Here is a 144,179-nt window from a genome sequence, read left to right as displayed (position 1 = left end):
TTTAAACTGTGATTTGTTTACAATGTAATTGACAGACTCACACCAATGAAATAACCTAGAATCAAAGTGACAAACAGAGAGAGATAGAAATGTGAGAGACAGTGAGAGTGCAATATGGAGAGAGAAAGAGAGGGTGTGCAAGAAAGAGAAAGAAACAATGAGAGTGCAAGAAGAGAGAGCGATAGATACACAAAGAAAGAGAGAGAATGATACATAGATTTTTACTGTGACAACTTTTTTTAAATAGGGATAAATATAGAAACATGCACGGTATACAGTATGCTCTTAGCACTTTTACTATTACTACCACTTCTTTTAATGCTAAAGTTATTTTTACCCAAAACAATAAAGCAAAATCTGTAAGAAAAGCTTTTTCTTTTGTTTTTCTTCTTAGTCTTTCCTTTACATTTTACGTCATTACCTCTATACTTCTGTTCCGATATAATCATGACTATGCTTTGGCATCACTGCACTCAATGCAGCCAAACCAATACAGCTGCCGTGTACTGAACTGAATCAAGAGAGAGGGTGCAAGAGAGAGAAAGAGCGCAAGATAGAGAGAGCGCGAGAGAGAAAACCGAGAGAGGCCACAGTCAGACAGTGGAGACTGTCTAAAGTCCAAACCCTGGCAAGACCCTGACTTTTGATGGCCAGGGCAGGAGCGCGAGGCTCTTTGCAGCAGTGGGTTGGCGCGGGCTGAGGAGAGATGAGGAGTAGAATGTTTATAGAGTACTTTTATCTCCTCTCTCCTGCTATAATCTCTCCCAGGGTATCAAAGCGGAGCATCATCTCCAGCAGCAACACAGCACCCAAATCCTGCCAGACAGCCCAGGCTTTGTAGGTGGCTTTCTCCTTCATCCACAGCCTTTGTCACACACACACACACATACACCCGCCCTTCCACTGAGCCCTCTCTTCGGGGGCCAAGCTCCAAGCTCCTTGCTCCTGGCTCCTCGCTCACTGCCTCAGAGCTTCAGCTACTTGATCCAGGCTTCATCTTCTTCATAGGCCTCGACATTTGCCGGGCCTATTAGCCCAGCGGGGGCCTTATCATATTCCCCCCATCACAGGCCGCAGGAGATGGGCAGGAGATGGAAGTGCTCTGGAGTCCCCTGTGCTTCTTCACCACTGTGGCCCCAGCCTAACCCCCGCTGAGGCACTCGCACAGACCCTCCATCCATCTCTAATCTCCATTCCATTCCAATACCTTTCTTTAGGAAAGGACGTAAAGTATAGTGAAATCTCAAATTTCGCCACAATTTAATTACGGTTCTTAAAAAGAAATGATTCAATGAATCACGAAACCCTGAATTACAGTTCTTTAAGAACCAGTTGAACTCATGATATACTCATGAAGACTCGATTCAGAGGTGGGTCGGCACTAAAGACAAAACCTTTAGATAAACAATACTAGAGTGTATAGTTTTTATCCTGATGGATGGTCACTGGTGTTCACTCAGGGGATGAGTTGGGATCGGCCACACCTGTTTAAGTTGTAAGGTGTTATCTTGTAAATGACAAGGCGATGTGAATTTGTTCTGATAGTGAGTGCCTGAAGTATGGGAAATTCTCAATTCATAATGTTTATCAGGAATATGAACAATAGGCAGTGGGTGGTAATGATTGTGACTTGCAACATCTGGCTAGAACTGTTCAATCTCTGAGGACCAAGAACAAGCAAAACCTTGGCAAAAACTTAGCAAAAACAGAACTACTACAACTGACATTTAACAAATATCCCACAGTGTTTTAGTACAGCAGTTAAAAAAAATATCCCACACTGTTTTCACTAATTAAGAAAGCTGAAATAGACATTTTGACTGGTTTTCCCACTGAGCTCAACCTTTCTTCATGTCATATTTTACCACGATTAACTTTGATTCATATTCATATTGATACTGACCTTAAGAAATTGCAGTTATCATCTGCGATAACAAAGGCATGTCATATTTTATATACATTTTATATGAATAACTCATCCTTCAGAGCTCACAGAAAAATCCTAAGAAACTCTGTTCTAAGTACAGACTCTAAACTTCAGTCAATACACACTTGCTCACAGCCACCTCTCATCACGTCAATGATGTACATCTGATGAATAGAAAACATTTCTGCCGACGTTTTTCATTTCATATTGAAAAGCAAGGTAAATCTTTACATTTAATGATAGAGCCATGTCCTGCTAAAGCCTATGCATGTGTTATTGATTTTCCCATCTATCCACAGTAGATGCCTTCTATCTCCACAATGTTCATTATCTCACGTTAGACATTACTGGAGGAGATAAGACCCCCCTCCTCACTCTCTCTCTCTCTCTCTCTTACTGTAGCTGTTTCTTTTTTTCTTCATAAGTCTATTTCTAGCTCTCCCTTTCTTTCCTCTCCCTCTCCCTCTCTATCTCTGCCTCATTCTTTCTTTTACTTTCTTGCTTTTTCTCTTCTCCCTTTCTTTAACACTGTGCCACAATAGTGTACTATACACTAGCCCTATTTATAGTCTGTATATAAGCAATATACTGTTTATAGACTATCTAATAATCTTAGAAAAGCAGGTTTGGCAATATAATATCCAAAGAAAGCAATGTGCTAACTTGTTTTGTATTGAGAGGATGTGATTCTTCAAAAAAGTTCACTGCAAGTTTTCTAACTGCAATCACTGCTTCTGTCATTATCTTGTTCCTTTCTGTTTTTTTTTTTTTTTTTTTTTGATGCACTTTGGGATAATGGAGACCCACAAATACAAAAAACTGAATAATAATCTAAAATATTTTAGTATATCAAACTTCGACAATTTGTATAGCATCTCCCTACTCCAAAAGTAGTTTTACTAATTAACTAAATGTGTGCAATTTAGTAATTGAATCCCCCATCACACCTAACTGGTACAATCTCACTCTTATATTGCACTATTGTCTTCTGTCTCTTGTCTTGTGTATGTCTATATCTGTGACCTTGTTATTCTTTCTTTTATTATTTATGATTTTATTCTGCTGTGCTTGCTGTAACTTTGGGAAGGAGAATAACGTAATTTCAATCCTCTGTATGACCTGTGCATATGCAGTACTGACAATAAAACTACTTGACTTCACTTAACTTGACTTGACAATTGGGATGTTCCACTCTAAGGTCATTTCTCAATACGCGTTCTCGTGTGTTTTTGCATCCTCGTGTTCTTGCCTAACATCATCTTCAACTGCACTTTAGGTTGCATTCCAAGAACAGATAAAGTTCCTTGGTGTTCTTCCTCCCAGAAATTCAAGGATGCATCGCTTATTGACTTCTCAAAGAGATCTCTCTTTCCATTCTGTCATTCTGTCACTTTCTCTTCCTTTTCTCTCTGTTTCTCTCTCATCATTTTTTTCTATTCCTTCACTCTCTTTTATTATCTCCATTTATTTTTCCTTCCTTTTCTAAAAGTCTGTTGTTCCCCACCCCTCCTTTCTCTTTCCACATCTTTTTTTATAATAATCTTACTTTCTTTCACTTGCTCACTCACACCCTCCCTTTTCTATCTGGTTCTGTTTTTCTCTATATATGTACCTTTCTCTTGTTTTCTCTCTTTTTTCTGTCTCTCTCTCTCTTTCTTTCTTTCTGTCTCTTTAGACAGCAATGTGTACAGCTTTAACCTACACCTGTCTCATGTATATGTGACAAAGGCCATCTGAGCTCCGACCTTCATTTCACACCCATTCAAACACACACACTCACATAGACACACACACACACACATTAGCTGTCAATTAGTGCCAGATGTTTGGACACTAATAGCACCAGGTGTAATTATACTAAAACACACACTTGCACACACCAAGCACACACATAGGCTATACATCCTGTCAATTGAGGTGTGTGTGTGTGTATGTGTTTGTGTCTGTCTGTATGCAATGAGGGCAGTGTGCACTGAAGCGAGCAGAAATGCATGTCTGCGCTCAGACACACAGCGTCCAGCTCAGGAATCAGCGCCGCATTCTGCCCGCTGCAATAAAGGCCTCATATTCCTATTTATTGCCTATCTAATGCACCCAGCCGACTCCAGCCTTATTGGGGGCAGTCTCATGAATACAGGAGAGAATGGGGAGCGCTGAGTGAAGATTGTGGGGGAGGGGAGAAACAGAGAAATTGTAGAAGCATCATCATAATACTGCACTGTGGGTGTGAATGGGCTTGAGTTCAAAGAGCAGACATAGACTGCGTTCTAATTGTGTACTACACATGAATCCTATAGGGTATATACTAATATAGTATATACCTTATAATATAATATAAAGCATAACTACATATAACTATATACTAATCTTAATAGTGTGGGCTTGGTACACATTATAGTAACATACTAACCTGTACTACAGAAAGGCATTGTGATTCCAACACAATGTACATCTTTATAAGTTCTACAGTCATGGTTGCTGCTGCCAAAAATATTTTTTTTAAATACTGTAACAGAGTTCCTCCTCCCTATCTAAAAATCATTGCACTGTAAAAACATATTGTTCATCATATCCACAATCCAAAACTGACCAGTTCTGAGTATGTAACTGGAAGATTTGAGGATATACAACTTCTTAAAATGAAAAAATAAAAAATAAATAATATTAGTATTTAGCAAACTATTGCAACAAGCCCATAATAACCCACAAACAGTTAACATCTGTGACAAAACAATGATCTCCACTCAAGGTGGTATCACAAGTCTATGTTCTCCCTCAGCCTCCACCAACTACATTTTCCATAATCCCCCTATCATGAGGTCACAGCCACAAGACAACAACTCACCAATCAAGAACTGTTTTCCCATTCTTCCTCACCTGAGTGCTAATTACATTCATCTGTTTTCAGTCAGATTTTCTGGTTTTACAGTTTTACTACTCACCTGTTATTATTTATACTAAGCATTCACAATCTAGTGTATGTAATTATCTATACTAAGCATTTACCTTCTAGTGTATGATATCTGCTTTGTCTATTGGTTTATCTTGTTTGGGTCACACTGTTGTTTGCATATTAACTGTTTGATTCTTGTCACCATGTTTTATTAACTCTCACACAATCCTTTATATAAAATAATAATATTTTACATCCACAAGCATCTGGTTGTTACAACAGCCTTTATAGATCTTTAATGAGGTAAAAATGCAGAACTATATCAACTCAGCTGGAACAAAATAAATGAATACTACAGTATTGTAGAAAACAAAAACTTAGAATGTTGTCATTTGTTTTAAAGAGGGATATTTTGGACAATTTTGTTAGTTAAAAAATATAAATATGGTTTAAAAATGAAAAGTTAATTTGCAAAAAAACAGTTTTAATTTTTTTATGGTTTGTTTTAAGAGTTCAAATATTGAAATGTTGCCCAAATCTAATTAATGCATCAATAAATTGTCAATATGCATGTCTGATCTGTAGCTCCTCGCAATTAAATACAGCTTTTAATAGTGATATGTTCAGCACCCTCAGAAGACTACTGTGGATAGTGCTTACAGAAGACCTATAGAGAGATCAACCAGCAGCCAACTAACAAAAGCAGCAGCAAAGTGGACCTCCAGTTCACCTTGAGAGTCTATATTATAAGAACAATATAAGAAAGAGTGGCTATATTAGTGGAGGAGCAGAACTCTATTGAATGTATGTATGTGTATATATGATAGACAGTATATAATACACACAAACATTGTTTAGAATATGACTAACTGACACTTTTGCTGTCAGTGAATGTGGAGGATACTTAAAACTTAATCTGTTTAAATTACATTAAATTTATGTCCAGGATTAAGTGAATTCTGCGACCAAAATAATGTATTTCTAAAAGTAAAAAAAAAAAAAAAAAAAGAAATACTTATGCATTGTGCACAATGTTTCTACGTAGGCTCTGGACCCACCATGGTTTGCACTGGCAGTATAAAGTAGTAGAAAATGAGAAGATGAGAGATGAGAAGATGATGATGGATGAACATTTCGGTTCATTTATTTGTCCATTTTACTATAAATGCACTGAATAAAATTCAATGTTATTTAATGAAAAACAGACAACTTTCTTTAGGGGGAAAAATTGAGCAAATTCGCTGTGATTAAGAATTTTAAAGTAAAGTATAAAACAGTGGTATAAAATAACTATAATACTGTATATTTTTTAATAAAGTATAGCATTTTACAGTTTTTACAGGCCCTCTGAAATGGCTCTATATTTGTTCCAAATCAGTCCCTTTTTATTGAAGATGACCAAAATGAAATTAGTATTTAAGAAACACTGATGTTACTCGTTATGCTACACTCTGAAAAGTGTTCTGTAGCATAATTTAGAACGATAACCATAAAATATCTTCAAATCACCCACCTCTAATCTCTGTGGAGCATTAGAGACTGCTGCATTTAATTTTAATCGCATAGCCTAAAGTCATTAGTGACGAGATCCTCATCCGAGCAGCCAATATGAAAAGAATAAGAGTTATAAAATGTAGCTTATTTCAGCGGAGGTGCACATAAGTGTAATTATAGATATTTAATTCATGAGTGTGGCTGAGGCTGGGGATTAGGCTGGGATGAGACGAGGCTGGAGATGGGTAGTCATCTCTGGGAGGATGACAGGTCAGTGACTGATACCACCATTACAGGGTGATGGGGAAGAGAGGGAGAGCGAGGAGCCGTTTCAGAGGACAGCGCACACGAGTGCAGCCAGACTGGACCCTATAGACACCTTAAAAATGGAGGGGAAAGCCTTGAGTCCAGACCTATTTCATTGATATGTTTGTTCAACACTTGGAAATGGGAAGAGAATTAGCATAGACATTTTGGAGAGACTTCATCTGAGTGGGAATAGAGAGGATGGGTGTAGTTTCTCAACTTTCCACTTGTTAGACTTCTTATCTCTCCATTTCCAGACTGGCTTTGTCTCCAATTAGGGTACAAGATGAGAACAGAATGTGTGCACCTCTGAAAAAATGACACGAAGGAACGACGAGAGACTAAGAAGTCAGGTTTCAATCCAGCTGTCAAATTAAATTTGAGGAAATAACTGAAATGGCGCGAAAAATTTTGAGAGTTTCCATCAAGTTTTGAACATTTTACTCTAATAAAAGTGGAGTTTACATATCAAATCTTCCCTTTGCTGACTTATTTTTGTCTCTTAACACTTGGTTGTTTTATTCTTTAAGATACAGATATTTTTACTACTGAGTTATAAATGGTTTGTACCTACAATCAAACATTTTAATTGTGTGGTTACATTAAAATATTTTTTACAGTTTTTATTCAGTATTCAAATATGTATTTAACAAAATGAATTTCTATTATAATTTATCACACTTCTTTTTATCTGAAACGTACGTGAAATGTAAAATGCTATGCATTTTTGATGATTTTATATTAAATTGAGTTGCATTTTATTAAACTGAATTTAAACCTTAACACCCAGCTAGAAATAGTTGTTATAGTTCACTTTCATACATGTAAGTGATCTGTATTTGTTTGTAATGTGAACAAATCTTCCCCTGGAACATTATGCATAAATACACTGATAGAGTAATGCATATTACCTCTGTTGTTTTACCACACTGACAGTGCTGTGCTGAATTCAGACACCCCTGCCAGAATTGGACTCACCTCAAATGATGTTCTGTAGTTTGTTGTGAAGGGAAACTTGATTTATTTACAAACATAATCAGAAGAAATTGAATGAGCCAGAATGTGGCACACATTCTACTAGTAACACATAATAAAGGGACTAAAATCTGATTAAAAAGCCCTGAAATATCAGATCTGTGTCATTGTAAGGCAAAAAAAATCTGATTTGAACCTAGTAATGTAAACATTCTCAAAGAGAGGGAGAGAGACAGAAAGGGAAAGAGAAAAAGAAAAAGAGAGATAGACAGAGAAACTGATATAGACAGTGAGAGAGTCTGATACACACACAAACAAAGATACAAAGACAGTGAAACAGACAGGTTCAATGATGAGACCTTCATTGTTACTATTTTAAAGATTATTTTTCAAATGTACATTAAGAATGTTTATATTTATAATGTTTTTTTCTAATATTTTGGCAGCAGTGTACTATATAAATAAAGAGAGAGAAAAGGAGAAAGAGAGAAAAGCAGAGAGAAAGAGAGGTAGAGAGAAGCAGAGGGAGTCAAAGAGAGAGAAAGACAGACATGTAGATAGATGAAGTGAGAAAAAAGGTAGGGAGCGAGAGAGAGGAAAGCAAATAATCAGAGACAGACAGAGAGAGATAGATAGAGACAGAGAAAGAGTGAAACTGCTAGAGACAGACAGATAGACAGAGTGAGAGAGAGAGTCAAGGAAAGATACAGACAGACAGACAGACACACTGAGAGATACTGACAGAGAGATGGAGAGAGACTAGAATTTAACATGTTTGTTGTCTTTACACAAAAATGTAAAATAAATAAATAAAGAAAGAAAGAATCCTGCAGCGGCCCCCCTGGTTAACGGTCTCTGTGGTGGTGGTGGTGGGCTGCCGTGTGCACTGGAGGGAGATTGATGTGCTCAATCGCCAGATTTATCCAGCAATGTTTACAAAGAGATCCCAGTGCCAGGGCCCTCTTGGCCGCATCACATTCAGAAAAAAGGGCAGTCTGGCATGCCTGGGTAATTTGTTGTGATGTAGTAAATAACTGGGCATAATGAAAATACCCCTGATGTATTCAGAAGGCCTGATTGATGCCGGGCCGGGGAAGAGAAATCTGCGGCCATTTAACATGCACAAACCAAAGGAGGCTCGCTGGAGCCGCAGCACAAGCGCAGCCCCACTGACAGCTGCTGGGGCTGCACACAATCTTAAAGCAGTTATGAATTACTGCTGACCCCCACCCTGCCCCCACACACGGCTAGAGCGCGAGACACAAGCATATTGAAAGTCATCAGTCTGTGGCAGTCATTCTTTTTAGCATGATGTGCTAGAAGGGGTGACGGTGGCGGCGGCTGTGGTGGTGGTGGTGGTGGGGGGGATTGGTTTCAATCACTGGGGGGAAAAGGAAGGGGGTTGGTGGGCTTGTTGGTGGTGGTGGTGGTGTGTGTGGGGAGGGGGGGTGTTGAACAACAACAAAATCCACCGAGTGCACCAGCATGATATTCATAGTGCACACTGAAGCAAGTCCCATAAACGAGAAAAAGCCTCGGCTACAGCTCACAGATAATGCCCAGGTTTTTTTTTTCTCCCATGCTGCATATATTCCCCCATTGGGATCCAAATAATATACTAGCCATTTCCGCTAGATTTTGCGTCACTGTGTTGCCACCATTCTTCCCTGGTCATCAATTAACGTGCCGAACGCAGAGCAGCGTGACATTCTAATGTCGGCCATACATTCTCCATTATGGTCAAAACAGTCACTCAGATCGGCAGAGTGCTTTTTTGTTTCCATTCCACGCTAATCCACATTCCTTGCCATTACGTATAATTGCATGCCTCTGCTCCTCTGGATGAAATTATACACTGAATATCGAGAGCCCACATCTTTGCACAAAGTGCTCCGCTCACCCATGAGCAATAAGCTCTCCATTTATAGCCCCCTTTCCTGCACGGTGGCTAGGCTAATTTTCAAGCGAAAAAGGTATTATGCTAACGATTTTTCAATCAACAGCGTAGCCGGACACCATACAAAAAGGTATGCAAAGTTCAGTGACATTAGACCATCTAATCAAGCCTAATCATCAAAGCTCTGGCTTTAGGTTACCTCGGCCAGGTCCTTTATTAGCCACACTGACTGGCCGACGCGAGGGGAGAAAAAAGGACAACGGAAAGGTTAGAAGGATGAAAGCCACAATGCTATTCACTCATGTCGCCCTTCCACATCCATCTCTTCAATAATTAACCAAGGGGCTTTGCTTTGGCCTTTCTGGACCTTTGAAATGCATATCTAACATAATCTTCCATGCCCATCTCCATCAATATCATTCTTTCAGTGTTTCTACTGTATGTGTGCTGTCTGTAGCTACTAGCTACTAATGTTGGTGGGGAATAAAACAGGGCAAATCGTGTCTAGTGGATGGAGGTTCAAAGCAGGTACAAACCTTCCATGTTCAGGTAATGGAGGATAAATATGGATTGGAGACAAAAAGCCGGAGCCAAGCATGCAGTTACAAATTCTTTCCTACTTAAAAATTTTCACCTTTGCAGATGAAGGATGTCAATCAATAAGTCTGTGTCAATCATAAAATGATTAAAATAATGATGGGGTAGATCTGTTAAGAGAGGGTTTGTTTTATTAATATAGACTAAAACATTTTAATTACACCTTACGGGTTGGAGACAAAACTCCAACAATGAAAATAACACTATATAACAAAATGGCATCATCAGAATTTTCTATTAACTATTTCTATTAATAAACTATTATTACATTGTTTGAATGACAAGCTAAAGTCAACCAATCATTGAAGATTTTTTATCATCTTACTAGAGTAGTTAATTCAAAAAATGTTAATAATGAGGTGTAAATTTAGAGAGGAAGTCCTGCAGACTGTCCTCCGTAAATGCAGCACTGGTGTAACCAGTAGAAGACAAAGTCTTTTTTTTTAGGAAATTACACAGAAATGATCCCTGCACCCAGTGATTCCAAAACCATCTGCGACTGGGAGTACAGCCTGAACTCGGTTCAGAGGAAACAAGACATCTAGCAATGAAGAAAAGATTACAGAACATCCCTCACAGAGTTAACTCAGACCTGAGAATCAACTAATAACTAAGAATCAACAAACCTAATCTTACAGAGCCTAATTCTAAACCTACATTTAACTATAGTGAAATGAGGAATGTATACTGCTTCTCAATTAGTTATTTTTTATACACTACCAATATTCTTATTTCCCAGTGTTGATGATTTTTTTTTTTTGAGGTTGTGTGTTTGGGTTTATCTTATTTCGCTCACCAGAGCTACCAGTGGATACATTGGTAAAATAGGTTATATTTATAAACTAAAGCACTGGCATTTGTATATATGTGAGATAATGTTAGGAAGTTTCTAGGAGCAGTCTCTCTCACAATACATTGCCATATACTACTGCTAAACCAAAATAAAAATATTATTATTATTCCAGATCCTATAGGCAATGGGACCTAACAAAAACTATATTTTAAGAGGGCCTTCTGTGATATTACTATTCCAAAAAGCCATTCACCAATAGATATTAAGAGACAACATACTATGTCAAGATTTCCAATATTAGTAAACTTTATCCCATGAACTTTATAGCATTCCCATGTTGGTCACTTCTAGCAAGTCTTATTTCTAGCAACGCAACCCTACATAGCTTCCACTACCCACGCCATATGTGAGAGTCAGTTGTAGCCAGTCTGCGTTGCTGTTCGTTCTTATTTTACTGGAGAGGATAGCAGATAGACAGAGCACAGCAGCAGATTGCAGCCTCCGTGATGGAAAATGGAGAATGACAACGCAGGAGGAAGTCAGCATCTGCAGTCTGGCATGATTGTCGGGGTCCAGTCGGAGACAATCACGTAATGTATCATTCATATTGCTGCAGTGCTGCTGTTGCAGCCTTCATTCTCTCCGCCCGCACTCGTCCGTGAATGAGAAGCCGGCAAACACTCCCCATCGTCACATTCCGAAGCCATCACTCTCCCAACACCGCTGTCCCCCAATTTGTCACCCGGTGGAAGTGCTTTCTGACTGACTAACTGACATACGTGGACGCACACATTTAGGCATTTTGTTGAACCGCAGTGGTGAAGGCAACTTCACAAACAACACTTTAGGTGGCTTTTTGCAGAGCATGTAGCAGAGTAGCGTGGTCGTTTAGTGGGGAAGCCATTAAAAAAAACAGCGAGAGGAAATAATCAGGTATTTTATCTCTAACTTTGCCCTAATCAACATTTCCTTAGAGTGAAGTCATTTCTGGAGCAACCAAGTTGAACTATTAATTCCTATGCAATTTGCTAGACGACAAAGCTCGGAGTAAAAAGGGGACTATACCTCTGAATTATTTGACCTCTATTTTGGCTAATGAATGCAGGGAACAATCACAAGGTTTTCTTTTTTGCCCCGTCTAAATGGACGAAAATGATCCTTCATTTTAAAACCTAATCACTGGCGACCATTAAAGCTAGGTGCTGGATGTTGTCTGAGCTTGGGCTGATTATCATTCTGAATGAAAGAACTGTTTGGCGACGTCCCAAGGGGCAGGGAGTCATTCTTCAAGGTGAAGCATCTCACCAGAGGAATACATTTGCAATTTGCAATTGAAAGGAGTCAAATATACACGGATTTCCTCCACGAGTCAAGACCAAGAGGCCCCCATGTATATTCACCACTGCCCAGACTGACTATTGCCTTTATCTTGGAAGGCCAAACATGGATATGGTTGGCCGGTTTTCTGTTTGCAGCTTTCATATGACAGGAATATTATCAACGGCAGGAGCACACAAAGGGAGCAGGAGACAAATTAACTCAAAAGGAATGAATTGCAGCTATTTCCGAAAGCGGGCTGCAGGTCTGCCGAGGTAAAAGGCCATAGTCACGTGTGAAATTAACGAGTCAGCTGAAATCTCATTTCGGAGTAGAAAATGTGATAGACATGCCAAACTTCGGCTGGGTTCGGGGTTAGAGGAGAGAACTTTGCACGATGAGTTGAATGAGGAAATCCTATTTCAGTCTACACTGAGGCTCTGGCTGGGAGAAATTGGCAAACCATACAGTAATCACCTTATCCATCATGGTAATCCCGCAGATACACAAGGGGCTTTGGGCCGCAAGATCCTTCTCCTCGTTTTCATGAGGAACGTGAAGTCATTCTCTCTCTCAGCAGCCCAGGTATTCACCACTGGCTTTTCCTTTCTTTTTTTTCCTGGAGTGGAACATCTAAAGACTGCGGAAAGCTTCTTTTAAGAATCTGAGGTAACATGATTAGCTGCAAGCTAAATATACGGTCTCTCTGCCTTTCAGAAAGTGTAAATACCTGTACAAGAGTCAGGAAGATCCCCAAAAGACAGCAGAGCGATAGTTGCGATGTTCATTAACACTACAAACCTTTCAGAAGGTTGTCTCCTCAATTTACCACTTAATCTCAGACAATAAAGCCAGTAGAGGCAACTGCAGTGAGGAACCTGAGTGGAGGAAGGTGATCCCATCCATCCCAAATGCTGTTACTCTTATCACCATGACCAAATGAGCTTTGCTTGAGAAGCTCTCCTGGCCAGACACATCAGCAGAATCCAGAATCGAGTAGCTGGGCCTAACCACGTCCAGTCTAACGCCCAGGTGGGTCACCTTGCAGAGCCTGCTTGGGCTCCCCGCATGGATAATCATGCTCCTTTAAGCCAAACCGGACTTAGCCACGGGTCCTTATCCCCCAACCAGATCCGGCCAGAGAAACACAGTTCAGGTAATAAGTGAGGGGCCAGCTGACTTTGCAGCTTGCTGCATTAATGTGTCATAAATTATGGCAGGGGGTGGAATCGCAATCAAGTCAAGCATCTTTCACATCCCCCCCAGAATCAGAGCACAGAATCAGATTATTTTACAAATGAAACCTCTAAATCCATCGCCTCCAATCGTAAGCATCAGATATGTTTGCGCGATGTTTGTGCTAGATGCAGTATAGGATGCTACTCTCAGAACGATGCTAGAAAACACTGGCTAATGTCTCAAGATTAAAACAAAGCACAAGCTCTTTTCAATTTCCAATTGCTTGAATGAAAAAATGACCTGAAGAGAAAATGCTTCAGATATTAATGTGTTATTCTGTAGAGGTCTGGTTATCTGCAAGTAAACATATTTAGTTGCTTTTTCACACGAAATGATCTGGCACGAAGCAGCACACATGAAAAATCAATAGGTAAAATGGGGTAATGCTTTTCTGGGTCACGTTTGAATATATTTTTTGGAGGTATTGATTTGTTTCTCGTGTGACCCAGCTCTGACCATTCTTTGTAATTAACACATGGGGAAAATTAAATTCGGAGGGGGATCTATTACACATGTGGCCAGTTTTATTGGCTGGATAAATGAGGTAGTGAGGGGGAGGAGTCTTTCATAAGTAAGATTTATAATCTGACTGGAGGAATCAAGTAAATTAATTTTGCAATATTAAACTCAACCTTTAACCCACTCTGCCTCTGATTACTATTCCGCTCCTGGCTGCCTCACCAGAGCAGACAAAGGGGGCTATGATGGGCGGTGGTGTGGGGAGGGAATAAAAAAAGAGATTGAGAAACTGATGATATTTCTCCCGTGCGCCGCTCCACATATCTGCACCCCCATACACGATTTTTCAATTATTTCAGTTCATGCAGGTGTGCGGGGTAGAGCCGAGACTCCTGGATGAGCAAAGTGTTATCACACGTACATCTCCCCTTTAAATATTCCAAAGTGGGTTTCATCAAGTCTGTCGTCATCACGCTTTCTCTTAAGTTTTTATGCCGCCGTCTACCTTTCATATTCTTCCCAGCTGGACAAAGAATAAAAAAAAAAGAATAAAAAAGGAAAAAGTGGCCCTTCTACTAGCGGGGCCAGGGCGACAGCATATAAATACAACAGCACATGTTTAATATTCACCATAAAGCATGGAAGCCAGGCCACTTGGTTTTACACATTCCCCCACCTTTCTAGTGCAGAGTGCTGGACCAGGGCTTCACATACACACACACACACGTGCGCACACGCATACACACATACACACACCCCGCACACACCGGCAGAATAAAGTGTTAGGTTACTCAGACATGAGAGCTTGCTCCAGTAAGGGCCTCTGAAGTTGACAAAGATGGAAACGGTGCTTGAAATTCAGAGGATTTCCGAAACCTTCAAGCTTTCAATAATTCATTTTATATCTGTAAGAGGAAAAAGAAAGAAAAGGGGGCACGGTGGGGTGGGGGGCGGACCTAAAAACTGGTCTGAAGCACAGAGCCATGAGGTGTTTGAGCCTCCACTCCATTAAGCAGAAACACAGCCGGCAATAAATAGCTCATTATTTGGTCCAGCAGATTATGCTAGCGTTCGAGTTCAGGTTTATCGGCAGCCGGGCAGGAAGACTGTCTGAGGATTTAATTACAGAGAGGCATTCATGGAGGAGCAATGCTTACTACAGTAAATAACACCATCCACAGACGTGCGATGTAGAGCTTCATTTATAATGACTGATGCAATCACCGTGTCTAGACAAGTCATGCTTGCTCCACAGTTCAGGCCTTTCCAGGGCTGGTGCTTTTCAAGAACTCCTCGTGCAGACCTGCACTTTTAAAACGCCTCCTAAAAGGTTCTTGGCTCGGAATAAGGTTGGTAAGGTTTTACAAAATCCTTTAATTGGTGCAGAACCTTTATATTATGTGAAAGTTCTTTAAGCCAGTGGTTCTTAAATTGGTCCTCAGAGACCCCCCAGATGGTCCAGATCTTTGCTCAGTCCCTATGTATTACAGGTTAGTTGAGAAGAGACATCTAGAGTTCTTAAACGTTTTTAAAAAGTTTCTTTACTTTAATCCTATTTACAGAAATGGAGAATTATGAAATAACTATTATTAATGGAAACAACAGTGATTTTTATGGCATATATTTTTTTAAATGGCACATTTTGGAATTCAAATATCCTGAAGAGTTTGTGTATGGATATATAAATAAAAACTTGTTAGCAAGAAGCATAGATAATTGTAACAGAAATGCCAAAAGAATAAGGAAGGTTTAGTTGATGAACTACCAATTGCACTGGTTTTAGAGATTAAACATTTTTCCACATTTCAGCAGAAAAAAAAAAATGTGTTTCTATCCACTAGAGTTATGTGAAGAAACTTTAGATGATGTAGGCCTGCCATCTCTGTTTCCCTCAAAGATGTCCACCACACATCTGGGAGTGCAAACGCACCAGACAGTTGTGGGAGAGTAGTGCAGAGCTGTTTTTCAGAGACTACAGAGAAACAAGAATTTGGCATTTCATGATTAAATGATTGTGCTCATTATTAGAGCTGTGTTTTGGTAAGAACCTGGTAATACAATATTTAAATATTCCAATGTGGCTGCCTTAAAGGCGTAACCGAGTCCTTGAGTCTTGGCCTACAACCTTAGTATAGTATCAGTTAAAATTCTGAACATGGCTTACTTGTTTTTATTCTCACTGTTTTCCACATTGAAGAATAATGATAACATCAGAAGACATCAGACCTGTGACACAACACATGTGGAACTGTGTCCATGATCAACAACCTCTTCTTTTATTTACGATTCTTCAGAGAAGTCCCTGTTTGCCTTGATGTGGCTCTGTATGCTCGTGGCTTCACAACTTCACAAGAAGCCACCTCAGATGCTTTTCCAACAGACCTGAAGACATTCTTTTCTTCTCAAATACTGAGATCTTGATTGCTATTACAGCTAATAAAAAAAGGATTTTTTTTTTCAAAAAGTTATAATAAAAAACAAGATTTACACAAGAATCCGCAATACATAAGTTGTTTCACAAATCGAAAAAAATCTAAATGTTAAACTTAACTCTAGTATTACTGTGTTTTCTGATAATGTCTTGGTTGAGTTACTACAGTATAAAGAGTAAGTGGTCAAATATTTACTATATTACATTAGTATGTAGTGGATTGTAAGGTGTGTTTGGTTCATTATTCTGCTATATACAGCGGATAATAGTTTCCTTCCATAATTTGTTGTAATTTAATATATTCCTTTCTCACCTTTACCAGGAAAATATTCACCATGCCACTGTCTGCAAAACAAGCCCAACACATGATCGATCCACACCTGAGCTTAACAATTGGAGAGGTGTTCTTCTCATTCAAGTGGTATTTTATCTGTAAAAGGCATGGTGTTGCCCTCAGGCATCAACCCACTTTTTTGTGTTTCTACACCACCCTGAGTTACTCTGAAGATACTGTATCAGTGAAAAGGCCTAGTGACCACTGCTTCCTCTCAGTCCACACAGCAGTGATCTTTCTACAGCAGGAATAGACTCAACAAAACGCGCTTTGAAACAAGTCAAAATATCGACAGCATGCCCACAGCCAATACGGATCACACCAGGCCCCTCGCTGTGGCCCCTGTTTGAAGTAGCTATTAGTGTGAACAGCAAATCAAAGCCTTCAGTCACTTCTTATCTCATCCATCTGCCCTTCTAGAATATTCATAAATGATTTTTTTTTTTCTTTCAAAACTGGTTTGCAATTCCACATCAGGGAAAAAAAAGGGAACAAACTCATCCTGGCCTTTAAAAGAAATAATTCTGTCTCTGTGTGGTTTTTTTTTCTCGTGACGTGCTCAGTCGATAGCATTCATAATTGATAGCTCTCTGGAACGCTTCAGGCCACATTAAGTTTTATTCCACGCTGTTCGTCAATATCCCTGACCAGGTAGATTTCATTATTGACAAGCGCTGCCCACATTGTGTTGTATAATTAAGTCCAACTTCAAAACTTCAAACTGGTTTCTTTTTTTCTCCCTCTCCTGCCCCCCCTCGAACGGTTCAACAGGAAGTGTTTGAAATGACCGCTTGGTGCTCTTAATTTAAACTGCCGTTTCATTTCTCTCTGTAGGTGTCTATTTTATTGGTAAAGGTCACCCTCATTTGTCCGAGCCAACAAAGGCGACCCTTAAAGTTGCCTGTGCTTTTTTTTTTTTGCTTTTTTTTTTGACTGACAGTGGTCCTGTGTAAGTGCTGGCCTTAAGGACAGGCGTGCCACTGTGAGGCTCCCTCTATCCCTCTATCCCTGTCTTCCCGCGGCCGGCCGATAACAAATCATGCCCCGTTTTCCCCTCCTGGCATGATTGACAACTTCACAGAGGGCACAACTTTTCAATGTCCTCAGATTAAAAAACGTTCAAACAAATGAGAGCTAAAAATACTCTCCCAGGGTGCCAACGATGGGGTGCAGGACCCGTACCTTTAAGAAATGGAGAAAAAAGGAAACAAAGCCAAAAGGAAAAAAAAAACAAAGGAAACATCTCTGATTTACTGAAAATGATTTAAAAGTGTTTTTCAAGCTTTTTTTTGGTAACACCTGTCTTGCATTGCAAAACTGACCCGTTGCTTTAGGATGCACTATACGTTGCAGGGTGCTGCAGGGGATGATATATAGCTGGTTATTTAAAAAGTTTGATTTTATAGGTATCACGTGACCTCCGCGTGTATGACCTCTATTTTCACAAATGGCACAGGTCTCTTTTTTAATAGAGTCATGGTGCGCTATATATCAGCCAGTTGCCCTCATAAAGCACACCAACAGCCTGACTAATATCTTCACATTTTCAACATGCTCTGAATTTTTCACTCGCCTCCGAACGATACAGACCAAATAAAGCAAATAAATGATAGCTAGATAAACCCGCACAAACAAACTTTTAAAACAAGCCAGGGGGCTTTAAGACAGCTGCGCTGAATTATCTCTGCTTTTTTGGCTTCATCTTGATGTAAAAAAAAAAAAAAAAATCTGTAAATGTCACTGATGTTCCCCTGTGCTGAGTATCCACTGCAGTATTTTAAAGCTTTTCGGTTAGCGCTGGATGCTACATAGGCTTACGTCTGCACACCTCTTCTAATTACTGTACATTATACACCCTCACAATAAGGAAACAACAGACAATAAATGGTTCACCATTAGAAACATCCTTCTCAAGCTAAATTATAAAAATGACTCAAAGTGCCAAATTCATATGAAAGCAGTATTACACGCTCATGTCCAGTAATTGAAAATGACAGAGACACAGAGAGCATCAATCACGTCTGACCTTTCACTGCTTTATTAGTCTTGCCTCCTCAGGACGGGCTGAGAGATCTGAAAGCTCTCCACTCCATCACGGCCAGCCGCAGACAAACAGTCAAATCAAAGGCCCTCTTCTTCCACAGCCTGGAAGGACTGACCTCTTTCAGGACATTTTTCTAAACAAGGGGCAACATCAAAAGAAAAAAACACATTTTCATTATTATATTTTCACAATTAAAATATTTTATTTTATTTTGAAAGAATTCAAAACACATGTTCTGTCCTTTGTTTTGTCTAAATATCTCAACAATATTAAAAATTATAATTTTTTAACACTTTCAAATGAAAACATTTCAAAATATACATTTGAACAAGACAAACTGTTCAAAATATACCTTTAATATGCAATGCAAAACGTGCATGTGCAAGATTGTAAAATGATTCTCATGATATTATTGCAATGGTTGTTAAAACACACACAACCACACGCACATAAACACACATACAGCTCTGGAAAAAAAAGAGACCACTTCAGTTTCTGAATCAGTTTCTCTGATTTTACTATTTTAAGTATATGTTTGATTAAAATAAGCATTGTTGTTCAATTCTGTAAACTACAGACAACATTTCTCCCAAATTCCAAATAAAAATATTGTCATTTAGAGCATTTATTTGCAGAAAATGAGAAATGGCTGAAATAACAAAAAAGATGCAGAGCTTTCAGACCTCAAATAATGCAAAGAAAACAAGTTTATATTCATAAGAGATCAGAAATCAATATTTGGTGGAATAACCCTGGTTTTTAATCACAGTTTTTATGCATCTTGGCATGTTCTCCTCCACCAGTCTTACACACTGCTTTTGGGTTATTTTATGTTACTCCTGGTGCAAAAATTCAAGCAGTTCTGCTTGGTTTGATGGCTTATGATCATCCATCTTCCTTCTGATTATATTCCAGAAGTTTTCAATTTGGGAGAATCAAGGAAAAACATCATCATTAAGTGGTCTCTTATTTTTTCAACAATGTTTAAAAATCTGGACATTACTACTGTGAATACGTAAGTAGACAATGAACTGATCATTAACAAAAGGCACACAGATAAAGATGATTTATTTCAAATTTCAAGCAAGATTTTTTTTTTACATTTCCATTTTTTGTCCCCTGAAAATAACAAAACAAGGAAAACTAGCAGAATTGAAAGGTTGGAAACCCTGTACACTACCCTTCAGCACAAATAAAAACCCTTTTTGCCAAGTATCCCAGATCGTAAATGCTTTAAATTCTTGATTTTGTCTGTTTTTCCTTGTCAAATGCTTTTTAGCTCTGTGACAGTCTTAGATTCAATTGCTGCACTGTTCTTTTGAGTTCTATGTACAATTTTGATAATGTTTAGATGTTTAATGTGAGGCCCATAGCAATTTACATAGACATTTAGAATTTTTATCCTGCTTTAAATGTAATTGTAAATGTTTTACTATTCATCTTATTTTCAGATATGTATGATTTTTACTTTAAGAATTTGCTGTTCTATAATTCATCTCATTATTCTCTCTACTAAGAAAATATATCCAGTGCTCTTGGTTGCACAACATGCACAAGTGGGTTTGAAGTGGGTTTGACATTTCACCCAGGGGTGGAGCAATCCTTTTAGGAACCTTGGCCACATGCAACACACATGCCAGCAATTGGTGAGATAAATACATATATTGTTTACACTTTTAAATGTAAATAATTCAGGAAAAAGCAGGTAAATGTACTATAATATGTAAATACGTATATTTAGTTATTTGATATTCAAAGACATTTTGTTTTTGTTGTTTTACTAAAGCAGTGTTTTTTTTATTCATTGCCTCAGGGCAACATTATGCATTTTGAAGAGCACTTTGGTTGGGGCACTCAAGCTAAAGCCAGGTTCTCACCTCTGGTCCTGTGCTCCTAAAGACACCCTGTCTTGCATTTTTAGGTGCTGCCTTGCTCCAATACATCTGACTCGAATGATCAACATGTCCTGAAGCTTATTAAGGTAATGTTGTGCAGGTGCACGATATGATAAAAAACATTTGAAGGGTAATAATGTTGTTGGATAGCTGGATGGTGGGAATATGGTTCTCTGTAGAAGCACTGACATAATTGGTTGTATGTTGCTCCAAATATAATTTTAACATTGTTATGGAGAAATATATATGCATATAACGCTTTAAAGAACCTTTAAAATGGATCCTTTTTGATGTAATTTTTACATTTTTACATAAACTGGCAATTGCTTTTCACATTGGCATTGACTTCTTTTTAAGTATCCTAAAACCAACCTAATTCTTTGCTCCAGTATCCTCATTTAAATGCTTTTGTTTTTTTTGTATGTTCTGAGCTTTAGTAAAAAAAATACTTCCTAAATTATTATTATCCTAAAGATCAAAAACACACAATATGGACAATATGAAGTAAGTAATAATATAATAGGATACTCTACATATCTGCATACAAACACATATATACACACACACACACACACATATGCAAACACACATACTACACCCACACAATGTGGACAACATAAGTAATCATATAATATGAATATGAAATAATATCACAATATTTCCTGGTATTTTTCCGATAACAATACTCTTGGTGATACGACAAAACAACGAACTAGAAAAATTATTTCAAGAATACACTACTGCAACAAAATGAAAATAACATTTTATTATTGTATACATTATGATATGGCCCTAACCCCTAACTGTGATATTAAAAAATACAATAATTTTATCAGATTTGTAACAGACGTCAATGATCCAGAATGTCATGATACTAATAATAATGCACTCCAAATATCTCTGTCTCTATATGTCTATATGTCTTTATAATGAGAAATGAGAACAGCCTGATTTTTTTTTCTTTTGCTAAAAACAGCAAAAGAGTAGTATCCTGATGTGATAGTTAGAGGTGGGTGATATGGCACAATATTTCAGGGCATAATATTGTTCACAATATTAAAACATGTTGCCGATAATATTGTGTACGATACGATTTGGCACACCCCTAGCATAAACACACACACACACACATACATATATGCATATATGTGCAAACACATACTAATCAAACACACACAATGCAGACACAGGTGGAGTAAATGATCTTACAACAGGATACTGTACATATCTGCATACATACACTCTCTCTCACACACACATGCATTTAATCGTCAGTGCCAAAAATAAGTGAGAACAGCGCAGGGTTCAGGGAAAGTTGGCTTCTTTGGAGTGTGTGTAGAGTGTGTGTGTAATGTGTGTAGTGTGGTACTGTATCACACACATTTCTCCTTCATGGGCACATAGTTTATAGGCGTCTCTCCTCTCTCCTTACTGCACTTTGATTAAACCGAGCGGGCGCTGCAGCTCCGGCCAGCGCTGCAGGCAGCACATCTGGACTCGCATTTAATTTCACATCAGAGCAGGACAGGAAGCACCTGTCTAGAGGAAACCGTTTGGAAAGAAAAAAAAAAAAAACACAGCGTACATCCATCTGTTGTGGAAACGTGTCACACTTGTCACATTAAAAGCTATGTCAACAAACAGAGTAAAGGCTAAATTGCTTTAGAAAAGCCAGTCTTGCAAAATGAACACAAATCTCTTTTAGCCAAATGTTATCACACTCGTCCAATTCAGGCCTGAAAGAAATCCATTCTTGTCATGGATCGGAGTGCAGCGGGAGGGGAGGGGGGGCCGCAGCGGTCCCAAAATTACTGCGCAGTAAAACTTCCAGATGTTGAGTCACTCTTCCCAACATTAGCAGATTAAACGCTGTAATTCTGACCCCCATCAGACACCTGCAGTAGGAGCTGACACCCAGCGAGGGTGAACATAAAGCACAGCTGTGCATCATCCACAGGAATCAAAGACACACACTGTTACACACGCAGGCCTGCTACTGATATACAGCGTGTACATGTAGCTACAGAGGGCTGTGAACTGTGTATAGAACAATATCATCCATATACAGACCTATATAAATATAGTATGTTTATTTAGGACAGAGTTTTAATACTATAATAACAATGAAATAAAAGTGTAGTACATTCACTTTGATATATACTACCATCATCAATGCTGCAAGATCTTGGTAAAAAATTAATGCAACACGATTGAAATAAGTCTTGTAACATTGCAGAAGATTATTGAGACAATGCCACAGCGAATGAGTGCTTCAATTAAAGCAAAAGGCAACAAAGTTTAACAAAATATTAGAGTGTGTGCAACTTTTTTGTGTTATAATATTAGTCTTCTTCTTGGCAACAGTGCTACAATTTAACCACCTTTAAGTATACACCCTCCACACCACATTAGTTCTCATATACTGTTATCCTCCCTTATTAAACAACAAGAACAGTCCAAATCTACTCATTAACTCATTACTGGTCGTGACATATGCTTACATTGACATTGGCTGTTCTACTTTGTGCATTTTTCGTGTGTCTGGTAGAGCTTACACCGTGTGTTCAGCTGTACTCTTTAGGAGCTGGAAACTAAATTTGTAACATTTGTAAATCTGTTATGCATCTACTTTTGCTTTAGTAGCCAATTATAGTAGCTTTAAAACTGAGGATACAACACAGGAGGCATAAAAAGTACATAATAAACATAGCCATAAATATCTGTAGTTTTTACTAGTAAAATAAAAAGTACATCATTTATTATTTTTACATTTCTAAACCAATAACTGACAGAATCAAATTTTGATAAAAAAAAATGAAAAATTGAATTGAATTGAAAAAATCTTAAAAGGCTAGTCATATTAACCCTCCTATTATCTTTGGGGTCAATTTGACCCTATTCAATGTTTAAAGTGTCTAAAATAATGGTTGACATTAGTTTTGTCATTCATATTTATTGTCTTTTCGTAAAAAATATTTTTTTCAAATGTTTCAATTTCTGAGGTCTGTTTTATTAAGGCTGTTTTATATGCATAACCATAAGAAATATCTATATTTTACCTACATTTGAGTGGTAATAATGTTGAGGTCACTTTGACATTCAGTTTTGTAATCTTTCACTTCAGGCCCTCACATAACAACAAAATACTATATATTACTCATACAATACTAATATAATATTATAATAATACCAGAACTGCTGATAATTCTTCAAATAAACTGTAAAAGTAACTGGCGAATAAACTTTGCTAACATGTTTATTTAAACTGAATTATAGCATTTTTCTGGAAGTTTAAAGAGAGAGATCATATATTAATCCAGAGAATACACTGTGTTAGTTTTCACTATTTGAGGATAGTAGGAGGGCTAAATTAATTATACCTTGAGAATACTAATACAAAAAGCTAATATTTTTGATCTATCATTGTTGTTTTGGATATATGCCAAATCATTATTAAGGCAAAATATTTTCTTTATACCATGGAAAATATGCTTCTAAAAAAATAAAAAATACACATATTAGACAACAACATTAGTGGTAAAAGGACCTTCTTTTGAATTGTCTTCGTTTGAATTTTAAAGTAATTACATTTTGTAAGAAATTTCACATATGAAGATATGTGCTGTATAGAAGCTGACATTCTTCAGCCCAGCGTCTTGCTGCAAGGCAAAATCTTTTTTTCTGGAGAAAGTGTCATGAAATGTCTATGTCTTAAACTGTAAAGGAAAGGTGCAGGACCTGAAGGCCCTGCCTGACCTCTCTCTGTGCAGCTGGACCTGTGGGTCTAGTCGAGGGCTCTCTTTGCCAAGCTCTGTTATTTTCACCCCTCCAACATAGCTAGTACAGCACGCCGGCCTGTCCGAACGCCAACGCCTCCTGCTCAAAGATTTATTCTTATATTATTCCTTTGTCACCCCAATAAACTATCCATCAGTGTTTTTGGGCAATCTGTATTTGGCCCCACAAAGCTCCGAGATTTTATTTTGCCTTCGCAAGTTAAACAGCTAGCAACAGCCAAGCAGGAGTAAACAAAACAGAGCGAACCAAGAACAGAACCAGAACCAGAGAGGAGAGGTGAATGCAAACGACTGGGAAGAAGCAGTGCTTTGAGGTCAGGGCTTTTATGACTGGAATTCTGGAGAAAAGATGTTGAATCATCTCTAAAGGGGGTGATAGAGGTGCGGATTAGAGCCCAAAGGATACATCATCTGGCCGATAAAATCCGTACAGGACTTCCAACAGTTTCTTTTTTTTGTCCTGTTTTTTCTCCAGGCGGTAGGAGGTAGATCCGGGAGGCAGACTCTCTGCTACGAATTTGACAGTGTGTACATGCTGCCATCAAATGTATGACTGTGTTTTACATTTACATTTTACTTTCAAGAGGTGGAACTATGACTGTTCAAGAGTTGGTCTCAGTCAGTAAAATAATTTTATTAATCTATTAAACTTTATTATTAAAATTTTTTATTAAAATTTATTGCCAGATTTCCATGGAAATGTTTTGCAAAAGCTATTTGCAAATCTAAAAATAAAAAAAAAATCCATTAACTACAGTTCTGTGAAGAAACTTTGAATGATGTTAGGAGCGGCATTAAAACAAGCAAAATAAAGATATGCTTTTCAGCCTTTGGCAGTCTTTTTATGGCAATGTGAGATTATAAGGTGATGCCTGGGAAATTTCTGTGCCCCCAGACAATGTCCAGCATACATCTGGGAGTGCAAACACACCAGACAGTTCACAGTGCACACGGAGGAAAGCGCAGAGACTCAGTTTCGATACACCAGCGCACAGACGCCTCGTGCTGACTGATCATCACCCTAGGATACCCACCCAGAGAAAGCAAGCCCAATTGTGCTCTCTCAAGGCTGTGTGGCTCTGGCAGGTGATGGCAGAGCACATGGCCTGGATTCGAAAAAGCTATCCCTCAATCATAGTGGCAGCTCTTAGCCTGCTGGACCACTCGTTACCCTGCTAGGTTGTATGCTTTTATCCATAGTCATACAGATGCATCATTTTTGATTCTCACTGTTTTATTTCATCATTATGTCAAACATCTATTGCGCACATGCAAAGAAGAGACTGAAGTCAGAATTTGGAACAACATTTATTTAACAGTTTAATAGCTGTTCTTTTATGTTCTGTTTATGGAGAAGTTCAGTTAGTTCTGCCCACGTTAAACATAAGTCAAAATCTATGAACAGTAGGATAGTCTTTCACAGTTTAAAAATATTTTTAAAAAATGCTTTATATAGGATATGTATACACAAAGATAAAAAATAAACTGAATCATGACCAAGTTTTTTATTAATAATTTATATATATATTTTTTATTTACAACAATTAGGTGCAGCCCTTGTTAGGAGCCTTACACTAATTGGTGTAAAGTAGTGTGCTTGCCTGATCTGGGATTGAAGCCTTAGTCTGCAATGGGGAAGGTGGTGTTGTTAGCCACTATGCCACACAACTCTTCAGTTTAGTCTAAAACAAAAGAAGTATTGGCACCGTGGATTTCCTGTAGGAAATGTGTCAATCATTTCAGTTAGTGAGCACTGCTGGAATAACATATTTGATTATAGCTCCTTAAAATCTGCATAGGATAAATGTGAGTAACTAAATGTTTATATCAGTTAGGCCTGAGTGCCGGCTTCTTCCATCTAAATTTACAGACCTGGGTATGACTCGTAAGTCTCCATCTCCCCAGTGTGAATTCCTGACTTGACAGTTCAAATCAAGGCTTACTTCAGCTCAATAACATAACCAGACCTGACACAAAGTAAAGCCCCAGACTTCAAACTTCTCCATTACAGCTGAGGGATGTATACTCAAACTGGGCATAATTATCTTTCGGTGAGGTGTGCTTACAGAGGAAAACAGCGCAAACGAGCGCTATAAACGAGCAGTGAAACTGCAGGGCTACTGGACGTGAAGCACATATAAAAAGAGAGGGATGGATGGATGGAGGGAGGAAGGGAGGGAGGGAAGGAGGTAGAAAGGTAGCAAGAGAGAGGTGATTCATGGTTTGAACCTCAGTGATGACTCAACAGCAGAGTTGTGTCTGCTCATAGCCCAGACGAGCATCAGGCCTCCAACATGATTAATACTCAGCAATGGAGATAAATAAACACCCCTTCCTCTCCTCATCTCCACACTCCACGTCTGCACCCTCTGCCTGCTGATCAATAAATTAAAGGCTGCTTTTAATGGGCTGCTTATCTGAATCCCCAATGCTGAGCCCACACTCCCTGCATCCACTACAGCACTCATGAGCTGCCAGCCAAATCAAGGAGCTACATCAAGGAGGCAAGAAGAGCGTTTATATGGAGAGCGAGAGCGTACCCCGTGCCAAATGAGGCAAGATAGATAATGACTTGACAACAAGATCCAAAGTACTATCTAGATTGATACATTCTGGAGGCAATTTGATTTGTATTGTAGCCGTGCAACATGAAAAACGGAAACTGATAATCACATTAATACAGAAATTTTGATGAGTGTAGTGACTAAGGTCCAGTATGTGCCCCCCTTACAAAAGCAAGTGCAATGCAGAGGGTGGTAAAAATCATGACTTTTAGTGTTTGGCTAGAATTGCCCATGCTAACAGACAAGCAACTCTGGCAGAAATGACATCCACATTCAATGCAGAAGGCCTCAGATATACAGCTCTGGACAAAAAATAAGAGACCACTTATTAAATAAAACCCTCTGGAATATAATCAAAAGGAAATTGATGATTAAAAGCCATCAAACCAAGCTAAACCTCTTGAATTTTTGTACCAAGAGTGGCATAAAGTTATTCAAAAGCAGTGTGCAAGACTGGTGGAGGAGAACATGCCAAGATGCATGGTAACTGTGATTAAAAACCAGGGTTATTCCACCATATATTGATTTCGGAACTCTTAAATCTTTATGAATATGAACTTGTTTTCTTTGCATTATTTGAGGTCTGAAAGCTCTGCGTCCTTTTTTGTTATTTCAGCTATTTCTCATATTTTGCAAATAAATGTGTAAAGTCGTAGTAGTTTGTAAAATAAAAACAACAATGTTCATTTAATTCAAACATACATCTATAAATAGCAAAATCAGAGAAACTGATTCAGAAACTGAAGTGGTCTCTTAGTTTTTTTCCAGAGCTGTATATGTCATGCAAATCAGTTCACTCGGCGGCCATCTTTGCAACGCGACTGGGCGCTTATTTCCAGTCATGAAAGACCAAATAAAATCAGAATAAAACATTATGAACAGTTTAGATAATTCTATCCAATAATATTTGTTATGGCTACTTTGCCTGCGCACATCTCCACAACTGGGTGCTTTCCGCTGCTCACAGCACAACCAGCAAGCTGATTGGCTGATTGGGCGGGACTTTATCCTTGAATGGACTCCAAGATTAGTGTTACAAAAACTCCTATTCATAGAGCAGACAGTAGCCCGTCTCCTCAATAATAGGTCTCTGGGTCAGTGTAGCGTTCTTTAGCTAGCAACACTAGTTCCAGTCCCATTACATTTGGCATGTCAATGTATAAAGATTCCAAATGTTGTTTCTTAGACAGACTTGGATGAGAGCCGGTTCTGAGAAGCTCTACTTTAAGGCCAGAGACTCCTTTCTTCATGAAAGTATTTTATGACTACAGTCCAACAGTTCAAGTTTTAAACAAATATGTACAATGATGTTTACTTGATGGAAGCAAGAGCTCTTCTTCAGTGGTACATGGCATTAACTTTTAACCTCAGAGCTGCTAGAACAGTGTCCAGACTCACTGTATACTTTTCTTAGAGTTGTACTCCTCTTCTTCTTGTGTTTGAAAAATTGTATAGTTTATAGGTGTATAATCAGAGTTCTGGAGGTTCCTCCACTTTGAGAACCACAGCTCTAATATCCTTTTATTTGATGATATGTGAGACTATGAAGAAGCTGGTGTTGTGCCAGAGTATGCCTTCCTGTCTGAATCCAAGTCATTTTAAGATAAGAAGAACGAATGTAACAGATAACTCTTGCATTCCTTTTATTTCAGTTTTTCAGATTGTTAATATGGGTTAATCTACAGATACAGTAGATATAGCAATCACAAGCATGTTAATCTTTTAAACCGATGTGTGCTGTTTAATGCACACGAAGGGAACTTGGATTTTGGCACAAAACCTGTCCTTTTTCATCTTCTATTGTTTAATATGTGATGATAGCCTGGATTTACTTCCTGTAATTTGTCCGAAAGCCCTAAATATTGAAAAAAAAGTGTAAAGGGCAGAGACTATCAGACCTATTTTGGTCCTAGGGTCTGGAATTGGTTCACGACACCTTTCACAACCGCTTGGTTTGGTTCAGTTCACTGGAGATCCCTTAAACTTTAAAAAGTTTATTCAAACTCACGCATGCCAATTTAAAACACGGCTCTTTGTAGTCGTGCCTGCTGAAAGGTTGTTTAAGCAATTGTTCTTCTGCGGCCAAGAATCTTTTTTTTTTTTTTCTTCATTTTTTTGGCACCTTTATCTTGAAGAGGGTATGGCAGCCAAACAAAACATGTAGAAAGTTATGGGAAGAGAGAAAAAAAAAACAGCAGTGGGAGGATGAGCGGTGGGATCGATTCTCCTCCACTTCACGTGGTATCAGCAGGTTTTCCTCCACACCTACATTAGCAAGCTTCTTTTTTTAAACAACCTGCTTTTCTGACAGCACCTGCGGTTCCAACATAGGCAGGGTGGTAACATCTCCCTCAAGGTCAGCCTTCAGTAGGCGACTGGGTGTCACCGTGCTTTTGTCTATTTAGATAAAACCGCTGCATTTGTTGCGTGTCAGATAAAGTTTAGAGAGAGAGAGGGAAAGAGAGAGAGGAAATACTGGCACGTCCTCCAGATCGGCTGCCACGCGCTTTATCTGACCGTGATGAATTCTACGGCGCGTTCGCTTCTTCCCGTGTTTTCTCTTTTGCTTATCTACCGTCTCCCTGCTGTGCGCTTCACCACTTTAGAGTGACGTGCCACATCTATTACGACGATGCCTTTGTCGGGCCCTTTGTGTTTTAGCCCCTCATCCAGTGAAATATGAACATGAGCATGCCTTTGTATATCCGCTCCACATAACGGCGAAATGAAGGAGAGTTTCTGAACAGAGCTCCAAAGCTGCCGTATTTGTACATGAGCTCGAAATACACCTTTAGCTTGATCTCACGCTGCCTTTGATCTGCAGGAGCCAGCCTCCATCATCCAAAAATGGAGGAATAAAGACAAGCTCCAGCATGAAAGCGGACGTGACCGAAATGAACGGAGGATGTGGCTCATGTTGTTATTAACAAGACTGTTTTTTCCCGCTTATGATTAAGAACTATCAAATTACAATTAGCCCAGCTAATCTCGCCATCCTGCATCCTGCCTTCCGTAATGACAGTGACTAATAGCCCCTGCTTTGATGTATTTATGATATGTGATAATCCTTGCATTATTACAGCCCACGTTACAAACACATTTTCTCCGGTCTCTGAAAGGTAAGCAGAGAGTGGGCAAAACCGAACAAAGAAATGAAAGGACTCATCTGATACCTCAGAAAAGAGAGAATGCGAGAAGCGCTAATTCCAAACAGCGCCAAAGCAAACAGATGCGCAGACACTAAATGACTGTAATGAACCGCGCACAAATATAAAATCTCTCTCTCTTTCATAATGACCTCATAGAAAACACTGACACAAAGTGCCCGGACAATGTTACCTCAAAAATCCATATCAATAACACCATCTCACAAAAACGAGGACGCGTCTACAGCAGGATCGCACGACCACAGCAGCGTCCACGAGTAAAAATGACACGCTGACATGCCGCGCAGAGCCACGCTCAATAAAGAGATGATACTACAATCTTGTTTTGAAAGGCCATATTAACAACGCAGACAAATAACCGCATTGACAGAACTAAGCCATAGACCAGGTTAAGGGCAGAATGACACAGCTGCTCCAGTTTCCAAACATCCTTCCTATCTCCCCACTCCTGAAAAGTTTAACACAGACCACAGAACAGGCTGAGGATTATTTAAAAAGAAGATGGATTACATAAATACAGTGGTGTGTTATCGCCGAAATTAGCTGTATAACAGATTTTTCTAAAGACTTTTCTTACTGTTGCTCTCATTTTTGCCATTTTGTACTTTATTTATATTTATTTATATTACTTACATTGTATTAAAATGTGAAGATGAGTAAAATAGTGAGCAATAAAAAAAATCGCATTAACTTGCATAGCAAAAGTAAAAAGAAAAAACTCTTCTTTTATAACAATATTAGATGTATCCATAATGAATAAATGATTAGCAGAGCTAAAATCTATACATCTAAAATACCTCAAAACCTAATGCACACAATACTGTTTTATTATATACAAAGAATATGTGTATTATTGAACATATTGTTGCTGTTGTATCTACAAGGTTTTATGGAGACAAAACTTTCTCAGCTTTAGTGGAAGTCAATGTATATTTCAGATCATTCTAGCGCATTTGTATTGGTCTATTAGTCATGACATTTTGAAAAGAAATGTAAAGAACAGCTGCACTCCCAGATTTATATTACTGATCAAATCTGGTTAAAACATCTTGAACAGTTTATAGAGCTCTGCTTATTATGGCTACTGCACCTGCGCACATCTCCTCTGCTCTCAGCATAACCAGAAAGCTGATTGGCTGTTTTATTAGCTTAAGAACTGGACTTTATCCTTAAACAGATGCTATGATTACTATAACAAGAACTCCCATTTCCCAACCCTGACATACAGCGTTCAGTGGCATGTCTTCTCAATAAGAAGGTTTCTGTGTGAGTACAAGCATTCGGTAGCTAGCAACATAAGTTCCTGTCCCATGACATTTGGCATATCAGTGCATAAAGACACCAAATGTTGTTTCTTGGACAGAATTGGATGAGGGCCTATTTTAAGGACCTTTACTGCTTTAAGGCCAGAATAAAAAGTATGAATAAAACGAAGGAAAAAAGTAAAAATTAGCAAACATTTATGTACATGGGTTTTTGGCCAACAGCAACAAATAATAACAAACATTACTCATGTGAAACATTACAATGTTTCAACTTAGGAATTAGTTCATATCTTAAATATTTCACTAATGAAATAATAATATTGTACAACATGAATTTACAATGTGATCAATTAATACACTAAAATACACATAATCCAAAACTAATGTCAGGGATAAAATGTTTGTTTTACACATTATATTTCACTCATAAAATTTCAAATGGATTAAATCAGTATCCCAGAGGTCAAAATAGTGATTACAATTCTGAAACTAGAACCCGTGGCAGAGTTTAACTTTAAACACTGCTTCTTTTTTGCAGTCTGTGAAAACCCTCCACTGCGTCTGTTAAAAATCAGGACACAGTTCTTGCCCTCGTTCACCTTGTTTAAAGCGATGAGACAGGCTGGAGGATTTAGGAGTGTAAAGATATCACCTCTTTCACAGTCCTGTTAAATCTACGAGTTTCAAAGTTTTCCCAGAGTAAGTTCACAGCCCAATCCCACACAGAGAACTTACGGAGACATCATGTCCACACACCTAGATCCTGAATCTAGTACTGGGTCACATTTAAATCATAGCAAATGATTTTTAAGTTGAAATTAATTGAAGTTGAGTTACAGTAATTCAGTGTGGGTTTGGTGTGAATTGGTTTAGTCTAAAGAAATGTAATGTTTTAAACATTTGTAGTGATAGGAAAAAGGAGACTATCCATAACTTCTGAGTTTTGGTTCCCTCCACATCGTCTGGTTCCTATTAGCACCACTGTGAACAATTCTGATGGGGGAAGTTCCTCTAGGACACCAGCTTGACATCTAACCATTGTAAATGACTTTGCTTTCATCTTTAAGAGTTCATTAAAGTGGAATTAAAACAAAAGAAGAGGAATTCCCTACTTTGTTTTCTTCCCGTAAAACCACACTTTGCACAGTTTACTTCTACCATTGTGGCAAATATAAGATGTTAGGGACTTTACAATGTCTGCATTTGTCTGCATTTTTCTCCCAAATGCAAAATGGCACACAACCTCAAACTTCCACATCTCTGATGCTTACAATCAATGAAGTTGTGTTACATCAGTTATATACTGGTATAAATCGGATCAAATGATCACCCATCACCCCTGATCATTGTCATAAATTTCCTTTATAAATCATTGGTTGTTCAGATCAACAATTTTCAATTAAATATATCATCTAGCAAATAAACACAGTGATATTTGAGAAGTGAAATTAAGTTTATAGAATTTACAGAAAGTGTGCAATAATTCTTTAAACAAAAAAGGGCAGGTGTGTAAATTCAGGCTTCCTTCTTGTTTTATTAATTTGAACACATTTAGCATTAATTATTTGAACATAAATTAGTTTGGTAAGTTCACTGACCCCTGACCTACATACACAGGTGAATCCAATTATTGCATCTTCACTAAATAGTGGCAGCATAGGAGCCTCTAATCAACTTTCATTTTGTTCAAAAAAAAGGTTTAACCGATCCGAACAACCAATTATTTATAAAGTAAAATCATGAAAATTATCAGGGGTGCCCAAACCGTTTCATACCACTGTACAAAACAAATAGAAGTGTACATCATTTTACTTCAGTTTATAAAGCTTTCTCTTTTTTTGCTAGTCATGCTCTTCAGTTCATCCAAACTATCTGGAAACTCTGGAATCTTAACCCAATTCTCAAATCAGTTATTAATACAGATACCATTTCCTATATTGCATTAGCCAGCATTGTGACTTAACCCACCAATCAGAACTTGAAATTTGAAAATATTTTAAAAAAATTTCGCACTATAAAGTGCACCGGATTATAAGGTGCACTATTAATAAATGTATATTTTCTGGTCTATTTTCATACACAAGGCGCACCAAATTATAAGGCGCATTTTATGTGACACTAGTAACTAGTAGTAGAAACAGGGGTGTTGCCATGTTTTCCTTCTAAATTCAGCAGGTCTGTAAAGTACACAAAACTCTAATAAAAAAAAAACATTTCAAACAAGTCAAACGAGCGCTGAATGTTAATTTACACAGATTTCTCTCCTGAAAACTGTTAACTTGGGTGAGTAAAGCACTTCCGTTTATTTACAGTAAGCTTAGATTTACAGATTTTACACTAAAGCTGGAACATTAGCATTAGCAGCTAACTGCTAATGCCACCCGCCAGAGCTACACTGAGGAACCCTAAGTGTTTCAGTTCATCCCATATAGTGTGTTTAAACACTGTAAACGCACAGGCTACAGTCCAATATACTTGCCTCTGAATAGCAAAAGAGCTAGCGCTGCGGTTAGCAGCTAATGCTAATGCTGCTCCAACAGTGCTATCCGGGGTTAGCAGCAGGTTACAGGCTAATAATACTCACCTCTGGGCGGCCAAAGAGCTAGCTAGCACTTAGCGCGGTTAGCGACTAATGCTAATACTACTGGAGAACTGAACTGAAACTCCTGTATAACGCTGTACTTCAGCAGAGTGGCTTTACTGCTCTTTACAACCTGACTGGTAAAATTCATACATAAGGAGAACCGGATTATAAGGTGCTCTGACGATTTTTGGAGAAAATTAAAAAAATTTTAAGCGCGCCTTATAATGTGAAAAATACGGTCCCAATATTCCACTGTATTTACAAATTAATCTGTTCATAATTTTTTGTTACACCTGGATTATCAGGATTATATCTGGATGAGACCAAACCAAATAAAAATGTTTAAACACAACCATTAAACACACCTATTTACACATTGCTACGTAAACACACGTGACTTAAAATATTAGCAGGATAGCGTCCTGACACTGAGCAGGTGTAAACAGGGTCTCTGGTTGATTTTATATCATGACCTCCTTCTGTTCTTTGGTTTTGTCTTTCTCAATTGTCAAAATTTTATCTCTTCATGTTGTCTTTGCTGTTAATGACTTAAGCTGGTTTCTCCACTGGATCGTCCCTTATCTAATAAACCTCATGTTTTTTTGTATCTGAGAGCGTTTGACTCACTCAGCGTCACAACGTCTGATTCATATTTTCCGATTAAAATTTGGTTCCTGTCTTAATCCTACAATAAAACAGTTTGAATCCCATTACTCATCTGACATGTCAGAGGGCCCTCACCATAAATAGTCGGTCACTGCTGGTTTAAATCACAGCACTGTATTCTGGTTCGTCCTACAAAGCAATTTAGTTTTGTTTCATAATGAAAGACGAGAACAAAGGACTTGTGCCAGTCGCCTTGTGTTTTTGCATTTTTCCCTTTTTAAACATCCAAGTAACTGACTTTTAATTTAATATGCATCTGTCCAGCTCGGTGACCAGCACCACGTGAGGAAAAGCCATCTCTTAAGCCTCCATCAGACCGCTCCAATAAAACCAGATTGTTTAATAGGACTGGGGAGATTGAGTTTCATATAAAGATCATGCGATTACCAGAGAATAAAACACATTCTTGTTCCATAACAGAACAAAAAAATTCCATTTGGCATACTCTTCAAATGGCTGCCACTATCCAAGCTCAATGACGAGATGGCTCTATGCACTGCATACAAAAGAGAATGCAGCATATTTACTGAAACATTTTGTGAATATATTTCTTTTAGAATTTGCAAGCATACCAAGGACTGTACCAATGCATTATCAACCGTAAAGCTGCATAATATGCTTTAAATGCTATGGTAAAAATGCAGCGCTGAAAAAATAATCAGGAATGTAAAAAGGCTTTGACTGCAGAAAACAAGTTAGTAATTTCAGGAATCCTTGACATTTAAAACACACACAGTAAGTCTCACACTTTAGCTGGATGGTTTGAATGAGGGTAAAGCACCCAAATAATGTCTCTTCTTGCAATACTGTAAAGAACAAATTATTGAGTTTTTCATGAACTCTGTGGAGCAGATAAGCAACTGTTAATAGATGTAGTGGATGAGATAACTTGGATGTTTTTTCTCCAGTCTCTGATAGAGTCTCACATCTCCCCTCAAAATGAAAAACATATTTACAGACAAAACAAAAGCCCCCAGCTTTGGCGATAGCCTGGGAAAATGAACCTTGCAAATGCGCAGCATTATTATGCTAGACTAATGTGATGGGAAAGATACGGATCTCGACAATCAGCATCTATTTATCATACGTAATTGTTCTTTTTCTATTGCTGAGGTAATGGCTGCCTTTTAGGTAGTGCCTCTGTTCCAAAAGAGGGGTGAGGAGCAGTAGGGGGAGTGGCGGTGGCACTGGACAGCATGATAAAGACACACTCCTGCTCTATCTATCATTTAGCACTGTTCTCCTTCAGGTTCCTTTCATTTATACAGCTATATATTTCTAATACGGTCCGTGCCACACAATTAAAGTGTAATATCAGAGGCCAAAGCCCGGCACTAGTTAGAAAAGGAGTCTGGAGCAAAACAAATGGAGTTTCTAAAAATGCGAAACATCATCAGCCAGTACATGCTCTCGCAGGGCCTGGGGTAAAGTGGAACAACATGTTAGATGGACCACTTCAATTTTCCATCAATCAAATTACAGTTTATTGTCCAGGCCCTGCGACCCCAGGCTACGCAAACCCGAGACTGTCAGCTATGAAAGATTGTATTTCTGCTGTCACATTGCACCCCAGAAACAGCCATTAAAATGGGACATCACATCACTGATGACTTTAATATTCCCTCATTTAGGCCGGGGCTAGCGCTGGGTCTTTCATGCACCGGCTTCTATTTTAGGCTCATAATGATATTAGGTTACACTAATTGTATTAAACCACGGCGAGTTAATTTATTATTTCCAATGTAATGGTCTTCCAAAATGAAATTTGTTAAAGGAAATTGCATAATAGTGTTTTAATGGGTCTGCTCTAAACGACCCCGCCATTAATATTTCATTTTATCCTTTAGATAACCTTCATTTGCCGATGAGTCTAATAGAATTATAAAGGTGATGTCAAGAGCCAAAGTCAAAGCTTTCATTTCATCCGACAGTGATACGGCCATTATTGAGTCTACTGTACGCTGTGAAGACTCGCCGAGAGACTTCCCGACACAACCACGGGGTGTTCAACAACCAACATGAAGGGATTGTACACTGACCTGCCAAAAGTCATGGGAACAGAACTAGTACCATGTCCCGTGGAAGCTAAAGAACACTGGAGTGACCCGCACTACAGGATACGTTTGTGGGGCCTTCAGCTTTTAATGAGTATTTATTTTCTGACAGTGTTGCTAGTCTATTTATATCAATATGATTATAAATATCTTCCACTGAGCTGTCTACTGGGGGTAGTAATTCCTTCTATGCTGTATTACAGGTATACATGTGACATTATGGATAGAGGTATGTCAAATGCCTGCATAACTTTGGAGATAAAATGTCCCATCCATCTGGAAACCCACAATATGGCCAAACTCAAACTCCAATAATTCAACCCCAGTTCCAAGATAGCACCTCACAACTTGTACAAGCCATCCTCTGAGGTACCACTTCATGATCAATTTACATACAGCTATCCCATGACTATTCCATGACTTTTGGCATATCAGTGTTATGTTTCACAATGCACCAAAGGAAACCTTAGTTTCAACCTTTAAATTTTAATTTAGTTGAATAATTATGTATTGGTATATTTACCTATGTGAAACCCTGTTTAGGGTTCTGCCAATTTTACAAGTAAAAAAAAACCAACACTTTTTTACCAAATAAATACAAGTTTTTTTAACATTAGATGTTTTAGCCACAGTGCCTTTGCTTTAAACAGTTTATTGCAATCCTTCTAAGAAACCTATACAGAAAAAGTAAGTGTCAGTGGCTATACAACTACAATGTGCTTCGTACAGAATATAGAGGTATACCTTGCAAATAATGATCTATTTTAAAAATACAGAAAGCTACAACAATGCTACTCCTACTACTTTATATAACAACTTAAATGCTACAGATGCCTTTTCAAGAATATTTGAAAAAGAAAAAAACAGCCAAAAGCACTACTAGGCCTACATATAGGCCAGAGTGTGTAGGTGTGTGTGTGTGCACATGTGCGGTGAACATACTTTTTTATATTTTGTTTCTTTTGTATTTTTCTCATCTTTGTCGCTGAAGGCTCAGTTTGTTTAACATTAGACCGCCACTCCCTCCAGTCATTTTGCTTATGGGCATTTCCTAGACTTGTTTCAGTATTATACTGATCTCTTTTCTACACTTTAGTATCTGCAATCATGACTCAACAACTCAAATAGTTTGTTGATTCTATGTGGACTTAAACAAGGAAAAACTTGATTAAGAGCATTAAAATGAGTTTACCCTGCCTTTGTTGGAGGCCCCTTCTGTCCAGGAAAGACTTTCTACTAACACTGCTGTGAGAATCTGATTGCATTCAGAGAAAAGAGCATTGATCACCACCTCATCTCATTCCTAATTCTCTGAACTGCTCCACAGTTCAATGCCTCGATTCCAGGCCTAGTATTAGGCATTGTGTGAATACTGTAGGTTAAGTTAGTCTTATTCAATAGAGACTAGACAAGCTGTGTGTGTGTGTGTGTGTGTGTGTGTGTGCATTTGCACACTAGTGTCAACAAGAGGTACAGCTTAAAGTAGCTAAAATGCATTCATTAGAAGGGATGTCCACAAACATGTAAACACAAAGTGTAAGAACTGTTTTGCAGTATATTATATTTCATAGTATATTAATAAAGTATACACATATACAAAACAAAAAAAAAATAGAAAAAGATAATGTTAACTACATTATGTAAAAATATTGCTTATACAAATGTGTTTTGGTTAGTATTCCCATTTTCATTTTAAAAGTAACAACAATACACCAATGAACCAACATACAGCTCTGGAAAAAAATAAGAAGCCACTACAGTTTATGAATCAGTTTCTCTGATTTTGCTATTTATATGTATACGTTTAAGTAAAATGAACACTGTTGTTTTATTCTATAAACTACAGACAACATTTCTTACAAATTCCAAATAAAAATCGTATCATTTAGAGCATTTATTTGCATAAAATGAGAAATGGCAAATCAGTATTTGGTGGAATAACCCTGGTTTTTAATCACAGTTTTCATGCATCTCGGCATGTTCTCCTCCACCAGTCTTACACACTGCTTTTGAATAACTTTATGCCACTCCTGGTGCAAAAATTCAAGCAGTTCAGCCTCGTTTGTTGGCTTGTGATCATCCATCTTCCTCTTGATCAAAGAAACTCATAATTTTTAAGCGGTCTCTTATTTTTATTTACAGAGCTGTATATACAAAATTAATGTCTTTATGTTATTTCCATTAAGAGGAATCCATTTCACATCCCAGGCCTTGTCAGAAGTGTAGCATTCCACAGTTTTTGGCAGAACAGGTTTTAGCATTTAGCTGAACATTGCTAAATGCATTTTGATACACACAGTTGATTAGTTAATGCAAATCGCAACAAAACCAAATTTCTGCTTTAATTCCAAGCGAGGTAGTGTTGTGTTGTATGTCAAAGCAGCAAGCAAATTGTATTTGTAGTCAAAATGTGACCAAAAGGAAAAGTACATTTGGTTACTCCTCATGTGTAATGCAATGCCATATTCCTATAAAAAATCCAATGGTCTTAAACCCAGTCCTTCAGAAGCCCTGTACTTTTATGCCAGTGCGTACCAGCATCAAAACGCAGCAAGTCAGTTGTTCGGTAAAAGTTAATCTCCACAAGATCCAAAAAAGCCATTCCCAGGGCCAAGACGCGACTCTCCGAGAGGTCTGATGACTCAGGAGTTCCCATGGAGTTGGCTGAGCAGCTCCAAGTGCCAGTGCCACCCTCAGTTGGAGTGACCAATCTGTGCCAGCGTAGCGCTTTCTTCCACGTGGGCAATCCTGGGAGGTGTGAGCACAGTCACACAGCTGCCAGCCACACCTCCTGCAACGTTCCCATGAGGGGGCAATGGAGGGAGGGTAGCAAGGGTGGGGGTGACCTGTCAGAGACTTGTCATAACGTTCCCCAACATGATCCCCCAAGATCGCAGGTGTTCCCTCGCATCACGTCTTCCTGTACCTGCCTCCCCCTCCCTTCCTCTCCTTCCTCAGCCATCTCGCTCGCACATGTAAATCCGCTTGTTTAACAAGCTGCTGTTTATTCCAGACTCTGGCAAGCGTCTGCATATATGCAAAGCAGGGATGGGCGGAGAGGCTTGCAAGGCTGGAGATTGCGCACACACACAACGCTCGCCACAGAACGAGACAGAAAGGATTTTCCTTTTGCCCACGTACGGACGGACCTGCGCCGCGCCAAGGGAAGGACGACGTCGTCAGCGCCGCATGTTAATCCACCATCGCTTGATTTTTAACCGCCCGCTAATTGCCTTTCTCCTCCTCCTTTCTCCTCCTTTTCCACGAGTGCCCTTCTTGTTTTTTCTCTTCTTTTTTTCTTTTTTTTTCGTAAAAAGCGTGTATATTAATCCACCGTATGGCTAGCTGGATAATCGGTGCCAGGACAAAGACAGGCTGAAGTTTTCGTTCGTTTTGTCTCTGCCGCCTCCTTCTCAATCCGCGCCGGTTATCTGGGTAGAGAAATAAGTGCTTCATTATAATTGCCCGTTGTCATCATGCATATGACATGCTCTGCATGCTGAATATCATTAGCGGCGAACGTTTTCCCTCCAGTTTTCCTTTTCCGCACACGTTGGCAAGTCTCAGTGTGCCCGGCGACGGTAATTATCAATTGGAGCGGACTCCATCAGTATGCACAGATTGTTGTAACAGGGTTGACGCTGCATAATTGATTGTGTTATTTTCCTCCTCGGGTGAAAAAAAAGCGGAATCCTTCCAGATATTTTTTTTTTGTTTTTTGTGTTGCGTCACGCAGCCACTCAATTGCCTTCTTGCCTTGTTGCAGACTGCAATTCCCTCTCACCTTCTCCAGCTCGACAAATAAAGTGCCTTACGTGCATAATAGCCGCTAATTCATCCCAGCATGGCTGGCTTTCTGATCCATAAAAAGGCGGAGAGCATGATTTGCATAGCCACATTCAAATGAGCTCCATTGTGCTGGACGGCGTAATTAGCTTGGCTCGCTGCGGCTGGGTTAAACTCTCGTTCACCAGCCGTCCTCATTTAAAAGAGAGCCATTGTCTTCAAGCAAACTACCATTAATTCCGTGAAGGAGATGAGAAAAAAAAAAAAACGCGATCCTGATGAGGCATTCGTTTATTCCGTAGCGCTGTTTGCCGGCTAATTTACGCCGCGATCCCTGTCATCGTTTTCCTTAAGCTATCCTTTGTCTCGCCTTTGAAATTTACAAAATCTTACAAGAAATCAATACTTAATTGATTATTCACTTTTCCGCAGCTTCAAACAGCTCGCGCATGCGATAGATCCCACAGTGTTCCCTCCTTTTCCCAGGCAGGAGGAAGGCAAGAAGGCAGGAAGGTAGGAAAGCAGGCAGGGCTGGCTGGAAGGAGGAAGGCTTGGTGGCAGAGCTCAAGGAGGTAAGATGCAAGGAGCAGCGGCAGCAGCGGCAGCAGCAGGCACCCCAGCGAGGAGTACAGTGGTGCTTGCGTGTAAAGGTGCCAGCATCCCCGTCAGGAAAACCTCACTGGTTCTGTGGAGTCTTTGCAGAGGGAAAAAAAACAGGGATCCAGTGTGAGCAGGACCATCTACCTCTGCACTTAAAGAGAGAGAGAGAGAGAGATAAGGGGGAGATAAGAAGCTGAAGACTGGACATCAACTAAGGAATAGGACTGAAAAAATAAATAAATAAATATAAAAACAACAAGAAGCTTCAGGAGCATGGTGAACCCTGATGATACCAGGAGATATGGACATTTCTGAATGAATGGGCTTTTTTATATGTGTGTGTGCGTGTGTGGTATCTTGTTATACATTTGGCACGAGAGTGGTGCTGGCACTGTGCCACCTGGCCCCTGGAGAGCCCCTCATCACGATGGGGAGGGGGCAAGATACACGCCTCTCTCACGCGCCGCAGGGACAAGGGGGCGCGGGACGTTACGGAACTCGTGGCCAAGTGGCAGGAGGGGAGCAAACATGTGGAGAAGGCAGATGGCAAATCTGGCGCTGTGCCAGAGCCAGCAGAATGGCTGCGCACCACCGGCTCTGCCACTTGTTGCCTGGTGGAGAGGAACCCCCTGCACCCACCTACTTACCCACCCACCAACCAACCACCACATGCTCACGTGTCATCCATGCCCGAGAATGCAAGCACCACCCGCTCTGTGAATTCCTCCAGCGCACGCGCCACACTGGCAAAGATCTGCTCCACCAGGGGAGAGGCGTGTGCTCAAGGGGAGGGAGGGTGCGGGGTGGCAATAGCTCCGGCGCGGGCCCCCTCTTTTGCCTAATGAGGGGTGGAAAGCTGGCATTCAAGGCTGAGATATGCACCGCATGCTAAATACGTGCTGAGTTAGACAGCCTCCTCCTGTCTCCACTGGACTGTGCCACGGACGTGGAGGAGTCTTCCAGGGAGCTGCCAAGGGAAGGGAATTCCAGCAAAGGGAATGATGCCAGCACACCAAAACTTCGGCACGGGGCGCAGGAAAGTCTTCCGTGTCCAGCTCAAGGATAAGATGAAGCACGGCCCAGGACGAGCGACACGTTCCCTCCTCGTTTTTGGGGAGGGATCTTCTTCTTGGAAGCAGCCGAGGACTTGAGTCAGAACAGATTGCCCAATAAACGCCTCCTGGTCTGGATAAAGGGAGACATTACTGGGATGCCTTGAGGGGGGGTGGTGGAAGAGGTGTGTATGTGTGTGTGTATGTGGGGGGGGCTGAAAGCGCAATGTTTGAACTAGAACAATTTCGAGGTACATTACAGGGAAAAGGCAATTTGAATTGCCAATGTGGTGATGCATATCTGCATGTTAATTAGAGCGAGCGGCAGCAGGCTCCAGCATATGCAAGGCTGTTACAGACGGGCTGGGATGCGTTACGAGCTCGGCTGAGGGAACCCGCGCTCGTTCCGCATAGATTACCTTCCTTTTTTTTTGTTCTAGCGATTTACTTTCCGCTAAACAAACATCAGATGACGAGGGGCTCGTCCGAAATTAAAATTATTGATCGATCCGCCGGTCCGTTTGAGGAGCTATTTAGATGAGACAAGGACAAAAGCTGATATTGTAATAGATCGTCTCTGAGCCGGCAGTCAGGTTGTGATGGGGCTGCAATTTGTCTTCCTTAACGCAACTTGGATATTAAAAATCGTAATTAGAGCGATGAGACGAGATGTAGAGAGACTGTCCTTCACTCGGAGTGCTGCTGTTTGATGGGGTTTTAATACGGATGATAATGAGTGTACTGCAGTAAGATGAAGGTAGGTTTTATAACCTGTGTAGTCTGCATGAGCAATATGATTTGGTTACTGTCACTGCTTTTCTGATATGGATTTACTGAGGTGTCTTTGTCTTTGTAAAGATTCTTTATTTTTTTTTGGAACAAAAATAAACTCTTTTTACGACTGCAATTACAATGTGTGTGTTGTTTCGCTTATTTTAATGATTAAATGTGAAATTATTGTGTGCACTGAGGGTAAACGAGTATAATTATGCTGATGTCACGTGTGCCACGAGAGCATAAACTGCTAATTTTATTTATGACTGGTGTGTACATTGCGATGTTCATTGTCATTAGTGCTGAGATGTCATTACTGTAACTGTGCAAAATGAGGCAATCAGGAGATAGATACGACCTCGTTTGGAGAGATGTGGACAAGCGACTGTGGAATCACATGAATGTCATTTCTTTCTAATGATCAACATTAATATAGGTACACAGATATAGCAGGATGGGAAATATCTAGTAGTTCGGTATGTACACATGTATATCTGTAGAAATATGATTTCTATGTGACTGATTAATACAATGTCAAGCTAATCAGAGACCCTACAAGTTCTTCTGCAATAATCCTGCCCCCCACAGGAATGAAACATACAGGTGACACAGGTGGACTCCATCCAGAGAATGCGAGTGAACGAGAGTGAACTCCTACAGGGATTGGACGTCTTATTCATTAAAAAAATGATCTCCAACAAAGGAATCCACAGTGGAAACTCGTCCAAGCTCATTTCTGCAATTGCAAAACAAACACAATGCCACGGCAGTTTAAAAAGAAAGGGGAAATGTATATATTTCACCTCAATACAACACGTGCACTCATTAAGCGCTTGCCTCTGCGTTCACTCAGAGAATAAGAAAACAGCAAGGTCTCAGTAGCAGTGTCATTAGCGTAATGGGCTTTCATTCGGTGAGGTCATTAGGGGAGATATTAATGCCGACTCCTGCTTTTATATGCATAGCCAGGCAGTGGCTAGGTCACTGCATTGAACTCTCATCTCTCAACAAAGGGCGTTCTGCATAACATCCCCATCCGCACACCTCTCTAAAGTGCTCTTTTATGCATATGCACCCTCTCTGCAGAGATTGAGTGCAATATTTATGAGCTCCACGAGACATGCATATTATTATTGTTATCTGTTTCAGGGAAATAACATTAGTCCCCGCGCTGGCAATCATCAAATTGGCTGATTTATACATCAATAATGCTGTGGTACGCCCTTGCAGCGAGGGAGGGGGAGAAGGTTTTCGAGGAGAAAGTTGTAAAAAAATATTTCAGGCAGATTAATCAGCCGGCATCAGGAGACGAGTCACGTTCAGGTTGTTGTCGTTTTGTTTTGATGGTGACGTCAGAGAAGTAGTAGCCTTGGCTGCTGAGAAGCTGAAGCGCTACTTCACATGCTAAAGAGCAGCGAGCTTTTCTTTGCACATTACCATATATTCAAAAGCAGTTACACAGATTTGTCCAGTAATAATAATACATATATTAATTTTGATTAGGCTTCAATTTCTATTTAAGGAGCTGCATAAACATGAGCTACTGGGCCCTCCAGAGCCACCCTGGTGGTCTAATACGCCACAGTCGAGGTCATAAAAGAACCCAGCGATGGTTGAGAACGTGTCATTGTTCCTGAATGCTATGTTTGCTAACACATGTCTGCACTCCAAAGTCAATATCCGTCAGCTCAAAGAAGGAGGTTTGAACATTATCTTTTTTATTACACCGGGGATTTGCACACAGAAACTGTACCTCCACTAAATGTGCAAAGTCAACACCTGGATTTGGATTCTTTAATAATGTGAAACCCGCAACATGGCTGCCACCAAAAGGCGACACCAAGCCATATGTTTGTACCATATATCAATTTTAAGCACTCTAATCACTCACTTGCCTGCCACAGATGTGCCATCTCTAATGCCATCATAGGATAGTTTGATTCTGTATGATTTGGAATGACTGATTCAGCAAGAAGCAAATTTGCTCAATTACCCACTTAACTCTGCACTGTTACAAAATTAGTTATAAAATGAAGTGTTTCTCAGTTTTTTTCAATGCTGGTCCTGGAGGCACCCTGTCCTGACTACTCTAATGGTTTAATTGCTCTAATTCACCCCACGCACCCCTTAAAGAACTTAACTAATAGTAATTAACAGTATAGTTGAAGAAAGACATCTGGACTCACATTTTAAGGTTAGCTTAAATTTACTAGTTTAAGTTATTAGTAATTGGTAATCACCCGATGCTGCAATACGTTAGCTAACCTTTTATTGCACAGCAGATTTTAAACCAAATATGTGAGGTTAATGTGGAGACATTTAAATTCAACAATCAACCAAATCCTTGCTCACATGCCAAAAAGTTCAGTATCACTTTAATTGGATGGTCATTTAAATATGACTCATAGATGCTCAACTAACATTCGACATACATTCAACTGACATTTGCACTTACATTTAGGGTATTTATAGGGCAGACAGCCTTATCCAAAGCGACTAACAAAAGTGCTTAGTTGTTTACTTTAAAATATTCATAGCTAGTTTGTAGAGAATAGAATTAAGAGATACATCAAGCTTTGGTATTGTTTAGACACAATTTTTTTTTTAGATTAGTTTATGATGTCTTTAAAAAGATAAGTCTTTAGTTTGACTCTTGATCTTTGTTTTCTGTGAATTTTGAGTTCAAGGCAAGCTGTACATCTCTCTGAGAGCTTTTGGTGCAGATCTGGCTTTAACCATTGCCATCAATTAGAAGGGAGCTGCTCCATATTTAGCTTTGTAGGTCTGTTAAAAGCATCTGAACCTTCAGTTGAATGTAAATTCTTAAATTAATCTATCGCAGCACCTAAACCTACCCTTTTTCTAAAACACAAGTCTAACCCATAACCTAACTCTTAAAGGGTAATAGTGTATGTGGTATAGGGTATATTATTAGGGTTAGGTGTGAGGATACATTAAATTAAGAATCATTTACTTCTAACTAAGAATTCACTTGCATTTAATGCACAATTATAACCATCTATTAGGCATCAACAAGGGACCCAGGGATTAACAGGTAAAGTGTAACCGAAACTTATTTCAGTGTATCAAGTGTCACTGTATCTTAGCACATGGTATGACCTACTGTAAACAATACATATGCACAAAAGTTATTACTTACTATAATCACTGGCTTAAATACTGACAGCAGTATTTGAAGCACTCCTTCTCTTGGGGTGTTGTGTGGATTCTTACTTTACAGCTATATGAGCTGCAAATTTGTGTACAGTTTAATAGTCCCAGTGGGTCACACTGGACCCTAAACCACATCAACAAGTCTGTGCAACCCTAATGAAGAGGTAGATATGTTCAGAGTGTGTTGAAAGAAGTGTGTGGTCATGTATTTACATGAAAGATTTGACCATTAAGAAGTGACCATTAACTTGTAGTGTTTCTCCAGCTAAGCTACATAGCTTAGCAGGTATAGCTTACTAGCTTAGCTTGTGTAGCTTCATAGTTTTTAGTTAAAAAAGCAACATCTGACCTACAAACAGTCTTAGCTGACAATTCCCTTTCTGCTTTACCACCTCCCTAAACCATTATATTTCTGTTTAAAACAATTTACGTGTCACTAGATCTGTTGCAAAATCATGTGTTGGAGAATTACTGACATTTCTGCCAAAGAAGACAAATGAAGAACAGTAATTATTGCATGTTGCATATTGACTGTAGTTTAGGAGGCTAAATGCAACAGGCCGCTCCACTACAAAGTCAGCTTTCAAAGTCAATAGACTCCTGCAGAGACAAACAATGATTTCTTTCTAGCTCACATGGAACCCAGCCTGCTTCGGGCACACGAGACCTTCAACAAACAGATATAACCGTCCACTCTCAAAACACACTCCCCTATCTACAACGAGACCTTCAAAGCACAAAAGTGGGAAGAATACACAACAAATTATATTATCTGACTACAATGGCCAGTCTTGTATAGTCCAAGCTTATACAGAATGTACTTCTTTCACAGGAAATAGACGCATTTGTAAAGATACGAAAGGGCAACGGGACAATTGCACTTCTTCATGATAAATGAGAGGGAAAGCCTTGAGTTAGCCTTGAGCACTATAGAAAGGCATTGCATCAGAAAGGGAGCAAATAGCTGGAGCTTACAAAGAAAATAATCTTGAATGTACAAGACATACATAATTCTAAGCAAACACACAATGTTAAGTGCAAATTTCAGTGCAAACCGCCAAGATTCCCTACCGCACTATGGGAAATGAAGTGTGACTGATGGACACAACTGACCACAGATAGTAAAGTATTTGACCTTCTTGGTTTTCAGGAAGGTCATTACAAATAAGTCTCTAAATTATGGTCTTTACCAATGGCTTCCATGTAGCACGGTTTCAGTTCCGTCTAAAAATGGGAGGAGAAACTGAGAAACAAAAAGACATAAAATAATAAACACAATTCAATAGTATAACACAGTTATCAGTAAGTCATGATCCAAAGTGAATGCTTTACTAGGGAGGTACCATTACAGTTATTATGCAAGCTGATTCTGTCTGAACACCATAGTGAATGTACAGTATCAGCTGAGATGGATTTAAATATTTTAATCTTTGTATTATCATTCATATAAAAACGCCTCACATTTAAGAAAATTATGAATTTATAGTGTTTTTTAATAAGGGGTGATCAAGATGACAATATTTTATTGTACTGTACTGTATTGCATTGTATTGTATTGTATTGTGATTAGTGGTGTCAGTCGATTAAAAAAGTTAATCAGATTAATCACAACAATATCCTGTGATTAACTGTGATTTACTGTGATTAATCGCACTTGTTCTTTTTAAGACGCTTTATAGGTCCAACGAAATATTAGAGTGTGTGACCTTTTTTTGGAGGAGACTTTTTTTTGGCCAGGCAGTGTGTGTATATATATATACAGTATATACAACCTAAAACGAAATAGATGCACCCTCACATGTTCACATGAAAGGCAGCAAGTTTAAGTGCATTGGAAATGATTGGATTGCAGATATTACCATAATTTTCAGCTTTTCCGCTGCTGTTAACTACTGCACAAGTGTACTGCTTCTAAAAGCTGAAGAGAGAGCAGTGCATAGAACATAAAAAATAAATACAGAACTTAAGGATTTAATGTACCTGATATCAGTCCAATAGATCAATTTGAGACTTAAAGATTAATTCACATAATTCACACAATTTTCCTTCTACCCTAAATGCAACAGATCACTTGAGACTTATCTGAATTGTATATATGCTTATCTAGTTGGCTTTCTTTTAGATCTGTCCTTGGCTGTGTGACTAGTGTGGCTAACAAAACACTTATCTCCAAAACAGCAACTTTACAGGAAAGAGAAAAAAACGTGTAAACTTTCAATGGAAGTCAATGTTACAAGAGTTTATTTCAGGTCATTTTGAAGTATTTCTTTTGGTCTGTTCATCAAGAAATTTTGGCAGAGTGTAAGGGACAGTTTTTCTGTTTAAATTATCCAGTAAACTAAAAAGAGACAAAAATGGACATAAGTGTTTTTCACAGGACAGCGACAATATAAAATTACCTAACTCACAAAAACTCAATTTAGTACACTTCTAGCACAATGCTAGCCTGATGTTAGCATTATTCATTACATTAGTCTCGTAGCACCAGTACAAACCTAAAAAGCATCTTTTTCATATGTTATCGTTTATGCTTTTATGGAGGTTTGTCAACTTTCTCTGGAATATATTAAGGGGAATTTCATAAACTGGCTTTTTTTTAAGATGAATCAAATCATCTACAGTGAACACAAATAAACAAAGAACAGAGAAGACAGAAAATGCTTGCAGACTATATACTCATATGCTCATATACACTCACATACAGCAGCACATGCTGACGTCTGATCGTGCTGTCACAGCCCAAACCCTGCGGGCTGTACCGCAACAGTCCAATCCGACAAAACAGACCTGGGGAAGCAGACCCTCATGAATTTAAACCAGCTCCCCTCCACGGCGCACCGCAGAAAACGTGGCTCAGCCCGCAATTGTAATGCAAATGAGGCCTATGATTTGTTATCATGAACATGGCTATGCTAGAGCAACCGTAAACCTTTATCAGTGATGGAGTTCATTTAATTAAAGAGTAGGGCTGCGCAAAAAGGCAGTTACGGGGCCTGCGCATCTCTGCATGCTGCTCACGCTTATGGAGATTATTGTAAATACAACCATTGTGAAGGAGTGCTCTTCAAGGGAGGAAAAACAAATATTTGGCTCCACCAGCGGCCGAGAATAGATATGATGAGCTCCATTTTAATGCAGCGTCTGTGCACAGGAAGCCTTTCCGCAGGGTCAGGCCTGATCTCTGTGAGCTCGGCTGCTTTCGTTTGTGTTTTTTAATGTTGTCGGCTGTAAATCGAGGGGCTGAAATAACACAAAAGTGCCATAGGTACAACACAAAGCAGATTGCACAGGCAGGCCGGGAAACAGCTCCAATTACAAGCGCACCAAATGGTGGGGAAATTCCGGATACATGTTTCGCAGACAAAAGAATGGAATGCGCACTCGTTTGTATACATCAGAAATGTTCCCAACCTGTTCCTCTCCATTTCTGAAACGGTAATAACGTCAGAAACGGCTACACCTACAGCCAGACCTTGATGCAACACACTTGCTACATCTGAGAATTAAAAGTGTGACACAAATATCGATTCCATAGGTTTAATTTTAAAGGTAGTGATTAGGCTACTTCCTCGGCAGCTTGATTAAACCCCATTGGTATTGATGGAAATGTTAGAAAGAGCTACAGAGCGCCACAGAATCACAATCAGACTGATTGGAGGTTCTGCGTCTCCTGCGCGCACAAGCTTTTGCCTACCTTAAGTCAAAGCACACACCCCCCCCCCCCCACCACAATCAATGAGAAGGCATCCAGTATATTAGCCCTGTCTGGAGTTGGAATTTCAAACAGACACGAGGATCCAGCTAAACTTGCTTCAGATGTCTCAGCAGGAAGGGACGGTTTGCTTTGACAACGACTGTCTGAAAGACTCTTTAGGCTAATTGATGAAAGAAGAGCAGGGCTATCTGTGAGAACTGGAGACTAGGCATGATTCTATATCTTTTTTTTTTAATCCTGATACCGATTCTGATACTGATAAAGCTTTTTAATCTTAGCTGATACCAATAACTTTCGAAAACTGCTAGGCTATGAAATGAGCTTGTTGTGAGAAAGTTACCCAAACTTAAACAACATATTTAAATTATTGTAAAACAAAAATGATCAAGCCTGTTCTTGTTTTTCTTATTATATCTTATTCTTATTATTTCTTATTACACCTGGTCTAAACACACTGTGCCAAAATCCTCTTTTCTACTTTATCAAACAAATCAATCTTCTAAAAAGAAGCTTCTCAGGAAATCTCAGGAGAGTGTGTTTGAGCTTCAGTGGTGGCTCACTGGTTAGAGCACTGGGTTACTGGTGACAGAGTTGGGGGTTCAATAGCCTAACCCTTACTGCACAGCTCTGGGTATGTGTGTGGGGGTGTGCTCACAGAGTGTGGGGGTGTGCTCACTGCAGGGATGGGTATAAAAAGCACACGGCGAATCCCAACGTCTTCTGTTGTGGCCAAAGTTATGGAACAGTAACTGGTATCAGGACTTTTGCACTGTTCCATGGAAGCTAAGAAACAATGCAATGACCTGCAGAATAAAGACTTCCTGCATTTGTCTTTTTAAATGGACAATTCTAGCTAGACGCTGCTGGGTAACTACTCCATTCCACACAGTGTAAAGCTAAATATTAGAGGTGTGTCGATCCATTTCTTAGTATTGGTATCAGTATCAGTATCCAATGCTGGATGCTTAACCTATAACCCAAGAATACATGTATTTAAGCGTACATGCCAGTATTTCCGCCTTACAAACTTAGGATCCTCGTAGATATGATACAGTTATCATAAAACAGCAGCTTTTACTCTTATCTAACTATAGCAATGCCATCGCTCTGTCATCATATATCAGTTCTTTTTGAACATAACAAAAGATTTGTTTGAGCATCATGTTATTCAGATGCTATATTAAACAAAGTGCCTCCATACAAATGTATTATGAACAGCTTAGATTAAGAGAGGGAGGGAAAAATCTGGTATTTGACTAATATTAATATTATCATATTCTCAAGGTTGCAGTACTGGTATTAGTTTCAGACATGAGAGATGGTAAAGTGCCACGCCTACTACACATAAGCCTAGAGTTCTTTCCAAGTTACTTAAAGTAATCATGTTTTAAAGTTCAAACAGAAACACACACACACACACACACACACACACACACTCAGAGTGCTAGAACCAGACATGTATGACACACACACACACACACACACCTTCTGGATTAACTTTCAGTAGCAGTGACCTGCTGCAATTTGAGAGTGTGTATTTCTTCAGAAGTTTTGGAAAGAAGGAACTGTCTTCATTACATGGGCTCGCGAGTCCTTCGACTCGGAGCGTTCTCAATTTTGGAGGATTTGGAGGAACACGCGGACAAAAAGTGTTCGCCTAAAGTAGACAAAATGTTCAAATTATCATTTGGCCCGAGGCCAGAAAGGAGAGCTGCTGTGTTAAGCTGTGGGCTTTGATCTTAAGTGAATTTAGGCAGGGCAATGCAATTTCACAATCCAAGTACACCAGCTGTTTAAAGTTAAACTTCCAAGGTAACCATGGCGCCCTGTGCCTGGACTACAGACGATAACATGTGGAATACGTTTAGATGCGTTCCTACAAACATACCCGCTGCCTCGGCTTTTAAGGAGCGCCACTGCTAAGACATTGCTTCTATCAGGTAAACAGGATACAGGTCACTGATAAAACAATATATACAGTCCAGAAACGTCTGGGGTTCTGGGCAAAATGACAGTCAGTAACCCTCCCATTACACTAATTTCAGACAGTTAGGGGTTACTTGCAAAGCCAACGCTAATTACCGACCGACGTGATTGTATTTACAAACGTAATTGAGTCTTGGCTGGACGTGCATATTCGTGCATGTCAATCAGAGCAGGAGCATGAAGAACAGATATCTATTACCTAATTATGGATAGGTAGCTCATTTGTGAGGCTTCTTTGTGTCGCTGCAGACAGAAGTTTGAACATTTCTGCGGTCTGTCATTATAATCTAAAGTACACTGCACAGTGAAGCAATGCAAAGCAGACAGCCCGCAATAATATAAATATGCAGCTCGGAAAAACAGGTAGGAGTTGGCCAAGAAAAAGAAAAAAAAACAGACGCTGAAATTGATGGAAAGCCGTCCAACAAAAACCTTTAACAGGGTTTCTTCAGTAGATGCCAATAAATTTACAATACAACGCATTTGCACCGTATATGGTGGGGGCGTAATCCCACATGTAACAGGCATAAGTTTTTTTTTTTTTTCACTTTTTTTCACTAAATGAACATTAAGTCACACTGCCAGGTCTAAGATATACAGAGGATATGCCTATTCGCATGCTTCGTTAGCATTCTTATTAAAATGTGCTAATATAAAAGAGTCAGTAAGAAATGACAAAAAAAGTCTGACACATGTTAAAGTTAAAGATACAATAAGTGACTCATATGAAAAACAGTTGCATTAAAACATTATAATTTAAAATACTCTCTGCATCCTAAAAGTAATTCACTTGTGAAATGTTTAAAGGTTAAAGGTATATTGGGTGATTTGTCTTTTACTTCTTAAAAAACTCTAAAATCTGGAGACCTCGGTTACCCACAGTTCACTGCATGCAGAGGAACATCTACCACACAGCCTTATCAGATTTTGCATTAATTCGTGTGACCAACAGGCTACTGAGAGAGAAAAGAGTTCTACAAAAAAAAACCTGCTTTACTCTGGCTGCAGTCTTGGTTTGAATTGCAGCTACTGTTCTAACTGAATTTAAATAATTGATTAGTTTAATTAAAACTAATCAATGACATAAATACATGCTCTCCTTTTAAATATGGAAGGATTTATGATTACATTAATCAAAAACACATTGTTTGTTACATTTTTGTTGCTGTCAGGCAAAAATGTGTAAAATTACAAAATGGCAGCTTTACAGATGAAGGATACTCTTTTTAATTTTCAATAGAAGACAATGTAAAAATATTCAAAGTTAATATTGGACTTTATCGTGAAATGCTGATTTAATATAAAGAACAACAACTGTCATGTCTTTTCCTATTAATTATATATACATATGTTTTCTAATGTTTGGTCCCACTTTATAATAAGTGTTTCTGATAACTGTGTCTTTAAATTTTAACAATCCATAAAACAACAGTGTAACTGCTGGTGAATTACGCATTGTAACAGGTTAATTACACTTGTACAGGTTTAATTGCACACGTGTCAGCATCGATTTTGACTTGTTTTTAATAGTGTGTATGAATTTTCATAGTTGTGTATTCCATACAAACCTTTTTTTTATTATTATTCAGATTTCATTACATGATGATGGACATCATATTTGAATATGTTATAACTGACTTTTATATGTATGTATATTGCAGAATCTGTACATCTGTGATAAATTTGTAACAATGTGTACTTTACCAGTAGTTACACTGTTATTACATGTATTGGTAATGTGTAACTACACAGTAATTCTTCAAACAACATATGACTGTACAACTGTAACAACTGCATAAATGTATGAAACAAGCTGTGTTTTGAATTCATTTACTAACAACTGTGACAACTCCTTCTGCCTTCTGCTGAACTCTTCATAAACAGTAGGTGTTTAAGACTCTTTATTGTTTCACTTTGTAGCAGAGATGTGTGGGTTGCTTGTATGAAAAAATATTAATCTAGCTCAAAAACACTAAAATGATTTAGCAAAAAACTAAATGTGTTGTGCCTCTCTCTCTCTCTGTCTTATACCTTCAGAAAACATAAACAATGACATTATAATGATAAACATAATAAAATCTGTGGGAAAACATTTGAAAGAAATGGAGACAATGCTTCTGCTTGTTCATCACAGGGCTGGAGGCGAGCCGTGTCTATAAAAAAGTAGTTTTCAGAAACTGCAGCTCACTCCAATAAAAACCCTGGACCTGAACAGATTTACAAAGTAGAGGGGGGGTGTGAGTGTGTGCTGCTGTGAAAGTGTATGTGTGTGTGTGTGTAGTAGTAAGGGGCTCCATAGGCAATAGTCAGCCTGTCCCATATGTAGGCAGGAGTGATGAATGTGCACTGGTGATCAGGATCCTCATTAAATAAAATGTAAATGAGGGGCGAGTGGGGGTGGGTGTGTGAATAAAGCAGGGCTGCTAGCATGGCGGGGATCTAATGGAAATCGCTGGTCATAAAGCAGCACCAGTGACAGTGCTCCAGGGCACAGCGGCATGCCTGGGGTGAGCTTCAAAATGAAGCACCCAGAAAATGAGAGCCCGGCGCGCGGTGAGAGAAAATGGATGGCGGCCACGGTCGCTAGCGCCGGAAAAAACTAGCGGGAGAGATCCTCCAGGAAAACAAAACAGCTTAAAGCAGCTGAATGTAACACGGGAGAAAATTAATAACGGCAAGCCCAGGAAAAGAGAAGGAAAAACAAGAAGGAGGAGGAGGAAGAAGAAAAAGAAGATGAGGAGGAGGGGGGAGGAAGGAGACATCCCACACACCAGACAGCCATTATGGAGCTCAAAAAAGGAGCCTGGCTTTTGTTAAGATTATTAAAACAAAGAGAAATATACAGAAATCGGCTGATTTATCGCGCTGGTTGAGAACTGTTTGTGTTTCCCTACCGGCGGAATGTAGGGACTGGGCCTTGTCCAAATGTACAAGCATATCTCACTTTATAATTTCACCACTGTCTGCAATATTTTACAAGAGTACAAGGATTCCTATCACGAGCACGCACTGGGAAATGCTAGAGTGGACAGTAGAATGGGCTATATGCACCAGTCTGTATACAATATGCTACATTAAAAAAATACAGGTTTGAATACAAGCCAATTTGGGTCATTTCCATAACCCAACACTGGGTCAATACATAGTATACAAAGCATATAGGGTTTAAGAGACCCAGAATCACTAGGTTATATAAATATCCAGTAACACCTTACAGATTATAAATCATGTTTATACGCATTTATCCAGTATACTATGCTATTTAGAATAAATGCCTGATAATAGGACAGTACTCTATATAGATTTCTTATAAGTAGTAATAGCACTATATTGTCAAAGTCCACTAATAAAACATGTATCTCTCAATCTCTAAAACGGCAACTTTACAGGACAGAGATAAAACATTTTTAACTTTAAATGGAAGTCAATATAAAAAAAAAATTATATGTAATTTTGGAGAATTTCTATTGGTCCTTTCACCAAGAAATTTTCAGACAATATATAGGACAGTGTGTGTGTTCAAATTATGTAGTAAACAAAAAATTGTCAAAAATGGAGAAGTGAATTTTTAATTGTACACCTACGATAATCATAATCTATCATTTACAGCAAGAGAGAAATAATATTCTATACTATAACACGATATAGGTTTTAACTACAAGTTTTTTTTTTTAATTATCAGTATGATAACAGACACAAGTGTACATTCAGGTTCATGTTTGTTGGTTATAATCTCTTTAGTCAAAAACAGCTACAAGAGTAGTGAGCTGTAATCACACTTGATTGGTTAAATAATAAGCAGCTGTTTCTTAGAGCCCCATTCACTAGCAGTACACAGACATTTGGGCTACTTTTATACGTTTTTCCAAATGTCTGAATAGAAACTATACTAGCTATTTTAATAACTTTGTTATTACAGTGCGATGCTCACTACACACTATACACTACACACTATACAGTTTGTCAAAAAGAATAAAATGCGCTACAACTACCAGTGAACCTCCAGTAAGAGTGAACACAAACACAATAGTGAGGTGTATTTAATTAATGGCAAGACATCAACTGTCTCACATCACAATCAGAACAACACATGCTAACAATCTAATTTTTACTTAAAGAAAAAAATTGGTATGACTTTATTTGTATATTCCATTACAGATAAAGGTAAAAGTAAATGATTCTCTATTGAATGTAACCATATAATGTAACCAACTCTAACCAGAAATCTAATCTTAATATCAGGGTAAGATTTAAGTTTTACATTAAGGTTTGGGTTAGAATTAGGTTTTAGAGTTGACTCATGGTTAAGGTTAGGCTTAAAGTTAGGAATAGGGTTAGACTCTATACAGAATAATGTACATTCAACTAAGAGTTAAGCTGCATTTAACAGAAATTCAGTTGAAGGTTAGTTGAATGTTAGGTGAGCATCTATGAGGCATCTATAAGGAACCATACAAATAAAGTGAGCGATTTTGTTTCTTAAAACTATTTGTATTACTAGTAAGTAGTATAGCCCTGTACAAACCTTAATTTCCATTATTTTTATTTTTCACTTTTTGACATTATCTAATTGCTGCTTTTCATATTGTGTCAGAATTGACTAATAAAAAAATCTTCCAAATTATTTTTTTTTATTAAATTACAAATTAAATCTTTGTGTATACAATACACTGAAATTAAGATTTATTCTATTTTTTGCCATTTTTGGAGGCACAAGGCTTTTGACCAGCAGTGATGATAGTAGATAGTGAAACTGTACTTGCCGACTGCTGTCAGTTATGACTCTGTGCTGCTGCTATCTGATGAAAATCTTTAAAAACATTATTACCATTATGTTCCAAACCTGACCTGATACTGCAGAGGTCCAAAGTATGCAAATGACCCTTCAACAATTACAATACTTTATTTTGTGCTGTGAGACCCCTGAATAATCCCGATGCTTGAGATTGTTTGGGTGTGTTGCATTTGGTAATAGTTTATTTAGGTCATTTGATCTATATTTTGTTTTGCATTTAATTTCAATACACATAAAAACATAAAACACTATTTTTAACGCTATTTTTGTGTATCACGGTTCAACCCTAATGAATATTAATATAGAAAGAGATGTAATTCATATTGTAGTACATTTCTTTTTAGATATATATGACCTATATGACACACACACACACATATATATATATATATATATATATATATATATATATATATATATATATATATATATATATATATATATATATATATACACACACACACACACAGAAGCAGCAACCGACAATACTGTCACAGCAATCAAGGCTCCAAGTGATCTGGAATTAAGTTCTTTGTAACCAAGCACCATGGCAACAGACATCATACTGATTGAGTCCACACACAGAGTGTGACACACACACACACACACACATAGATATGGCTGGATTAATAAATGTCTGACAGAGCACTCACAGATCTCTTTTCCATCCCAGAAAACGGGGCAAAGTCAATTCCAGCCTGTGACAATCCTAACTGTGAAAAATGGGGACTCTGATTTCTTTTCTTTTGATTCTTTCCAATAGTTCAGGGGGGTTTGTTCTTTGCAATTACATTTCATATGTATTTTCTGTGTGTCCAGACTGCCAACATACATGCCACTCCAGTAATGACTGTTTTTAAAGAAATCTAATGGGACAGGGGAAAAATAAATATAAAAATAAACATTCCATTTAGTCTGCTTTGGTTAGTCAAGACCAAAAACACTGCAATTATTCAAACACGCTGTGCTCACATGAGCAAGCTGATAGACCAGGCTGTTTACCTGCATGCTCTTATAAACCACAACACCAGTCTGATATGGAACATCTGAGCTGTAAACAACAGACAATACATAATATATCATTGTGGCATTTAGGACCAATAATGCACATCTATAACATAATTTCCTTATCCTATATATCCTTATTATTAATTTAGGTTATATACAACATATATAGCGTAACTCAGTATAGTTCCTATGATCCTGCAAAATACTGTGCTTCCATGTCGAAAGCTATGGGAGGAGTACTATTTAAAAAAGAAATGTGAATAGAATAAAAAAAAAGAAGAAGAATAAAAAAAACAGTAAATTGGCTTTTTCAATCAACTTAATTATGAAATGACTTAGTGATAATAAGAGTTTTACTTGCATGTAACACTTGAAGCAACAAGGAATAACACCCTTATGACACCCTTAAACAAAGATCATTAGTTAAAGCAATGGATCTACACAATGACATGCCCAAACTCGTGGTTACAGAAACTAGTATCATTTCCCATGACTTTTGCCACACGTTGGCTAGGCAAAAAACCATTATATAAAATATAATGGAATAACCAATGGAATATAGCCCTGGTGGGCGAGACTACACACTGATGGTAAGTTAGGCTGGGGGGGCACTCCCATTATGCAAATAATAAGTTTAACTTGGTGGAGTTTAATTGAATCTCTGTGGTGTTGGGTTTTTATTGGGTTAATTTGGGTTACACTGAAATATTCAACTCAACAGCATTTAAATCTGATTGAGATAAAATGACACTTTTTTTGTTTATTTAAAAATTTTATCCCATTTTTATCCCCAATTTACAAGGCCAATTACCCAACCCACTCATTAGGACTCCTCCTATCACTAGTGATGCCCCAACACCAGGAGGGGGAGGACTAGCACATGCCTCCTCCGATATATGTGAAGTCACCTCTTTTTGAGCTGCTGCTGATGAAGTATTGCTGAGTAGCATCACAGCGCACTTGGAGGAAAATGCAGCGACTCGGTTCTGATACATCAGCTCACAGACGCCTCGTGCTGATCGACATCACCCCTTGGAGTGATGTGGGGAAACAGCACCATCTACCCACCCAGAGAGAGCAAGGCCAATTGTGGCCAATTATCTTCCAGGGCTCTGGTAGCTGATGGCAAGCTGCATGACTGGGATTCGAACGAGCGATTTCCCAATTATAGAGGCAGGGCTTAGCCTGCTGGACCTCTTAGAGCCCAAAATTACACTTTTGAGAGTGAAAATCGACTCTCAACTGTGTTTCAACTCAAGTTGAAATGTCAACTCACAGTTTTTGCTTTGTATAGGAAATGCTTTATATATTATGCAACCTTTTTATTATGTGGTGTTTTTTTTTTCACATTCACATTTATGACTGTAATACAATAATTCTTAATGGCACTTTTGTTTTTAATAATGCTTAACTAATTATATTGTGTGAAATAATAACATGCAAGACAAACATGCAAAACAAGATGGTTTCTCATATTCAAGTTACTTGACCCCAAGCCTCCTCCTCCAGTACTGATATGATCACTGTAATTATTAATTGAAAATTTGTCTAAAAGCAGACATGACGTTAGAAAGGCAGTCAGACTGCAAACAAAATGTCCCCTGGCAGCGTGGCTTCAATCTGTCAGTCTGCAAATACTGCGCTCTCCCTGCAACTGCAGGTAAGCCTGGGTTTCAAACACAAATCTGAAGGATGTAGTCTACACTCCGCCCAATTCAGTGTCTTGTCTATATTACAACATTTCGTTTCCTAAAAAATCCGAACAGCTCCTTCGGCTTCTCGCTTTGATGTTCCCTTTTTCCGAGAGGCAGCCTGCCCTTTCAGCTTTTAATAGGAAAGAATATTTTAAGGAGTGAGTCTCATTCTAAGCTCTACACTTCATTTCCTTCAAAAGAGCCAAAAAGCAGAATCAAACGCTCAAGCAGGCCAGAAAAGCTAGCTGAACAGAACTCTCAGTCTAGAGCGACACATTTCCCAAAACTCCAATGTAATAAAACAACACGCAGATCGACTTAATGAATAGGGGCTGCTTTAATGCAACATTCTGATGGATTTTACATGCTTCAGCAATAATTTCACAAACTCCACACCTGCAAGTGTGTCCAAATTAATGAAAAAAATGTAAATGACTTTCACTGATCGCTCTGTGAATTTATCCATCTAAACACAAGTGTTTTTGTTTTAGCACACATCCACACACAGATCCACCCACACTTAGAGCTGATCAGAGCTAAAGGGAAACACTAATGGACTCGAGTGAAGGTGAAGCTTTGAGCAGAACAGAGCGGAGCGTTGAAGACTGACTCCTCTTCCTCCGCTGCCCGAGGCCTAGCTTCCACTGGCTGCCACTGTCCTTCAGCCCGACGCGCCGGGGATGAGTGAGTGATAAACAGAATGACTGGCAGCCATGTTGCTGAAACAGCCACAGGACTGAGTGCGCTTTCATCAGAAATGCTCGCACAGTGCCACTTCCTTTCAGACTTACAACCAGAACTCCAGCACTGCAGCCTTTATTATACATAATACACGTGTACACAATAAGATTACATAACACAGACTTCAAACTGACCCTCTGAAAATTATAAAAAAGGCTTAATTTATACAATATACACAGAAATAGAAAAATGACTAATTTAATGTTTTTTCAACATTAGTTGTTTGTATTTCACAAACACAGAACACTGAATAGAGGCTGAAAAGAAGATGCATTAGATTTTGACATAATGAATAGAAATCAAGCAAAATATTAACAAAGGGAATATTCTACTTTTGATTGATAAACATGGTTCTTATAACTGAACATAACATCAGAATTAATGTTGCCAAAATGAGTAAATAGATTCAGGGTAAAATTTACTATTTAATGTAAAATTAAAACCATAATAATTACATTGTTGAAAATTGTCTCTATTAACATGCATTTTTTAAAATATTAATACATGTCTTTTTAAGGATTTACAACTAATAACTCAAATTTTATAAAGAATAATTTATAAGCAGCGTAAAGTTCAATTGCATTTAACAGACGTTCAGTTTAATGTTAGTTAAATGTTAAATGAGCCTCTACAAGGCATCTATAATAGATTATTTTTAATAATAATCTCTAAAATCTGTATAAATGAAGATTCCTGCTATTAGGTAAAGAACATGAAGCATTAGATTTTATGCCACAGGTATAAATAAATTCAAATATTACAGAATCACACCAATACTTTTATATATAATTTATGATTTATATATTTATAGAAAAATGTAATTCTCAAAAAAATAGCTCTAACCAGGATAAAAAACACCCCTTTCTCCAGCCTACTAATTAAGTAAATGTGCTTAGTGAAACAGTGATTTCCTGCTATTACCAAAGACTTGATCCAGCTGAAATCAGACTGACAAGGGCAAACCCCACTAAGAACATAAAGGTGCAGTGAATAATTCAATTCATTTTTAATCAGGGCTGAGGCACCAGGTTCATCCTCTCTGCTGTTTGACAAGTGTAATTCATCTGTGCCATCCGTTAGGGGAGTGTCAGCCAAGGAGAAATTGACCGGCGACCCTCATGTTTCACCATTTACCTACAGCAGCAGGACCAGGGTTAGCTATCTGCTCTCCATCATCTTACCTAGCTCCAGGTTCCACCCATGTATCATCAGTCATTTAAAGCAATTAACCACAACAGAAACTACAGTATTCCACAGCAAGACAGAGAGGGCGATTCAGAGAGCCGTTTTCCGCAAAATCCCATTAGAAAGGTGAAAAAAGGCCTACTCCGTGACATACAATGAAAGGATTTTGTTTAAGGACTGGAAGGTATTACCGAGCAGATTACTTGTGGCTTATTTTCTTTGTTGGAAAATTACCTTCTGAAGTACTGTCTGTGACAGCTGCAGCACCTTATCCTTCTCTGTAAAGTTTTGGAGTTTTAAAGTTTTTAGGAGTGTGATAATGTAGACGATTCATGTAATCATCTAATTATATATATATATATATATATATATATATATATATATATATATATATATATATATATATATATATCAGCATGTTATAGACTGTATAATACATTACAGGCAAAGTCCTAAGGACATGTAATAATAATAAAAAAATATTTTTTCTTAGAATAAAAAGATCTTGATTTTATTTTTTATTATAAAACGTACCTCTTGCACCAGTGTTATTATTATAATAATTCTAGGGCTGCATAATATAGTGTTTCTTAATTACTGAGATACTGACTTGACCCCTGTAATCAATCATTTGTAAAATTCAGGCCACTCTACCTGTGAGGTGAGGTAAAAAAAGGGTGAACTCTGAAAAGAAACCTGGGCTTCCTAAAAAAGTTCTAGGTGACTTCAACTAATGAGACTTGAACCCAAAACGCCCCTCTGTGGAACAAAGACCCAGCATCAGTTTGGAAGAGAGGGAGGAGCCGAGGTGGTGGTGGGGTATGAATTTTCATCAAAGAAAGGTGAGAGGAGAGGACAGATTTTATAGGGCACTATATATCGTAATGAAAAGCAGTGTTAATTTTGACAGGTGATTTTCATTTAGTTTTAGTCTTAGTCTTTTGACTAAAATGTTTAACAGTTTTAGTCACATTTTAGTATTTCGGTAATTTTTAATTGTAGTCTAGTTTTAGTTTAATTAATTTTAGTTCAAATAAAAAGTATGTGTAGCGTATTTTTACTGTTTTACTATTTAAGATTTGTGTAGTTATTTTGAGATTATTAACTGTTTATGTCGATTAAATTAATAGACTTAGACTTTAAATTGTATTTCATTTAAATTATGCTAACAATAAAATATTTCAAAGCAAGTGACCTGTAAAGATGGTGAAAATAAAACCAGGTTTCTGAAATTATATACATTTTACAATTTCTGAAGTTAAACACTTAGAACACAAAGCAATCTATAGCAAGTCGTTACTCGTTTGTTCTGGAGTTAACGTTAATTTACGTGTAAAGTTTAAATTACCCATTAGTTAATAGGTAATAGTATGTAAAATGCAGGTGAAGGCTGTATGAATTGTGTCTCGCAGCTCAAGGAAGAGGGATGTTTGTGGCCAATATAACCAAAACACCTTAGCTATTGATCATTGATTGCACAGATCTGTTTTAGACATTAAACATTGCTTTAACTCTAAACCGGATACATATCAGACTAGCTAACTTAGCTAACATAGCTAACAAAGCCATGTTACGTGTGTCACCTGCCTCCAGAAATCTGAACAAGCTTATCTTTTTAAATATCTTGGTGACCAAAAAATTGATTTCACATATTTTGAGTTTTGTTTTCCATGGTAGCGCAGCTAAACTTATACCAAAAATCATGTTTATTCATTAAGTGGAAGAGAAGCCTGTGTGTGAATCAGCTGTGTGGGGTTCAGAGTGAGGGGCTCGGGGGGAACCGGTCATACAGAAACTGTGTGGAGTGGCTGTGCTCTGATCACTGGTCAATAATATCGTTTATTACTTCGATTTGATCATTTATAACTTATTTTATAATTTTATAAAGAATCATTTATAAGCAGCTTAAAGTTAAATTGCATTTAACAGACTTTCAGTTCAATGTTAGTTAAATGTGAAATGAGCCTCTACAAGGCATCTATAATAGATCATTTTTAATAATAATCTCTAAAAGTCTTTGACAATTTCGTTTAGTTTTTATTAGGTCACAAAAAGTAAAATTAATTTGTTTTCAAGCATTATTTTTTATTTAGTTCTTGTATCGTTTTCGTCACAAAAAATAGGTCTTCAATGAATGGAGAGGAGGGGCTTGGGGTTTAGGGTTTGGGCATGGCCCTTCTTCTAAAAACTTTTTTGTAACTCTAACTATAGTCTCTCAAATCATGGGTCATTTTTTTCAGCAAGCATCATACATGGGGCTCTGGGTGTGAGCTGGTTTTGTCTATAGAGAAAATAAATGGTATTCTTGGAAGTTTTACAGCCTCTGCACAGTGTGGTGAGCTAAAAAAAAAAAAAAAAAAAGGTTCCAAACAGTGATACATTTTTCCTATGTTCCTCGATCTTTAACATTAGGAGGTGGTTTAGAAGTTGAAATGTGAACAATGCTTCATTCATTCTACAAGCAGGCTAACACTCCTTCTCACTGAACTGACACTGCATGCAATGTAATTCTACTATTAAATTTCAATACCATTATACAGTACAACACCACCAGCTACTCATGCTGTTGCTTACAACTGCCACAGCCACTTAACTGCCCCACTTGCTGGTTTGCACAGCGAGGTTGCCAGGCTTATGATGTTAGCTTTATGTATGTATGTAGCTTGTAACTCAGAGGATCCAGTGAAATGTATGCTGTGAAAAATTAATAGGATAAAACATCTCTATACATTTCCTCTTTATACGTTTGCATGGCGCATTCCTGTTTCTTATGTTCTTGAGTTTAAAATAGGTGTATAATTTGCAGCTAAAGCCACAAAACATGCAGTGAAAATAAAGTCCAAAACAAGCGCTTGGAAAGACAATACATCAGATTCCTTAGAACTTTGCTGAATCCAGTTAACCTGTCAATCTGGACTATGTCTCTTTTTATTAATATCCTAACAAAGGATCAGTGCAAGACTTTTTTACCACAACATTTAAACTATAACTACATAAAAAAAATAAAGGTGCAATCTCTGAAAAGAACAGCTTTTCATTCCACCAAGGTTCTTTTCTACTATTTTTTATCCATACATCTCTACTACTAACATTGTAATTTCTATGGCATTGCTTCAAAGAGATGTTTTAAATAAAGTGACCAGTTGAGAAATTATTGGAATGTTGGTAACTATATATGAATAAATAGCTTCATTTCTGGTACTGCAAGCTAGTGGGAAAGTCTCCCCTCACTGTGGAGATCAGTGCAAGTGCAGTAGCCAGAACAAGATCAAAACATGGGGATGAACTATGATATTATATCGATATCGGCTGATAATTGCTTTAATAGAATGTGCATCGGCAGATATCTAGATATTTCAGGGCACATCTTTTATTTCATTGTCTGAATACAGTTGGTTGAAAGCTAAAAAAAATGCAAGGTACAGGAATATGACATTTATTTCTAAAGTTATAAGTGGATGTTTACACTCTCTGTAAGTTATGAATATGTATATCAGCATCAGAAGATATATACATGTGTAATATCAGATATTAGCATCAGTCCAGATCATTTCCACCTCGATGCATCCCTACATAAAAACATGTTTTTGTGCATTATTAAGCCAACTTGCTACTTGCTATTTATATGCTTTTAAAGAATGATTTAAAATATGTTTTTAAAATGTTAAAAAAGTTTTTTTTTCGAGTATTTCAGTCTATCCTCATTTATCAGAGCCTGGTTTTACTTGTGTGACTGAAAACAAAAAGGGAATCACTATGCAACTGTTTCCCCTTTACACTGTAGGACTATTTACTCCATTAAAAAATACTAAAGCTTTCAAATGTTTGAGTTCTATACAGAGAACAAACTTTAAAACTATTACCTCTCCATCAAGTTTGTCTTCTGTAAAGGCTTAGTTATCTTTTTCAATTTAAACAGAGATCCTGTGCATACAGTACAATAACATTGTGTGTATGTGTGTGATTGCCTAATTAGACATGGATATGGGCTTGGAAACAGCACCGCAGGATCACCTCTGTGTTGTCGCTTTCAGATCCCGCTGAGTTGCCATTTTGCTCCTGCTCCAGCCGACATGACATGATTTTATTGCCCTTCATGCCACAAAGTCAATGGAAAAGTCAATAAAACTTGAACTGCTATCTAATTTTGCTACTCTGCCATAAAATGTGTGATCTTTTGAGGTCCTTGCAAAGTTTCCTTGCTTAGTTGATCCTATTATCTCCCAAACTCCGCCTGGCAGAGCTAACTCTAGCGTTTTATTTGCAAGGGCAAGAATTACAGGAATGTGTGAGGACTCCTGCGGCGGGCTAAGTAAGCTGACCTTTGGAAAAAGAACTCGGCTTACTTTTTCTTGACCAGTCCGTGACCTTTCTCCCAACTCTTGTCATTCATTACAGGCCAGTCCCTAAATACATGATCACCTTCACCTACACCTGTAACCTTGGCAAACTTCATGGCTGGCCTTTGCAGAGAGAGGGCTGTATTTACCTTGTAGCGAGAGGAAAAACAATACAGGATAACATTACCTGAGGGATGCCTTACTGAAAGCCGACATAAACCAAACAGAGGCCAGTATACACACTGGCTATACAGTAGTGCACACACTGAGAGAGAGAGAGAGAGAGAGAGAGAGAGAGAGAGAGAGACAAAGAGAGAGACAGAGAGAGAATACGAAAGAGCATATAAGGGAAAGGGGGAAAAGACAGCGGTGAATCAAGAATAACAGAAATGTATTTACTTGTTCCTGTAAAAGTAGTTTATTACACTACAATTTACATTAGAGGTGTATAATATACATTAAATATTGCCAAAATTTAATATAACATGGAAAGACGTTTTCAATCGATGATACTCATAGTATCCTATGATGTCTATACAATACTGATACTGATGACTGATTTTTCCTTATACTACATACAGTGCATAGCATAGTGGATCAATATGTGGGCATGTGGGTGTTCTCAATCCATTTTTTAATATATCTCTTCATGATAAGTTCACATACTGCTATCCCATGAGTTTTGGCATGTTGTAGCAAAAACACCATTACAATGAACACAGATACCCCTGGTATTAGGCACAGTGATAACAGATTAATATATATATTTGGGCACACACTACATTGCCCAAATAATTCACTCATCTGCTTTGGGTTTTTGTTGACATTATGCTGGATACAGCTGCTTGGCCAAGAAAACCCATTCGATTCCATGAGTCTCTCTACGCTGCTTTACTGATCTTGAGCTAATCTGAAGCTACATGAAGTTTGGAGGTCGGTAGTGATTGACTTTGCATAAAGTTTGTTCCAAGTTGCCTTCACTTTGTTATAATATCACTGACAGTTGGCTGTGGAATATTTAGTAGGAAGGATATTTCAGGACTGGACTTGTACAGGTGACACTCTATCAAGGTACCATGCTGTAGTTAACTGAGCTCCTTAAGAGTGGCCTATTCTTTCACTGATGTTGGTAGATGCAGGCTAGGTCCATGTCCAGGTGCTTGGTTTTATACACATGTGCAGATGGAATGATTGGAATTTGAGTGTAATGATTTGGATGTGTGAGTGGATATTTGGACATTTATTATTGATATATGTATTAGATTTTAGTAGATTCTTCAGTTTTTTTTTATATTCACATTACATGTACACCCTTAATTAGAATTTCTTTCATTTAAATATTGCATATGTTAAAGATTCATCATTTTGATCTGGATAGTTTATTGTGATTACTATCATTTGCCAAGTATAAGTACTATTGGTTGTCAACCTTGTCTGAGTAAGGCAATCCCATTACAGTTTAACAGCAGCAATTAGTAATGGATTACTTTTCTGAGTAACTACCCCAACACTGCTGGCAGGTATAAGATCTGTTTTTCTTTCCTGATAGGGGAAGGGGGGAGCAGGGGGTGTGGGGGGCTGCCAGATGCATGACCCCAATGAATAAGAAGGACAAGAATCAATAGACAACAGGGCTTAAGGTGTGGTAGAGGAAGTCTTTGTCATTCCGGGACACTCCAATATCTCAGCTCATTAATCTCATACAGGGACTCCGTGCCCGTTCCATGCTTAATTGAAAGCTTACTAAAGCAAGTTATTTAAATGACAAAACAGATACGGGCATGCAAGTCAATTAGAAGCATGTAGTCAGGTGACTTAAATGCCAGCTTCTTCCCCCCTCATCTGTGTTCCGCTGCTGAGGGAATTGCAGGACTAATCTGGCCTCCAGGCCAAGGAGGTTTCATTAGAGAGCACCTCCAATGCTAATACAAATGAATTATGGATCTCAAGCAAATGAGACCAGAAGGAACAATGCCCTTAGAGAGCGAGAGGAGAGAGAGAGAAAGAAAGAGAAAACAGAGGAAAAGTGAGAGGCAGTAAGAGAGAGAAAGTGAGAGGTATAGCATCATCTACAAAACAAAAACCAAAAAAACACATTATTTAATATAATGTTGAGAAGATGCTATTGTTTTATTATTATTATTATTATTATTATTATTATTATTTTTATTACCCCAAGGGTCTAAGGGTCTACTCCATGTCCGGATTATTCTAGGTCAGAGAGTTTCGCCACTATCCAGCCCAGCCCCCCAACTAAGAATGAGCAAGAGGAGAGTAGCTAACAAGGAAGCATTCATTATACCTGAAACACGAGTTGAAACCAAATGACCGAAGCCTTCTGCCAGGATACTGTACATGTGGAGGGCAATACTATTTTCATCTCTTATGGGTGCAGTTGCAGCATAACCGAGGCTTTCATGTTCAGAATGACTTTTATATAGGTTTCCATTTGAAAGTCAAAGCCAGAGACATAAAGGCACTGTTCTTTTACACTGTGTGGCCACCACACAAAGGCAAGGCACAAATGATCCCCCTGTGACTGATCAAAGCCTCCATATTGCATTCAGACTTACTTAAGACGCTGCAATTACAAAGGATTCCAATCCAGGTTATTATACCCTCTGCTAAAAAAGCAGCATAAAACATAATGCTCCCTTATTTTTCTCTCTCTGTGAACACTGTCACTTAGCTTCGCTTACTTCACAAGTGTTATAAAAAAAAAAAAAACCTGCATTTTCTGCAAGACGATGAATCAATACGCAGAAAGGAAACACTGATTTCATGCTTGCCTTTCAACATTTTATGACCTGATGATGGAAAAAAAAACATGATACAGAAGCCTGGTCTTTACAGAATTTTATAGAACATATTCAACTCTTAGAAACCGGCGTTTTATTTGTTTGCTAATCCACAAATACACTGAGGTACCACTCAACTATTCCAGCACGATGTATCCGTGCTGACGCCAGATATGAAAAATAGAAAAACAATTAAATCTCATGTATTCCCAAAAACCACCACCTCCTCCCTTGGATTCTTGCGAGGAATGAAATAACAAACCACACAGCCTAGCGGTTTATACGCAGCCCTGTATCTTTTTTATAGCGCATTTTCAAATACATTTTTTTATTTCAGTCTGTGGTTTGGATGGATTGTATAGTCTGAAGCCATATTATGATACGCTCCACATATAGACTAGCTGACGGAGCCTCAAATGGGAATCCCTCTGACTGCCTATGATGTTTGGATTGTGTAAATGAAGAAATCAGCTTTTTGGTTTACAGTTTCAGCTCTATAACTGGTGCCAAGTGCTGGTGATTTGGTCCATTATTGTGCTGTATATCTGTTACAGTATCAGTTGGGAGCTAGTTGGAAGTACATTGTTAAATGGTTCCTGGCATAGATTTACTGGGGGAAAAAATAGAGCTGATCACGCAGTGCTTCCCCTACTGATGCGTTCTTTCATAGCAGATGTTGTGAGGTAAACAACATGTACGTAACATTGGCAGAACTTCTCATTCAACCTAATGAGAAACTGTTGCACATGCTGCTAGTCAAGTTTACGTGCACCGCTACCAATGTAAAAAAAAATACAAAAATGCTGTTGATCTAATGTGTTGTGTCGATATGGGCTTTCATACACATACAAAATACATATTTTGAAGTAAGGACGTTTGATTAATCATAATTATTTTGTTATCTGTAGATTGTGCTTGTGTGGCTCAACTAGGCTGGAAGTAAAGCGAGGCAGTGAGGTAGAGGGACACAGCAATCTACCTCTTAGCCTAATTTAGTGTCTTAATTTATCACACTCAACATCAATATATCGGGATAGCTCTTGTGGGATATGTTCCAGCTGAGAGCTTGGAAAAAATCCAAAATTCGAATCCAAATGGAATGCAGCTATAATACAGTTTGTTTTTTAAGCAATACTGTAACTACAAAAAGTAGGTTTTGCATGAAAATTTTAAAACTGATCCAATTAAACATAAAAAAATTGTCTAGGGATTTTTACAGAATCTCTCTTCAAAATAAACCTTAATAAAAAAAAAGCGTGCACTTTATTATATAGGGTATTATTATTTATATAGGCAGAATATATGGCAAGCCTATGGTATTTTCCTAGAGCCCATTTCTTCTCCTTTTTATAAAGGTGTATAGTAATATTGAGGTACTCTACAAGCCTACTGGCCTCCATCTGACCCAGACTAAACCAGTCTGACTGCAGGACGCTACTGTGTGGCACAGCATTTCCCTCCAGAGGCCAGAAGTGAGCGAGACCGCTAAGCTGGCAGCCGGCGAACATCTGTCAGACACATTCGCATTCGTCCCGCTCGCGTCCAGTCCTGCGATTTACATTACATACATATGGAGGGCCGGCGCTTGTGGATACGTATCACACGCAAATGAAAAACAAACGGTCAGACCATACAAAGTCTGCTGGTTTCAGCAGGGGAGGCTCTGGGTTTAAGCAGGGCCAACCACAGGGAGCCCTGCATGAGGGACACTGACTTACAAGCATGCTGGAGATGCGTGGGGGGCGTTTTCGACGGTTTAGATCCTTTGAGGTGTAAAGAAATGCGCTCGAGTTTGGAGTGCAAGTTGATGCCCTTCGCTTCTCCCTCAGCCCTGAGACACAAAAGAAAATTCATTTCTCTCTTTTTTTTTGCCCATTCTGAAAAGAACCAGATATAGTACTCTGTGTTAACGTCTGCTTTCTGTAGTCTCACAAAAAGGCAATATGGCATGCGTCGAATGCTGTGTGCAGCCTTTAAGATTTGTCAGGCTGTGTGTTTTTGTAGCGTTTAAACAAATCGAAGAAGCGGGACTTAAAATCTTCCACGGTCGCAGAGCTCGCTGCTCGATATTATAGATAAACCAGATGGTCTTTTCCTTTTTTCCCCTAAAAGTGCGGAATTTGCATCCACTTATTTATAATGGTCTAAAACACTTTCCGGTGATTGTCTATATTGGGATTCAAACTGAACGCAGAAGGGTTGGAAATGTGCTGGAAAACCACACACGCAGTCATGCCAAGTCAAGTTCATAAGGGAGTTCAGGGCTAAATCAATGCATATTTCCCTTTCAGTGAAATGAATCCAGCTCCACACACTTTTATTGGATTAGTGTTTTTACACGAGTAGTCTGCATGCAAAAGTTAAGAAACAGCCAAATGTCCACTCAATAGATGTGATTTCGCTGCCTAGAATGTGTGTGATTGTTTTAAATCAATGACATAAATCCATTCTGATCTAATCTGTGCATTTTCTTAGTTTATACAGAAGAGCACGCTCTCAAAGCAGCCAGTGTGTTGTCTTTCATAAGGTGGAGTAAACAAAGATCTTATAAGTAAATAAATCACTTTATTGACTGAAAGTTATTTTTTCTCCAGATGCGCGGAAATATGCATTGCCTATGGACTTAAGAGAGAGTGAATGAGCCTTGACCATTATTTTCATAAAAAACAATAAAGACCTGTAATTGCACGAATGCCAATATTAATTTATCTTTCAAAAATCCATAAAGCTATTACGGGGATAATTAAAAAGATCAGTTACGATGCCAAAGAAAATTGTATTTTTGCACAAGTGACTGTGAAACTTAATTCATGTTTGCTTTGCACAAAAGTCCCGAACAAAAACATTAACTTTGAAATATTAATCCAATCTCTCTTATTGATAAAAATTCAACATGCTGGTACAGGGCCATGCTTCATACATACATGCATCATTACACCCTCCTGCAATTACACAGGTTCATTACCTTCCCAAGAGCATTAACACTGCAGAGAAAGACAAAGGACGCAAGTGCAACTGAGCAGAGAAGAGCTAATGGTACTCATTCCTGGCCATAGGCTGAGGGACTGCGTAACCTATCTGCAATCTGCACTTACTACTATCTCTGCTTTAAACAGAAACGCATACAAATGGAGATGTTTATGAGAATCATATGGAGAAGAAGTGGGGAATATGGTGATATTCTGTCATTAACATGATACATGATGTCACAATACAATTCTCTAAGTGTAAAGTACTTCCATGAAGTATTTCTAAATAAGTAGTTTTAAAATTAGCACAAGATTTAAATTTATACATATATGACTAAGACTGCAATCTTAGAAATGTTAAACATTTGCATAAAGATATTTCGTACTGTTTTCGTGTCAACTGATGCGCTGTTTTACCAACTATATACAACCATCTGTTCGATAGCTTTTAAAAAGGTGTTCATTAGTGGAAACTCACACAAAAATGGTAGGAATTTCACATTCTACTATGATTGAGTTCAAGGTTCAGGGAAGGGCTTGGTAAAGGTTATAATTATATTTAAAAGTAGTAGGTTAAGTTTAAGTTGAGATGTAGGGTTTGGGTTAAGGTGTTGGTTAAGTTTAGGTTTAGAATTGTACCAGTAATAAGCAAAAAGACCTGCCTTATGTTTGGATCACAATTTGATCTTATTAAAGTCAATCAGACATTTGACCATTTTTCCTGCTTTTATCACACTAACTTTACACATCAGGAATGGACTGTTCACCCACTGTCAAATACGTACATCTCATAGCTTGGCGAGTGTCATATGGTGGAATAATCAATGTAATTTGCTTCACCAGTTGATGGTTTTAATCTTATGGCTGATCTGTGTTTGTGTTTCATCTCTTGGGTGAGTTCAAAAAGAGAGGGCTTATAAACCCGCCTCATCTGCCCATCGCTGCATCCATAGGTTCTGATCCACATCTTATTTTAGCCCTGGACATTAAGCAATTTTGTGGGGCCTTTAATGGGATTTGAGTCCCTGGGGTCGAGACTCACAGAGATGGCCACTTCTTTACATTAGCCAGTCAGGTATGACACTCTCCGCTCATCCTTTCCCTCGGCCTGAGGGGATAAATAATAAATGAAAGTGGTATTTGAGTCTTCAAATCATCCGAAGGGTCTCCAGCCCTTCCTCCTCTGCCTGAAGTTTGAAAGATGTGTAGTGCATCGTCCCCGTGCTAAAGGTTAGCCGCTCGGACAGGCGCCGCGGCCCGAGATCTCGTGAGTGTTTCCGGTAGTTTATAAACTTCTCGCCAGCATGTCATTGAAGGACCTTTCATGGTGGATGCCTTTGGCTTTCTCTCTGGGGGCAGGGCCGAGGTGAGAGAGGTGGAACACATAGAGGAAAAGTTAGCATTCTCTCAGAGCATATATCTGCAGATAAGCCGGTATTTTCTATTGATTTTCCCTGAAGCCTGTAATCTTGAAAGCTTGTAACAGAAGATGAGGTAAATATCATTTTATTTGCCCAAATGGGTTTTGACCGGATCAAGATAGCGGGGAAAACGTGGATGCAGGCAAATCTGGACATCAAGAACTGCACATCATTTTTTGCTTGGCTACAACTAGAAAAGCTCATTTTCTCCATGGAACAGTTAAAAGGTTAATTAATATGGATTTAATAATACAACATATTATACAATATATCATAGTTTAGCAAATCCTTTCACAGTATATCACAATGTATTGACTTCTTTTTCTATGACTAGCATGTTAGCTTGTGGGTACTGTCTTAGCTTGAGACTAGCATATTAGCTTAAGCCTGGGCATTTAGATCACATTATTTATTTATTTATTTATTTATTTATTTTTTAACTGCACACATATGTGAAAAAAGGATACAATCTATGTAGTGAGAACAAAAAAACATGTGCAGGGAAAGTGAGAAAGCCCATAGGGGCTTATATACAGTACTTTCCTTCAAAAACACATACAAACATACAAAAGTCACAAAAATAATACAAACACACACTTATATATACATAATTTTTTATGTTTTTATGTTCTTTTATAATGCTGAATTCCTTAATAAACCTAGAAACATTTTCCAGACATTTTAGTTCTTGCTATATTAAAAAATAGGGACCCTATTGTATTACCTCAAATTAAGTGCATTTTTGTGGCATTTAGAATTGGTTAAGATATTAATTCAGCAACTGCTTTAAATTATGTTAAATAATAACCCTAGTAAAATACATTTATAAAAATAGTAAAGCGATCACTAAAAGTAATTTTTTTTTTATTTCAATGTAAAAAAGGAAGCTAGGAAAAACTAAATGTAAAAAAGGAGTGTTCTCTTTTCTAAAGAAAAAAACATTAGAATTTCTTCTTTTCTACTTGTATAACAGAAAATGGCCCATGAAAGGTTTGGGAGCACATTTTGTGAAAAACCCTTGGCAATAAAATGAGCATGTTCGCTTTTTTACATTTATTTAATTATTTCTGTTTAAATGTTTAGATATTGCTATTTTTCATTCACAAACCTTCAAAAGCGAATAAAATTTTTTTTAAATCTTGCTGTTATTCTTTGAAGTCAGCACCCATCATCAGTTAAAGCTTTCAGTTGTTTCTTTTAGTACCTCTGGGCAATAAGAGTTTCAAAATAAGCTTTTAACAACAGTTTGAACAGGGAGGAATAAAATTGACAAATCATTATTCATAACCTGCTTTTCACACTAAGGAAACACTTTGATGAACTTAAGGCCAAAAATTCTTTTTTTTTTTTTTCAGAAATAATGATATACTGGTGTTGTGCCGATACTGGTACTGTATGCGTATCAGTTCCTATACTGGCACTTGCACTTACAGTACTGGTATCAGCAATAGAGAGCACCAATACCATGAAGCCTGATGTCTGAGGTGTGGAATTGTTAGGCCTCCCCACTTGAACGTGTTACTACAATGTGGTGATTTTTGCAGTGATTTTTATGATGAAATGGTGAAAAAATGGTATCCGTGCATCCCTATTATATACCATATTGTTTTATATTAAAGCCTTAACAAAGTATAATATATAAAGTATTAGAACATATTTGTCACGTGAAAAACTCAGCAATATATATATATATATATATATTTAAATAGTAAATCTAACTGTGCATCAACGTAATATATATATATATATATATATATATATATATATATATATATATATATATTATATTAAGATATGAATTCAGCAACTGCTTTAAATTATGTTAAATAATAACCCTAGTAAAATACATTTATAAAAATAGTAAAGCGATCACTAAAAGTATATATTTTTTTGCAGCTTATAACAACATTTTTAGATGCTCTAGGCTTTAAACTAAATGTAGTCATACATTAGACTTAGTTTTGACACTGGGTATTGAGGCTGAGAATATAGTTACTCTTTCTCAACATGACTCAATATCCGATCATTATCTAATTATGTTTGAAATAGTTTTTAATCAAAATATCCTCCTCCCGCCCCGCTATATCAGCAAGCGTAAAATAACAACCGCAATTGCTAATGAATTTGTAAATAAACTCCCCGACTTAACCATCTCCCTTCCGTCCTATGAGCATGATCTCGAGCACAAAACAGAAAATCTACAAACTGTGCTCCGCTCTAACCTTGACCGCGTAGCGCCGACAAATATAAAACAAATCAGGGATAAAAAGCTAGCACCGTGGTATAATGACCACACACGTACATTAAAACAAACCGCTCGTAACTTTGAACGTAAATGGCGACACATAAAACTAGAATTTTTCCGGCTAGCATGGCAGCATAGTCTCACAGACTACAAAATCCCAGTATATTTCATCGCTTATTGAGAAAAATAGAGACAATCCTAGATTCCTTTTCACTACTGTGGCTAAACTCACCGGCAGTCAAAAACAAACTAGCTCCGTTATCCCTGTCGACATTAATAGTAATGATTTCATGAAGTTCTTTGATGATAAAATTAATAGCATTAGACAAAAAATTCAGTATCACCCCCAAAATTTACTTATAGATATCGATGAATGCTGCTCCAGCTCTGAGGCACACCTAGAGTGTTTCAGCCCGGTTACAGAAAAAGATTTACTTAGTGTAATTAACTCATCAAAATCAACATCATGTATATTAGATCCAGTACCCACACAATTATTGAAACAGGCACTGCCAAAGGTGGGAAAATCATTACTAGAAATAGTAAATTCATCCCTTAGCATGGGCTACGTACCCAATTTTCTTAAATTGGCGGTCATTAAGCCCATTATCAAAAAGCCAAATCTGGACCCCCGCGAGCTTGCTAATTATAGACCAATTTCTAATCTTTCCTTTATAGCCAAAATCCTAGAAAAAATTGTGTTTAACCAGCTGCGCTTGTATTTACAAAGTAATAGTATGCATGAGGTTTTTCAATCTGGATTTAGACAAAACCATAGTACTGAAACAGCTCTACTTAGAGTAACTAATGATTTACTTTCAGCTCTTGATAGGGGCAGGACTGCCATCCTTGTACTGCTAGATCTAAGTGCTGCCTTTGACACCATAGATCACGCTATTCTACTTGATAGGTTAGAAAATCTTATAGGAATTAAAGGATCAGCCCTCACCTGGTTCAGATCTTATCTGAGAGATCGATTCCAGTGTGTTTACTTAAATAACGAATGCTCTTATCAGTCTAGAGTAAAATATAGTGTCCCTCAAGGATCAATACTGGGTCCATTACTCTTTACTCTTTATATGCTACCACTGGGTAAAATTATCCGTAGGCATGGTATTAACTTTCACTGCTATGCTGATGACACGCAACTTTACATATCTGCTAAACCCAACGAGGAGCTCTGTATAAATCAAATAACAGACTGCATTAAAGACATAAAAAATTGGATGAGACACAACTTTCTCTTACTTAATTCTGATAAAACTGAGGTCCTTCTATTAGGTCCTAATATTGATAAAAACATAAATGTTAATACTGTAGACATAGACGGTCACTAAATTATACCTGGTAAAACTGTGAGAAACCTTGGGGTCATCTTTGACCCAATTCTTTCGTTTGATGCTCACATATGTAGCATAGTCAAAATTGCATTCTTCCACTTAAGAAATATAGCTCAAATCCGCAGTATACTCTCTCTGGAAGATGCTTAGAAGCTGGTACATGCATTCATAACCTCCAGGCTGGACTACTGCAACGCGTTGTTGGCTGGAAGTCCACATAAATTACTCCATAAACTCCAGCTAGTTCAGAATGCAGCCGCAAGAGTGCTTACCAGAGCTAGAAAGTTCGATCACATTACACCTATTCTTTCATCCCTACATTGGCTACCTGTTAGATTTCGTATAGATTATAAAATACTTCTCCTGACGTATAAATCCCTCAATGGTCTGGCCCCACATTATCTACAGGAACTCCTTACTCCTTACAATCCGCCACGTTCACTCCGCTCCCAAGACGCTGGCCTGTTATTAGTCCCGCGTATTAGAAAAAACTATACAGGAGGAAGAGCGTTCTTTTATAAAGCTCCCCAACTTTGGAATAGCCTCCCTATTGATATACGGGACTCAGACACACTCTCAATCTTTAAATCTAGACTCAAAACATTTCTATTTGCTCAAGCTTTTGAGTAATGTCTCATTACAATTTTCTTCCTCTTACAGCTTATCCAGCAAATATAAACCCTGTCCTAATCATCTGCTTTCTCGTTCTCTCCCCATGTCCTGAGCTGCTGCTACCAGTGCCCATCCCACTCCAGCAGAGTTTTATAAAACCATTCTAACCCCTTTTTCTTCCCTCCCCTCTCTGTTCTCTCTCTCTATCTTTCTCACATGTGCTGACGCCTGGCCGGCCGGTCTTCCTGGATGTGTCCGTCTGTGGTTCCAGCTTTCAGGAATCAGCCCTGTCCTTCTACTCATCAGAATTATTTCACAACCCTTCTAACTTCTGCTTTTTTTCTCTTCCTTTCCTTTCTGTTTTCTCTATCTATCTCTTTTACATGTATGGAGATGCCCTGTTCCTGATGTTCCCAGCCTGGCTCTCCACTGCCCGCTGTGTTGTTCTCCGGCTCTGCAACCCTGCACTGATTAACATTAACACACTCAGTATCTGTTTCTGTATTAGCCATAGCTCTATAGTTTGTGCCCATCACATTTTTATATTCATAAATTAGTACCTGTTATATTAGCCATAGTTCCCATTAATTCTCTATACTGTTTTGTTCTGTTATTTGTTTGTTGTTTGTTTGTACTGAGCGGGTCAACCCGAGTAGGATGGGTTCCTCGGACTGAGTCTTGGTTCCTTCCAAGGTTTCTTCCTCTTAAAGGGAGTTTTTCCTTGCCACTGTGTCACCATAAAGTTGGCATCTCTGTGGTGCTGCTCATAAGAGGCGTGGACCTGTTTTTCCTGTAAAGCGGCTTTGTGACAACCTTTGTTGTAAAAAGCGCTATATAAATAAAATTGAATTGAATTGAATTGAATTATGTCGCCTTTTTGTTTCCTCACAATGAATGCCACCCTCAAAATTATGGTGATGCTCCACTGACCTGCTATAGACTAGTAGTCACTATCAGAGTAGTGTCAGTATCAGAACACCAGCAACTGCACTATGCAACTTTGGGGAAGCAGGCAGGACAAAGCTAACATAAAAATCCATAATGCAGTGTTCCCCGAGTCATGTTTATGTAGAATCCTGTAATATTGATCTACTGCCTCTGTCCACATGTTTCTTTTAGCTTCTATGAAGGCGGCTGTGTATCTCTCAGCTTGTCCAGAAATGCATGTGAAAAGTGTATCCTTTATTGAAGGCTCTTGTTATAGCTTGAATTACACTTCCTGACTATAGAGGAAGATAATGAGCGACCCATGAGCGAGAAATGCTGCTTTTTACATGATGCTATATTAAGTGTAAAAAACACATAACAATGTATATATCTGAATAAAAAAAACGTCAATAGTCAAGCCTGAAAATAATAGCCTATAAATAAAATGTATTTAATAAATAAAATAACCAATACTTGAATATTAGGCTATATTTGAAATAATCCATATTGTGATGTTTACTGAGACTGGCTTGAGCTGCCCGAGTCACTATTCTATGCTTTATCTTCCCCATTCTTCACTATTATAATTCAAATAGTCAAATGTCAGTGTTTGAATTTCTATAGTACAGTTTATCATCTCAGACTGGCTGCTGAAAAGGCACCATCAGAAATAACATTTCAGCACCAGGATGGCCACAGATGCTGACAGACTGTGTCAGCCCCTTTTTTCCACTGCTGTCTGTACAGTCCAGTGTTATTTTAGGAGCTTTTATTAGCCAGGGTCAGCTAATTATTTGTGTGTGTTTAATTAAGGTCACTGTTGTAGTCACTCTTACAGCAGAGAAGTATGTGATTGAGTTAAGTACTCCTGTTCGACCCGTTCTCTCATTTATCTCTGGACTGTACAGAAGAGAGGAGATTTGTATCTGGAATTAGGACAATAGATAGACTATTACTTTGCATACAGGCACAGAACAAATGAATGAATTTCTGTTAAACCATTATTTCAATGTAAAAAAGGAAGCTAGGAAAAACTAAATGTAAAAAAGGAGTGTTCTCTTTTCTAAAAAAAAAAACATTAGAATTTCTTCTTTTCTACTTGTTTAACAGAAAATGGCCCATGAAAGGTTTGGGAGCACATTTTGTGAAAAACCCTTGGCAATAAAATGAGCATGTTCGCTTTTTTACATTTATTTAATTATTTCTGTTTAGATGTTTAGATATTGCTATTTTTCTTTTACAAACCTTCAAAAGCGAATAAAAAAACAGCCTTTAAATCTTGCTGTTATTCTTTGAAGTCAGCACCCATCAGCACTTAAACCTTTCAGTTGTTTCTTTTAGTACCTCTGGGCAATAAGAGTTTCAAAATAAGCTTTTAACAACAGTTTGAACAGGGAGGAATAAAATTGACAAATCATTATTCATAACCTGCTTTTCACACTAAGGAAACACTTTGATGAACTTAAGGCCAAAATTTCTTTTTTTTTTTTTTTTCAGAAATAATGATATACTGGTGTTGTGCCGATACTGGTACTGTATGCGTATCAGTTCCTATACTGGCACTTGCACTTACAGTACTGGTATCAGCAATAGAGAGCACCAATACCATGAAGCCTGATGTCTGAGGTGTGGAATTGTTAGGCCTCCCCACTTGAACGTGTTACTACAATGTGGTGATTTTTGCAGTGATTTTTATGATGAAATGGTGAAAAAATGGTATCCGTGCATCCCTATTATATACCATATTGTTTTATATTAAAGCCTTAACAAAGTATAATATATAAAGTATTAGAACATATTTGTCAGGTGAAAAACTCAGCAATATATATATATTTAGATAGTAAATCTAACTGTGCATCAACGTAATATATATATATATATATATTTTTTTTTTTTTTTTTTTCAGTAAACACATGCCAATTGGACTCCTTGGGGTATTTCACTGACTCAGCAACCTGCACTGGATTATGTTGTTTAAAAAGACTATACTATTTTGAGTGTCATCCCTCCAGAAACATTCATAGAACATTTCCATATAAATGGATCTGACTGTAAGCAGTCAGATCACAAATTAAATTGCGCACAGATAGCAACTTGCATAGCAGGGGGAATTCCACGAGTATGATCATATTTATATCTTGTATAAATGATATTTAAATATATATTAATATTTACAATATCACAATTTTCAATTATCCAAATGTTAGAAAATAATGGACAGTTTCTATTTTTCTTTTTTGTATGAATTTTAGGCCACACAGTGAAGTCAAATACTGCCTAAAAAATGTATTTTAGCCTAGTATTCATAGGCACAGTCTGATATTTAGAGCCACTCTGTCAAAGTTTCAGCTTTTTGCGGCAAGTTACACTTCTGAAAGAAGCAACAGAGAGAAACTTTCATTCTCTGGGAATACCAGCACACACACACACACACATGAAGAGTGCTGGGGATATCCTATGTTGTTGAAAGGCTTCCTTGAAAATCAGTTTTTTGGTCAGGGGGGGTGGAGGTCTCACACCGGCCTATGCTGCATTACTGGCAGAAGCTCTCTAAGTTGCATGGAAAACCCAGTTTATATTCCCACAGATGTCTAACAAGCAGCGGATATGGTGCGGGATTATAGACAGGGCCAGATCAATAGCCTGCTGTCTCAGAGGCATCAATATAGATTATGAATCACAGCGAGGAAGTAGTGGGTGATGGCTGTTGCTGGCAGCTCTGAAGCGTGTGTGTGAGTGAGTGTGTGAGTGAGTGACTAACCCTGCTTTAATAGACTTCTATTTGTCCGAAAAAACACACCAGGCAGAGATCGCTGTCTTTTTTGCATAATGCGACTACCATAGCCTGATTGTTAATGACGGAGTACGGTAGAGCAGTCAATTACATTTAGGCTCGTCCTCTCTATTCACTCTCTCTTTATTCCCTCTCACTCCCTCCACTACCCTCATGACTCCTGCAAGGTCTCGTGTACAATTCAATACCACTTGACTTTCCCCAATCAATGGCCCGACGTAAAGCTCCGTCTCAAAACACCTGACATCAACATGCCAAATCCTGTGAAATCTCAATCCGCAGCGCAGGAATAACAATCTATTCAACAATCCACAACACTGATACATTTACTTCTGGGCCTGAATTTACATACTCCGTTCATATTCACAGAAGATATCGTTGCAGGGGGAATCTAAAAGTAGTAGGAGCAGGAAAGAATCCAATAAGAAATTAGGTTCTATACCCTTCTGATGCAGAGTGGAGCGTGGGTTAAGTTTTCCTGCTTGTTGACCAGCATCCTGTTAAGCCACCAACAAAAAATAAGTATGACAAGCTTGGTCAAATTATGCTGATAAACCCACAAATTTGTCAAACCTTAAACAAGAACTACTGTATTTTATGGACTATAGGGTCCACTATAAATGAATGCCAATTTTCTGGTATATTTTCATATGTAAGGTGCATTTAAGCGACAATAGTAACAAACAAAGGTGTCACCATTGGGGGGGTGTTTATGGTTAGCAGCGCCTGTCACAGTTAGCAGCTCTTAGCGCTAGTAAATGCAGCCCGACAGCGCTACACTGAGGAACCCTGAGTGTTCTGTTAAGCCAGGGTGCTATCAGCTACCGATTCGCCCCACGTAGCTTATTTTAACATGATAAACTCTTAGGCTACAGTGCAATATACTCACCATATGTAAAAAAGTAAGCAGGTAATGCTAATACTTCACTGAAGCTCCTTTATAAGGCTGTACTTCAGAGAAGTGGCTTTACTGCTCTTTACAACCTGACTGGTAGAATTCATACATAAGGTGCACTGAATTATATGGTGCACTGATGTTTTTTTGGAAAAATTTAAGGATTTTAAGTGTGCCTAATATGCAATGTGTGAAAAAATATGCAATATTTATGTAATACAGTATATGACCCGTTCTCAAATACTGCCCTACATTGGGCCTCATTCAAAATGCAAACAAGAATGAGACACTCCTTAACTTCGGACTAAATAGGAGGAGCTAAGCTACTGCAAGCTGAACAGATACTGTACATATAAATGCTAGGGAAGATATTGGATCTGGTTATTAAATTAAAGTTAAATAATAAAAAAAAAAGCTCATCCTGAGTACAACGGCTAGTTTTAGAGATGTGCTTTATCGTCCCTCCCAAAAAGAATTGGGCATTAATGTGCCAAGTCATTAAAACTATTGTGTTATTGGTGGATTGTGCATTGCTCACAAGTGCTACTAAGTAAAATAAGAATTGTTTCTGTTTTCACTGAAAAGCTAACAAATCTTATCTAACAAACCATTTAACTAAAAGATAATTCACTCTATAGGTTAAACTGATCATCCATTTAGAGTCAGTGGTAAGCTTAAAGCATTTTTTTTACTTGGTGGTTTGGTATAGTATGAAACCCAGCTGCACCTCAACTGCTTCAGTACAGTCTAGATCTGTGTAAAGTGCACTAACGTTATGCAAGATGTTTAGTTTTTCCAAAAAAACTGGCCTTTTTACCATTCTTCTTGTGGATGTACCGTTCAAGCCACTTGTATTGCTGCCCTGCACTAAGCACACCTACATCCTATGGGTTCGATCCAATGCAACAAGTTACGTTACCATGTTTTCAGTTACTACCGTCACGTGTCTGCATGCCAAAGATCCTTGTGTCGTGACAGGAGAGCATAAGGTTACTTAAGCACAAACTAAACATGACATCTTCCTCACCCGAGCAGTGGAGGAACAGCCAGCAGCACAGCGGCCCTCGGCTCGTTACCTGAAAGATTGGTATTGAATACCTGTCAAAGGTTACAGCGACAAAGGTTGCCCTGCCGTAAGTTAGAAGGTGGGAATGAGGTCACTGAGACCAAAGCCAACAAAATAAACCATGAACACACAGTTGGAGCATGCTTACTGCAAAGTGCACTAAGGTCAGATTAAATAAAAAGAGTTGCTTAAATAAGAGCAGCTGGAAATGTTATTTACTGCAAGAATATACCGGCACGCTGCATTTAAAAAAAGATAAACAATGGCAAACACAGTAGAACTGTGGAAGTGTCCTGTTAATATAAAATTCACTTTTTTCAGCCATCAAAATAAAACTGAGATAAATACAATGCAGTCTCAGCACTGCCCTTTTTTGCTGTTGTGAGATATTTTTACAAAGGTAACATGTTACACACTAAAAAATATAAGTACAGATTTGTATTTAAAAGAGTACAAAGCTTGCCGCTGGGGCAGTACCTTTTTTTTTTTTTTAAATACAACAGAGTACTTTTGTATTGAAGTACAACAGAGTACTTTTTAGTGAAAGTCTTTTTTTGTACCCATGTTTTTTCTACCAGTAAAGATTATAAACATTATCATCATCAACTAAATATGTGTCAAGATCAAAAATTGTCTGGCTTTTAAAGGGAAAATGTATAATTAAAATATCTATTGTTTAATAATACAGTGATACACAATACCTTTTGGCTGATTAAATGGTACAATTCTGTACTTCCTGCTGTTAGGAAAGACTTTGTACTTCAGAGGTAATTCATCTGACCCTGTAAAGACCAATATTATAAATAAAAAAAAATGTACCTTTGAGTTCAAGAAAGTTCTTATACCGTACCTCTGTTTTTAAGTGTGTACAGGAGAAGGAAAAAAAATGAAATTGAGCTTAAAATGCATGTTAATGACAGCCATTTCTGGATTATTTGGATGATTTCTATTGTTCCACTCATTTTTACAGAATGTTAGTTTGCTGTAAAAGTGACTTCAATAAAACTTGGGGAAATATTTTTATATAATCAGAAGATAGACTGCAATAATAGCATCTCTGCTCATCTCCATTTATTCATTTTTATTTCTAGATGTTGTATTGTAGTGTACTAAAAAGGTGTGCATTTACTGCTTTACTACACCTTCTTTCCATTTCTCTGTTTTTTTTCCGGAAGGTTCCAGTGCTGTCAAGGTCGGCAGGAACACAAGGAAACGCTGGAAATGATTAATCTGTCAATCTACATCAAAGCTTCCTGCTGGGTGCCCTCCCTATAGCCTCTCCTGCACAGCATCCAGAGAATGATAGGCTCTGTATTCCTGTCCTGCTGCACCTTCCCTGCTTTCCACTCTCCTGCAGCCTGTAATGTGATGACAGGCTAAAATGCAGCACATAAAAATTACTTGTTGGAGCCTATTTTACATCTCTGCTGCGCCCCAGCCTGAGCCTACCTCTTGCGCACACGTCCCCTATTGGCAGGACCATTTTACCATATACAGTGATTACTGCTATTTTCAAAGCAGGCATAGGAAACCATCCCATTTCTACCTGCCACCCTGTCAGAGAACGCTAAGAAACAATAAACATTGCACATAACATCCCCATAGAGGGCGAGAAACTCCAGGAATCAATATCAAATGAAGGACGTGCATTTGAATGTGAGGTACATATATTTTCTCGTGTGGATAAACACAAGAGAACAATTCTCTGGGAATAATCCACAGATAATACACTGGTGCAGAATTCAAATAAAGCTTTGCATAATGTCAACCTGAAATACAAAGCCAAAGGTTACAGGAAATGAACAAACACACATCAAAATATATAGGCAATTTATATTATTTATGACTATGAACAACACATTGAAGAAAAAAAAATCAAAAATGTAACTTAACTGCAAAGAGCCAGAGAGATAGCGCCGTGTTCAACTTGATTCCTTATAATAGACCCACGAGTGCATCTTCCTCTTTGGTCGCTCCAAATGATGCTGCACTTTTTGGCAGTAGAGAAGCGAGATGTGCCACTTCACCTGTAGAAGGTATGGACAAAGCCACAAAGTCCACTGCTGTCTGAATACTCCCCCCTACCCCCTCCTCCACAAGCAGGACCACTCTGCTGACAGCCTCGGTGACAAGAAACTCAGGGAGTTTAGATGTTGGCCAGCTGACAGTCTGATATTTGCAGCCGACCTGTCTTTTGTTGCCTGTTGATTCTATCGCTGAGGGGAGTGCTCCTCGTGGCTGATCCTAGGTTCAGGTTGCTTCGGTAATCTTCTCGTCTTTCCTCTCCCCTGGTCCAGGGCTTAGGCCCTGCAAGCCATGAATCCCTGCTTTTGTCTCTGTGGAGTCATCCGACACCGGATTCCTTCATTAACGTCCAAGTCCTAGACGACTAATTTCTCGGAAGTCCATTCTTTCCAGCTTAATTCTTTTTTTTTTTTTTTTTTGGAAGAATGTGAAAATGTAAGTGCATGCCTGAGATGTCTAAAATCTCATAATCATATGAACCCATCTTCTATGATTACTTGTTCCCTGTTAAATGCATCATCTGCTTCTTTTGAACATTTTTTGAGCATCCCAAGGGAATCTAAATCTAGATTTTGGTGAAATAAACTGACAGATAAACTGAGAGTTGGCCTGTCACGATAAGATTTTTTGTGCATGATATATTGTCCCAGAAATTATTGCGATACACGATACTTTTGTAATTTTAGGACTATTAAATGCCACTGACATAACAGAATAAGGTACCACTTTCAAATAAGACTACCTTTATAAATGGTTTATAAATGGCTTACAATTAGTGTATTAATTGCTACTAATTAGGCTGTGAATGCCTTAAAAATCATTAATAGTCAGTTATAACACACGTAGAAATGTACGTAGATCTGTTGTTTGCCAAATAGTGAACCCACAGCCATCTATATTGTTGCCCTTTCTACGTATGTGTCATAACTGATTATTAATGATTTTTAAGGCATTTACAACAATTAGTAACCATTAATAAACTAATTGTAAACCATTTATAAACCCTTTATAAATGTAGTCTGATTTTAAAGTGGTACCCAGAATAACTTAAAAAAGCAAACATTTAACATTTATTTCTTCACCTACTTTAGTCCATACTGTGTGTATGGAGTCACAGTTATTGAAGCATGGCCTGCTTCAATAGCTAAAATACTGTTAACTGTTAAATATGTGTGAACAACATACAAAATAACAGAATAGACGATATCACAATTAAAATTATCGAAAATTATTTAAGTCATGTTCATTTATTGTACGATAAATCGATATTGAAATTATTGTGACAGGCCTACCCATAGACTGCGTATAGCTGGACAGAGCATCGTCTCTCAAAAGTGAAGCCACCACAGGTCGGGCGCCCCCTGCTGTTCGGTTGCAGAAAGCTGTGTAACTCCACCCATCCCCATAGGTTTCAATGGCAAAACAGACAACTTTCAATCATGTTTTTTTCTAATATACTGTAATTATACCTCCATTATTTAAATGCAACAGCTAGTGTAACCTCTGATTATATTGTTAAATTTTTATATCCCCACAGAATTCGGTTTTTAAAACGTTATTCAGCTCTATTCAAAAAAGGTGTGGTTATTGTAAAAGGGCTGCTTATGGGCGGGACCAGTGACAGACCGTCAGCTCTGCTCCGCCCCGCTCTGCAGCCTGTGACCGCGAGGCAGCCCTCAGGGGCGGGGTTATTTAAATGAGTAGGTTGCTATCCACAGTCTTTCTCCCTCCTCTGGTCTCTACTGTGCAGAATCGGGTGTCAGGATCACCAACATGGCGGAAGATTTTGGCTTCATTTTCATTGAATGAATGGGAACGGAGACACGGCGTCCATCTTTTTTTACAGTCTCTGGGCCTACCTGATATAGTAAAAATTATGGAAGGAATTAATATTATGTCCCATGACTTTTGCTGCACTGACCCGTGGGACATGTGTATGTGATAGAATTATTTGCTAGTGTGCATGGGCTATTCTAGCCAGACACCGTGGGTCACAATCATTACCAATTACTGCCCCTTCTATGTTTAAAGGATAACACGAAAACTATTGAAAGTGTTGAAAAAATATATACCCTCCAGTTATACTAAGGTAAGATATGGAACTCCACAAGGCTCTATCTTGAGACCATTATTATTTACATTACATATGCTCCCACTGGGCAAAATCATTAGAAAACTTGACGTTAGTTTTCATTGTTATGCAGATGACACGCAGCTTTTTACATCAGCCAAACCTGATGACAGAGTGAGAATAAAAAACATCCTCTTAATGTAAGGGAGTTTTTCCTTGCCACCGTTCACCACAATAATTTGCATCTCTGTGGTGCTGCTCATAACAGGAGTGGACCTGTTTTTCTTTGTAAAGCTGCTTTGTGACATTTTAATTTTTTTAAGATTTGGACTTTTGGACCAGTTTCAGAAAGTTCAGGAAGCTATTGTCATCCATTAAACAAAAGGAGATGAAAAAGAACCAGTGTTAGTGTATACAGTGTGAAACCGAAACTAACCAGACCAAATGAATCAGTGGATAAAGGAATGTTAAATACATGCAAAACTTCAGAAATGAATGTCCCAACCACCTCGCACCCACTATCAAACTTTGCTTAAACTTGTGTGGATAATTCACTTGGTCTTGCTGTGAGTAAATAATTAGCTAACTAAGACAACAGTTACAACATTACCATGAGATCAATTTACTTACTGCCATTCCATTCATTTTGGCGTGCCAGTGTAACTAGTTTTAAACCACATAACAGCGTTTAGTGTTTTGAACCATAAGTCCTTTAAAGTGTAAGAGACTGCTGCACGAGCCTCGCTGACCACAGGTCAGTAAGAAGCTACGTGAGGTGGAGTCCGGGAGCAAAGCTTCATTCCGGTTCTGATTGTAAACGAAGTGACTTTATTTCCTCTCTTTACAGCCAGGTTCTGTTTATTGCTGCTTATGAGGTGAATCCAGCTTCTTCCCCTCACAGGGGGTCTGTGCACTGGGATTTGTTAAGTAGGACACAGAGTCTTCATGTAGGCTTAATCAGGGAAAGGCTCTCTCACACATGCACTCCATACAAGTTCCCGAGAGCTAGGCATACCACATCACCTGCGGAGGGGACGGGCACTAATTGTGAGCGAGTCGTGCAGTTTAGTAAATGTTTAAAAAACTGCCCAAGACGGGGACAAATCCATTAGATCTTTATTAGGCCCTTAAAAGAGTTATGAGATTCCCTGGGATCCAATCCATGTCAATCAGGCATGGTAAATTGGATTCCTGAATAGGGAAATCCCTAGGGGAAGGTTGATGCTATCTAGATCAGACATACTGGGTTTTCTTTTCTCCTTTTCTTCCCTCCATTGCTCTGTGCTCACCACGTTCTGTTCCTGCTTTAGCCAACCAATGAAACCATAATAAGTATTGATTAACTCATTACTGTGTATTATTCACCGGCTTTGGGCTGGGGCTATACTTTAAAGTCAGCACCTCAGGACCGGCCGGCGCGAGGTGGCTGCTGACCGGGGGTCCCTCGGTCAGCTGCGAGAGCGGGGGGCCGAGAGGTTGCAGTGGAGTTGGGCCGCTGGGATCCCTCTTCAGCTGATTCAGGGAAATGTGGAGCACAATTAATGGAGCCTCCACGGCAGCTCTGTGACCTCATAGGCTTGATAGGAAAAAGGCATGACCACAATGAGGATACGTTTACTTCCAGGAAAGGTCATATATTCTTCAAAATAAAAGTGCCAAACAGGGATCTTCGGAGACCCATTTTAGGTCCCCTAAAGAAACTCTGGTTCTTTAAAGAACCAATTTTGTGAAGGCAATCAAGGGGTTTTCTTGGAATTATGAATCCAAAAACTAAACCAAGAACCATTTAGGAACTTTAGTCAAGGATCATTTTTTAAAAATGCAGTGGAATCAACTGGTCAATTTTTTTGTGATAAAATATCTAAACATATCATCAATGTCATTTTAACAATGTCATTTTAACAAATCTCATAATCATATATATATACCTTTTTTTCCACTTTTGACTGCTTGGTATCTACTAAATGCATTTCTGTTCCTTCTAATCTGTATAAATTAGGAGATAGGAGATACTATTGGTCTTGAACTTTCTGAAGCATGAATTTGGCCTAGTCTTGTATTAAAGTGCAGTTTAAGTGATTCATCCATATTGTAAATGTTTGTTTTCTAGGTTCAAAAAGAGAACTGTAATAAAATAGAACATAGGAACCAATTCTGTGTCCATTAAGAATGTTTCCTGGATGTTTTTTTTTTCTCTTTTTTTAATTTTCAGATTAGATTAAGCCTAGTTTTTGAATACACAGCATTTTTAATGGAGATTTTTCAATTGAAAGGAACCTTTCTTCTAGGAATAGGGTTAATCCATGTCTGGGAAACTGGGAACCCCAAAGGTTTTTCTTAGAACTGTGTGTGCAAGAACCAAACCACTCGTTTAGGAACCTTTTTTACTAAGAGCGAAGCTACTGTAAATACAAATGGATCAGTTATTTGTTTTTGTCACAAATAATCGAAACAAATTGCCTTTTTGGAGTTTCCCAAGTACAGCAGCTGCAATGATCAGTCAATAAAACTGACAATGTTTACTGACAATAAAAAACATGTAAATATGGACTGTGAATATGGACAGCACTTAAAAAAAACTATAATGGTCTAAAATGTTCTATAACATTCCTCACACATCAGTCATTCAGCAACAGATTGCAATACACAGCAGGACGTGCATAGAGCAATACACCTTTTTTCCTGCACCATTAAAAAGAAGAAATCACTTGGTGAACAGATGGATCTTTGAATGCTTATGTGGTGACTGTGGTGGACCTCCCGCAGAGCAGGTCCTCCAGGCATTATAAATGATGTTCCATTGGCTAAAATTATGCACATGGTTACCAGCATTTCTTATATGAATGTTTTTAGATGCAAAGGAGTGAATAATATATATTTTTGTTATTCCTAGTAAGTGATAGTTCAGTTTGGAGACACTATTTGGGAAAAGAATGGTGAAATAATATAAGATTTAATGAAGAACTGACATTGTCATTTGCAAAGAAGAATTGCTTGTGCTACATATACATATTTAGCTAAATAATGTATCATTATCTAAGCATGCAGTTTTTCTTTGGAACTCTCTTACAGGTTTTTTTGTCGTCCAAAGTCATTAAACAAGGGCATTTTACATCTGAAAGTATGAAACAGGGTTTATGCATTTAATGCATTGAATACATCTGGTCTAGATAGTTTCGGTTTCACACTTCAATTTAGTATGCACAATGCTGTTTTTTTTTCATCTCCTTTTGTTTAATAGATTAAAAAAATTCTAATGCATATAAAAAATAGTTTTTATGTTTTCATGATTTTTTAAACCATGGTTCAGTTCATTGACTATTGGTTACATCAAATGTTGGTTCTTTCGTCTGGATCATGGTTTTCAGCTATTTTCAGACCTGCTAATTTCATATAAGCCAAATTGAAAACTACACAGGTCTGGATACAAGCCAAGCAAGTAAATGGAAAACACCCCTAGTCACTCAGCAATACAATAAGCCAATCTCACAGAAAAGAAGCTAGCTAAACACAAAAGGACAAATAGCTGGTCATTTTAACTACTGTGCAAATTAAACTGTTGTCAGTCCAAGAGGCAATCACTGTAGTAGAGGATGACGTAAAGTCCAGCTCAGCAGGGTGGACCATTACGGCCCCCACACCGGCAAAGTGGGAAGACCAATAAAAGCCATAGTAGATTAGTTGTTTAATAGAACAATAGTCAATAGCTAAATCAATTAGTCCTAGAGAAACAGCCATTAATTGCTGGCTGTGACGAGTTCGGCTACATGACTGTACCCATGAATAGCAATTATCTAATGAATTCTCAAGCAAATTTTGAAAGGTGTTCTCAGCAAAAGCTTTCAAAACAACGACTGGTGAAAAGCAATTTAAAACGCTGATAAACCAATAGCAATTACACTCACTGATAAGACTGTTTGTCTTTGGGAGAAAAGACAGAGCGGAATTGCTTACAATAAACAGATGTAATCGGAAGCCGCGGCAGTAATTTGCTTGTGTTGTCGGAGCTCACGTGAGTCCATGCGTAAACTCCCTCTTTCCCATTAGCTGACAGTAGGGTTGCAACGGTATGAGATTTTCACGGTATGATAACCGTCTCGGAAAATACCGCGGTATCACGGTTATCACGGTATCACAGTTTGTTACATATATTATTAAACTGACCCTTAAAGAAATTACAACAAAGGTTTTTTTGTTCAATTAACTATTTATTGTAGAAACTACAACATCAGGTGAAGGAAACCATGTTTTTCCACTACTCTTAAGGGCATTAAGAGTGTATATATATAAAAAAGTTGGTATATAACCAGATACTGCAGAAAGAGGGGATTTATTTCTGACATGATCCTCACAATAGAGATTTCTATTTTAAGGCTTTCATACCTTAAAACCTTCAACATATGAAAAACAGGCACGTCAGAATTTGAAAATAAACGCATGTAAATGAATGGCGTCTTTCACATCCAGTCCGGCCAGGACCTTTACACGGACACGTGAATCCATCGCAGCACGCACTTCACGCCTGTACCTGCGTGCCCAAATTTCGGATAACTCAGCGCTTTTGCGGGCGCTTACCGCATGGGTTATGCACGACTACAAAGAGGTTTTTATTTATGTTCAGATTAAAATTATAAACTGAACACATACTTTCCGCTGCACAGCGGGGTGGTGTTCTCGGAGATGGGAGAACAGGTTTGATGTATTTCCTCCTTTAGCTGTGACTTTACGGCCACATTGATTACAAGCTTGTTGATTACAAGATTACAAGTCTGTTTTCAGGCTGTTTGAATGAGCGAAATATGATCAGAATTATGTTAATTAACACTAACATAGAAGCATAGAACTATTATTTAATTAAAATGATTTTTAAGAACAGCTAAACACAGTGCGGAGAAGTTCACGTGCGAGAGAGAGAGACACAGAGAGAGAGACAGAGAGAGAGAGAGATTTGCGTGTTCTGATGTGAGCTACTCACAGGTAAAGGTTCTCTTTTATCTCCTCGTGCTCATTTTAGTCCAATACATAATTCTGCAGTTTCTCAGTGTTTTCTGTCGTATTTTGCGGCTAGCGCGAGCGCTTACAACTAACACCGCGGACCGCGAGGTGCTGCCGCTGTTGTGCCGAATCCGACTCCCTGCTCAATCCGACTCCCGCTTCGCGGACAGAATCAGCACAACACCTCCCGCTGTAGAACTGCGGGAGTGAAAACAGCGCTTATAAATAAGTTGGTTAAGTTTCACTTTCAGTTTTCGTTATTTGGTTCGTTTTCATTAACAATAATAATTGTTAATGAAGCTCTAGTCTAGCACTTTCTGCTGTTCTCACCGCTGTGTGCTGAGTAGCTGAAGCGGAGCAGAGTTGCGCATGCGCGGGTGAGTTTCACCGCTGGCTTGCGTTTTACCGGTAATAAGCAAACACACACGGTATGATAACCGTGCATTTTAATACCACGGTATACCGTGAAACCGGTTACCGCTGCAACCCTAGCTGACAGTGGCCTGCTCTTTCCCTGAGTGTGCGGTGCAAAGGCCAGATAATCAGAGATCAGGCAGATAAATGAAGTTTGATTTCAGGGGACAAGGTCACGGGCTGAATGGACACAGGTCGAAGTGCGGCGTCAGAGTGAGCTATCTCTTCGCCCCGCGCTCCGGCGGGTTCGCCTCCTTTTAATTCACGTGCCATTTGCTTAATCTGCTCTGTGGAAGCGAGGTATTAGAGCGCTTTGCATGGCAATGCCAGAGCCACACATGACCTCGGGAGAATTAGTCTGGTTGACGCGTTGGCATGTTTAGCAATATTTTCGGCCATCCCCAAAAGCCACGTGATTGAGTGATTTCCAATACAACGTCAGGATGGATTACCATCACATAATAAGATCCTGAGGAAGTAGGGCCGAAGAAAAGGACAAGTATTAATTTGGGACGGTGCAGAAACTGACACTCCATCCTCCAGCCCTGAGGCGGTATTACTTGAGACCCCCCCTACCCCACCGCCCCCCCCCCCACCCTTTCCTGATGGAAGAAATGCTGTCTCCATAGCAATTACCTAAGTCTTTTATCAGTCATTTCAAAGGAGGAAAATTAGAGCAATTGTGTCAGGACAGTCATATGGGCAGAAATTGCACACTTACTCGGACCACTTATGTCTGTGACTTTGTTCCTGCCTGATGAAGGCTATTGTTCCCTGCCGTGGCTTTGAAAGCTTGATTGAGCTTGAAGCAGATGTACTGTACCCAAAAAGGACGCCTTTTGTTTCCTCCCGTAGTGGCTTTTTATTTTAGACCTAATTGAATATAAATTACAGCTCTGTCTCTGTTTACACAGAAAGCCTTTAAAGCATATCATAGCATTTATTTCACTGCCTAAGACCGACAACATGCACAAAAAAAAGAAAAGAAAGGCAAAGAAGAAAGAAAGAAAGAAAGAAAAAAAAAGACAAGGATTCATAAGATGTTCCATTGAAACATTGAAATATGCCATTTTTTTCAACCCATCATATCCAAGAGCAGAACTGAGTGCCATTTAAGCTAAGAAAGAGCGCCACTCCAGCGATGAAACGGTGGGGAGGAGGAGGGGGGGGGGTAGCTTAAATTTCAGTAATTGAAGAGCATGCATTAATTATCAGACTAGAACATTCTCCTCACAGCACACTGATACTGCATATTGATTGAAATTAAAAGAGGAAGTTAAAAATCAGTCAAATTAAAATGAGCGGGATTTAACTGGTCAAAATCGTGTAATTAGACGAGAGGAACATAACTGCTGAGAGGAGCTAATCCAGAGCCCAGAGTGAAGGAGGAAAAGCCCTGATGATTTTCCTTGCAGGGAAATGTTAAGTCTAACATGGCTTAAATGCTAGCAATACTCAGCTAGGGGACCTGCCAGCCTAATCTATCCCCAGTTCACTGCCCATGCTCCTATACTCTATCTGTCTTAGCATATTGATTTCTGAGCTGTCTTATTGGTTCCTAACATAATTATACCAGGAGTAGGTCTCTTAGTGCAGCTAATACATTTACACCATGGCGTCTAGGGGAGCTTATATCCATGTCATTTATTCAGGGCTGGGGACTGGGGCTGCTAAAAGGCTGCTCCACGCAGTGAATTTGAGGATTTTCTAAAAATGAGAGTGCGAATTAAGGACAGCCTGCTAGAAATCCACTGATCAATAGCTGCTTATAAAAAAGGGGGAAGCATCATAATAAATAAGCCTTAAAGCTGAAAAGTATAAACAGTGCTGCAATGAGTGCATGCGTAAAAAAAATCAGCAGAAAGTGAGGGACTATAAGATTTTTTATTGAGATTTTATCGATATTATGATAAATTACACAACTATAGATTTATTCAGCTTTTATTTAGCTACAATAGCACTGGGCAATTGCATTTGTTTAAAAGGTTTCAGCACAATTATACAGAACTTGAGCATATGAACAAAGAGTAAACATTTTCAGAAAATATTTTATACTTTTTTATACTTACATATTTTTTCAAAGTAGACAACATTTCCTGCTTTTTTTCAGTCTTGAAGGAGTTCACAGAGGTGTTGAAACCTGTTTAACTGCTCTTCCTTGACCCTTGAGATCCATCTCACCCTAATGCAACTTAATTGTTTTTAAATCAGGTGAAAGTTGCGGCCAAACACTTAATACTACATGATTTTATTTTTCCTTTATGGTTTTGATGTCTTCAGTATCAATCTACAATATAGCTACAATGATCCAGCTCAGGAGGTCAGGAGATTGTGGTGAACAAACATTTTTTTTGTTTACTACAGGTCTCTTATTTTTTTTTTATGTCTTTAATATTAATCTACAATGTAGAACATAAAAAAAAAATAAAGAAAGAAAATCATTGAATGAGTGTGGTGTGTCCAAACTTTTGACGGATACTGTATACAGGTAAGGTCCATAAGTATTTAGACAGTGGCACAGTGTCTGTCCATGTGTACAGTTAAATCTTCAAGTGGCTATTTTTAAGACTCTCAACTATACAACATATTTTGCTTAATCTTCAATATTAACTTACAATGTGGAAAGTAATAAAAATGTAATTAGATTGTAAGGTGGTTCCCAACTTCTGTATTACAAATACAGCTCTGGAAAAAATTAAAAGACCACATAAAAATGATGAGTTTCTTTGATTTTGACAAAAAAAAACTCTGGAATGTAATCAAGAGGAAGATGAATGATCACAAACCCTGAAACCAGGCTGAACTGCTTGAACTTTTGGACCAGGGGTGGCATAAATTATCCAAAAGCAGTGTGTAAAACGGGTGGAGGAGGACATGTCAAGATGCATGAAAACTGTAATTAAAAACCAGGGATTATTCCACCAAATATTTCTGGTTATATATATACTCTTAAAACTTGAATACGGACTTGTTTTTTTTTTGCATTATTTGAGGTCTGAAAGCTCGGCACCCTTCTTGTTACTGTAGTTATTTCTCATTTTCTACAAAAACATGCTCTAAATGACAATATTTTTATTTGGAGTTTGGGAGAAATGTTGTTTGTAGTTTATAGAATAAAACAACAGTGTTCATTTTACTCAAACATATACCTATAAATAGTAAAATCAGAGAAACTGATTCAGAAACTTTTTTCCAGAGCTGTATGATTCTTTATTAACCTAAAAGTAGCTCCTCAATAAAACCCCTTAAATAACAATTTAACCGACCTTTTTTTAGTTTTTTCTTAAACATACCTGATTGCATGTCAGATACTGTCTTTAATAAATAGTTTATTTTTACCATATTCCCATCATGAACATGCCTTTAAGTATGGTGATGCTGAATCTTCGCCATATGCTCCGCCCCTAATCTGCAGGTAGCTATAACGCAGCAGTGTGCTTCATCACATCCCCTAATGAAGAAGGGAAGAATCATGGTTGGTGTCAAACACAAACGGCTCCCCTGTGTGTCGTCTTGCAAAATTAGCAGTTTAACAGTGAGGTCGTTAAAAGATCAGCACTGATTGGCTCGTCCATGCATATGCACATCCTGTCAAGCACACCATGCCGTCGCAGAGGAAGAGGAAAAAGAGCTGGAAAAAGGTCAAAGTCTATTTATTTTTCTCCGCCTAATTGTTGTCAGAGTCTGACCTGAAACTCCACGCAGGTATTTTTCAAAGTCAGGTGCGAGGATGGGTTCGGCCATTTATCACTGTTTACTCGGCAAGCAGCCGTGGCCCAGCGCGCGAAGGTGTGTTTCTTCTTTAATTCCAGAGATTTCGCTGTTAATGGAGGAAGCTGCCTCATAAATTAAGGAAGTACTCAATTACGTGTGTGACAAAGACGGATCGGAGGCCAGCCATTGGTCACCTCTGGCAGGTGAGGCCAAACACTAGCGGGGAAAAGATTTATAGGAATTAACTGACATTACTGCAATAAGAGTACACAGGCTACACCAAAACCTGCTGAACCTTAGAGAGCCCAAATGCAATACACCAACACTCTAAACTGCATTTATAGGAAGGAGCCACGGAAAATCCATTTAAAATTTTGTAAAGAATTTTTCTATTTGAAATTCCCTTATATGGATCCAAATCAGGATTGAATCTTTCAAAGACATATGTTTATTTATAGGGAATCTATGTAAAGTCAGATTTCTTTGGAATTCGTCTTATGCAAGGGTGTCTTGTAATTGGGAATCTTTTTTCATGGTTTGCGAAACCATGTTTTTTTTTCACAAAAACACATGTAATAAACTAATGCAGTACCTTCTTCTAGCTACCTTTTATTTATTCCAAAAGGAATGTATGTACAAAACACATAATACAAGTTGTCTGTGCACAAATTGTCTGCAAAAACAAATAGAAGAAAGGAAACAAATATAGATTAAGAAATGGATAACTTCTAGTCACAACAAATTTCACATTACCGGATTCAGAGTCACTGACAGGTTTACATATTAAACCTGCAAAATATTTGTTGGGACCACAGTGTGAAACTACTAGGAACTACAGTGAAATATATTAAAATCTAATCTTTCTAATTATATCTAAAAATCGAATCTAATATTTGTATTTAGCCATGTTTTGTCTGAACACTATCATGTAAAATGTGTAGGAGAGCCACTATTGCACGTTTAGTCAATTTTCTGGCATTAACCTTTGGTGAAATGCCACTAAAACATGTATAAAACACAGTCCTGCACTTTTCTGGCTGCACCTTCAAACTGCCAGTGCAGAAACAGTCAGTTCAAAGCTAGGAGAAAGGAACAGACTACTGTGCACACACATTAATGCAATATCAGATCAGAGAGTATATACAACACTACAAAATGGTTATAGCTGCCAGAACCAAAAGGCGAGAAGGCATTTGACCCACCACTTTTCAAAATACCATACTAATGCCCCACTGCTTTTTAACTGAGTTCTAGACTCCTACAATGAAAAAACAGCACTCCTTCTAATCTGCATGGAGCACTGACTGCCAAACTCAGTGGCAAAACCAATCAAAATCTCCATTTCAGGTGTGGGTGGGAAAACAGACAGTCAAACTCCGTGGCAGACCAATTATAATCTCCATTTCCACTGGGGAGTAAGGACAACTGACAGTAATGTTTAGTGGCAGGACCAATCATATTCTATATTTTAGCTGGGGGTGGGACATCTGACAGTCACACTTAGTGGCAGACCAATCATAGTCTCTATTTCCACTAAGAGATGGGACAAAAGATGGTCAAACTTACTGGCAGAATCAATCAAAATCTCCATTTCTACTGGAGGGGTGGGACGACAAGCAATCAAATTCAGTGGCAGAACCTATTAAAATCTTAATTTCAGCGAAGGGGTGGGGCAGAAAGTAAAACTCAATGGCAGAACCAATCAAAATCTTTGATTCTGCTGGGTGGAGTGAGAGCAAACATTCAAGCTCAAAAAAAAAAAAAAAAACGGAGCAGCCATTGCTACTAGGGCTGCAACTACTGATTATTTTGGTAGTCGACTAATTTGATGATTATTTTTTCGAATAGTCAATGATTGTTTCCGCCATGTCCTCCATCTCTGAAAACATTTAGAAACAGTTGGACATGAGATTTCAAAGACATTTAAATGTCTAGATGTTATTTAAATATGAAAAGTACTGATTATTTAGTAAGTTAATATGTAATCTGTTGTGTTTGGGCACTTTTGAGTTGCAGGCATTGTTGATTATGTCGACAAATCATTGCAACCCACTAGAAAAATATAAAAATATCAATCATTTTTTTTAAGAACTATACATCCTGGTCACGAAGCATTAAGGAACTTTTATTTAAAAGAAAGAACCGCAAAAAATCAAACCCTACACAAGTAGAGAAAATGAAAGTGTGAGCATGTGGACCACTCATCAAACCGCAATGCTCCCGAAAAGGCTGCTCTTTCATTCTATCTGTGCGCAATCCATTTTTCATAACATCAACAAAAGAGATCAGGCTGTGTGTGACACAATGACAATCCGTGGCTTTTAAAGGCAGGACTGTCACTGGGATATCTCATTTTGGTTTTATTCATTTCTTCACAGAAACGGTAAGTGCGAGTCAGCCTGACTCTCCCTAGAGATGGAGGCAGCCGTGGCAGCTGTGCATCGGTGTGCGTTTGTCTATATGTGTGTTTGTGTGGCCGAGGCACACTCACACACAATCCGCCGGCCATCAGATCACACTCCAATCAGGCATTCCTGTACCTTTTCACTCTTCACTCGGGCCGGAGGATTCAGCTAGCCGATAGAGCTCTCCGGCCTGATTCCTCCAGATAGCCCCATCTGTGAGGAGCCTTTGTGTCTTCTCTTACTGCTGATCAACACACAGAATAAGGACACGGTCTGAGATTGCATCTCCGGTATGTTCCAACCAATATGAATATGATAAAAACTGTATAAAAAACCTATATTAATATTGATTTGGATATATTATGCTCATATCCAATGTGTTTAATGCCTTTCAGGTCATATAAACAATAGTAAAAAAAAAAAGCTAATTTCCAAAATGAGCTTTTCCAAAAAATAAATATATAAAACCATATATCAACCAGTTTTACATTATGAAAGAAATCAGTTTCTCTGTTTACAATTGTAATTTAAGAAATTTGAAGGGAAGTGTTTTCATGAATGAAAAAAAATATAATTATAGAAGTATCAGGAAACACTTGATTGTAATATGGTTGTTAATTGTTAATTATGTAAAAAAATATATGTATAATGGTTGATAATATTTGATAATGAAAATGTTAAAAAAAATGATTAATATCTACAGCTCTGGAAAAAATAAGAGACCACTTCAGTTTCTAAATCAGTTTCTCTGATTTTGCTATTTATATTTACGAACATCCCAAATTCCAAATAAAAATATTGCTATTTAGAGCATTTATTTGCAGACAATGAGAAATGGCTGAAATAACAAAAAAATGCAGAGCTTTCAGACCTTAAATAATGCAAAGAAAACAAGTTCATATTTATAAAGTTAAAGAGTTCAGAAATCAATATTTGGTGGAATAACCCTGGTTTTCATGCATCTTGGCATGTTCTCCTCCACCAGTCTTACACACTGCTTTTGGATAACTTTATGCCACTCCTGGTGCACAAATTCAAGCAGTTCAGCTTAGTTTGATGGCTTGTAATCATCCATCTTCCTCTTGATTATATTCCAGAGGTTTTCAATTTGGTAAAACAAATAAATTCATCATTTTTAAGTGGTCTCTTTTTTCCAGAGCTGTATTTATTATTGGAAGGGCTTTATTGATGAATTGTATGGCTAAAAAATATATTTTCTTTAATTGTTTTTTTTTTGTTCATCAAATTAAGTCATCTTTTGGTCACATGGGACTATTGGTTCTTCAATAAAACAATTTAAAAGTAATTGAAAACATTCAAACATATACTATATATATATATATATATATATATATATATATATATATATATATATATATATATATATATATATATATATAGCTATGTAAATTACAAATTATCTTAAATCTATCTATCTATCTATCTATCTATCTATCTATCTATCTATCTATCTATTTATCTATCTATCTGTCAATCTATCCATCCATCCATCCATCCCTATACAGAAGTATTGTCAACTATATAGGACTCTTGCAGCAGCAGAAAAACAGGAACCTATTTGCGCCATAACTAATCACAGGCATGGGCTACTAGTTAGATGGGTAATAAAGCCACCAGTATTAAGCTATAGAGCAGTAGAACTGTGTTCTTTGAAAAGATGGAGCTTCCTGTAATACTTTGGTTGGGATGAGTTGGGGGAGTTGGGGATAAAGGTGGGGTGGTGATCATTCAACTTCCTGACCTCACTAACACTCTCCTCTTAGAATGTAATTAAATTGTCAGAGCTGTGCTCTAAAAGCTCGAAGAAAGTATTTCCTGGATAACAGAGACAGTTACTTCAAACTAATTTTTAATACTCTTTATTTTTGGAAGAACCAATCAATTAGCAGGTGTCCAAACACTTTTGTCCAAATAGTGTATGTAAGATGTTTATCCCAGGTTAAATGATCAAGTGAAGGTTTTATTAGAGGTGTTACAATATAAAGAAAACAACAACATACCTTCACATTTAATGGTGCAATTTTGGTTAATCCTGATAAATATGTGATTTAGCTCAACATCAGATCATTTTATGAGCCCATCGATATATTGTCCATGACTTAATCTCTATGCTTTGCTTTCCATATCCATTAGAAACTCATAAGAACCTGAAGAATTACCACAACATGCTTTAATGCCATGCGTTGACTGCCTGTCAAATCTCATCTCCTACATAAAAAAGGGAGATTGAAAACAGCTCTGGTAGATCTAATAACGCACCATTAAGAGTTACAAGGAACATTAGGAAAAGCAACATCTCTGAAAGTAAAAACACATTTCCATGTAAGCCATTATTTGAGTGAAGCCATTTATCTAAGCCAATCCTAGCTTATGGCAATCTGGAAAGCATGTACATCCTTTTTAATAAAATCACATTGTTCTGTTTTTTTTTTTTTTTGTCTTTATGCACATATTCTTACAAGGTGAGGTATTAATTCGCACTATCCTCAACACATTTTGTAAATGATGTTCCCTTAAATCATTCGCAATGTCTAAAAGCCTGGGAAGAAATAATGATTTCTATTAGATTACTGTTCTTTAAGATGCATTAGACAAATAGCAGGAAATAACACTCTGCAGCCGGGTAATGCAATAAACTTCCAATTATAACACTTATGTACAATAAGTGGGCTTCTACAGCCGAGCTGCACACAAATCATCATTATATTTTCTAATGCAAGCTGGATGCGAAGGCTTCAGATGCGTAATATGTTTATCCTTCATAAACAAAATGTGGCAATCGTCCTGAAACTGTCCGCCCGCGTTTGTTTGGAGAGGCTGAGGATATGACCACATCAATCATCCTCTAAAAGACATCATGAAGGTCAGAGGGTTATCAGAATATCACCTGCCTTGCTCTGTTTTTGCCTCTTTTCTATAAGCTTTCTCCTATACATCCCCCAAGTCTTCAAAACATTCTCCAAACTTTTTAAATATAATGTTAGTGCTAAACTATAAATCGTCACTGTCATGCAAAAAAAACTTTTAACTCCAAAATGGCCTTCTCAAGCTTACGAACTTTCAATGAGTCAATGTAAACCATTTTATGTTGTTTTAGGTCATTTCTTTTGCTCCATGTATCATTTAATTTTGAACAATTGCCAGATTCTCATCATGACAGAAAGTGAAAAACAGCAGTGTTTTTGTATATACAGTATATATGGTTTCTAAATTGCTGGGTTATATCAGTCTATTTTTTTGTAGTAATGAAGCCACTGACAAGCACTACATGTTTATATAATGCTATTAGCATCCTCACCAATTACAAACATCATTTGGATGTTCACAAGACACCAACATGTATGGTACATGTTGTAATGTACATCAATCACTAATACACCCAATGCAATAATCTCCCTTTCTATATTGTGTAAATGTAGTGTGTATATTGTGTTTCATTTATTTGTTATTTTAGACATATTTGCTTGAGTTTTACATTTTATATACCATATTTTCCACACTATAAGGCGCGTTATAAATGAAAATAGACCGGAGAATAGACGTTCATTGAATGATTATTATGTTCAGTATGAAGCAATATAATAAGTGCACACTTTGAGTTTGTGAATATTAGTGTAAACAGGTGTGTGTGTGTTTTATCCTGTAAGAAAGAACAGCGGGAGAACTCAAAGTATGTATTATCATTAAACTAATTATCAATCAAGGCAAATTAAGTAACTGAATACAGAGTAACTGCCACCTGGCGTAACTGCAGTACAGTTATCCACAGTGTACAGCCACAGATTGTGTATGCCGCAGAGCACTATGCGAGGTGTGTTCTGGGTCAGGGCGTGAGATGTGTCGGCTATTGGTTATCAAACGTGAGCCTAATCTCTAGCTGCAGGCTAAAGCTGGCCTGTGCGGCCATACACATCTCCCTGTCGGCCAGCAGGTGACCATGTCTAACCACTGTCATGCAGAGGAGGGTGGGATAACATCCCACGAGTCTTGAGCCGAGGCTTTACCACGGTCAAAGGCTACTATTTGGCTCTGCTCCCCCCCTTTGGTCATAAACGTAGGGCCATGTGACTTCTAGCACAGGGAGAGAGGGAGAGGGGACCAAAGATAATGAAAGTAAACATGCAGAGACCCAACACCAGGCTTTCCTTTCAAATGAAGTTTTTTTTTTATTATTATTCCTCTTTCTCTCTCTTTTTCTCTCTCCTAAAAAAAAAACCTGAAAAACATGTTATTCAGAAAGACTCAACCTGCAGGGACCGGCTGAGAGACACAAAGGCTGGAGGATGATTGAAAACATCAAACACTGGTGTTTTCCACCCTGCTGGTGTGGCCTCTGAGATCGCCTCTGAGCTGGAGACGCTGCATTGAACTAGCCCATAACGATATTCAAGTACCCACTCCGTTTTTTTTGTTTTGGAACAAAAAATAGACATACCATTCATACGGGAAATATGCCATTCAACAACATCATCACTCCAGCACAAAGGCGCACATTGAGTATTTATTCATTTCTTTTCTTCATGAGTTTAATAAGCTTCTCGGGGACCTGCGAAGAAATCATTTTTCCAGCCATGTGATGGTGATCTGTGTTACGCATTTCAAATAAAAGGTTGGCAGACTTTAAACAGACCACTTGGACTAAGGTCACGCCGAGCCAGCACTTGGCCGGGTGGTCAGTCGGACATCTGGACCGGGATGGTTTGGGCGTTGTGCATCTACACGCACCTCTCCATGGTGATTGCATGTACTTTCTCCAAAGTAAAAATCAAATGAATAACTGCAGTGCTTATTAGACTATGAAATTAAACCTGGGTATTGCAGAAATGGATGAAAAAAGGATTTCCTGCATTATAGTTTCAATAGAGCGGCCTCAAAAGCCTGATGGAAAGCCAGACAGAATTCAAAAACATGCTATATTTCAAGTGGAGTCACTCAAGAGGATACAGATGTAGATCTTATTTCTGAATTTCATGGAAATTTCTTTATTACATCACACAGAATAGTTATAGATATTTCTGTTTTTGCTTGGGTTTTGGAAGCTTCATTTTCCAACTAAGTAAGTGGGTGGATGGTATACAATACAGAAGTGAACTACTGTTTCATTTTCACATCATAAGGACCATATGGATGTGCATTTTTAGTACCGTATTTGATGGAATATAAGTCGCACTATTAATCACACTTTTATTTTCTGGTCTATTTTTATACATAAGGCAAATTATAAGGCACATTTTAAGAGACAATAGTAAGGAACAAAGGTGATGCCATATTTCTCTTTTATTGGGGAAGCGCCTAAGTAAACAAAACTGTATTTAAAAAAAAAACAATATTTTCTTGTATTAATCTACTCAGATTTCTATATGAAAACTGTTTATTTGGGTGAGTAAAATGCTTCTGTTCATTTAAAGTAAGCTTACATTTCCAATATTTTCAACAGCACAGTTCACACCAGCGCTAGCCATGGTTAGTAGCTTAGTGCTTGTAGCTGGTAGTAGTTTAGCTTAGCGCTAGTAAACGCCGCCTGATAGCGCTACACTGAGGAACCTTGAGTGTTCAAATAAGCCAGGGCGCTCTCAGCTAGCGGTTTGTCCCGTGTAGCTTGTTTTAACAAGGTAATCATGCAAGCTACAGTCTGATGCTCACCTCTGAATGGGGAAAGAGCTAGTGCTGCAGTTAGCGGCTAATGCTAATACTGCTCCAGTCTCGGTGCTGGAGAAACTTCACTGGCTTTACTGCTCTTTACAACCTGACTGGTAAAATTCATACATAAATGCACCAGATTACAAAACGCATTGACAACTAAGGAATTTTAAGTCTACCTAAATGTGAAAAATACAGTTATATGCACTTACTTGCCAAAGCGCATGGGTATCACTATTATATATAATTAATCCAAAGTTTAGAGCAAAAGTTGAATATATAGTAAAGTGTTATCTTGTGAGAGAGGCTGAACACTGATTAGCATGTTCATGGACTTCAAGCAAGTTCAAGCAAGGACTAATAGTGGTTGACAGATGGGCGGCACAATCCATTTTAGAAGTTCTGTGGGTATTTAACATACCTTACTCCACAGTGACACATGTGTATCAGAAATATGTCATTAAAATATCTACCACCCACAGTGTAAAGCGTGCTCTGTCACACAGCGATTGTTCTAGTTTTATGTTTACACATTTATGTTTGCATGTTTGCACTATATGTAGTCTGCAATGTAGTGTTTGTGTTTTATGTTGCCTCATGGTCCTGAAGGAACATATATTTTAGCTCACCTGTGTACTTATATAGAGATGAAGTTCCAAGAAAAGCCTCTTGACTTGACAGGAAAAAAATTATTTGGATCTAGTTAGGTGGTTTAAGGTAGTCCAGACTATCAAAATTTAATCTGGATCCAATACTAGATATGTCAAAAAAGTTGCTATCCCTTGACTTTTGGCATGGCTGTGTAATGTAAAACAATACATTTTGCCCTATTTAACCATACCTTAGAGCAGGGGTGTCCAAACTTTTTTTGTTGGGGGCCAGAAGGAGAAATATATTTGAAGTCACGGGCCACAGACTCTATAATAAAACAAAAAATGAAATAAACCACTTTAAGTAATACATTTTCCTGATTACTTTCATTTACACACCATTTTACTTGACTTACTCTCTTTATCTTTGACAGTGTTGTGTAAACTAAGATTTTTCAAATTGATGTTTAATTTCATGATGTCTCTTAATATTAAACTCCTTAATTACAGCAACTTTTAGACTCTTTGGCCCGTTTTTCTGCGCTAGAAATGCGCACTCTCTCCGCTTTTAGACTCTTTGCCCTGTTTTTCTGCGATAGAAATGCGCACCCTCTCCGCTTTAGACACTTTTGCCCCGTTTTTCTGCCCTACAAATGTGCACCCTCTCCGCTTTTAGACTATTTGGCTCGTTTTTCTGCCCTAGAAATGCGCACCCTCTCCGCTTTTAGACTCTTTGGCCCGATTTCTGCGCTAGAAATGCGCACCCTCTCTGCTTTTAGACTCTTTTGCCCCGTTTTTCTGCGCTAGAAATGCACACCCTCTCCGCTTTTAGACTCTTTGGCTCGTTTCTGACACCTAGCGTTCAAACTTTGAATCTCACATTATAAAAACCTATTTCTAAAATACCTCGCGGGCCGCTTCAAAAAAGGAAACGGGCCGCAAATGGCCCGTGGGCCGTAGTTTGGACACCCCTGCCTTAGAGGAAAGCATAAAACCACTGTTATGTTATGTACAATGATTGTATAGTGCTTTCTGAGCAAATAAAATCATAAATGTAACATTAAAAAGGTTCTCTTTTTAAAAGAAAATCTCATCTAAGTAATATGCCTTTCTTAGACTTCTGCTGTATATTTAAATTTGCATTTTCTATCAAGTTTAGAGTGAAAATATGATCAGATATCTCTTGAAGCAGCTTTCCTTTTTAAACACTGGAAAGACATGGCGTGGGCCGAGGACAGCTACTACGTGTTCTTAAAGTGAATCAAAAAAGCATGACTACTAGCATAATGATCTTTAAAGACAGGCCATAATGGACCTCTCTCAGAAACATGTGCCCCAGATGCAGACACAGATTCTGCAATATGTCCCTGACAGTTTTATAATTAAAACTAAACCAAACCAAACAGCATCCTGTCCCGTTCCTGACACACAGGTACACGACGAGAATTTCAATGGGTTTCATCTCAACTTTGCTTTTATTGTCTAATGTGGAATTTGTAAGACTTTGATGATATCTTGTTTTCGCTTTTTGGGGGCTTTGATGCTTCTGTTGAGGTCTGCATTACATATCTGCAAAGTCAATATTCTCCAGGGGAATATGACTTCTTTAAGATTTTGGAACAAAAATAACTCAAAAGACTGCCTGACTTCAGAGCAGCCTTCTTGTCTGCTTCTTCCCCTTTAAATGAAAATACAATCTGTATACATGTCCAAAAGCCAAGTATGAAACAGGTAACAAATAACCTTCGTAAAAAGGGCCCATATCCTATATTTATCATTTATTTTACTTATACCTATATGTTTTTTTTATTATTTTTTTTTTTATCAAAACCAGCATTTTTAAAGACCATAGTACAACCGTGATTACCCATTTAGAACTCTCTTGTTATATTGTATTTCAAAATTTCAAAATACTGGAAAAATATTTTAAATCTTTCTGGAATTTGAAACCTGTTCTCCTAAATTTAGTATATTGAACATGTAAAAGGAAAATGAATAACTTAATGGGCCCGATCTTACACCCTGCAGCAAAGCATGTTGTGATGCTTATTGCTGTCTTACCCCCCACCAACAGTCTATTTTCAGGCCTTGTGCCTGTGCTGTTAAAAAATGCTTACAAATAAATCTACACAGATAGCTGTGGTGGTCTGGAAGTGAGGTGTGTTTAGGTAGATTTCTGGCATATTGCTATCTTGGCAACAGTAAACACAGGTGCACCACTGTCTGATTTTTTTAACCCTGAATAAAGTCAATCGTCAGAGGTTCATCGTTATCTTGGCAATGCAGGTGCACAACACACACTGAGTACTGCACAGTTAAAATACCAATCTGCCAAAGTCAGAATGCATCCTAAAGGGAATAGCGGGTAACACACGCGTTTATTTCGTGTTACGCCCAAAACACAAATATGATTAATTAAGAGAATTAGTACAAGCCTTTTGCGCGTTTCAAGCCTTGCAATGCATATTTTTTGCACCCGTACTATACCATAAACACATTGATTTAATTAGCAGGTTGGTGTTGGTGATTTTTATGGACTTATGTGCCCCAAAACTCAAAAAACAGCCCTGTAACTTTACATAATCTGACACTTTGTGGTTTAGTTGCTGTGGTTCCTACACACATTCCCTTTTCAATACTAACCATCACAGTAGATGATGGTATATCTAGGATGGAAGTCGTTTCAACAACTGGCTTATTACAGTCTATTCTCAGTCTATTACATACAGTACCACGCTGGAGTTCAGTAAGCTGTTCAGAAACAGCTATTCCTTATCTAATGTTTGCATTTAAAAGCAGGCTGTGTGCATAGGTGCTTGATTTTACACACCTATGGCAAAAGGAGTGAATAAAACAACTGATTTCAATAATTAAGACATGTATCCCAATACTTTTTTTTAATACTGTGTCTGGAAATTAGCTCTGTTTTAACTGAAAATAGTCTGGGCAGAAATTTAAATGGGAATCAGTAGGATAAACTGCTGTATGATAAATAAGTAGCTTTCATTTGATCAAAAAAACAATAAATTCATAGTTGGTAGGTTGCAGTAAAAAAAACATCTCGTCACTGCTAACATTCACAAAATCTGTAAAGACTGGCTGTTTGCATTGTGGCTATTTGTTCCAATACTGACAAAGATGGATACTGCATCTGTTAGCATTGCAGTTTTAACCCAGCTGAGCCTGGCTGTTAGCATTACAGCTAACCCACTATTTTAGGCTTCTTAATGCAGGTTCAGGAATAAACTACAGACATGATATACATATTATAGTAAACATAAAGTTATACCATTTCTAGCCAGTCCTTGTCATGTCAACTATCGTCACCAAGTGACAAATATCCACCTACAGCCCTATTCAGACGGGATTAGTTTCTCAGGGGGACATCTGTGAAAAATATTTCACACTTCTACTCGTATCCGGATTGCAATGGAAAGAACAGGAGGAGGCTTTCTCACATGTCACATGACATCGCATTCAGTAGCACCACCATTTCCACTTGCTGTTGTGTTAATGTGGATCTCCCTGGAAATGTGCACTCAATGTGTAATTAAGGCAGTGTCAGTGGACAAATCGCTATTTTATTAAACGCGAGGTGATGAAACTCAGAGATGTGACTCCGGATGGGACTAAAATTACCGGAGGACCACTGAGTTCAGCGAAAAACAGTAGGTAATTCAACCTGTAATTTTCTCAGAGGAAATGTAAGAAAAATACAAACATGGTTGTTCCGGACGGGAATAAAGTCACAGAGGACCCCCCATAAAAGAGAAAAGGACCCCGCTGAGAAACTAATCCCGCCCGGACAGGGCTTAAGAAAACCAGCTAAAATCTAACTTCTAGACTATAAATCCCAGCTTAAATTCCATAGCAACCATCCAGTGCAAGTGTACTAGTCTGTGATACACCATATAATATAATTTTATAATTATAATATTATTACTATTCTATAATTATTACTAATCTATAATTACTATTTTATAATGAGTAATCCTGAACTAACATCAAACTATCATACCATGAAATGTTCTCATATCGTTGCAGCCCTAATAGTGGGTTGTTTTTCAACTTAGTTTTTACATACAGGCTACATAGAATGGGGTATGATATGTATTATATGAAATACTAATACTATTTACATAAATCAAACACCTTTATTTTATAAAGTGACTCTTTAAGAGTCATACATGCTTAAATCACGGGTTGATTTCTTGCACTACAATACTCAAGCTGTACGTAAATGTGAGGTTTAGTGGGCAACAAATCCTCTCCTGACAGCTCTTCAACCCATAAACCCAGTGCTTGCTATGTGAGGCTGTGAAAGCCTTCACAACAAGTCATTAGAGGGTCATAACAGTGCCTAAAAATCGCTGTTGAATACAGATTCAGTGTTTTCACCCAAGGTGGGCCTTTAAGGTTTCCTTGCACATTACCAGCTCCCAACTCTGTCCAGTTGTGTATTTTTCTTGCAAACAAACAGAGGCTGCAGATTTGGAGCAGACAAGGGAAGCAGCATGGGAGTGGTGCTGAGCTATGGAAGGATGCTCCAGAGATCATGTGGGAGGGGGGGTCTGGTGGTGGTGAGGGGATAGAGGTCAGAGAGACAGGCCCATTACGCACAGCTGCCCAGGTCAGACTCAACCACCATTTATAGAAAGCCAATTAGTCTGCTCTGCACACACTTCTCAGCGTCCTCAGCCACTTCAGCAGCAAATGGGGCCAGAGCCGTTACCCCCTCAGCAGAGGTCCCCTGGACAGGTCGTTTGCATAAGCAGCTCGCCTCCTGCCTCGCAGGAGACCATCGCTCATTTAAATAAGGGACCCCAACCACAAAAAGGGGAGGCCGTGCTGAAAATTCAAACAAAACAAAACAAAAAAAATTATGAAAGACCTGCACTGTAAGCTTCACTGCTCCTAACCCTCACTGCTATTAAACCACACTTGCCAGATGATTATTACGAGGCCAGTTCTGAACTGATCAAAAAGGAGGATAATGCATGAGCCGGCAAAGAGAATAGAGCAGAGCTCTGAACCCTCAGCCCAGCAGATGACCATTTATCAAGAACAAAAGGAGCCCAAAAGTGGCACAGAATAATGAGAAGAACACATCCCCCCTTGAGGAGAAATTAATTAAAAATAAAGAATAGAGCCTCCGTTCTTGACTCGCAGATCATTTATTACAATGGTAATTGCTCTTCCCCAATTGCAGGTTAATTCTTTAAACACTGTCTTACATCAAGATATTCTAATTCTCCCAATCTATAATTCATGATATACTTTGTACCAAGCAAAGCTGTTAAATATTTAGTGAATCATTGCTCCCAAACTTAATCACCCTGTGGTTAATGCATGTGGTCTTTGCGTGCTCTCGGCTGCGTTCCGGCCCGAGCGCCACGCTTGGCTATTTTTAATTCCTCTGTCACAGATTAACATAAAACAACTTAACACAATGAATTAATTACCGCTCTGTTTGGAGCTGCTTTGCTGTATTGCAGGAACAGTAATTATCGTCTTGTTTTATAAAGTTTTAACCACAATGCATATTTTAAACGGGGCTAGTTAAACATTCATTAAGCGCTCCTTGTTGCATATCTGTTTCCTCCATTTGCTTCTATCTTCCACATCGCTAGGTTCTGACAGTAGGCTCGGCCGGTGTTGCCTGGCCAGGAAGTACCTGTTTTCTTCCTGCCTCACAGCAGGGTGGCCACATTCTTTATACAGGCTAACTGCAGGTATAAGACCTTTTTAAAACCATTTCATTTTGCAATAATAACCCATTTGTTACACCTATCACTTTATGGCTTTTTGATGCAAAATCATTGTTCAAATAAACTGGTTTATTCCTCATCGTCAATTTGGTCAAAATACTATGAATTACAAAAGTATGAGGATATTATTTGATATAAAGGTAATCAATTAATCATTCATCATTACTTTTATGATAAGCTTCCAGGCCTACTGAAACAGTACTTTAAGTGCTAAAACGGAGAGGTTAAAGAACTGATCACTTTACTTACTTTAAGCCAGGGGTTCTTAACTGGTCTCGCCCCTGGACCCACAGCTTTCTCATGGCCATTAAGTTGCATTTTTTTTTAGAATACAAAAAAAAAACACATATTATTGTTGAATAATACTCTTCAAAAACCCATTTAAACATACAAATGCATGCAATGTAAATTTAGGAGAAATTTGGAACATGACAACTACTTCTATAAGAGTTACTACAATAAAATTAAATATCCCACAAAAGCCCACAAAATTAGATATTAGAATTAGTACATTCTTCTTACATTAGTACAAGTAAGAAGCTCTCCCTGTCTTTTTTCCCCCGATATAAAGGCAAGTACAAAATCAGATGAGAATTAATTATTTTACATTTCTATTTTTTAAAATGTATTTTTTTTTACAAGCTGTCCACAACCAACCCACTTTTGGGTCCTGAACCACCAGTTGAGAAACATTACTTTAATCCGGACAATGCTGCAAAATATGTAACCAGCTACCTGTACCAGACGGCATCTTTTCAATGATGAGTTGAGGAAAGTAAGGGGCCTGTCGGGGGTAGGCTGTTTTGTCTTTACATCAAATAATGGAATGAGCAATCTCAGAATCAGGGAATATTGTTTGGAACATTTGTTCTACCCTTTGATACGGTTATTTGACTGGATACAGCAAAGCACCCTCTGCTTTAAGATGAGGTTTGGCGCTTCTGTTGCCAATCCTCGTATATGGAACGGAGTAGTGGCACAGCTTTTAGATGTGCCGGAAGATTTTTTGCAAAGTTTTCTTTCAGTGTGCTGTGTACTGATTGCTTTAAACTGGACTTAAATTAACTACAGTACAAAACTGTTTTTTTTTAACCATTTTTCATTGAACTAACACTTCTGCATGCCCACATTACTGTCACTGCAAGGAAAAAGCTACCAGTTTCGTCTTTTGTTTAATAAGCTACCTTGCATACAAAATATGGATTGCAAAATGCAATGCACAAACATAAATTCAAAATTTTATTTAAGGCCCTCAAGGAAATCATTAATTATACTTTTTAAGACAAAATAAGGCATTCTTTTTAGATAAACAAGTTTAACATTTTTTAAAGAATTTTCAAGGACCCTGATTATACCTGTAGAAAACTCTTTATACCTCAAGTTCTACATTAATAAATATGAATATAAATATGAATATATAGTGTTTACAAGCAGAAATGTCATGGACATGATACCCAGGGTTAATATTAACATTAAACACAATTTTCCTCCCTTTTTTTGTTATTTACAGCACTTAGCATACACTCTTTACAGATTCAGATAACTTCTTTACATATTCTTAACATTATTGAATTATGAATAGAAATGGCATTGACCTGACTCCCAGCACCAGTTCAAGTACGAGTATAAGCACTATACAAGACATCAATAGAACAATACTACAATACACACTTTTAACACCAGATATATAGAATAACACTAGAATATGTTTTTTTCTAATATCAATAGCAAACATAACTTTCCCTACCTAATTTATGTATATTTGTAGCATTTAGCATACACTCATGTCCAGAACAAATTACAGCCATGCTTTGATGCCCATTCAAAGAATGTGTTCATAGAGAGCGCAGGTTAGAAGAGGTTAGACGGAGAACAGGTTAGAGTCCACACAGCATGAAAGTATAGAAACATTGTTGAATATTGTATTCAGTGTTTCCATATACACATGGGCAGTGTGGACTACGGTCTGAGAACATGCTTTGTGTAATGTCACTAAAGCCAGTTCATGTCCATTCATGTGCAAGCAAAAAGGAAGGTTTCAACTTTTTTTTGTTTGTTTTTGATAAGGTACTACAGAATGCAGTATATCAGAACAGATTTCATTTTCACATATCAGTCCTAAAGGTACAGTCTACACAGACAGGGTTCTACACAGTACATACTGTTTTTGATCACAGTTTTCATGATTCTTGACATGTTCTCCACCAGTCTTACACACTGCTTTTGGATAACTGTATGCCACTCCTGCTGCAAAAAATCAAGCAGTTCAGCTTGGTTGGATGGTTTGTGATGATCTATCTTCCTCTTGATGATATTTGAGGTTTAATTTGGTAAAATCAGAAATTCATTATGTTTTTCCAGAGCTGTATATATTTTCCTGCATTTAAAGAAATAGTAAAACTATGTACAGTATTTAAACAATATACAGTACAGAAGGGTGGACAGTAGGTCCCCATTCACTGCTATTGCAAAGTTCTGAGGCCAAAAGATTCCATCTTGTTTGCATGTGTACAGAGGAGGATAATTGGACATTTTGATCTCTTGCAAGAACTCCACCCATATTTCTTAAAGGCAATCTATTTGCCTGACTCTGTACTGGGAGCATGCACAACAATTGAAGTTTACTACTAAGAGAAAATGCAATTATGAGCATTTAATCAACTGTACACCAAGTCTGTAAGTATACAATATGCCTTTTACTGTAATAAAATAGCTGCATGATCACTAGGGTTAGTATTGGCTGCCTGTCAACTTGGCCACAGCTATCAATCACATTATTGCCACACCCAATATTTTAATAAATAACTCCTACAAAATTAATACAATTTCCACATGCAGCTCTATTTACTTATATGGGATTGGTAGGGATTTAAAGCAGGCTACATCATGCTTTAAATTTTAGATGATTTGAATGGATTTATTGGATATTGTACCTTGATTTTAATTAATAAGTTATTATTATTATTATTGTAATGACTGACAGACCCTGCTGTCAGACCCTTCTTCAGTTCTCCTTCATATTGCTTCCATGTCCTACACTGGACAGGGACATGTTACATGACTACAGATGCAGTAGAATGTATTTACAGGGACAGTATATAAACACACACATACAGTGGAAAAATATGTTATTCAATATTCAGTTATATAAACCAGTACAATCATCATCAGTTAAAAATAAGATTATGGGCACTTTTGCATATATTTGTGTGGATGTGTGTAAATGAACAATAAAGAAAGAGTAGTTATTTAGTTAGTTACTACAAAAAAAGATATAGCACACTTTTTGAAGTGGTATCGATATCACTATCTAAAAAGAGAAAAAGGTATCGCACCTCCTGCTCAAAGGGAAAACTGATCTACAGCTTTGCACCTGTTTGTAAAAGGTGACATTTTTATTGCTGTAACACTTTATGCGTAAAGAAGAAGTGCAATATAATTTCGAGTCCTACTTTAATTTGGAACGGATTAGAGACTTCAACAGCAGTGCTTTATTGAGCTTTGAGTCTGGTTACGACTCGGAGGAGCCAATGATGCAACAATGACGGTCAAAGTCAGCTGATTTCACATTCACCAGCACGCCCGTACCCTTTTTGTCTTGCGTTCTGAAGTGTGATGATATTTTACGGCGTGCAAGGCTGGCGTGCTTAGCTGTGAATAACATCACATCACAGAGAGGCGTTATAAAGACTCCATCGCCTTTGAACAAACAGGAAATACAGCGACAAAGTACACAGTTACATTTTAAATAGGCCATTTGAATGATTCATTCAGAGACACTTTCTACCTAATGTATAATTCATCACTCTGCCGTCATCCTTCTCCTCCGCTGTCAGGTAACAAACAATGAGTTTTTGATGTGAATAATTTAGTGCGTGTTACACTGTGCTAACATTATCCATGGAGAAGAGAGCTTTTCATTAAAACGCTTAATTTCCCAGTAGAATCCGCTTTGTATGAGAAGAACTCTCATGGAAAAAAAGAAGTCTCTCTCTCTCTCACTGTGTGTACTGACTGGGAGATTAAAATAGAAAAATACATTTTATATGCCCTGATGCAACGACTAGAAGCCAGGTATGCAACGCCTGCCTTTTGACAAACAGTCTGTTATTTTACATGTAGGATACCGAGATAAAAAGAAATAACAGCAATAAAAAAAAAGGAGGGCAGTGCATTTCACACTCGCACTCCCATGATCCTGCCGCATTCAAGGGCAGAGTGTAGACCTCGAGCAGCGTGATAGCGCAGATATCAAAATAACCCTGGCAGGAATAATAACCCAAAGCCTGTAAAACCCTCCCCTCATGCCTCGCATATGTTGTTGTGTCCAAATGCGAAGCAATTAATGGATCTAAGTCCTATCTCGGCAGTAATGGTGGCTTATTCTTCTCCTGCTTTATCACAAAGCCCAATCTCCATTCAGGGCACACACTGGAATATTATCAGCGTTATGGCAGCAGCATAGGCCATCCATTCCATTCACACTATCAGAGCACAAAGAGCCCGGGATGGAAATCAACCCGTCAGGAGACATTTTCTTTAGTTTCATTATAAAAGATTAAAAAGATGAGAGCTTCAGTCAGATCATTTCAGATATAGCTCCTATAGATTGAAAAAGTGCCATAAATCTATGATGTGGAAACGGGAGGGAGCTGTGGGGGGAAAGGTATTAATAACCCATTGTATAGATAATTGACGATTTCCAAGAAAGTCTTTCCAATAGGTCTCCCATCTTTGATTCACTTTCATCACAAAGAATGTGCGGCTCTGATTGCGTGAAATCACCACAAGTACCTTCAATGACTGGAGCCAGTCAGTGGTGGAAATGACTAGGTCAAGGGGGGGGGGGGGGGTGGTGTGGAAGTGGCACGACAAAATGTAGAGCAAAAATGCAGCTTTACATGCGCCGACGTATACCGAGCAGAGGAAATGTGCAATAAAACAAAGGCTGTATAAACACATGCATTACATTACTATAAATGGGCACATAAAACAGAGCTTGATTGCGAGACAAGTGTGCAGAGGAGAGATATACACATATACTTATATGCGCCTTTATGCTGTTAATATAATAATGTATTTCTATTTCTATTTTTATTTCTATTTATTATTGGTGCTTTTTAGTATATTCATGACAAAACATATATGAACACAAAATAAAGGCTCTCTTCCACAGCAGGGCTTAAGACGATCTGGTCTATTTGTGTTTGCTGATGATGCGCAGACTGACGCAGCGCTGTGAATATCTGCCTCATAATAAGCTGTGGCTTAAAGCGGAGGGGGAGAAAACATTTCATGGGGGTACAAAGGGGCAGGACCTCCACACAGAGTGGACAAAGAAAGAAGGCAACAGCGCAGTGCTTGTGCGAGTGAGGGCGCTGTCCGTGTGTGTATTCGTGTCCCCACTGCCACAGTGGGGATAATCTCTCAATCAGAGTAATGAGAAAATATATACCGCATGATCCCCGCAGCGCACGTTCTGCCTCCTGGCCAATTTACCATTTAAAACCCTGAAAGCACACTGCCAGCATTACACTATCCTTCATCACAGGCGGGTTAAAATCCACACGCAACCCTCTTTTTATTTCCCCTGTCGCAGCCCGAGTGTGTTTTCTCATCTTTGTTTTAATTAAAGCATACTCCACTGAGAGGGAGTCACATTAAAGCCAAGGGGAATTTTTCTAATTATTTGAGCCGTCAACGCTGAATCTGGGTGATTGCGGCAGCAGTGGTCCTGAGGAAGCTGTGAGGGTGGCTCTATTTGCCCAGGCTCACAACGGACGAGTGATTATTGTTTGTCCGTGAAATAAAAAGACAAGGCTAAACCATACAATAACCCTCAGTCTAATGAAGGGCCTGGGATGGAGATGACTCTTCCTACAAAGTGCCTGTTATGTTATTGGATGGGGCCTCGACCAGACTTTAATCCGGACAGGAAACCCCAATACAGCCTAAAAGCATGCTCTCGACACCTTCCCACAGCAGCAAGTTCAGAATTGAAGCTTTAGCCTGACAAAATTCTCTCTGAACCAGAGGATCACTGACATAATTATGTCTCAACCCAACTATATCTTCCCAACCCAACTGTATTCCTACTGCCTGAATGAAAAAATCAGTCTCAAATCCAATGTATCCCTATTAGGGCTGCCACAAACGATTATTTTTATAGTCGACTAATCACAGATTATTTTTTATGATTAGTCGACTAATCGGATCATACGTTAATTGAATATAAAACACAGTTTATCACAATAGAATGCAGCTGCTATTATACAACCAACATTAGATTTCAGCTATATGCTAACTAAAAATAAAAACAATTAAAATCATAGTTCATTAAACCTTTAATGAAATATGCAGCTTGTTGTAACAGACAATTATTTTACTGTTTAGCATAAAGTGTAAACAACTGTGTAAAATAAGGATAAGGCACTGGCATTTATGAAACATCTCAACCGTGAGGTTGTTTGAATTATAAAAAATGCCTCTCTGTCCAGATATTGTGTACATTACCATACACAGGGCAGCGGTCTGCACAGATCTGATTGGCAGAGGAGAGCGTTTGGTGATTTTACACCACACATGACTGATCTGTGAGTTTACTGCACCGAAAAGCACTGGAAACAGAAGCCACTGTCAGAATGAAATCCTTCTCTGTAGTTTATCGGTTTGGGACGGCATTTGTGACAACGTCTGGGTCCGGATCCGGATCGCTGTCCGCCTATTAGTGACCTCTGTTTTAAAGCTATCAAGATGAGTAAGTTAAGTACTAAGTTAACGCTCTGTTTACGCTAATTTTAGCAGCTAAATAGCAATTTAGCTTCTTCGTCATTTAATCAGCCACAACATGCCTCCTTTTCAGGTGCTTGTGCATCGCGGTTGTGCTGCCGAGGAAGGCAAGTTCTTCATTGCAGATATTGCATTGCACGCGTTTCACTTTTATTTTCTTGGTGATCCCACACTTTTGAGTTCTGTAGCGGGGTAGCCATGAAACCAGAGCCTGTCTGTATAATGTCCTGAGATGTCGTCCACTACCTACCCCGGTTTCCACTACTGCGCATGTGCGTCCAGGACAGAAAGGCAGTCGCAGCAGTTTGGAGAGAAAAACAAAGAAAAAAAAAAAACGACTAATCGACTATTAAATTAGTCGTCGACTATTTTAATAGTCGACATAATCGTGACTAGTCGACTAATCGTGGCAGCCCTAATCCCTATTTATAACACACTTTGTTAACATAACTTTAATAAAACAGCTGCCCCAACCAAACTGAATGTATACAAAAATGCTTCAACCAAACTGTGTGCCGACAAAAATGTCTCAAACCTAACTTAATGCCTACAACAATGTCCCAACCAAACTGTATTCCTACGAAAAATGTCCCAACAACTACAACTACTGTATGCCTACAATTACACACCAACCAAATTGTAAGCCTACAACAACGTCTCACCCAAACTGCATGCCTACAAAGATGCTTTAAACCAAAATGCATTTCTACAAAAATGTCTGAAACAAACTGTATCCAGACAAAAAAATCCCAAACCCAACTGTTTAACTAAAAAATGTCAGAACCAAATCCCTGGATCAGGTCTGGTTAAGTATGGTTGGAGCTCAAGTACTAACTTATATTTTTAATGATGGTATGTGTTTAATTCTGTTATTACTTTCATATCCAAACAAAACCTGCAATTGGAACTGAAATATCCATAAACTGATCTATAGCAAATAAAATTTAAACTGACATTAAATTGAATTGGGACCTTGCAAATCAAATTGCAAATTGCAAATTGAGCTTGATACACTTCTGACCTTAACCAACTGTGATCAGACTTCTGTTAAATTCAATAAAAAGCCAATGATAGTCTGTCTAAATCCAACTACCATCAATAAGAGATCAAGTAACCATACATCTCCAATAACAGTACCTAATTAGTAGCAATAATCAGAGTCACCTAATCATTAATAAGCAAACAGCTTAATGCCTGTATATAGTTCTATTTTAACGCAGGACTGATTAAAGGTCAAAGGCCTTTCCAAAGACCATCAGAACATCTAAGCCTAACCTGAGCCCAACAAATAAACTCTCCCTAACCAAACCCTAATGTGATGAACACTTCAAGCTTGGGGTCAGACAGCACTTGTATTTCAGTGTCCATCACAGCAGAGCCAGGCACTCAAAGCCTCACTCAAAGGCTGATTTACTGCATACCATATTAAAAACTGCATTGATTCATTAATATGTAAACAGCCCTTGTGTCATTAATATCGGGGGTTGGGAGGCCAGGCTAATGCCATGACTTCAAGGACCTCTAGAGATTGAGTTCACGGCTTACATTTCATCCAGGGCCCCTCGCCTTTGCTCCTTAACTCCCTAGAGAGAGCCAAGAGAATAAATATGCTTGATTACAAACCCATATACCCATCAAGCCACTAATTTATGCAATCTATCTGAGCATCTCAAGCACCTATGAGTTATGGAACTAAGCATGAAGCTATAGCCAGAAAAAGCCTCATTCAGAGATGGCTCATGAGATGGCTTTGAGGAGAAGATAACCATGTATAGCTTCAGAAATAATAGCGAGAGTCATTTTAGTTGCTGAGTGAAAAGGCCTTGTTGTCAAGAGAAGAAACCATCTGTGCATCTTATGCACATAATACAAATAAAAGCCAAAGGTGAATCATTAGCTTGAAGTGAGAACTGACGTGTCAATGTTCTGCCTGCAAATGCATTCTGGACAGCTCACTTAACATCAATACACAGAATTCTTTACTACGTTGGTACTTAACTTATATATATATATATATAGGCGCACTACTAATGAACATCTATTTTCTGGTCTGTTTTTATACATAAGGCATATTTTAAGCGACAATAGTAAGGAATAAGGGTTTTGCCATGTTTCCCTTCTAATTCAGCAGGTCTCGCCTCTGGGGGCGCCTAAAAAAATAAATATATTTCAAAGTTAAATGAGTGCTGGATGTTAATCTACACAGATTTCTCTCCTAAAAACAATTTATTTGGGTGAGTAAAGCGCATTCCTTTATTTACAGTAAGCTTAGATTCCCAGTATTACAGCATCGCTAGCTGCAGTTAGCAGCAGTGCTAGCCGCAGATAGCAGCAGCACAAGTCATGGTTAGCAGCAGTGCTAGCTGCAGTTAGTAAATGTCGCCCGACAGCGCTACACTGAGGAATCCTGAGTGTTCCGGTATGCCAGGGTGCTATCAGCTAGCGGTTTATCCCACAGAGCTTGTTTTAACACAGTAAACACACAGACTACAGTCCAATATACTTACCTCTGAACGGCAAAAGAGCTGCGGTTAGTGGCTAATGCTAATAATGCTCCAGCCTCGGTGCTGGAGAAACTTCACTAAAACTTCTTTACAACGCTGTACTTCAACGAAGTGGCTTTACTGCTATTTCTGGTGTATTGCTATCTTTCCTATCTTGGCAATGCAGGTGCACCACGTGTACACTTCCACTCATTACACCCACACAAAGAAGCCCGCAGTGCACAAAGCCAACTGTTACAGCGTGTTCACGTAGGTTACACAGGTTTCCTCTGCTGAAAATCACAGATGCACTGCGTCATTAAAATAGCAATTCGCCAAAGTAAGAGTACACCTGGCTCTTAAAGAGAATGACACACTAATTGTTTTTTTTTTTCACATTATGCCTGAAACACACCTACGATTAATAAAGAGAATTAGTTCATGCCTTTTGCGTGTTTTAAGCTGTTATATCTTCACAATAGCAAAGACACATCGACACGCCCTAAATCAAGCTGCGTGGTGCACGGTTAATGGCTCACCAATAGAATGCTAAAATAGGGCCCTAAGTTACACAACTGTCTCTTCAAATGAAATAAAAAAATGTTTTTTACTAAATTATAAAGAGAACACTGACTTTGCATACCATTAAATTATATACTAGCCAATCAAGCTATATATCTCCGCAATTAAACTAATTTAGCATGATGGCAAGTTAGAATACAATGTTTTCTAATCTGAAAAGAAACAATTAGCTATAACTACACAATTTAACTTGATATTGTAATTTTTTTTAATTGATCAAAAGCTATGAATAGATACAATGGAACACAGACAGGTCAACATGCATTATTTAAAACTCCAAACTAACAAAGAAATTTAAATACCGCACTTCAAAAATGAAAATGCTCAGAATAACAAAAGAAGAAACAACTCCAAGGTGTTTCATTCACTAGCGCATCTTTCTCTTTGTGCCTGTCTCTCACTCTCTCTGCCTCCTTCTTTCTCTCACACCACAAGAAAATATGGCCCTGAGAGCAGTTCCATCTAATTGGTTTATTGTCTTGAGGAGCTGGTGACAAGGCAGGCAGTTGAAGGCAGGCTTTCATCAGAGGTTATTTGGTGAAATAACTAATTTCAGCCTTCCTCCCAGCGCAGACTCAACCTGCTCCATCTGAGCTGGGTTCTCTGGAGGGTTCATTAAGACACTGGCATTCCAGCTCTCCCAGTCAACAACTAAACACGGCGCTAACCTTTATACAACCACAACGCCTCGCCTTCCCTTCTGCCAGTGTGTGCACACACACACACATTCACATTCCTGTGTCCCACACATAATGTAGCTCAGAAAACAAAGGATGGAAAGTTTTTACAGAGAGTAATTAAACTGCCGTGGGCTTATTCTACAGGGAAGAATCAAATTAACATTCAAGCGCTACCAGACAAGCGTACGTTTTATTGTGCAACAGCTCCGTCACCGAAAAGATGACGGCGGTTGGAGGCAAAATGTTGTCAGAAATGCCCACTTTGTTGGTGCAGAGCTGAGCAAAATGAAAAACATTCAGACAGAAGTTCAAAGGAACTTTTTAATTTGGTTAAAAGAGACAAACATGAAAATAGAGACTGCAGTATCTCACTGAATCCTTGACTAAAATCATAAGCACAGTTACAGCAAACTAGGACTGCAACAAACAACTACTTGAATAGATCATTTAACTAACAATTTTTAAAACAGATATTTTTGTTCCGATTATGAATAACCCCATCACCTAATATTCATTATATACTGCTAAGCTTACCGTTTTCTGTTTAATTCACTATTTAAATGAGTTTTTCTGCTAATCATTACGGAAATGCAATTTACAGCTATGAAAAAATTAAAAGACCACTTCAGTTTCTGAATCAGTTTCTCTGATTTTGTTATTTTTAGGTACATGTTTAAATAAAATGAACACTGTTGTTTTATTCTATAAACTACGAACAACATTTCTCTCAAATTCCAAATAAAAATATTGTCATTTAGAGCATTTTTATCTCCAGAAAATGAGAAATGGCTGAAAGAACAAATAAGATGCAGAGCTTTCAGACCTCAAATGAAGCAAAGAAAACAAGTACTCTTAAAACTTATTCATAAAGTTTTAAGAGTACAGAAATCAATATTTGGTGGAATAACCCTGGTTTTTAATCACAGTTTTCATGCATCTCGGCATGTTCTCCTTCACCAGTCTTACACACTGATTTTGGATAACTTTATGCCACTCCTGGTGCAAAAATTCAAGCAGTTCAGCTTGGTTTGATGGCTTGTGATCATCCATCTTCCTCTTGATTATATTCCTGATAAAATCAAAGAAACTCATATTTTAAGTGGTCTCTTATTTTTTTTCAGAGCTGTATGTACACATTTAAGATATTGTTATATATGAAATGTATGGCCATATAAAGTAAAATGTGTGTATATGGGCAACACATTTATTAAAATTAAATTCAATTTTCTTTTTGTATGAAAATGTATGGTTATGTATGTAAAACATATTTTTGACATATACTGTATGTCTAGCCCCTAGAGTAAATTTGTGTTAAATTTACAGTTATTTTTATATCACACTTTTACACACTGAAAGCATATTGAAACACATTTCACCACTAAAAATCATACTATTCTGCAAAAGCCATTCTGTACATATACTGTGCACATACAGTACCACTCAAAAGTTTGGACGCATTCATTCTCATATAATGTTTTTTTTTTCTTTATTTTTTATTTTCTACACTGTAGATTTATGTTGAAGAGCTCTTGTTAACTACTTTTCCCTCACTCCAACTCGTACCACCTTTTTTACTATCATGTAGTAAATAATACAAAGAAAGAACAAATAATGAGAACCTTTGACTGGCACTGTAAATGTAGTATACATGAAGGAAACTTCATAGAGAGAAGCTTCTTTTTTAATGAAGTTATCTTTTATTGGCTTTTCTCACACTTACAGCACTAGGTTATTACTATAATTACTATTAAGGCTTAACAGTAGAGATATGTAGCGGACTAGCCACTGCACTGGCCATATTTTGATGAGATGATGCTACAGATAAATCCACACTGTTCAGGCTTCACCCAAGCCATGTTCAGCCTTTTTCTAGCAGTTTCTGATTGCTGTCATTCATTACCCTGTATCCAGCTGATTGGTAAGCTCATTAACCAATCAAAAACCTCATCTTAAAAGTAGAATAGTCATTACCAGCTTGCCTTAATTACAGTTATTGCTGCTGTCAGTCAAAGAGCATAATGTTCATGTTAACACGAACATTAGTCTCACATCAACAATAGAATTAATTTTTTCTTTCACATTAGACATTGTGGCTGTACCTGGTTGAACTGCTGCACTCAATCAGTCATTTGGACAGAATGAACATGACCAGAGGTGCCATGCTGAAAGTCCACATCAGCCCAGGCTTGGTAGATACTTGAGAACCTTTTAGGAAATGCGATTAAATTGTTACTGTGGCCTGGAGCAGTAGCACTGGTTACTACCGAAAATCTGCGGGAAGGAAACAAGGAAAGTTTGAATCGGAGGGAAGTAAAATATACTTCTAAAAAACCTGTTCATAAGTCATTACTGTTTAAAATATAATCAGTTAAAGGTACTGTGCACTGTACTTTCAAATTCTTTTCAAAACCTACCCAAGAATGTCAGGTGGGAGCAGGAAGAAATGTAAAGAGTGGATGCACTTGGAGTATTTTGGTGAAAACACATGAATAAACAAACAAAGAACCAAAAAACATGGAATACATAGAAAACATGGGAACACGAACCCTGACTGACATAATAATGTACAACCACAGACGAGGAACACAGGAACAAGGAGGACTATTTATACACATAAAAAGGGGACAGGAAACAGGAAACACCTGGGACTGGGTAACAAGGGGGTAGAGTTACAAATAAACAGGTGAGCAACAGGGGCGGAGACACGGGATAAACACAGGGCAGACCAGAGAGACACAAAAACGGACGAGAATGTGACGAAGAGATGGAAAGTAATAAATTATTTTTGCTGTTTTATTTAATTAGGCCAGTATTGTACTGGATATAAATGTGTGTGATAGATCACTGGTTTACCTTTACTGGTTAGCTTAGCTATAGCAATTGTAGCAACAGTTTGCTAACTCAAAACCTGCAAGGTTTGGGAAATTTGGCGAGTGTTTTGCTGTACAGTTCAGAATCATTTACAGCACCTTTAACTTCACTTAGCTATAAAAATCACTAGTTCACTAATAAAACAGTTACTTTCTTACAGATTATCTGATCTGTCAGCAGCATGTGAAGAAATATATCATGCATGTTTGCTAAAAGTGCATAGTATCACTAGGTTCCACCTTAAATTATGCAGCTGTTACAATGATTTATATTTCTATCACTGTACAGATGGAAGAATATAACTGCTGCACCATTTAAGGTGGACCAGAAACTTGAAAGCAGACAGGTAAGACCCAACTTTAGATTCATTAGGCTGTATGCTGTTCGCACTTTATGTATGTAGGGCTGTGTATTAATGAATGGTTGAGTGTTGTTTAAAGATGTCATAGATGAAGTAATGCCCCCCGGTGTTTACACTATCTCTCTACTATGTGAGCAAAAATAGGCTTCTGTTGACTTGCCCATTCATCCAGTCGTACATAAAAAAGGTGGAAGTGAAATAGGGTTTCATCTTATTTTTCTGGGTCATATTTGTAAGTTTATAGATTTGGCCACCCTAAAGTTGATCTGGCCCCCCAAATGGCCACCATCTTTAATATTATACTACAATATTCAATTCTTGCTGTGCATATTTTGGTGCTGTGGTTTCCCTGCTCTGTTACACCCACCACAACTTTTACACCAACAATTACATAGTCTACTCTGATGCTACATTATTATGTAGAGATGTAATAAAATATTAAAATACTAAAACGTCATAATATGTTTGTAATACTGTATATTTTTTTCAATTCTCAATTTTGGTATCAATTTTAAATTAATTGTTTAATTAAAAGTTTTAGATTTTAACTCTTGAATGCAGTGTTGTACTCTCTCCTTAGATCCCACTGTTCTGACTCAATAACAAGTATACATATATAGATTTTATTTATATGGTGTACTATGACAATATTTTTTTAAATGAAAGAGAAAAATGATACAATAATCGTCTTGCCTACAGTAGCACAATTTATTATAATATTAAATTGTAGCTTCATGTATCATGATTTGCATTTTTTATTTATCCTAGCTGAACAAAATTTTAGCTCTACAGAAAGTAACTAAACTAGTTTGGAACACCTGGCCCATGTTTCTGTCTGAACTGGCTGTAGAAACCCCTGACTGGGATTGTCGTCATCTTGTTTTCAATCAATTGAGCGTAATGTTATCATGTGACTACTAAATAATGCGGGTAGTGACTCCATTTGAGGCCAAAGGGTCAATGTTTTAAAAAATTAAGTATTATGGTGCAGAGAAGCAGAAATATATTTTCCCCAAATAAGGATTTGGATGCAGGGTATTAAGAGGTTATGGTTGTTGGATCTAGAAATAAAACTTAAACCTAAACAAATGTACTTGTTTTGCATTACCTGAAAGTTACTTTAGAAAGGTTGTTCACACTTGCACACCTAAATTACTGTACAATAGCAGTTAAAGAAGTTAAAAGAATATATATAAATAGTAAGTATTTAATTTCTGATATAATAGATTCAAAGGACATTTCATACCACCCTTAATTTTACAAGTAAATTCAAAATTGTTAATTCTCTGATATCTTGGATTCAAAGGATATTTCGTACCATCTTTAATTTTACAAGTGCACATTGAGCTGGAAGACCCTTTGAAATTCCTACTGTCTTTTAAAAGGGTCCTGAACACAGGATCCACTGCAGTGCCGATGGTTAAGACCTAGCTCACTCATCAGAGCGTTTTTTTTTTTTTTTTTTTAGTGGAGTTGGACAGTGCCTGTGGCAGTCAGGCCACCCTGGACATGCTTGGGCCCATAAAACCCGGCATGGCTTGGTCAACAAAGATGAAAGGAGGGGAATAATTATTAATTCATTATTAACAGCCGGCATTATTTATTAGACTAGGGACAGCGTTGCCTGGTGTGTTTGGCTCTCTGTCCAAAGTGGTCCCTCTGTTGATGAGCAAGAGCCCCGGGCACATTGACTCCCCCTCCGCTCACCGCGGCCCTACGCTAGGCCCGCTCCCCTGAGCAACGTCACCATTCATCTGAAGTTCCACCTGAGACGTTAGCTCTTTTGTGTCCCTGCACACAAACACGCGTGTGCACGGGAGCATGTTCCCTCTGATCATAAGTGACCAGATGCTTGTGAGCTGGTTGTTCGGTTCAGGCCTGATTTATATTTAGGGGAGGTTATGTGCTCGGACTTACGCAGAGGAGCAAAAAAAGGAACTTGTTCCAAGATGCAGCGGTGGCCCAGGGCTAAAGGTTGGCCAAGCGCGAGTCTCAAGGAGGACTTACAGCACAAGCTGTGATCAGGCCTTATTGATTTTTTTTTTCCTGAGCACTTTCAAAGTCATAGGCAGCTTGTTTGTGAATCACAGAGTAATGCACTTCTCACTTGCGAGCGAAGAAGAGGGGTCCATCTATAAATTACAGTGGTTTTTCAATCACTACCACTGTTTGGATATTTCCAGCAGCACTTTCCATGCAGGCGACAAAAAGGACGAGGGTGAATATCAATGAGGCATGAGTCATTCAGAGAAACATTACGTTTCGGCATTTGCAAAAGCGAGTATTCAAACGACGGAAAAAACAGCCTTACAAATGTCAAAATACACGATTAAAAGGACAAAACGGGCAAGGCACTGACTGCAGCGGCTGCCTCTACGAGCAGCCATTTGTTTACGACCATAAAGGGATATTTATGCATTATATATACTTAAAACTCATTTTAGCACAGGAGAGCGTAAGTACTACATAATGGCCAGTACGTTTTCAACTCGGAACCAATCAATAGTAGCTGAAAGCACAAATAATTCTATTTTCTTGGAGCCACTGGAATGATGAGAAAATGGCTGAAATTGATATGTAACAGAATATTCCAGCAAATGTGGTAGATAAGATTATCATCCCAAAACCATCAAGCGCGGGGGCCTGGAGGAGCTGCGGCAGACGATCTAAAAACTGCAGTGATTGATAATGAAAGGATCTCTGCAGCAAGCGTTGTGGAGCTGCAAACTCAAATACGCTGTGATGAATGGCCCGCGAGGCCGCCAGCAGATGCACTGTGTCTACGGCTCAAGGAGACACTCCTGCAGCCATAACAGTTGATGTAAGGCACTTTTAGTTAAACATGGAAGCGGCCCAATGTAAGCTCGGGAGCATTATCTGATTCAGGAAGTGGCATGCTTCCCCACGAGGATTTCTGCTACAGTGAACCAATCACTGGGGCATTCACAAGCCACAGCACACTTACACACACACACACACACACACAATACGCTATCTATCTGTATACATATATATATATACACTCACTCACATAGCACAGTGATCAGCCTAGACTATTTAGCTTCAACAGGAGCTGAGTTTTCACTTCAGAAATGTGGGTGAATGTAGCAGAAAATATATATTTTATATAAAAGATTTATATCGCTAGATAAAAAGTAGACCGATATCAATGAACTGGTTTTAGACACTGCAGGGAGATACATTTTCAACAACTTCATTTTCTCACTTTTAATCCTGGATTTATATGAAGTCTAAAGTGATCTTTCTTTTTAATTGCTTTCATCAGCTTTTCACCAATTCCTTTAATCTCACCTCAACTTTTCATCACTTCTTCCACGACTGTCGCTTTATTGATATACTGTAGAGGAGCTAAGCAAGGTTACAGCAGTTACGTTGGATATAACATGCACACCTTAAATAGCCTCTAAAATCCAGATCATTCCTTTAAAACTTGGCTACAGATGTCTGCTGCTCTTGATATTTCCCATGCAAGACTCTGGAATATAATAGCGGCTCCAACCACGGACAGATAAATTTCCCGTTTGCATGAATGCAAGCCGAGCCAGAGGTCACGATGAGTGCAAATCCAATATGCTGGGGCACTCACCTTGAGATCCACTTCAACTTGTGAGGAGAAAGGCCTCGGTTAACAGCAATATAAACAGGCCTCCATGCTTACTGTCAAAAGTATTCCGTTCACTCCTTAAGGGCGCTGTCTTTCAAACCCCGCGACCACACGGCTCCGCTTTCTTCATGGCATGAGTGTGTACGTCCTACTCCTCTTCACACCGCTCTCACTGCAAGGACACTTGACAATAGCATACAAGCAAATGTGCTTTGTCAACTTTGATAGCGTCAATAGCCTTCGTAGCATGTTAGCAATCAAAAGTAGGGCCGGGATGAACTTCCGCTATCTAGGTCTACAGCACATGCTGACAAGTGTCTGTTCTATTTGGCATTCGGGACGGAGCTCTGACATGTAATTTAATTTCTCAACAAAAAAAAAGAAAAGAAAGGGAAAAAAAAGTGTCTCGTCTTATTTCATCACAAACACCTTGGGAGGCAAATGTTAAATGCTGTTTAGGTCACCTCTGTGTGGCCTATGTGCAATCTATCTTCTTTTATCACTGTCACAGATCCAGGGTCGGAGGACCATACCGCTGAGACACTGGCCTCTCCTCCTTTTGTCTGGCTCACAGTTCATTATAAATGTTGGTGGGAGGAAAAAAAAAGGCGGATTAAAAAGAGTAATGGTATTATTGATGCAGTGCTTAAAGGAGAACTGTAGGACATTCAAAAGAGTGATGCGTGTAAGTTACTGGTATATAAAATACACACAATTGTGTGTATATGAATAGTATAGGTGCATACACAGTTGTATGTAAAAGTTTGGCCACTCTTGAACAAATGACTCAACTGGTAAACACAGCCTCTGTAGCCAAATTGAACATTAAACACATAATAAAACACAACTGTCAGTTCTTTAGACAGAAGTCAAGCCTAGGCTTGGACAAAACAGTATTCTGAATGGAGATGTTCAATTGAAAAAAATATACAGTCTATGAATAGACTTAATTGTTGACCAGGAAAGTGCCAAGATAGGTTCAGCATTCCTAATACAGTGTTACTCTATATATCATATCATTACAGTCACAATCAATGTGGCTAGTGCAAAGGTTTGAAGACCAAAGTACTGTAAATAAAGCCTCTATCAGACTCTATTTGACTCAAAAATCAACAAAAAAAATCAAATTTAAAACAGAGTTACAAGGGAAGGGGTGAAATCCTCCCCTAAGAATTGGGACAACCATTAAAAGTTTTGAAAATTGTCAATTAAACATCAATAAATAAAACTGCTTATTTACCAAGCTACTAGCAGTGGTCCATAAGCGATCCTGCCATGCTGATGTGATCTTAGAAGTAGAGCACTGAAGCTCAGCAACCAAGCTGCTGTTTAACTAGTTAGCTTTAGTGCACCAGGTGTCTTCAGAAAGGGGGGAGAAGGTGCAGCAATCAATTATTTTTGTCCATTTCTTAACTCCTCTGTGATGGGGAGCTGAAATTGCTGCTGCTACTAGCGATTATTTTTGCTTGTAATGAAGAAAAATGCCATTTAACCTTTGGAACTACACATTAGACTAGTGTTTATCGTCATTTTTAACAAAGAAAATACTTACATTTATTGGTTTCTTTGGTTGCCTATGTTGCCTTACCTTGCTGGTAATTCTCATACCCCTCTGTTTGGAGTGTGCCTCTAAAAAATTCTGTTTGAATGGCAATGTAGCTGAATCACATCCCCTTACCCCTCCAGCCTAGCAAGAATCAGGGCAAACCAGAGGAGTGGTGCTAAGTGGTAGGCCCAATGGGTGAAATGGGATTCAGCCTAAAAATATTAAAATGTGAGCTTCAACAATGAGTTCTTGAACACAACTGCACTGTAAGAAAAGTTTAGCACGTACAACAACAACCAAAAAACTTGGTAGCACATTTCCCCAAATCATTTCCTGAGATACAGCCAGCCCTACTGTAAATATGCTTCTCATTGTGTGTGTTCTGCCCTCTTAAATTAAAAACATTCTCCTACTTAATAGTCACATGACTTCCATTATGCGACATGAAGGCTAGCACGCTACTTCGTAACGCATTGCTCTAATCTGAACGAGGCGTGGTTGCGGCTGACAGTTTCAGCAATAAAGTGACCAAAATGTCAAAATGTCTTGTTTGATGGAACTATCGGCCGCAACTACGCCAAAATTATATCAGGCTATCAAGCTCACAAGCTAACAGGCTAAAACCCCCGCTGAACACACACACACAGCGAGCCCCCCTCTCTCCACCTCTTTCTCTCACACAATTCCACATACACACTTACACCCTAGACACAACAGTGCATGTTTTAACAGTCAGTAAACACAGAACATTACTGCAGATTCGATACACTATATTCTTACTTTTTTTCTTGCATCTCGGCGAGTAACATCTGTCCTATGAGACACAAATTTAACACTACACAGCAAGACAAACACTGAAGGGAGGAGAGAGATCTTCTAGCTAGAAATACGGACACTTTTCTGAATTTATATCAGCTAAAGATGACAATATCAGTATATAAGTATATAAGTGCTACCTAGCTTAAAAAATCTAAAATCTAATTTAAAGAAACGTTTAGAGTCGCTGCAGTAACTTTAAAGTAACTTAAAAGTAACTTACTTACTTTTAAAATCATATAATCCATAAAGTAATTTTTTAAAGGAGTGATCAGTAATCAGGTTAGTTTTTCAAAGTAACTATGCCATCACTGATGAAGGCAAACACAACATCAGCTGAGCCACTCAAGCAGCTTATACTAAATAAAAATTCTGCACCTGTAGGTCATTAAAATAGTTGGTTATTAATCGCAATTGGATGACATATTGTCCAGCAGTAGCAGTACTATCACTCTTACTGTTGAACCAGAGTTAGATATAGCCTGTCCACCTCTATACACACACCCAGCTAAAAACCAAAGCTACATTCATCTATAGTATTCAGGGACACTGACAGAATGAAAACCTACTGCCTCCATAATTTGGGCTGAATTCTGGAAACAAGCACATCTCTCCATTCTGCTATTGCCCTGAACAGTACTGTCAAGAGGTGCAAATCACTGGTTAGCGAGGCAGCTAGGCCCTCAGTCTCAGCTTTGCTCGTAATTATATTGGACCGCCGTCGCTGCCAGCCAGAATTCTGACCGATTAGGCCTTTTTCCCGTAACTGTTATTGTATCCTCCGTTTTTGCCCAATCAACAAACCATAATGAGGACTTTAGCTAAAGACACAGCCTTTTGGTTCCCTTCAGGGGGAATAACCCAGATGCCAGGCTGATTTATGAATTAAACATATTCTCAGTAAAATGTTGCTTAGTTATATTTTGCAGCATATTGTGGCTTTTCCCCCTCTTTCATTACAAGCTGCAGTGCCATAATGAAAATAGTCGTATGCTGTGCAGTGCCAGGTTTGAACTCATATGCAGAAGCAAATTTATGACCTGCTCTGCACACACACACACACACACACACACACACACACACACAGAGCTTTCTCCCACACAATGGACCGTACATTCAGCTAAACAGCCACATGAGCTGGAAATAAATGATGGCAAGGCAGACAGCTCCTCTTGTCCTACTGTGAAAAAGACTGAGTACACTATTGTCTTCACTGAAAAGTATATTCTAAAAAAAAAAATCAATAATTTACTGACAGAACGTATAAAGATCACACCCATTTGTTCGCCAGGCCCTCATTAGTCCAAATACCTCCAGGAAATATGTGCTAATAAATGAAAATAAAATTAACGGCCTCGCAGATCTTTTAAGGACTTGCCTGGAGTGTTCCTGCTAATTATTTCAAATGTGCAGCAGGGACAAAATTAGAATTGTTGAAACGAACCTGGCTTTTCATCTTGGGCTCGTAGGGAAAAAAAAAAATAAAAAAATCACGCAACCTTTGTATGGCTTGTTCTACCTGGAGGCAGTCTGCTAGAGAAAGGGGGTAAACAATGCGCTTTCACTGAAGTGCAAACACATCTGAAAGATGGGCCTTTAATAGACACTGACATGCCGCTGCTAACTTCCCAAGCCACGCTGGAACACTCAGATCACAATGAACCAAGCAATAGTGGTCATTTTTAACATACAACAAAAAGCAGCTCGAGATAATGACAGATACATGAAAAAACATGTTGTTATGTGGCTCTGATTTACAGAGGTGTCTCTTGATTTTGAAAAAAATTAGCAGGTTAACGCAAATTACATACAAATTCAGATACAAATTATTGCATCATTCTATACTATTTTTTCCTCAAAAGGTAGATTTTTTCCCCCCAAAACCGCTAATTATATATTTTTAATTAGTATATATAGACAGATTATGCCAATAAAAGGGTGGTGGTGGGAGGCCCAATACTGGGAAAAACTGACATGGCAGTATTTTATTACTGTGATAGAAAAAAAAAAGAGAGAAAGACAATGATTTGGCATGTTACAATATAAATAATGCAATACAAATAAAAAAGATACGGAGCAAACATATACTTCCCCTAATACATATGTCATGGAAAACAAGAATAATGTGAATTTTCCTTTTGCATTAAGCAGAATCCTTTAATTAAATACAGCTCTGGAAAAAAATTAAGAGAGCACTTCAGTTTCTGAATCAGTTTCATTGATTTTGCTATTTATACGTACATGTTTGAGTAAAATGAACATTGTTGTTTTATTCTATAAACTACGGACAACATTTTTCCTGAATTCCAAATAAAAATATTGTCATTTAGAGCATTTATTTGCAGAAAATGAGAAATGGCTAAAATAAAAAAGATCCAGAGCTTTCAGACCTCAAATAATGCAAAGAAAACCAGTTCATATTCATAAAGTTTAGTTTAGTTCATAGAGTTTAGTAAGAGTTAAGTAATCACAGTTCAAGCATCTTGACATGTTCTCCTCCACTAGTCTTACACACTGCTTTTGGATAACTTTTCAAGCAGTTCACCTTGTCTTGTGACCATCCATCTTCTTCTTGATTATATTCCAGAGGTTTTCAATTTGGTAAAATCAAAGAAATTAATTTATTCTCTTTTTTTTCAGAGCTGTATATTTGACCCTTATAACAATGCATGCTCTGTAATATAAGCAAACTAGTAATATTCCAGATTTATAAAAAAAAATAATAATAATTGAATAACAAATATAACTCACCGTTTATTTAGAACTAAGTTACAGTAATAAGTAATCTAACTTCCTGAGAAAACTGTATATAAATCCAGCTTTTATAGCATTGGGATTTATTTCAATATGACATCATCACAGATGAAGGTGCTTTGATCGAATTGAACTGTACATATGTACAAATTAATGAATATGCACTGAATAAGTAATCTAAGAAAATCATCAGTGCTGACATTGAAATGCAGTTCTCCTTTAAAACCATTGCATGATAAAGAGAGGCTAGTACGTTCACCTTTGCCCTTTCTGCTCTTGCCTACAATCTGTTCCGCTGATGAGCACCAGTTTTGTGTGCCCAATGACACCACGCTCTCTGGAACACATATGGTCATTTCAATGGACCCGGTGGAGACTCATCCTTCATCTGTCCTCGCTCTGAATATCAGCCGGGGCTTTTGCTACTACAGCCCTGCATGAACCTGGTCACAATAGAGACCCTCCATTCATTCAGTCTTAAGAGAGAGAGGAGCGGGGAGAGAGAGAGAGAGAGAGAGAGAGAGAAAGAGAGAAAAGCAAGAGATGCAGGAAGCAGCATTTGCCACTGGGGAGGTGCATCACACCAGCCTCCATTTGGGCAGACAGAAGTGGGGGGTGGAGGCGTGTGTGGATGTACACCATGGACCATTTAAATCGGCCCACTGCGCCTCCAAAATTGCCTTTGGGGTGGAGCAATTTCAATGTTCTAGATCATTAGGTCAAATAAGTCATGGCACAAAATTCCAGTTCAGACCCAGCAAATTTGCAGACATTTTGACAAACCAGCGCTCTCTATCATGGTTCGGTTTCGAGAGACATGGCTTTGTGAGTTTTGCCTAAAACTGTGCCTTACCTTGAGGACAGAGTTAATGACCTCATAGCTCTTCTGTCCTCTCAGATGCCACAGTGAGCCTCCACGCAATTTATATTAGTGTGACCGATGTGTATCGCAATACATCAACCAATTTGATACTCAGGTCCACACAGGTCTATACAGTTCCTCGCATGGCTTAAAAATGGAGAAAGAGAAAACACCAAAACTCCACTGTGCTTATCAAGAAAAAAATGGAGATATACACAGTATTTACTCATAGTAAGCAAAGCATTGCATGTAACACTGCTTCCTGACAGATAGACAATTTGGTAACTGGTTACTAAGCAAAAAACAGACAAATAGATACATTCCTGCCTCACATTCTATAGTTACGTTCTATAGAGGCAATATAACTGTCGTTCCCCAAAATACTACTGGCTTTATTTAAAGTAAGGACAAACACATGCTAATCTACAGTTTCCTGACTGAACAGATCTGGTAATCTAGATTCTAAATTTAAAAATAAAAAAAAGAAGAAGAATACCACTAATGATACTAATATTATTCACACAACTTTCCAATTCATATAATACATATTTAACTGTTGTAAAATTAGATATAGTTCTGCCTTGAGTGCTGGAAATTAAATGTTTCTAAAAGTCTGCTCCCACACGCTGTTACATTTAAATCAATTGTTTTAAAGCCTATAATGTTTGTTTCTAAAGGCTTATTGAAAAAGCGCTGGAAGTTAAATTTTATTTTGGAATATTTTCCAATTTATAGTTTAACATTAAGTAGATTTTAGGAAGATTTTAGAACATTTTATGTTAAATAATTTTATAATAGTTCTCCAACAATTCACCTTCCAGCTGAGTTACTTTAATTAGCTACAGTATAGTTGCTAACCAAACAAACAAATGACTACTATTTTTTAAATATTTGCTTCATAACTTTGGAAAGGGTGTATAGCATTCCTTAAAAAGGAAGTTTGAAAACTGTGCTATAAACCAGTGATAATAACAGCACTGTATTTTACTGTTTACTGGAAGCTTTAAGTTTATATTTGTTATTTTGTATATGGGTTATGTTTTTTTAGTTTGTATGCATGCACTAAATATTCTGCATTGTAGTATTATGGTAGATTTTTTTTTTCTGTTACATTTTATTTACAATCCAGAGTATTAAACATGGAAAGCAACATGATTTGTTACTATTGTTTATAGGATGGATAAAAGTTAACACTATACTTAATACATTAATAAGATTAATTTTGTTGCAGTAGAATAATTTTTAAATTAATCAAATATTTTTTATTGTTTTGTAATTTTGCGAAGAACACTGAACCATTTTTAAAAATACCCTGAAATCAAGGGCGTAGGAGCAGGTTTGATATTGGGGGGGACACATTTGCCAATATGAACCCAAGCCCACCCTATAGTTTCTTAGAACAACATTTGTGGAAATTACTTTTAATCACAAATAATATTTTTTTTTCTGTATTTTGTTTTTTATTAGTTAACAAGGTGATTTTACAACCTAAACATGTTACTTCACATTACATTTACTGTTGTAAGAAAAAATTATGCATATACATATACATATGACAAAAATTATCAGTTATCACCTAATATTTAAAATAATAACAGATTTGGTTATTATTATTATTATTATTATTATTATTATTATTATTATTATTATTATTATTATTATTATTATAATCATGTATTGGCATGTCAATTCTGTTGTATATTTACATTTTCTCCACTCTTTAAAAAAATCCTACGCTTTTATTTTTCTATTAAGAGCTCTTCTAAAGATTGGTGTCCTTTTATGTAAAAGAATGTAACTTTACGTTTCATAAAGATTTTAATTATAAACGTCAGGACATGTGGCCTTACTGTGAACCCTGTTCTTACATATTCTACTGAATATTAACACTGTTCTACATATTCTAGAGCTTTCTCTGCTTTAAAGACATTTAATAAAGTAAGTGGTGGTATGATGTGTCTAATGCACTGCTGGATATACATGATTAAACTCAGTAAACTCAGTAAATGACTGTGTATTAGCTGATCAGCTGGATCAGGTGGAAAACACAATTTTGGGGCAGTGATCAGGGTTAAGAGACTGCTTTAAACTACAAACATAAAGTACTGTACTAAATTCTGACTATCCACTACATCTGGCTTCTAGATAACTAGTTAACTAAATGAATTTTTGTTCATTATTGCTCACAGTAAATCCTGTAATCCTAAATTAATAAAGACAGTTTAAAAATGAAACAGTAATTAGCTGATCAGGTACAGGGCAAGTTGAACATTACGTATATAGTTTATTTTTTCTTCAACGTTGACTTCCAATCTATCTAATTCCAAAGTTAAGCTAACTCACTCACACAGCTGCAGTTTATTAATTACAGTGGGTTTAAACTGTGTGCTGATTTAGAGTCTTGTATTTTTAACCAGCTATCAGAAACATCATCACAGTTTATGTGGTTAGCCTATCGTTACCTTTCTTTTAGAAAAATCCCCGTATATCCAGATCTTAATCAGCTGAAGCTGCTGCAGCCCGATCCCGCTACTAAATCTCACAGCGAGGGGGCGGTGCTTCCCCCACTAGCACACCGCGGGCCGCAAAACCAGCAAGCTGATTGGCTGTTTGTGCTGAGAGGCGGGACTTAATACCTGAACCGGCTCCGTGATTGGTCCGGTCTGTCTCCTCATTAATAGTACAGCTGATCTGAGCGAAACGATATAATTTTTTGGGGGGACAAATCCACCTGTTTCCAATATTGGGTGGGACATGTCCCACCCATCCCCCCGGTTCCTACGCCAATGCCTGAAATATTGTTATATTATACTAACATACATTATACATTATTTCTTCATTCTCCTTAAACATTTTTAATATATATATTGCCTGATTAGGAGCATTTTAATGCATTCTTAAAAAGTGAGCTTTCACATGCATTCTTACTGCACATTTTAAATAAATAAGTCACCTTTCTTTCTTGCTTGTCTGGACTTGCAACAGTGAAATCACCATAAAAATAAAATACAACAGCTTCTGAGGGCAGAGCATGACTGAGTTGAGCTCGGCACTGACATGTACACGTCCACGTGTGTTTAAATACGACACGTATGTAGCAGCCTTCTCCGGCCCACACAAGTACAGAGCAAACTGCAGAGTCAGACGTGTGCCAGGGTTCCAGGGCATTCCACGGCTGCCAGCAGAGGGTATATGTATATATATGCATAAGCTATTCACACTGGTCTGGTCATTCAACAGTCTGCTGGAGTGTGTCTGCTCTGTGTCACTGCACATGCAAACACTCGCCCGTGACACACAACGCGCTTCCAGATAGACCCTCGGCCCGCTTAGCCAAAGGTGGAAATGCATCAGCTCACGAAAGCATCACTTCACAGTTTATCACAGAGCCCGCGGTCCGCCGGCCAGCGGAGGTGTGGCTCGGAATTCTGGGTAAAGGCCTCCATTGTGCCAGCTGTTAATAGGTTTAAGACCGAGCTCTTTGGCTTTCATCATGGCGGTAGGTCTGCATGTCCATACCAGTCTGCTGTAACACCAAGGCCTATGGTTTTCACACATCTGTATTGGCCCAAAAAGGAGCAGATGTGTCTTTCAACTCCCATGGCAAAGTTTTTTTGCCAGAAACACACAGACTCGAGAACAAAAAAAAAAAAAAACTAAGCTAACTCTCCGAGGCAGGGTGTGATCCATTTTTTACAGTGGGCTGGCCACCTTCACAATGAAGAACCACATCCAGTGTTTGGCATCACAGCCCTTATTTATTTTCAACCCTCTCTTTCTTCTCTCTCTCTCGTCTTTTAATTAATATTTTATCCCCCCGCGATGTGACTGGAGCCCATCGCTGCCTCGACCTCCTGTAGGGATATTATATTATATTCTCCAGCGTAAATGAAGACATAGAATTTTTTAAAGCACCTCCAGTCAGGCTCCTGATTTGTTTTATTCATCCTCGCCAGCCTCCTTTTTTCTACATCCTCTTGTCAATTTTGCATGTGCTGCCTCCTGTGAAGCCCTACGCCGCTGCTTGTCCCACATGAGCGCTGCCCCCACTCCCCACCTCCCCCCCCCCCCTTACACCACCACCCATCTCTCGGTAACAAGTTTCACGCCAGTTCATTAATGTGAATTTGTCGTCAGCGTGGTACTTCAAGGTCAACTTCCGTCTGGTGGGAGGCGGGTGCCCTGCCTGAATGTAACACCTTCCGCCGGCACGCTGACGACCTTTTTCAAGGCAGAAATGAGCTTTTATCTCACGCAATGAGAAATCGCATGGGGTTGATGTCCATCAAAAGACCTTGTGTTTCTTTCTGTTTAAAGCACCACAAGCCTGGTAGACACTCGGAGGCCTGGGTGAATTTTCAACATTTCTAATTAATAGAGTGGCAGACGACCATTTGGTCCAAACCGACCGGTCAAGACCCACATTAAACCGAAGAATTTAACATATGCTTTGTTTACAGAGAATTAAAAGATATAGCATATAGCATAGTGTGGGGGCCACAAATTAAGCAACTGGCTGCTAAGCACAAATGAGACTAAATGAAAAAAATAAAAAAGACATTAAACATTATCTTTATCTGACACATATATCCTAGATGATATGAAACTGACTACCAATATCTCTACACGCTATGAGCTATTGTTATTTTATTCTTCTAAAAATCAAAATCAGTGCTGGTCATTAAATGTCCGTAAAATTTGTGCCTTTAAACCAATTTTTCTAAAGCTTACAAAGTTTGTTTCCAAATGATTACTGGAAAAGCATAGATAGTTGTACCTTAATTTGTGATATTTGTTTATTTATAGTTTATCATTAAGTAATTTTAGGACAATTTATTTTAAATAATTTTAAAATAATCCTCTGACATTAGCATTCCAGTTATATAACTTAACATTGCTTACCAAACAAACAAATGACTACTATTTTCTTATTATTTGCTATATAACTTTGGATAGGGTGCCTACTGTGTTTAGTTGTGTTGCCTGTAAAATGTAATATTACAGCTGTATTCCTCTTATTTTTAGAACAAATACAATGAATAACTAAATGTATAAATCAACTCTTAAATCCTGCTAGACCTATAGGTTGCTAGTTTGACCAGAAAACGTCACTGGGAAGACATACAAATAAAAACATTTAATTTTAAAACAAAATCTTAACAATTGGATAAGGAACAATATCAGAAACGTCTTTATGTGAAGGTCTTTATCCTAGGCCCTGCTGTATGTCTAGGCCTTGAATCTTCTGAAGAACCTGCCAGAATCTACGTAGACGGCAAAGATTGAGTCAACACCCCCCCACCCCTGGATATTGGACAGCACAGACCTGGGGGCAGGTGGGAGTACAGATGGAAACGTCTAGTGGTCAGCGTCTGAAAGCAGCAAAGCAGGCGTGTAAGTACAGCTCTGTTAAAGGCAGGTGATAGCTGGTGACTTGTCGAGGTAAAGGTGACGCCGCATTAGACCCTCCGGGTAGAACTTTTGCAGGTAAATTAAAACGTGAATAAAATAAAACTAAAAAAACAACCCAGTTCAGGGACAAAATAAACAACCTTCTACTTCCTTTGTATTATCTTTTATTATCTGTTATTTTAACTATGCCAACATGACTGAAAGAGGAGTGAGAGCCAGCACAAAGGGCACAACGCCACAACGGTTCCAAAATGCAGCTTTTTTCACCCATTTCCAAAACTTTGCACTGCGGTGAATGCTGTATCTACCTCTAGTAATACACTTGTACCATCAACACATACAAGATTTTGTAAGCTTGACCTTGACTTGACATTTAAAGGCCTTTGTTTAGATTTAGACATGTTTTCAATTACTGCACCCCGTAAAAAAACCTCTCCAAGAGCGCCATAAAAAGTGCCTCCCTTCTATATTTCGGAGGTGGCTGCGGCTGCCTTTGACAGATACGGAGTGTTAAAACGAGCACCGGTTTCTTATTGTGTCTGACTCGGAGGTTGAGAGAAACAAAGATACCTGTAGGAGGGAAAGGCCTGATCATGGCCAGCGGCGCAGCGCCATATCCCACACTACGCTTTGTGCACTCTGAGCATGGAGCCTCTACACTTGAGGGACTCTGAAAGGCACTAATGGAAAGACCCTCTGTTGCTGTCCCACACACAGAGGAGAGGGGGGGAAAAAGAGCGCTTTGTTAATTTTGCTGAAAATATTGCTCCCGGCAGCTGACGAGAAAACTCTCCACTCCGAGGAAGATGTTCTGAAACAGCTGTAATTAACGTTTTGATCTGGGATTAATTGCGAACAAAACCGAACATCTAATTGCTTTATTCGCCTTTCATAAAATACGCTTTGCCGGGCTGCCTGCTGTAATTAGAGAAAGAGAGGCTTTTTTAACTGCGTTGCGTGGAGAGAGCAGCGTGTGCCTTCTGACAGCAATGCAGAGATTATTGCTCTGATTAGTCACTAACTGATGAATTGTTCCCATTATCTGTTTCTTGTTAATTACCAAGTCTGAAGAGTTTAAGCAAACACATTAACTAATTGGCCTCTGTGTTTGGCAGCTGCTGGAGGACTGATAACATGTAAATGAAGCAGTCCTTAATGAATCCCAGCTTGGGCATGAAGCAGTTCACTGCCATGTCAAACTATGGCACTTTACCTCTCTTGTGATTGATGCGCTAATGTCAATGATAGTTCCTGATCTCATTAAATCTCACCCTGATTACGCTCAATTTCAGATTGTTCTCAGAAGCTGCCACATGTCATTATCGGAAGATCTTTTCACATTTTAGACTTGAGGGCCTGGATTTTGCGAAAGATTTCTAAGAAAAAAATATATATTAAGAATCTTTAGACAAAGGCTAAATTTTCAAAATCTAAGAAATTCTCAAATAATCAATTAATTTTTTTGTTATTAGATGTATCTATTTAACTGCCATAAGAAAGTGCTAACATAAAATTAATAATATTTTTTTAAAAACAAAAAAAAGAATATTTTGTTGCAGGAAAATGTGCTTTCAAAAATGTGTTGGCAAAAATGGTAAAAAAAAAATCAAGAAATAAAGCATTGCTATTTTTATTATTACAAAAAGCACAATTTTATATCTGATCTTTATCTTTTCCTTACTCTGTTGTTTCCCCACTTAAAAAGATTTTTGTCTCGAGACACTTTCATGAATCAGGAGTAAGCTCTTAGAAATAATCCTGCCATACCTCACCATTACCTTAAAGGTTGCAGACCTCAACTGCAAAGTGACAGTGAAATGACCCTCCGACGTGGAGGGAAAGTGACATTTTGTGCATGACTGAGTCTAAGACAGAGGAATTTGTTGTCCTGTATTTCCTCGTGGGTTCTGCAGCTCACAAACCCTGATCTTTTTAACTGAAACACTTAAATACTAAGCTTTGTCTTTTAGCTGTGAGTTAAACGATGTGAATAATAGTAAAACTATAGCATATTTATTTCATTTTAAAATATCTTACACAAACAACTGGAAAGCACCACATCTCTATGTGTCATTCTGGATCATTTTTTTGGGTCCATTCGTCATCATATCATCATTGACACTATGTAAAGAACAACAACCAGATTCACATTCACTTTGTTCAAAAATGAAAAAGCCAAAAATACAAGATATGTTACCTTCCATTGGGCAGATACACTTAAATGCTTAAAGTGTGTTTTATGTATATATTTATTTAATAAATAGGTGTGCATTCATTTAGGAATTGTGGGTGGATCTGGTCATGTCAGTGCAATGCAAAATGAAAAATCTATTATTTAAACATCTGTCTAAATTCTAAGGCTTTTCCCATCATTTTCAAGATTTTTTAAAATAAATTCATTTCAAATTCATATTAAAATTCAAAAGTATTTATTTATCGTTTTTTACAACAACTGGTGTCACAAAGTAACTTTCCAGAGCTCTGTGTAAATGTATGCCCCTATTTTTTTCATATTTATTTAATTACTACTATAATTAATAGTAACAGCTCTAAGACTTATAAGACTCCTAAAGACAGTTTTCATATATCTAACAGAACTTGTGTGTTAGACGTGAGACACTAAAGATCATTCCAGACTGTCACTGTTGACTCAGAAGCGTATCGGGATAGATTTTGCATAAATCAGATATAATCCAGTCACAGTGTGAAATAAGGTCGCGGGTGACAATGACCCAAATCCATCTTTGCTTAGCCGGAGTGAGGCGTAAACATCTTGGACATGCCTGCTCATCACTGGGGCCCCATTATTTGCAGGTGCGCACGTGTTCAGTCGATAGCAATAATGATGGCGCTCCAAACAGCGGGCCCACTGTTGTGACATCTTCCTGTGGTCGAGAGAAAACAGCTGTTATGTAAAAGCATAATTCTCCGGCGATTGATCAGCAGCGACGGGCAAGGTGTGAGGTGGGTGCCTCTCGGGACACCCCCGCAGCAACACCCCAACATAATCAATACATCAATATGCATTTAAGGGCCTGGGCTCGGGCCTCTAATCAGGATTACGGAGAGCTTGCCCGGCATTACCCTCAACAAATCAATTAACAAATGATATGGACTCCATTGATATGTGTTCATCATGCTTCTTCATTTAACGCCGGCCCTTTTGGCCTGTCAGGGAAGAGGAGAGCAGTGGAGACAAGAAGAGGCCAAAGCTTTTATTCTGGCACAATGCCAAGCCCCGGCTTACTTTGTCCCAGCTCAGCAGACCCTTATCTCCAGTCTTCTTGCCCAGCCGGCTTTTTCATACACTGTTCTAAACAACTGTATTTCCATGGTCCGCCTGATGGTGTACAATCAAAAAAATGTCAGCTTACATCACGCATTGTTATTCAAATGGTGGCAAGACAATAGGGTTGATTTGCAGGCGAGGAGCCGGGCTGGCCCGGCTAATCCTCTCTGGGCCGCGTTCTGCTCCACAGGCCGGCTCACTCTGCAACATGGTGGAGTCAGATAGCACGCAGTAGCAACACACAAGACGTTCTTGTAATTTCCCAGCAAGCACACACACCCGGCCATGACAGCAGTGAGCATTAACACTTAACCCGTTACTGCCTGGATCCGAGACTTTTGACTTTCTTTTGTTTATATATACAGAAAGAAGTTGGAACTTTGTTTTTTTATTTGTTCATCTACAATTCGAACATGGGACAATTCATTTCCATCACAAATAACAAACATAAAAGTATGCCATGTGCACGGAAGGCCAACAAAAACATATATACAGCTCTGGAAAAAAAAAAGACACCACCACCACTGCTGAATTTCTTTGATTTTACCTAATTGTAAACCTCTGGAATATAATCAAGAGAAGAATGGATGATCACAAGCCATCAAACCAAGCTGAACTGCTTGAATTTCTGCACCAGGAGTGGCATAGAGTTATCCAAAAGCAGTGAGTAAGACTGGTGGAGGAGACCATGCCAAGCAACATGCAATAACCCTGTGATTAAAAACCAGGGTTATTCCACCAAATATTGGTTTCTAAACTTTTAAAACTTAACGAATATAAAATTCTTTTCTTTGCATTATTTGAGGTCTGAAAGCTCTGCATCTTTTATGTTAATTCAGCCATTTCTCATTTTCTACAAATAAATGCTTTATATGACAATATTTCTATTTGAAATTTGGGAGAAATGTTGTCTGTAATTTATAGAATAAAACAACAATGTTCATTATACTTAAACATATACCTATTAATAAAAACATTTCTTTTAATTTTTTCATGAGCTGTATGTATGTATGTTTTTGTCTCTGTTTGGATGATACATTGTCCAATATTTTTTTGTGTCATACAATATTATTAGCATTATTAATATTGCAAAGTAAAATTATTTTATTTAAAACGCTATTTAAACATGCTTCAACAGCATTTCTGGTTATAGGCTCATCTTGCAACCAAAACAATGGGCAATATTGGGGACAGCAAACATTATTGAGGTCACGTCCATATATTGAACAATAAGTCAATGACCTAATTATTGTGACAGGCCTTGTGGTGAGCGAGCAGGGATTTTTCCTGCAGGTGTTACTGCACAGTTAAACAGTGCATCACCCCTTCAGTCTGCTTCATCTGCCTGAAGGTCTGTAGTCTAAGTTTTAGATCACTAATAAGCCTATCAGCACTGTTCTCCACTGTTCCTGTCACTGCATTTCCTTAGTTACAGTACAAACTGACTAAATGTCTACCTACGAACGATTATCTGCTTATCTTTTTGAAGTCTTCTTCTGTTTTGTGGGCATTAGCTATTGGGTATTTCAGAGCTGTTGAGAGGAGCCCCTGGCTGCTGATTGTTGGGATGAAGTTTAAGGAGCCAGTGTGAAATTTGTGTCACATGGTCTTTCCAAATGATGTCTGTAAACATGCCATAGCCCTAAAAGGAATTAGGGTTTAAGACATTGGTAAGAAGTATCTGAGAGTTTAAATCAGTGAGGACTAAATTTTTGCACGCACTGTATAAACCAACTATACAAAACTGCATCACTTTTGGTATTTAACCTCTTTCAAACTTTCAAATTGTTTGCTGGACATGAATGTGTTAAATAGGTGCTGATTGACTCTGATTGCCTTAACACAACAACA

This window comes from Astyanax mexicanus, chromosome 1, assembly GCF_023375975.1.
Source record: "Astyanax mexicanus isolate ESR-SI-001 chromosome 1, AstMex3_surface, whole genome shotgun sequence".
NCBI lineage: Eukaryota > Metazoa > Chordata > Actinopteri > Characiformes > Acestrorhamphidae > Astyanax > Astyanax mexicanus.
The sequence above is the reverse complement of the archived record's forward strand: the minus strand, read 5'-3'. Positions refer to the sequence as shown.